Genomic DNA, 126,492 nt, shown 5'->3' with positions numbered 1-126,492 from the left:
AGGAAGAGAGGCTTGGCTCAGTAGCTCTGCTGCGCAATTGAGAGAGCCTGGCAAATCAAGCTCTCTCTTCCCCCCTCCTCCCCAAGGGAGGAGCCTCAGCTAATGGAGAAAATAGAGGCTTTGCTCTATAATTCCTATGTGATTGAGCAAGCCTGGCAAAGCAAGCTGTGATGCAGAAGGAAGCAAGGAAGCAGATCATAGCCAGATGCTCAGGGGCCTAATAGAAGCCCTCAGAGGGCCTGCTTTGGCCCCTGGGCCACATGTTTGACACTCCTGCTCTAGCCCTAGGAGAGAGAAGACGATAGGAGTGGAGTATTTGTCTGTGACTTAGATCCCAGCACCTGGAGATGGCTTCAACATTAGCCCTGTGTTGTGGTGCCCCACAAGCAAGTGTCAGCACCTTCCTTTCCTAGCACTTCTTGGGACTATTTATCAGGGATCTCTCAAGTGGGTCCTGGGGTGGCACAATGAGAACTCGATCACAATGCATTAGAAAAAGTCTGGACTGAAGACCTATTAGTAGTCCAAATCAGCACCAGGAAGACTACACTGATTCCTGTCATAAGGACTACCTATAGTCAGACTAGTCACCAGATATATCATCTCTTCAGTAGGGCAAAAATCAGACAAGCCACCTTGAGAATATAGGCTATTAAGACAGCTAATCAGGCATGATGTGAATGGAGCAGGGAGCATTCTTTCCCCCACCCATTATAAAATTACTGGTCTTACGAGAGGGGGGTGACTCCTTCAAGCTCCTACCTCACACCGTATATCACCACGATCACTGCAGCTTTATCCTCATTGCCAGTGTAATAATTCCACAAGCACACCGTATTATATTTGGATGACAGCAATGCAAAATGTGAAAAGCTACTTGACTGTCGTATGTTGCTCTCAATACACATTCAAAAGTGTGAAGGGGAAAAATGACTTTCCACAGTGTCCCATCCTGTGTGTGGTTGGGTTTACTGTCAGGATCCATGCTCTGTCTCCTGTCATATTTATCTTTGTATCATTATCTTGCTATGCTGAATGTTACGCCTATGTGAAGGTTATTGGGTCTTCCCTAGAGGAGATGTTACAGACTGCTTGAGAATGTGAGGCCCTCCCTTGTACCATCTGGGCAAGGAGGCTGAGAATGACTATAGTTTCTCAGGAGATAAGAGGCTGAGTGCTCTGTGAACTGTGTTGTAAAAAGTTATACCTTTAGGCGATATATACTGAACAGCGAGCAGCTATCCTGCCCAAAAGAGACAAGTTCAGTTTGTTCCATTTCAACAAATCAGCTTCAATTTTATGCCAAAGTTTATCATAGTTATTTTTAAACAGATCTATATTTATCAAAGATTTCAGGTTTTCACGCCTGGTAACATCATTAGGGTTTGTAGAGTCTTTCGGGATCAAGTGCCGTGTTCTACTGGAGAAAGTTTTCCTTCCAGACGTTTCGTTCTCAGCTGCGGAGAACATCCTCAGTGGCGTTGCAGCCGGAGCAGGCGCTCAGACCTTCTTGCCTGCTGTGCATTGACTAGGGCTGCTGTGCATTGACTTCTTGGCTATGCACAGCAGGCAAGAAGGTCAGAGCGCCTGCTCCGGCTGCAACGCCACTGAGGATGTTCTCCGCAGCTGAGAACGAAACGTCTGGAAGGAAAACTTTCTCCAGTAGAACACGGCACTTGATCCCGAAAGACTCTACAAACCCTAAAGATCTATATTTTTCATCGTGATCTCTACACCCAAATATCTTACTTTCGAGGTGACTTCACATCCAGTTGCATTTTGAAGTTCTTTCTGTGTGCACAATGATAAATTTTTACTTAAAATTTGTGATTTTTCTTTATTTATGTAAAACCCAGCAAGGTCACCATATTCTTGAATTTTTTCCAATAACAATGGTAATACTTGTATTGGATTTTCAGTAATAAACATTACATCATCTGCAAAGGCTCTGTATTTATAAGTACATCCTTTCAATCTTAGCCCCTCTATTTCCTTATCTTCTGTTATTTGCAACAACAAAATCTCTAGAGTCATTATAAATAGCAATGGAGATAGAGGGCAACCTTGTCTTGTACCTTTGCTGATAACCATTTGTTGCGTTAAATCTGAATTAACACATAGCTTAACACACACAAAAAGTTATACCTTTGAAGGTCTGTGGAGGGCGGGGGAGCCCATGCTTTAAGGAATTATTTAACAGTGTCTGTGCTTTTCACTTTCATTCCTGGCATGGCCTCCTAAAGGGAGAGGTCTGCACTTGTAACAAATCAATAAAGCTTTCCTATGTCTTCGTAGCTGAAGTCTATCTGAGTATTACTTGACAAAACCTCACATTTACTAGTCGTTACCTGAGGGCTGGCTTCTTATAGTCCTGCTTTAAACATGCTCACAAATGAGAGACCCAAGAATGTCATAGTGGAATGCAGTACTTCGGATTGCAGATGATGGATTCCAACTCTGAATGCTCCTACAGCAACAGAAAACTAGCGCAGCAGGGAGAAACTGTCTGCACTCTCTTTGCTTGCTGTGGCCATTTCTGCTCCGATTATCTGTCCTGGGCAGATTGCCACCCACTAGATACGGCCCAGACAGGGTTGTCAGCCCCCTGGTAGAGGAGAGGGATTCCCCACCCCCAGCTCCCATTTCCTGCTGTCACTCAGAGTGATGGAGAAAAATAAAAATTGAAAAATAGCCATTAGGCAACAGCATGATGTCACTTCCAAGGAAACCCCAGAAGTGGCAGCAGTCCTGTCTGGGTCACACCATTGGGCTAACAGCTGCTCCCGCCATGTCTCCATCCCCCATCTTTTGCTGGTTGGCAAGTCATGGCTGGGAACTTTAGGCCTGGAGTTCTCCTGAAATGATAACCGATCTCCAGATTGCAGACAGCAGTGTTCCTGGAGCAAAGGGCAGCTTCGGTGGGCAGACTTTATAACAGGGCTTTTTTTTTTTTGTAGAAAAAGCCCAGCAGGAACTCATTTCCATATTAGGTCACATCCCCTGATGCCAAGTTAGCTGGACCTGCATTCCTCCTCCTAAAGAAACCCCAAAGCACTGGTTTATAGTATCACATCCTTGGTGAGCTCCCCAAAATGTGCAGTCCCCAGATTCCTGCTCCAAATCGTGAGTTGGCAACCCTAGTCCTGGGTTCGATGCTGTTGGGAAGTGAATTTTTTTTTCTGGCTTCGCATTGTGGTTCACTTGCACATCTTCCGGGGTTTTCTCAGCTTTTCTCAGACCTGGAGGCGGGGTTTCCTTTAGAGAGTCCATCCATATCATGTTGGGTCTTCCTCTTTTCCCGTTTCCTTCAACTTTTCCCAACAACTCTTGTCTTCTCATTATGTGACCAAAGTACAATTGTTGTTTTAGCTTCTTGGGAGAGTTCAGGCTTATTTATCTTTTGGGTGGTACACGGTATCCCTAAAACTCTCTTCCAACACCAGTTCGGGAGGGGGGAGGATGCAAACTGCAAATCCACCTATTATTTCAACAGGAGAGCAATAAAACAGGAGAGCCAGTTTGGTGTAGTGGTTAAGTGTGAGGACTCTTATCTGGGAGAACCGGGTTTGATTCCCCACTCCTCCACTTGCACCTGCTGGAATGGCCTTGGGTCAGCCATAGCTCTGGCAGAGGTTGTCCTTGAAAGGGCAGCTGCTGTGAGAGCCCTCTCCAGCCCCACCCACCTCACAGGGTGTCTGTTGTGGGGGAGGAAGGTAAAGGAGATTGTGAGCTGCTTTGAGACTCTTCGGAGTGGAGGGCGGGATATAAATCCAATATCATCATCATCATCATCATCATCATCATCTTCTTCTTCTTCTTCTTCTTCTTCTTCTTCTTCTTCTTCTTCTTCTTCTTCTTCTTCTTCTTCTTCTTCTTCTTTTAATGGCAAAAGCCCCAGTTACCCGGGGGAGAACTTGAGAACAGGCTGAGAAGCTTGCCACATGGAAGCCTTATTGCCCCTGCACAGAATCAGCAGTCACACCAGCAACCATTAAAACGGGCTGTCCCCATGTGGAAATACCTTATGCTGCTTTTCTACTTGCACCATGTGGCTGTGGTGCGGTCAACTCTTCTCCATTCTCATCAGGCCCGGGCATTCAACTTCATGGGAATTTTGACTACTAGATGTAAAAATAGCAAAGGTTCTGTTAGGGTTGCCAATCCCCAGGTGGGGGGAGGGGATCCCCTGGTTTGGAGGCCCTCCCCCCGCTTCAGGGTCGTCAGAAAGCGGGGGGAGGGGAGGGAAATGTCTGCTAGGAACTCTGTTATTCCCAAACTGGAGAGCGAGTTTGGTGTAGTGGTTAAGTGTGCGGACTCTTATCTGGGAGAACCGGGTTTGATTCCCCACTCTTCCACTTGCGCCTGCTGGAATGGCCTTGGGTCAGCCACAGCTCTGGCAGAGGTTGTCTCCAGCCCCACCCACCTCACAGGGTGTCTGTTGTGGGGGGGAGAAGATATAGGAGATTGTGAGCTGCTCTGAGACTCTTTGGAGTGGAGGGCGGGATATAAATCCAGTATCATCATAATCAATGGAGATTTATTCCCATAGAAAATCATGAATTGATCTGTGGGTATCTGGGGCTCTGGGGGGGGCTGTTTTGGGGGGTAGATGCACCACATTTTCAGTACAGCATCTGGTGTCTCCACCCCCCCAAAATACCCCCCAAGTTTCAAAAAGATTGGACCAGGGGGTCCAATTATTTGAGCCCCAAAAGAAGGTGCCCCTATCCTTCATTATTTCCTATGGAAGGAAGGCATTGAAAAGGTGTGTCGGCCCTTTAAATGCGATCTCTAGAACTCCCTTTGGAGTTCAATTATGCTTTTCACAGCCTTGATCTTGGCCCCACCCCTAATGCCTCCTGACTCCTAACCCTAACCCCAAAGTCCCCTGGCTCCACCCCCCAAAGTCCCCAGCTATTTCTTGAATCGGACTTGGCAACCCTAGGTTCTGTGTTTTCAGACCTTCGATTGTGCCGGGGGTTTGCCTTCGCAAACGTTTCAGCTGGGCTGAGCACGGCTATTCCCTCCCAACGGGAACGACGCGGTGGGGACTTTTGTTTGCTGCTCTGCCAAAGTTGTAGCCGCTGCAGGCCTTCAGCAGTTCCCCGCGGCCAGGACACTTGCAACGGGGGGCGGGGAAGGGGCGTCGAGGAAGGCAGCCGAAGGGAGGGGAGGGGAGCGGCACTGGCCGGTGATGTCAGCCTCGAGGAGGAGTCTGCCCCGGGGCGCTTTTCCTTTCAGGCTCCCAGCAATGAGCATGCGGCTGTTCGCCACTCGCTGCGCTGCCCCGCTCGACCATGAGCTGCCTCGCTCCAGCAGCCTCCCAATGGACCCGGGGAACTTTTAGAGCCCAGGCTGCTCCGGCGCTGGCCTTGTGCCTCCCTCTGCCTTGCAGCCACTGAGCCGGGCGCTTCGTGATCATTATTCATTGCTGATACTAATCCTCAGCGCCGGGCATGTGAAGCCCCGAGCATCATGTCAGCAACGCGCCCCTGGCTTCTCCATCAGCTCAGCCTCCTCCTGCTCTTGGGGCTGCATCTCGGGGTGGGATCTTTTCCGCTGGACTCCCTTCCCTCCTCCTCTCCCGCCGTCGGCCGGCCCCAGTTCACCCCAGCGGGGCCCCGAGGCTCTCCTGCACTCGCGCCGGAGGGATCTGCCTCTGCCCCGCTGCCCTTGGAGAGAGAAAGCCTGCAGCCCTCGGCTGCTTCTGGCGGCGCTTGGGAGCCCGCGGCAGAAGGACGCAGCAGCAGCAGCAGCAACCCGGGTGAGTGCATGGGAAGGGGAAAAGGGTGGAGATGGGAAGCTGTTTGCACACAACAACAGCCGCGGCGGGGGCGGGGGTGGGGAGTGCATTAGCCTCCCTCCCAGCACCTTTTATCCTGTCTGGTCCGGGGGATTCCGGCAGCTTAGAAGTGCCAGGGGACAGACTCTTGGCCGCCTGTCGACCGCTACTCCTACCCCCCCCCCCCGGGGGGGGGATTCTTCAGGTTTTATTGGGAGGGAGGGAGGGAGGGGGGTGTAGAAAAGACTGAGGAGACGTCGGATCTACGTGTTCTTGGAACCATAACCAAGTAACAACAGCAACGCCACCCCTTTTTTATTCTCCTTTCTTCTTCTCTCTGGCGCTTAAGCACTTGAAAATGGATCTGGTTTTAGGGGATTTCAGGGGCTGGGGGTGGAAGCCTTCTTAGGCACCGCTTGCCTGCTTTCAGGCATGTGTTAAGTAGCCGCTGAACAGCTGCTCTGTTTCTAGCTAGGTCAGACAGTGGAATTATGTCGCTACAGCCCCAGAATGAAGAGAGGGGTTTGGGAGGAGGGAATGTCCAAGATCAGCTACCGGAGGAACAAAATGCAACTTTGCCCTGTGAAAACTTGGCTGTTTGAATTTGAAGAGCTGGCCGTTGACACCAACAAGCATTGGTTGAAAGACAAACCTGTAGTGTGTTGTTCTAATAAGTTATTTTCAAATGCAACAAACCAGAATGAAAAGGGTATTAGAAATAATACATTTGGGCTGCTTGTGGATGGATGAGGTTAAACTTTGCGGAGCTTGCTGAACAACTCAAGTACAGGATTTGGAAAACTGTCACTAAGACAAGTAAGGGGAGATCTAAGGAATTCAACTTAACCCACAGATCCATGTGATTTGTTAAATGTGCATCATGTTGCAAAATGAGTGCTTTTGGGGTGTTCTTCCGATTATGACCTGTGTTACGCAATGTAGTGAATGAAGGCTTGTGTGGCGACCAGAAGCAGAGCAAATATGATTTCATATGTAACATCTGGCTTATACGGAATCTATTCTTAACCAGTGAAATGTTTTGAAATTCTATATTATTTTTCATTTTTATAACATTAAATTGACAAACAGTGTTTCAACACCTTTTAAAGGAAAGGGTATTAATGATAAAAAGGTAAGAATGTACAGGAAGGAGGCAAATGCGATGTATTAGTTTAGGTTGTGAGCCTGCTTTTTCTATAATGCCTGAATAATGCCAGTTTGGTGTAGTGGTTAAGTGTGCGGACTCTTATCTGGGAGAACCGGGTTTGATTCCCCACTCCTCCACTTGCAGCTGCTAGCATGGCCTTGGGTCAGCCATAGTTATCACAGAGGTTGTCCTTGAAAGGGCAGCTGCTGTGAGAACCCTCTCCAGCCCCACCCACCTCACAGGGTGTTTGTTGTGGGGGAGGAAGGTAAAGGAGATTGTGAGCCGTTCTGAGACTCTTCGGAGTGGAGGGCGGGATATAAATCCAATATCTTCTTCTTCTATGACAAGTCAATTGCATGTTCAAGTATTTTCCAATCCTAGATTAATGCACATTAGAATCTGTGAATACCTCCAGTAAGTATAATTGAAAGACAAGCAATCTGTTCTTTTTTTCTTCTCAGTAATTCCCCAAGATTGGACTATAGAGAAATGATTTCATTGTAGGGATAATAATCCATAGTGTAGTATCCACAGTTGTCATCCCGTCAATGTGAATGGAAATAGGTTTAAAAGAATTATAAAGTGTGCAATTGAAGCTATTCCCTTATTGCAGCAATATATGATCCAAGGAACTCAGAACTGGGGACAACTGGGGAATAGTCTGTGAACACTATCATATTTTGGGTCATCTAAAGAAACCTTGTCCACCATTGTATTGTAGCTCTGGAAGAGTGAAAGAAGCCACCTAATTTCAAACAGTAGTGTATAGCTTTCTAAGGGGATCTAGAAAGTCTAGCACTGGCCATGTGTGTGTTGGGGGGCACTTTGGTAGAAACTAATTTCCGGTCTTCCTTCCAACATGACGGTTATTGCTGTAAATATATCGTGGCAACATAAAGATGGAAAGCAGAATGCTTGAACTGACTCTGGGTGGTAATGGTGTAAATATATGATGGTAAGTTTACTTTCATGCATGGAAATTAAGATAGCAGGGACCCCAAGGGTATGTTAAATAGTGAAGGCTAGTAAGGAATAGATGGATATAGCCAATGCTTGGGCAACCTCCGATTTTGCTTAGACCCTTGCAGTGGCTCTCTCTAAACAACCACTGTGCAAAACTTTAGCAGAAACCAGGGGTGTCTAAGGGCTGTCTTTTTCATTCTGCTGCATTTTTTTATTTGGTGGATGGTAGAAGGTGGAGTCTGGAATTGCTCCCTGTCCCTGGGTGATGGTCATTTCTGCCAAAGCTGACTGACCATATGCCAAGCCTTTCAATAAGCTCTGTCCATGCAGCACTGGATTCTAGGTGCAGGTAATGTAGGTCTCCTTTGAGGTGTTCAACGCTGAATTCACAAGTCTGCTTCTGTATGCAGATTACTCCTTCTGGATCTAGAAGAATTAATTATTTTATAGGCCACCTTTCTCACTGAATGTGGGAGAAATTCTCTCTGTTCAGGGGCTGAACTTCAGCAAGTACATTCCTAGGCTGCTATTTATAAAATTAAAACTTGATAAATCATTATTGTGCTCACTTTTGCAACAAGCCTGAAGGTGGGCCTACCGTTGGATGCTGGACTAATCCAAATGTTTGTTCAATTGGTTGATCAGATATTACTCAAGTACATACAGTATTAATTTATTCGAATATAACGGAAAGGAAGCATTAAATACAATGAGGAGTTATGAAACAATAAAATTTAATGTTAAAGTTAAACACAGATTTGAGTAATATATGTAGGGACCGCCTCTCTCCATATGTTCCCAGAGAGCACTGCAATCAAGCGCAAAAAATCTTTTAGAAATCCCCGGTCCAAAAGAAACCAAATTAAAAACTACCAGAGAACAGGCGTTCTCTACAAAGGTCCCCCAGTGGTGGAATCAACTGCCGGAGGAGGTGCGGGCCCTACGGGATCTTAACCAGTTCCGTAGGGCCTGCAAAACCGCCCTCTTCCAATTAGCTTTTTAAGACGGAACTCCTGATAATATCAATAACACCGAGCCATCTGGCACATATTTTGCTTGCACATATTTTGATTGTACTATAATGTTATACTGTTTTATTGGTTTTACTGTTTAAATTATTAATTATTGCATTCTGTTTTATTTGTATCATGGTTTTACCGTGTCTTGTTAGCCACCCTGAGCCTGCCTAGGCGGGGAGGGCGGGGTATAAATAAAGTTTATTTAAGTTTATTACTTGTAGGCTATGGACATAAATGATATTAAAATAGGCAGGGCACTACTTCCTGACATTTATGCTGCAGTCCCCCAGAGAAACTAGTTACGAATCAAAAATCATGAAATTATGCTTATAAAATATGCATTACAGCCACACACTGGAACAGTTGGACACATTTAACCACCTAATTATATCAGTGTGCTCTGTAGAAGAAGAAGATATTGGATTTATATCCCGCCCTTCACTCCGAAGAGTCTCAGAGCGGCTCACAATCGCCTTTATCTCCCTCCCCCACAACAGACACCCTGTGAGGTGGGTGGGGCTGGAGAGGGCTCTCACAGCAGCTGTCCTTTCAAGGACAACCTCTGCCAGAGCTATGGCTGACCCAAGGCCATGCTAGCAGGTGCAAGTGGAGGAGTGGGGAATGAAACCCGGTTCTCCCAGATAAGAGTCCACACACTTAACCGCTACACCAAACTGGCTCTCCAGTTTGTAGCACCTATGAATTGTGTTAAACATCTATAAAGGGGGGGGAGAGTTTTAAATGTGGTTGGAGTTATGAAGCAAAGCAGATGTGCCCGCTTCTTAATGAAATGTGTGACTTCTGACTCTAGCAGGGCAAAAGAGCTTGCTATCCTGTTTTTTTCTATTCTATGAGATCATGATTGAACAAAAAAGGTGAGCTGCCACCTACGCGTGATAATTCTTGGTATAATGGAACTTCGAATAGAGTTTCACCAAGGTCAAATCACTGGCATTCAGTTGGTGACATCTGACTGACTTGTTGACTATTGTTTCACTCTTGATAGGACCATTTCAGCCAATTCTGTCTTGGAGGAAGTTGGCAGGGTTGTGAAGCCAACCACTTGCCTCCTTGACCCATCTCCATCCTGCTTGGTTAAAACCTGAGGGGATGGTATTCAGGTCCATTGGGAGAAATTATCAACTTGCCTCTTTCTTCTGGGACCTTCCCAGCAGAGTTAAAGGAGGCAGAATGGACCCTGCAGTCCTGGCCAATTACTGCCCACTTTCAGATCTTCCATTTCTGGGTAAGGTAGCTGAGAAGGTGGTGGCAGAACATTTCAAGCTTTCTTGGATGGTGCATCCATCCTTGTTCCATTCCAGTCTGGTTTCTACCCTGGCCACAGGACAGAGACAGCTCTGGTTGCCCTCACAGATGACCTCCAGAGACACCTGCGTTGGGTTGGGTCAGTACTGCTCAGTGTTTCCTCTAAGCTGAGCTAGTGTGAACTAGCTTACAGTTCTTTAGCCTCTGGTCACACATTTTTGTCTTAGGTCAGGAAGGATGGCCCCAGAGCAACCAATTTATGCAGTAGCCAAATCACTTGCTCACAACTTTAATGCCAGTAGCTCATAAAGTAGAATTTTTGCTCACAAGACTCCACAGCTTAGAGGGAGCATTGGTGCTGCTGTTGCTTTTAGATCCAACAGGCAGTGTTTGACATGGTTGACTACAATCTTATGACCCACTGCCTTGTCGCCGAACTCCAGCTAGTGCAAAATGTGGCAGTGAACCTGATGACTGCACCACATGTGTGGGCTTGCATTTGGCTGGTGGGACACCAATTGTACTAGCTACCAATTGAGTACCAGCTCCGTTTCAGTGGGTTGATACTGACCTTTAATGCCCTGTGTGGTCTGGGGCTGACATATCTGAGGAACTGCCTGTTCCCATATGTGTCCCGAAGATCCTTATTCTCAGCAACTCAACATTTGCTGGCTATCCCTGGCCCAAAGGACATCTGCTTAACCTCCGCTAGGGCCAGGGCATTCTTTGCTCTGGCCTGATGGAACATGCTCCCGAGATCAGAGCCCTGGCGGACTTTTTACTGTTCTTCTGGGCCTGTAAAAGGGATCTGTTCTGCCAGGCAGGGCCAGCGCATGGGAGTCGGTGAACTAGGCGATGGCCTAGGGCGCTGGCTCCCACTGGGGTGCCTCCCCTCTGCCGCCGCCCTCCCTCCCTCCCGTCACGGTGCTGGAAGCTAGCGCTGCACTCCGCTTTCCTCACCTCCCACCCCGCCGCCGCCCTTCTCCCTTCCTTCCCTTCGCGGCGCTGGCTTAGTGCTGCACTCCGCTTGCCTCCCCCCCCCCCGCCGCCCTCCCTGGTGCTGGGAGCCAGTGCCACACCATGTTCCGCTCACCTCACCTCCCCCACCCGCTGCCACCACCAGGGCACCTAGGCTGGTCCTTTTCAGCTTCAATGTTGCTGCGCACGGCTTCTAAGGCTTTGAAGCACCCGCAATAGGAGAATTTGCTCCCCCTGACTTCTGGTTCCAGGAAGGAGGGGGAGTGAACTCTCCTCCCATGGGCCCTTCAAAGCCTTAGAAGCCGTGCGCAGCAACATTGAAGCTGGAAAGGACCAGCCTAGGCACCGTGGTGGTGACAGTGGGGGGGGGGGGGAGGCGAGCTGAGTATGGCGCTGGCTTTCAGCGCCACAAAGGGAGGGAGGAGGAGGGCGGCGGCTTGCAGCGCTGGGAGAGAGGGAGGACGGGGAGGTAAGGAAAGTTTATGGGGGGGGGAAGGAGGGGGCGGGGGGTAAATTTTGGCCTGGGGCACTGGAAACCTCAGCGCTGGGCCTGCTGCCAGGCCTTTGGATGAGACGATGTAGGACTTGTGAGTAACACTCAAGCAGACTTCTCTATGTTAGATGAAGCTTTATTGTGATTTGTTACAGGCAGTCCATTCCCATCAGGACCTTTGCCAGAAATACCTGATATAGGACAAAGTATGCTAAAGTTCCCCAATTTTCTCCCCACCCTCTCCCCTATCCCATGTTCTTAGAGCAAAAAACCACTACTTTCACTTTGAACCAAAACAAAATACATTTCAAAGAGACGAGATGTTATCAAGGAAACGGGGGCCTGGACAGCTGATAAGAGGGAGGGTTAACACCCGCGTGGCTACAGGCTCCCGCAGTTCACATCGGAATGTGATTCATGTTGGCATCCCTGCCTGTCAAGGACATGAAGATTCCCAAATGGCCAGGCAGGAGGGAAGGGAAGCAGATGCTCCAGGATATAGATACCCTAGCAGACATCATATATAGATATCATATGCCATAGCAGAAAATGCATTAGATGGCAGAAACTGAGGGGGGAGGGTCCTGCCAGGCAGCAGGTGTCCAGTTAAGTCGGTCTCCCTTGCTGAAGGTCTCCAACTTTAGGCAGCCCAAACGGAGTAGATCCTATAGGCCCACTGGCTCTGGACTTGGATTCTATTTCACTTTTACTAAAAGCGCTACCTGTTTTTCATTTATATTGCTCTTAACAGTTCAGTTATTGAATCATTGTTTTGCTAGGAATACGATCTGTGGTGGAGAAAAATACAAGTGTGTTCTGGGCGAGTGCCCCCCACCCTTTGCATTAGAAGAAAGGAAGAATTCTACATTATAAGCAGCTAGGCAGGAATTCAGAAAGCCTTCCTTCAGCCTCCAGTGCCTTTTCGTGACTTTGTGAAGCTTTGTGCGCTTGTTCTGTATCCCAGTCTCTATTTGGTTTTGATGGATGATTAACAGTTTCCTATCTCACATGAGATATTTTGAGGATAGATTGCAACAGCAGTGAAAGGAGCATAGATACATCAGGATGATTATGGAACACTACCAATGCTATTTTAAGCAAGAACTCAAGGCAATACATTTGGGGAATCTACAATCCATAAAGTTGCAGCATTTTCAACACACAATGTGGGCAGCTATTTTATTATTCATTACCTTTAAATCAGGGAAGCTCCATGGTTCAGAGTGGTAAAGCTGCTGTCCTGTAGTCTGAGCTCTCTCCTCACGACCTGAGTTCGATCTCGGAAGAAGCTGGGTTCAGGTAGCTGGCTCAAGGTTGACTCAGCTTTTCATCCTTCCGATGTCAGTAAAATGAGTACCCAGCTAACTGGGGGGAAAGCATCGATGTCTGGGGAAGGCAATGGCAAACCACCCCGTAAAAAGTCTGCCGTGAAAACATTGTGATGCGACATCACCCCAGAGTTGGAAATGGTTGGTGCTCGCACAGGGGACTACCTTTACCTTTTTACCCTTAAATCATACTGTTTATTGAGATTTATAACCTCTATTTTCCTAAGGTTTACATGCAGAAAGGTCATCTAAGAGAATGTTCACTCGTCTTTTCAATGGGAAAAGAAAACATTAGTTGATATAATCAGAACAGTGCAGGAACCCCTGATAGGAACTTGGATGGCTTTCCCAGCATGTTGGTAGCTGAACTGGGACTTGAAACTAAGGTCATTTTCGCACTGATAGCCGATATCCAATTCCCTAGCATTTTGCTTGCCGGATGGCAGTATGGTTAAGCATTGAATTGTTCTAAATAATTGGGCTGGGTGTGACTTCACAGACGCAATAGAGGCTGCATAGAACTCCTTCTTAGCAGACTTTATTGCCATCTCATAGACCTTCATAAACGTTTTATAAGAAGCTCTTGCCTCTCCATCATGAGTACACCGCCACACTCACTCTAGTTGTCTCAGCTGCCGTTTCATCCTCCTGAGCTCCAAAGTATACCATGGGGCTGTTTTGGTGTGACAGTGGAGAGGACACCCGGGGGCAATGTCATCAATGACTGTGGAGAGTCATGAATACCAACCCTCCACCAGCACATCTAACGACTCGCCAGGGGTCATCAGAGCCTGCAGAGCCACTTGAAGCCACTCAAGGCCCATTTGGCTCCATGGGTGAGCGTAAATATGTTTGCCACCTAAGTAGGGAGGGTTTTGCATGTCCAGCTGGACCTTCAGGATGAAGTGGTCCAACCATGGGACCGCATCCACAGCCACCAGATCCACATGTATCCCCATCCCAAAGATCAGATCCAGCGTATGGCCTGCCTGATGTGCGGGGGCCGAAATAAACTGGGAGAGACCCAGTGCCTCCATGAGCAAGATCCTGAGCAAGAGAAGATGCTGCATCATCAGTGTGAACATTGAAATCCCCCAAGTCCAACAGCCTTAGGAAGTCCAATGCCCAGGCAGACACACCAGGGCAGGTAGAGTATCTGATGGTGTGTTAGGCAGTCAGTACACCACCCAGATAGTCACACTATACTCGGTCTCCAACATCAAGCCAGCACATTCAATGCCAGAGATCCTTGGGCCAGAAGGTGCCCTAAAGGAAAAGGATCAGGCCTCAGATTCAGTGGGAGCTCACAGGAGCACAGCTCCTGCACCTTTCTGAGAGTTCCACCTCTTTGTCCATTGAATAGTATGTGCAGCTGCATAACAACCCCTGGAGGAGCTCCACCACCTATTTTTCTACAAAACAATCCTTGAAAAGGATTCTCGAGCAGTGCAACTCCGCCCCCCCCCACCTGCCCAGTTGTCCAAGACTGGTGGATGACTGAGAACCCTGGTGGCACAAGTTAGTTTAGGGCAACAGTTTCACCCTCCTGCACCCAGGCCTCAGTTACACATGCCAGGTATGGCTCTACAAGGTATCCCTGCTGAACAGAGGTCTTGTTGTTGATAGACCTGGCATTAAACAACACCAGTTCTTGAAGATGTCATCACCTGTGGTTGTGTATTTCATAGGAATGAATTCTAAAAAGTCTGTAACGTGCATATCTCAGCCAACTCCGTGGATAAAGATTGCAAGCTGTGCTACATCAGTAATATCTCTGCTTTCATCCATCGCAATTCAAAATGCAATGGAGTTCGTTTTTTTCCTGTCATTTGGCTGTGTAGATTCTCAGATAAATCACAAATCCTTTCTGCAACCATGTTTCTTGAGAGACTTGTATTTGCAAAACCTGCTGCGGATCTGGACAGACTACTTCTGCAGCCATAAGCATACACTTCTTGACAAACTCCCCTTCTGAAAAGGGGTTTGATGACACAACTAGCTCCTGTGCAGTCGTACAGCTTGCCTTGATTGCAGTTTCACTCATTCGATGTGGCTTTTTGAAAAGCAATTGCTGTTTCTTCAATGACTGCTCCAATTCAGAAACTTTCCCTTCTTGTACTTTTTCGCTGTATTTATCATATTCCCAGTCTGATGAGTTCCATAGTGCCACTGCAGGAGAATTTCTGTGCCTACCCGTTAACAACTCAATTAAACCTCAAGTTCTGATATGAATGACATGCCATTAAAGGTGGATTGATTGATTGATTGACTTGCACTCTCTGAACTGTTCCCCACTAATGCTATCTACTTATAAAATTACAGTTCAAAAAGCATAGTTCTCTATGTGCAATATAGCACAAGGCCACACAAGATACTATTTGTAGTTCCACACACAACAAAACAACATTTACAGGAAGTACCTGCATCTTTCTTTAAACCTATAGATGCAGTACTCAAAAAGGTGATTAAAGACTAGCAGAGAGAAAGCAGCTAGAGTAGGGGGTGTCAAACATATAACCTGTGGGCCAGAAGCAGCTCACCCATGCCTTTCCATCCAACCCGCAGGTTGAGTGCCCTCTGTAATCCCCTTCCATTAAAGATTTACTACCCATTTATTCCACCTGTCAGACGATGGGATCTCAAATCAACCAGACCTTGAATTGTTGCAAAGTTAGGCTTTATTTGATAATCCATAAGCATCGGAAGGAAGGAAGATTGAGACTGATACATTGTAGCATTAGGTGGCAGGCTATATTGGGGTACATCAAAGGGTACTATACAAAGCCACAATTCTAAACATTGCTGAGGTGAGGTGCAAAGATTCACACGGTCTCTCCCTCTTATCTTATTGCTACTGCTAGTCTTCAAAGAGGGGAATTTCTGCCTTTGTTAGTATCAAGGGAAAGAAATGTTCACATCAAGCATTGGCAACATCTGCATTTTCTACTTTGATATGCAAGGTCCTTCCTCATGGTTAGTAACAGCGTTTAAAGATGGCTACAGTTCAGCTAAGCATTTTATTCTGTAAGGTTACATCGGCTGACTGGAGACTGTCTTGTGTGCTTTCGTCTACAAAAACTTGATGGGTGGCTCTATTTGATCCTGCTGGGCTTTTCCCATTGGCTCTGATCAGAAGCTTCCTTTCTGCTCCTTCCAGCTGGAGGTGGCTTTATTTGTTTACAGAGGCTCAGTGCGATTGGAGGGACCTCTGATTAGCTGCAGTAATCTCTGCCAGCTGGATCCGTGTGAGCTGAGGCTTCCCCGACCCCCTCATGCATCTCATTAGCTGCAATAGATCCAAGTGGGCAGCCCTGATTGGTCTGAAGCAAAAGAACAAAGCAGTAGACAAGCGGTATATAAAGAAAGCGGGCAGTGAGTTGGTATGTGACATGTTTGCTTTTTATCACCCTCCACTGTTGTTACAGCCCAGTTAACAATACTAACAAACAAACACAGATCCCAATTTGGGATTCTTTTAATCTGCTAAAAACATTCCCATGACTCTACATACCAGCTCACTGCCCACTTTCTCTATATTTAAAGATGGCTTGCCATTCCAATTTTGTCTGATGAAGTCTGCTTAGAGCATATGAAAGCTTACATTCTACATAAAACTTACTTGGTCTTAAAGGAGAACTTGTCTGCTGCTTTGTTCTATTAGCTGCAATAATCTCTGGAGACTGCTCAAGGCGGCTTCCTTTGCTTCCAGACAGAGGTGTGGTGGGAAGTGACTCTGCTGCCCCTCCCCCCCTCTCATTAGCTGCAGTCGTCTATGGCTGGGGTATGTTTGGTTTTGTTTGCTTGTTTTTGCTAAGTCAAAATGCTTATCTTAGTTTTCAGTCAGTGTAGGATTGCCAGCTCCAGGTTGGGAAACTCCTGGAGATCTGTGGATCTCCTGGAGAGGGGAGGGTCCTCAGTGGGGTGCTATGATCCAAAGTTCACCCTCCAAAGCATCCATTTTCTCAGTAGCTCATCTGAAGATGAGCCGTAACTCCAGAGGACCTCCGGGTCTCACCTGGAGGCTGGCATCCCTAAGTCAGTGTGAACAAATTTTAAAAAAGACTTTCTTTGAATAAACGAATGATCTTGTTTATATTGTAGTCAGACTGCATTATTTGGTTCTCTGGTCGGCTGGTGGAGTGTTAGGAAGTAGTTTCTGAATTGGAGCAAGCATTGAAGAAACAGCAATTGCTTTTCAAAAAGTCGCATCGAATGAGTGAAGCTGTAATCAAGGCAAGCTGTACGACTGCACAGGAGCTAGTTGTGTCATCAAACCCCTTTTCAGAAGGGGAGTTTGTCAAGAAGTGTATGCTTATGGCTGCAGAAGTAGTCTGTCCAGATCTGCAGCAGGTTTTCGCAAATACAAGTCTCTCAAGAAACATGGTTGCAGAAAGGATTTGTGATTTATCTGAGAATCTACACAGCCAAATGACAGGAAAAAAACGAACTCCATTGCATTTTGAATTGCGATGGATGAAAGCAGAGATATTACTGATGTCGCACAGCTTGCAATCTTTATCCACGGAGTTGGCTGAGATATGCACGTTACAGACTTTTTAGAATTCATTCCTATGAAATACACAACCACAGGTGATGACATCTTCAAGAACTGGTGTTGTTTAATGCCAGGTCTATCAATAACAAGACCTCTGTTCAGCAGGAATACCTTGTAGAGCCATACCTGGCATGTGTAACTGAGGCCTGGGTGTTAGGAGTAGGCATAGAAATTCAGAGAGATATCTGTGAGAAAGTGAGCTGCCTGGGAATGTATGGTGCATAGTTCATAACTCTCCTATATTCTTCCATTGCCCTGCTGTTTCATTCGAGGCATAACCAGCATGTGCTTTGTTAAGGTTGTTCCAAATGTTAACATCCATCCTTCAGGCTAAACTCATAATTAGAATCCAGCAACAAGGATAAAAAAACCTTACCCACCCAAAAAGGGAAATGAGAGGCTGTGTTGTTGAGGCACTCAGTCCAAGTAATAATACAATCTTAGAAGAATGCTGCTCCCTTGGATAAAGGAAGTTCTTACAAACTTTGAAATTCAGAGCTGCTAAAATAGCTTTTGCTTGTTTGGCTATAATTTTGTCTCCAGATCCAGGCTTCTAAAATGCCAATCACTGCACTTGGGCATTCAGAGTTAAGAACGAGGGTGGTTGTGTGTGTGTATGTGCAAAGAATACAACTAAAATGATTAAGGGGATGGAACACTTTCCCTATGAAGAAAGGTTAAAGAGGTTAGGCTATTTAGCTTGGAGAAATTATGACTGAGGGTGGCATGATAGAAGTTTACAAAATTATGCATGGGATAGAAAAGGTAGGGGGAAAAGTGCTTTTCTCTCTTTCTCACAATACAAGAACTCGTGGTCACTCAATGAACTTAATGAGCAGTAGGTTTAAAACAGATCAAAGGAAGTACTTCTTCATCCAAAGAATAATTTTACACATGGAATTCAATGCCACAGGAAGTGATGGCAGCTACAAGCATAGACAGCTTCAAGAGGGGATTAGATAAATGTATGGAACAGAGGTAATAGAATCATAGAGTTGGAAGGGACCTCAAGGGTCATCTAGTCCAACCCCTGAACTATGCAGGAAATTCACAAATTTCTCTCTCGCCTACCACCCCAGTGACCCCCCCCCCCCTACTCCAAGCCCAGAAGATGGCTATAAAAGAAAGAAAAAGAAACCTCTCCAGGATCCCTGGCCAAAGAGGCACGGAGAAAAATTGCTGCCTGACCCCAAAGTGGAAAATAGCATTTCCCTGGGCATATGATAGGGGGCCACAAGACCTAAGCCCTGATGCAGCCCTTCCTGCCCTCCTTCTCATGATCTGCCTAAATTCACAGAATCAGCATTGATGTCAGATGGTCACCTGGACTCTGTTTAAAAACCTCCAAGGCAGGAGAGCCCACCACCTACGAAAGAAGCCTGTTCCACTGAGGAACCGCTATCAGGAAGCTCTTCCTAATGTTTAGTCAAAAACTATTTTGATTTTATTTTAACCTGTTTGTTTTGGTCCAACCTTCTGGGGCCACAGAAAACAACTTCACACCATCCTCTATATAGCAGCCCTTCAAGTACTTGAAGATGGTGGTGATGTCATCTCTCAGGTGTCTCCTCTCCAGGCTAAGCATACCCTGCTCCTTCAAGCCTTTCATCACAGAACTTGGTCTTCAGACCCCTCACCATCTTTGTTGCCCTCCTTTGGACACATTCCAGCTCGTCTATAGCCTTCTTAAATTTTGGTGCCCAAACAGAACACAATACTCTAGGCGAGGTCTAAGCAGTGCAGAGTAAAGTGATACCATCACTTTGCACGAACTGGAACTATACTTCTCTTGATACAGCCTGGAATTGCATTTGCCTTTTTAGCTACCACACCACACTGCTAACTCAAGTTCAGTGTATAGTTCGCTAAGACCCCTAGATTCTTTTTACACAACTGCCAAGACAAGTCTCCCCCACTTTTATCCCTGTTAAAATCTGTTTTAGCCCAGTTTACCAGCCTGTCAAGATCATCCTGTGTGCTGGATCTGTCTTCTACTGTATTTGCTATACCTCTCAATTTAGGTCCATCAGTAGCTATTAACCATAAAGTATAGATGAAACACTATCTCTTGGGCAGTGATGCTCTGTATTCTTGCTGCTTGGGGGAGGGGACAGTGGGAGGGCTTCTGCAGTCTTCTAACTTCAGCACTAACATAGAAGATGACCTCCCTGCTGGGCATGAAAGAAGCACGCAAATGAAGTTTATACATAAATTTGTAACCTAGAGTTGGTAGATGAAATAGACACTGATTTCTCACTAGCACTGCTCCACCCCAGGCTTCTGCTTTCCCCCTGGTACAAGTGATCGATTCCCACCAGTTGTTCCACAGGCACAATTTGAGGCGTGGCTCCCTCTGGTTCCCCTTGTGGTTTCTTAATCCTTAAAAGACAGCATCAGAAAGCCACGAGGGGAACTGACGGGAGCCGCGCCTCAAAATGCACCCGCAGAGCAACTGGTGGGAAATCGATTGCTTATGCTTGGGGGGTGGGAACAGAAGCCTGGCGGTGGAGTAATGCTAGTGTGAAATCAGTCAGAGTTTGTTGCACAAAGTACAGTTTAAACAGACCACTGTTTATTATAACATCTGAATGTAGCCTTAGTGAAATAAATTTCTGCAGTTATTGCAGATTTTGGGGTTACATTCTTCACATATGAAGCAGGCCTGATTTTGAAATACAGAACCTGAAGCGATATGAATTTGCCTCAGTTTTTTTTTTTCAGAGGAGATGGTCAAAGACACCCAACAAGACCTAACAATGGGATGTCAGGAGGCCGGCACTTCCTTGCTCACCTGTAATTGAAGGCACACTTCTATGAAGTACAATTACTGCTAATGTATTTTATCACATTTTGGAGGTTGAACCTGGGGAATTTGCGTTTAGAAGTTTTTGTACTTTTCACATGCAAAAATCTTTCGCCCTTGGTGCTAGTTGTAAAAGTTGATATGAACATTTAGTTAGTGTTAATAGGTGCTAGCTGCATTTAGCCACCTGGTTTCGGTTTGTGTTACAGGACTTGATGCAGAAATTTCAGTTCTTTTCAGGATATTACCAGTGTTTATCTAGTGTAGGATATGATATGTTGTAGATAACAACAAATAAAGACTCTGTCCGGGATCTGACCAGTTGGACTAGGGCTCAGGCACCGCAGTGAGAGCTGACAAGCCCAGGACACCTCACACAACACTGGAGGAGCACAACCCCAGGAAGGGAGGGAGGTACCAGAGCAGGACCACTAGGAAACAGTGGTCCTGCTCTCGCACTTTGATGAGGAAGCTGGGGAACACTGGCCTGAAGAATTGGCTGTCTACACTGGGAACAGTCCAGGAAATACACCCGTGGTCCCCAGAGGCTTGGAAAATGTCTCCAAAGAAGGCAAAACAGGTCCCCTCTCTGCGATACAAGGAATGGGTCACAGGAGGTTGGGAACACCTGGCCTGACTTCCAACAATCCCTCACCTGATTAGCCATGAAACACCTGACCCCATAGGCTGGGGGTGCACTGGGGAGGAAGAGCACAGGATTCTCAGAGAACCTTCTGGGTGTCAGTGCTGACAGAGAGAAAGTGACAGGAGAGAGGGAGCACTGGTGTCTGAACTCCCCTCCTCTGAGGCCAAGGGAAACCAACCTTGCTGAAAGAATATCCATGTCCTGGAGGCCTCCTTGCCAGATGAACCCAGCCCTAAAGTTGTAATGTGATATTAGTTCAGAATACGTAATTGTCAAGAAAAATAGGTAAAGGTAAATCCATAAAGAGGTGAATAGAGTTGGAGGGAGCCCTTTCTTTTTCAACTTAACTTGTCCTGTAGTGGAATGAAAGCACTGAAAAGGATACCCTTTCATGCCTGTTGACTTTTATTTAAGCATATTTGAAAGCCAGGGCTCACAGCGTCCAACTTTTCCTAAAGAAAATAATCAGTCTTCAGAGCTAAAACATTTGTAACATGACAGAAAAACCCACAAATTTATATTGGGCCACATGGTGGCAGCCCTTTGGCCTTATTTGTTATTGAGGGTGAGAATACTGCATACTCCAGACTCTATTATCTCACTTTGGATGAAAGAATCCAGAATGACAACTGTGTTGAGATTCTTTACATGACAGGGATCTTGCAAAGTAACAATCTCTTTTCTTGTTTCAATTAATGCATGTGATTCAGAACACCTGAATAATTGTGTTTGCATGTTGTGGTGTGTGGGCGGGGGGGAACTCTTATCTCTTAGCATTTTAGGAAAACCAACAATGTAAGATGTATAACTAGGGTTGCTTTCTGTGAATGAGCTTAGCTGGATGCAATTGGTGCATTTCACACCTATTTGCCTGGACCCTTTTTTTGGAGATGCCAGGGACTGAACCTGGGACCTTCTGCTTCCCAAGCAGATGCTCTACCACTGAGCCACCGTCCCTCCCCTGATTTGATGTCTACAAACTACAACTGGAGGCAGAGGGTCAAAATCACAGGGTCATTAAGTTGGAAGGGACCTCCAGGGTCATCAAGCCCAATCCCTTGCACTATGCAGGAAATTCACAAATTCCTCCCCCCCCCCCCCTCCAGCTATCCAGTGATTCCTGCTCTGTACCCAGAAGATGGCAACCCCCCCCCCCCCAAGATCCCTCTTCCAAACTGGCCTGGAGAAAACTTGCTGCCTGACCCCAAAGTGGCAAACAGCATTTTCCTGGGTGTGTAAGAAAGGGCTACAAGAACTAAGCACCAATGCAACTCTTCCTGCCCTTCTTCTCATGATCTGCCTAATTCACAGAATCAACTGATCAAAGCCACCAAGTATTACACCGTCTTTCAGTTTGCAAAAATATAAGTATTGCATACAACACATAATAAACAATACAATAATGATAGAGGCCGGTGGTGCCAGGGCCTTTTAAAGTAACAGAAAACTCCAAGGGGCCAAAACCCCCCGTCTCCAAATGAAAAGATATGTCCAAACTTGGAAATAGTCCAACTGAAATTCACAAGGTGGGTGCTCGTGAGGATTGTAGCTTCAACGCAAGCCGCTTTCTTAAAAAGGAGGGGGCACCATTACCATTACTACTACTACATTGTAATATATAATGAAATAATTATACAACTCACAGCCGGGTTGCTACGGCCTGGGACCGATCCATAGCCCAGGGATTGGGGACCCCTGCTCTATATGACAGCCCTTCATCTATTCCACAGATTGGTTTTATGAACTAAGAAAGCACTGCAGCATTGTCTATAATGTGTTTTGACATTATAGTTTTAGTATAGTTCAATTTTAATTGAGTATTGTCTGTAAACAAATAGATACTGTTGATTTGTTTGCTGGCATTAGCCTGTGATTTGGGGAAAAGGGAAGGCTATGAATTATGCTATTATTCCTGTCTTACTTTTGATATTAGCGTGAAATCAACCTCATATCTGTGGTGCATGCTATGGTAACATCTAGATTAGATTACTGCAATGCATGCTACATGGGACTGCCCTTGAAGACTGGCTAGAAGCTTCAGTTGGTACAGAATTCTGCAGCCAGCATGTTGACTCAAGTGAGACATAAGGACCATTTCACTTCAGTCTTGTTCTATTTACATTGGCTCTGAACTGGCTGCTGGGCTCAATTAAAGGTGCTGCTATTGACCTTTAACTTCATGTATGACTTGACATCACCATGTGTTAAAGACTGCATTCTCTTATATGAACCTACTCACCCACTGCTTTGGGTGCCTCTGCCATCTGAGGTTAGAGGGGTGGTAACCTAAGAAATGGCCCTCATGGATGTAGCACCGAAACCTGGGAACTCCCTCCCGTGGAGATTCATCTCTCTTCCATCAGCAGGTGAAGAATTTTTCATTTTGTTTGGCATACCCCTAATAACAATTATTTCTGGTTCTAGTGTGATATGTTTATGTGTTTTTATTGAAGTATTTTATACATTATTATTTTAAATGCTGTTTTAATGTTCAAATGTTTCACAATTTTGATGATTGCCACCTGGGGGGCCCTATTTGGGAGGAAAGGAAGATAGAAATGTATTAGTAAATAAGTAAGTAAATAAAAATGGACAATCCAAATCAGATCTTCACTGTTAAATTAGAAACTAATAAGTCACCAGGTCCAGATGGCATACATCCAAGAGTTCTGAAAGAACTCAAGGTTGAACTTGTGGATCTCCTGACAAAAATATGTAAACTTTCATTGAAATCTGCCCCCGTTCCTGAGGACTGGAAGGTAGCAAATGTCACCCCCATCTTTAAAAAGGGTTTCAGAGGAGATCCAGGAAACTACAGGCCAGTCAGTCTGACTTCAATACCAGGAAAGTTGGTAGAAACTGTTATCAAGGACAGAATGAGTAGGCACATTGATGAGCACAAGTTATTGAGGAATACTCAGCATGAGTTCTGTAAGGGAAGATCTTGCCTCACTAACCTTTTACAGTTCTTTGAGGGGTGTGAACAAGCATGTGGACAAAGGGGACCCAATAGATGTTGTTTACCTTGACTTCCAGAAAGCTTTTGATAAAGTTCCTCATCAAAGTCTCCTTAGTAAGCTCGAGAGTCATGGAGTAAAAGAACAGGTCCTCTTGTGGATCAAAAACCGGCTAATTAATAGGAAGCAGAGAGTGGGTATAAATGGGCAGTCTTCGCAGTGGAGGATGGTAAGCAGTGGGGTGCCACAGGGCTCAGTACTGGGTCCTATGCTCTTTAACTTGTTCATTAATGATCTGGAGTTGGGAGTAAGCAGTGAATTGGCCAAGTTTGCAGATGACACTATTGTTCAGGGTGGTGAGAACCAGAGAAGATTGTGAGGCACTCCAAAGGGATCTGTTGAGGCTGGGTGAGTGGGCGTCAACGTGGCAGCTGAGGTTCAATGTGGCCAAGTGCAAAGTAATGCACATTGGGGCCAAAAATCCCAGCTACAAATACAAGTTGATGGGTTGTGAACTGGCTGAGACTGACCAAGAGAGATCTTGGGGTCACTGAAATGTCAAGACAGTGTGCGATTGCAATAAAAAGGCCCAACGCCATGCTGGGAATTATTAGGAAGGGAATTGAAAACAAATCAGCCAGTATCATAATGCCCCTGTATAAATAGATGGTGTGGTCTCATTTGGAGTACTGTGTGCAATTCTGGTCACCACACCTCAAAAAGGATATTATAGCATTGGAAAAAGTGCAGAAAAGGGCAACTATAATGATTAAAGGTTTGGAACACTTTCCCTATGAAGAAAGGTTAAAACGCTTGGGGCTCTTTAGCTTGGAGAAACGTCAACTGCAGGGTGACATGATAGAGGTTTACAAGATTATGCATGGGATGGAGAAAGTAGAGAAAGAAGTACTTTTCTCCCTTTCTTATAATACAAGAACTCGTGGGCATTCAATGAAATTGCTGAGCAGTCAGGTTAAAACGGATAAAAGGACGTACTTCTTCACCCAAAGGATGATTAACATGTGGAATTCACTGTCACAGGAGGTAGTGGCAGCTACAAGCATAGGCAGCTTCAAGTGGGGATTGGATAGAAATATGGAGCAAAGGTCCATCAGTGGATATTAGCCACAGAGTGTGTGTGTGTGTATTTTGGCCACTGTGTGACACAGAGTGTTGGACTGGATGGGCCATTGGCCTGATCCAACATGGCTTCTCTTATGTTCTTACTATGCACACTATTTTCTCCAAATATAATATTGTGAGAGTGAAGGTGCCATAACATAGGTGGATGCAGAACCAAAAGAAAAGCCTATGCTTAATTTTAAAATAGATAAGCAGCTCCTATAGAACTGATGGGGGGGACTTGATACTTTGCTGAAGAGCAGAGGACAATGGAAAGGACAAAAAGCATGCCTTGATGTCATGCAGGGTGGACAGAGGGACAGCTGGCAGAGCCAAGAGCAGTCTGGAAGATAGAACAAGGCAGTTTATTGGGGAATGAACCTTGGCAGATCAGAAATCTATTCATGTCCCATAATCTCATTTGTCTCAGATACCCGTGTTCTGGCCCAAAAGACGTGTAGCTTTTGTGGGGATGAATGCAGCAGATGTTAAGGCATGGAGGAATATTTAACCCACTGCTATCGATCACCTTCTTCCTTGCCTTGTGACTTTTAGCACACAGTTGAAACAGGGATTTTGGGCTTTGATTAGTAAAAGAAAAGCTTTCCCAAGGTTTGGAACCCCCCCCCCCTCCACACACACATACACTTTTGTGCCAGATGGCAGGATGGCTCATGTCAGGGAGGAGAGGTGAAAATGATAGCATGTTGAGGTCCAAGTAAAGTTCAGGCCTATGCAACTACACCCTTCTGAGACAATGTCCTGGAAGGATGTGACTGGGAGAGACTTGAGTGAGAGTTCCGTTTTTTTACAGGCAGTGGGAAATGGGTCGCTGTCTGGAGGAAGACAGTGAAAATAAGCAGATGGAGCATGGTAGCTTGATTGGAAGAGAGGATCTCACTGTGCTGTAGTATGTAATGTGCTTGACTTAGTGCTAGGCGGTACATTGCTCACACCACTTAAGGCAATGGCCAATGAACCAACTGAGACTTACAGAACAGAATGAGGCTGGATTAGCAAAATGTGTTTAGTCTGGTTTTCAGTGGTCTGCGGATTGCAGCTAGGGTTGCCAAGTCCAATTCAAGAAATATCTGGGGACTTTGGGGGTGGAGCCAGGAGACATTGGGGCGGAGCCAGGAACAAGAGTGTGACAAGCATAATTGAACTCCAAGAGAGTTCTGGCCATCACATTTAAAGGGGCAGCACACCTTTTTAAATGTCTTCCTTCCATAGGAAATAATGAAGGATAAGGGCACCTTCTTTTGGGGCTCATAGAATTGGATCCCCTGGTCCAATCATTTTGAAATTTGGGGGATACTTTGGGGAGAGGCACTAGATACTATATTGAAAATTTGGTGCCTCTACCTCAAAAAACAGCTCCCCCAGAGCCCCCGAAACCTCCAGATCAATTCCCCATTATACCCTATGAGAAGACGTTTCCCTCTCCACCCCCCTCCCCCCCGCCCCCCCCCCCTTTCTGGGAAATCTGATGCAGGAGACAGAACTCACTCACCTCCGGAGGTGCAAAGGCACATGGTCCTTTGGGGGCGTGGCTGGGCTCCCCTCCCTTCACCGGCCAGCTGACTGGGGGCGGGAAGCAGCCTGAGAAAACGGAAGAGCTCTGGCTGCTGCGATCGGGGCTGGGTGGGAAGGGCTGCCGTTCTCCCCCTCCCCCCCCGCTTTCTCTTTTATGGCCAGCGGGAGGAGGAGGCTCCAAATCGGGGGTCTCCAGGCCTAGCGGGGGATTTGGGACCCCTAATTGCAGCCATGCTGAAAAAGCAAGCATTTAATAATGAAACAATGCAGAGATCACTTTTATTAGGGATGCCACCAAGTTAACTGCCATAGTGCTTCCCTGGCTAATTTAAAGAATAAGTACTACAGAATCTCATTGTAGTTTTCTATAAATCCCCATATACTATATGCCTCTCTGTGTGCCCTTTCTATTTAACCAGACTTGCCCTACAAACATTTATTTATTTATTTATTTATTACTTTGCATTTATATCCCGCCCTCTCCGCAAGCGGACTCAGGGCGGCTTACAGTATCATAAAAACAATCATTCCATAAAACATATAAAACCATAATACATTTATCAGTTTAAAACTATTACGCTATCTCGATCCAGTCTGGCGGTATTGGGTTCTGACTATGACCACCAGCTTCTGTAGGATGTCCGGTGGCAGCTCATTTTCAGTCAACCAGAAATGCCTGTCTAAACAGTTCGGTCTTACAGGCCCTGCGGAACGCCGACAGATCCCGCAGGGCCCTTATAGCTTCTGGGAGGGTGTTCCAGAGTTCTGGTGCTGCCACCGAGAAGGCTAGGGTGACCATAATGTCTGAAGGCCAGCCAGGGACACGTTGGGGGGGGGGGGGAAGGTAGGGGTGCACGCGCGCTTTGTGCGCGCGCCGCCAGAAACAGGAAGTGACGTCACTTCCGGTGACGGCATGCCACCACAGGAAACAGGAAGTGACATCACTTCCTGTGACATCATTTCCCCTGCGTCACCTGCCGGAAATGGGAAGTGACATCACTTCCTGTGACATCATTTCCCCCAAATGACATCATTTCCCCCAAATGCCACTGCCGGAAACAGGAAGTGACTTCACAGCACTTCCTGTGACATCCCCAAAAATCCCCCAAATATCACTGCCGGAAACAATTTTGTTCTGAAATCCTGTATATACTTCATCAGTATATGGGATAAGGCACTTTCTCAACTGTGCTGCATAATGCAGCCTATTTATTTTGTCCTGTTTGCTCTGTTGGCTCTATCTGCGCCACCTTCATCACTTTCGGGGTGTGGATCCCCCAGTGGGGTGGTCTCCCGACTCCCTCCGCCGGCTGTTTCTGATTGCCCTGTGCCCCCTCTTTCATTTGATATGTGTCCCGTGCGGGTGCCACCCTCCCGCCGGGAGATGCCGCAAAATGAGCCCCCTTGAGGCTTATGGCGGCAGGGCTCGGGGGAAGCGAGCTAGACTGCTGTTCTTTTGAGGGGTTATAGAGTGTTTCAAGCCCGTCCCTGTGGCATCGGTCCCATCGTTGTGGGGCCCAGGGGGCCGGCGCAGCGGCACGCCGAAGCAGCCTGTCACTAATAAGACAGGTCGAGATGCAGGACAGGAACCTGGAAGTGACCGACAGGCTGCTTCAGCGTGCCGCTGCGCCGGCCCCCTGGGCCCCACAATGATGGGACTGATGCCACAGGGACGGGCTCGAAACACTCTATAACCCCTCAAAAGAACAGCAGTCTAGCTCGCTTCCCCCGAGCCCTGCCGCCATAAGCCTCAAGGGGGCTCATTTTGCGGCATCTCCCGGCGGGAGGGTGGCACCCGCACGGGACACATATCAAATGAAAGAGGGGGCGCAGGGCTATCAGAAACAGCCGGCGGAGGGAGTCGGGAGACCACTCCACTGAGGGATCCACACCCCGAAAGTGATGAAGGTGGCGCAGATAGAGCCAACAGAGCCAACAGGACAAAATAAATAGGCTGATTTATGCAGCACAGTTGAGAAAGTGCCTTATCCCATATACTGATGAAGTAAATACAGGATCTGAGAACAAAATTGCACTAGAAGACACAAACACAAAGCTCCCTTACACTGAATCAGTGCTTGGGTCCACCAAAGTCAGTATTGTCTACTCCAGTCACAAACACAAAGCTCCCTTACACTGAATCAGTGCTTGGGTCCACCAAAGTCAGTATTGTCACATAAGAGAAGCCCTGTTGGATCAGGCCAGTGGCCCATCCAGTCCAACACTCTGCGTCACATAAGAACATAAGAGAAGCCCTGTTGGATCAGACCAGTGGCCCATCCAGTCCAACACTCTGTGTCACACTTAAGAACATAAGAGAAGCCCTGTTGGATCAGGCCAGTGGCCCATCCAGTCCAACACTCTGCGTCACATAAGAACATAAGAGAAGCCCTGTTGGATCAGGCCAGTGGCCCATCCAGTCCAACACTCTGCGTCACATAAGAACATAAGAGAAGCCCTGTTGGATCAGGCCAGTGGCCCATCCAGTCCAACACTCTGCGTCACATAAGAACATAAGAGAAGCCCAGTTGGATCAGGCCAGTGGCCCATCCAGTCCAACACTCTGTGTCACATAAGAACATAAGAGAAGCCCAGTTGGATCAGGCCAGGGGCCCATCCAGTCCAACACTCTGTGTCACATAAGAACATAAGGAGGGAGGGAAGGAAGGAAGGAAGGAAGGAAGGAAGGAAGGAAGGAAGGAAGGAAGGAAGGAAGGAAGGAAGGAAGGAAGGAAGGGAGGGAGGGAGGGAGGGAGGGAAGAAGGGAAGAAAGAAAGGAGGGAAGGAAGGAGGGAGGGAAGGAAGGAAGGAGGGAGGAAGGAAGGAGGGAAGGAAGGAAGGAAGGAAGGAAGGAGGGAAGGAAGGAGGGAGGGAAGGAAGGAGGGAGGGAAGAAAGGAAGGCCCCCCCCTCCCGCCAGCCCCCCCCGCTTTCGGCCCCCTTACCTACAGCGGCGGCGAGTCCAGCGGCGGCGGAGAGGCCTTTCCGATGCCCTCCCAGGCGGAGGAGGACCGGGGGTGGGGGTTTAGAGCCCGGGGAAGCGTCGGAAAGGCCCGCGGGGGTCGCTGGAGGCCCTCCAGCGACCACCGCGGGCCTTTCCGACGCCCTCCCGGGCGGAGGAGGACCGGGGGTGGGGGTTTAGAGCCCGGGGAAGCGTCGGAAAGGCCCGCGGTGGTCGCTGGAGGGCCTCCAGCGACCAGCGCGGGCCTTTCCGACGCCCTCCCGGGCCTCCGCCGCCACCGCCGGGCCCCGTGCGCGGGCGGGGAAGGCGGCGAGTGAGGGAGGGAGCGTCCCTGCGCGTGCGCAGGGCGATCTGCGCACGCGCAGGGTCACTCCCTCCCTCACTCGCCGCCTTCCCCGCCCGGTGCGCGCGGCCCCCGGCTCTCTGGCTGGCTAAACCGGGACCTCTTAATGGTCCCGGTATACCCAGCCCGGGAGCCGGGAATTGGGGGCCAGAACCGGGAAAGTCCCGGGAGACCGGGACGGTCTGGCCACCCTAGAGAAGGCCCTAGATCTTGTTGCACATAGCCTGGCTTCTTTTGGGCCAGGGGCAGACAGCAGATTTTTTGTCCCTGATCGCAGTGCTCTCTGGGGGATATATGGGGAAAGGCGGTCCCGTAGATAGGCAGGTCCCTGACCATAAAGGGCTTTAAAGGTTAATACCAACACCTTGAAGCGAACTCGGAACACAACAGGCAACCAGTGCAGCTCTCTCAGCACTGGCTGAATGTGCCCCCGTCGTGGTAGCCCCATTAACAGCCGTGCCGCAGCGTTCTGCACTAGTTGTAGTCTCCGGGTTAGCATCAGGGGTAGCCCCATGTAGAGAGCATTACAGTGATCTATTCTTGAGGTGACCGTAGCATGGATTACCGTCGCTAGGTCACTGCGGTCCAGGTAAGGGGCCAGCTGCCGTGCTTGCCGAAGATGGAAAAAGGCAGATCTAACAGTGGCTGCCACCTGAGCCTCCATTGTAAGGGAGGACTCAAGGAGCACGCCTAAGCTCTTGACCTTGGGGACCGGTATTAGTGGCACCCCGTCAAGGGCCGGCAGCTGGATCTCTCTCCCCGGACCGCCCCGACCCAGGTAGAGAACCTCCATCTTCGTCAGATTCAATTTCAGCCGACTCAGTCTGAGCCAAGAGGCCACGGCTTGTAATGCCAGGTCTAGATTTTCCAGGGTACAGTCAGACTGGCCACCCATCATTAGGTAGAGCTGGGTGTCATCCGCATATTGATGGCAACCCAGTCCATACCTCCTGACAATCTGGGCAAGGGGGCGCATATAGATATTAAATAACATCGGGGATAGGACCGCTCCCTGCGGCACCCCGCAACTAAGGGAGTGCCTCTGGGATGCTTCCTCCCCTATCACCACCCTTTGTCCCCGATCTTGGAGAAAGGAAGTCAGCCACTGCAAGGCAGATCCCTGTATCCCCACATCGGTGAGGCGGTCAGTCAGTAGCTGGTGGTCAACCGTGTCAAAAGCGGCTGACAGATCTAATAACAGCAGCACTGCAGAACCGCCCTGATCCAGATGTCGCATAAGATCATCCATGAGGGCGACCAGAACTGTCTCCGTCCCGTGACCTGGCCGAAAGCCGGACTGGAATGGATCCAGTGCGGAAGTGTCCTCCAGGAATCCCTGCAGCTGAGTCGCCACCGCCCGCTCTATGACCTTACCCAGGAAGGGAAGGTTTGACACCGGCCGATAGTTCGCCAATGTGGCCGGGTCTGCTGATGGTTTTTTTAAGAGGGGACGGACCACTGCCTCTTTAAGAGGTGTGGGAAAGATCCCTTCAATCAGGGACCTATTGATGATGTCCTGTAGTGGTTCACGTAGCCACGTTTGGCTAGCCTTTATAAGCCAAGACGGGCACGGATCTAACCTACAGGTCGTAGGGCGTACAGCTGCAAGGGTCCTGTCGACTTCCTCCAGACTGAGTGGACTGAAGGAATCCAGAATTGAACCAGAAGACGTGCTCGGTGCCCCAAGTTCATCTACTGTATTAATTATGGCGGGTAGGTCGTGTCGGAGTGACGAGACCTTATCTGCGAAATAGCTCGCAAAAGCCTCACAGCCTATTTCCAATTCTCTACTATTTTGTTTGCCCTGTGGCAATTCTGTTAATGACCGAATTATACTAAACAATTGTGCTGGGCGCGAGGTCGCAGATGCGATTCTGGATGCAAAGTGTTCCTTCTTTGCAGTCCGAATAGCCATCTCATAGGCCCTCATAAATGACCTATATGATGTTCTCGTAGCTTCGTCACGAGCGCGACGCCATTGTCTCTCTAGTCGTCTTAATCGTCGTTTCATCGATCGCAGCTCCGGGGTATACCACGGGGCGGATCGTGATCGAGGATGAAGAGGACGTCTGGGGGCGATTTCGTCGATGGCCTCGGAGAGCCGGTTGTTCCAGGTCTCCACCAGTCCATCCAACGAGTCGCCGGTAGGCCAAGGGTCCCGCATAGCCATCTGAAGCCGCAATGGGTCCATCTGACTACGCGGGCGAGCCAAAATCTGCTCACAGCCTAAACGGGACAGAGGTGGTATGTCCACACGGGCCTTCAGGACCTGGTGGTCAGACCATGGCACTGCCTCAGCAGATATCTGACCCATTGTTACTCCCGCCGCGAAGATCAGGTCTAGTGTGTGCCCAGCCTGGTGTGTGGGCGCTGTTACATACTGGGAAAGTCCCAGTGCTGCCATGGAAAGCACTAGGTCCGTTGCACGAGTGGAAGCTGCGTCCTCGGCATGGACATTGAAGTCACCCAGGACTATAAGTCGAGGATGCTCCAATGCCCAGCCTGTTACAGCCTCCATCAAGGACGGCAGGGCACTGGCTGGTGCGTTAGGCGGACGGTACACCAGCCAGATTGCCAGACTCTCCCCAACGTCCCACTCCAGGCCCACACACTCCACGTCCTTGATCTCTGGCGGCGGAAGCCTCCTGAAGGAGCAATCCTCCCGCATGAAAAAGGCCACCCCTCCCCCCGCCCGCTAGTCCGGGCCTGGTGAAGGACGGAGAACCCAGGCGGGGCTACTTGGGAGAGAGCAACTGTCTCTCCCTCCCGCATAATATCCAATCCTGATATATTCCTGGATCCAGAAAGTATCAAAAAAACCTGCAGCTGCTTGTAGTTGTAATCCAATTACTGCTTCTCATTTTAGGGTCGCCAGGTCTGACTCAGGAAATATCTAGTGATTTTGGGGGTGGAGCCAAGAGATTTTGGGGGTGGATCTAGGAGCAACGTTGTGATAAGTACAATTGAGCTCCAATATATATGTATTCTTTATATATAAAAAAGCCCAGACATACTCATCATGATTTACTGCATCAGCCATTGACCCATCAAACACCACTCAAATTCCATTGCATTCAGTTGGTTGAGTCCACTCATCTCTCCCACTCGCTGTTACCTACACACTATCCGTGGCATTTGGAAGAGAAATTAGGCAGTGGTGCCAGGGGGACAGCAAAGAGATGGGGAACAAAGGCTGCTAGCTTCCAGGGTGGATGGCCACTCAAGTGAATGGGTGGGTGGGCCTTCTCTTCTCCTTGAAATATGTCGGTCTCTCTCCCTCCTCACCTCAGCCTCACTCCAGGACAGACGAGAATTGGGCCACTGGGGAAGTTGCTAGGCAATGGCAGTTGCTAGGCAACCAAGATTGTTTCTGTCAGTAAGAGGTGTGGGGGGAGGCCCTTTCTAGGAGTATTTTGGCCTTTGAGGGAGAGCTCATGGGGTCCAATTCTGACTTGGGTTGCCAGCTCCCGGTTTGTGGGAAATTCCTGGAGATTTTGTAGTAGATTCTGCAGAAGCCAGAGTTTGGTTAGGGAAGACACCTCAGCTGAATATCATGCCATGGAGTCCATCCCCCAGAGCAGTTATTTTTCTAAGGGGGAGAGGGATCTGTTGTCTGGAGTTCAGTTGTGATACCAGGAGATCTTCAGGCTCCACCTGAAGGTTTCCTACCCTAGGCCTGGCTGCAAGGATGACTGACTGTCATGGGCGGGGGAATAGTGGGGTTCCAAGGGTGCAGAGGTAGAATCATAGAGTTGGAAGGGACTTCCAACCCTCTGCATAATGCAGGTCATCTAGTCCAACTCCCTGCATAATGCAGGAAGTTCACAAATACCTTCCTCTAAGTTCACAGAATCAGCATTGCTGTCAGATGGCCTTCTAGCCTCTGTTTAAAAACCTCCAAAGAAAGAGATCCCACCACCTCCCGAGGAAGCCTGTTCCACTGAGGTACTGCTCTAACTGTCAGGAAGTTCTTCCTTATGTTTAGTCAAATTTCAACCCATTGGTGCTGGTCTGACCTTCTGGGGCCATAGAAAACAACTCAGCACCATCCTCTATATGACAGCCTTTCAAGTACTTGAAGATAGTGATCATATCACCTCTCAAACATCTCCTCTCCAGGTTAAACATACCCAGCTGCTTCAGCCTTTCCTCATAGGAGTTGGTCTCCAAACCCCTCACCATCTTCATTGCCCTCCTCTGGACATGTTCCAGCTTGTCTATATCCTTCTTAATTGTGGTTCCCAAAACATCACACAATGCTCTAGGTGAGGTCTAACCAGAGCAAAGTAGAGTGATACCATCACTTTGCACAATGGACACTATACTTTTGCTGATGCAGCCTAAAATTGCATTTGCCTTTTTTGTTACCACATCGCACTGCTGACTCATGAGCAGTTTTGACTTATGGAAATATGGACTTGGGAGTATGTTTGTATATTTTTTAATGATTTCCAGCCCTCATCTGGAGATTGGTAACAGTGGCTCCCCAGGAGGAAAGGCCCTCCGTGACCTGTAATGATACCTTAGGAATTTTCCACCAACCTGGAAAGGTACCACTAAAAGCTTTTGGGTGAGTACCCCCCAGCCTTGCTGTCTTCCCACTCACCCAAGTGAAGGCATTAATCCCTCCACACACACATCTCAAGAGGAGGTGATCTCTGCCATCTGGAATTTCCTAACCTGGAGTTGCCAACCCTGCAACCTCTAGATAGGAAAAGGACAGTCTTTCTCCACAGTGGGGGTGGGGAACCAAAGCAGCTGACATCATTCTCCTCATTTCTCTCCCCCCTTTGATCTCAACCACAACCTTGTGAGGCTTCCCTATCTCCTTCTCAGGCAGCCATCCTGGGGTGCGGCTGAGGGGAGGAGGGAGAGAGGGAGTGAAAGACAGTAAAGGTGGGACAGCCATGCCCTTTGAGGCTCCCTGACTATTGCAGTGTCCTTCGGAGGCTGTGTGTGCTGGGAGGCTGTCTGTGTGGGCTGTTGATAGGGCCTTTCATGAGGCTGCAGGAGTTCTGCAGCCCTTTCTGAGGCTGGTTGACAGAGAACAGCTGAAGATGTGTCTGTCTCTGAGATAAGACTGCTTTTGCCAGCATGTTCAACATTTTTGGGCCTGCATGAGGGGGGGCAAGGGAGTCAGCCAATGGAAGGTCAGAGATGGGTGACTGACATGTGTTGGGCAAATAGTGTGTTCCCACAGTAACTGCCAGAACTTAGGTTGGTTGCATTTTACTGACAGAATCAGCTTTGCTGGCTGGCAACAGCCACTTGGTGGGAGAGAGGAGTGGACTCAACCAATAGTACGCAGGTACTCTTCACTGATAGTTTGAAGGGCCCCGTTACTGCTGTAGTGGCACTTGGCTTGATTCTGCTTTTGTATCTCAATACAGAGATAATACAGGGTGGAATGGGATTCCACAAACTTTGGGTTGGCTTACTAGCAATAACCTGTAGCCAAGCCATGCTTTTTAGTTACCACCGATCTCTGCCTTCCAAAGAAGTCCTTTGCGCATGCCAGGGATCTTGGAGGAAAGGGATGGGGTCTGTCATATCACAGTGTGCTTTAAGCAAAGGCGCTTATACTGCACAACATGAAATATTCTGGCCCCAAGTGGAAGAAGAGAGGTGGAATTTCTTGTAATGTCCTGGTCTTTGGAACAGACAGAAGTTCTTCTGCCAACTTCAAGAGCTCAGCAGCATGACCTGAGAAACCAAATCTTCCTTACATTTCCTAGCTAAGGAAAGGGGAGAAGGGGTCTCTAATGTGGCACTGGGCAAGGCTGAAAGCATTTGTGTCTTGTGAGTTGATTTTTTAGAGGTGATTTCAGGAATGAGAGGCCATCTGTTCAGGGTCAAAAGACTATTTTGCTCATTTTAAAAATACAGTGTTTATAAGGGAATGTACAGTGTTATTGCCCCTGCTAATGATGAGAAACTGATTTGAAGCATCAAATCATATACTACTTGGTCTTTCCAAGTACATTAATCGGTTATGTAGACATCTGTTCATACAGAAAAAAAAGACATTAAATTAAACGAGAAAGTGAAAATAGATGTTTTGCTAGATAATGGACAAGTGTTCTGTTCTTTTGAATATTATTGTGTATACACTGGCCCCAAACCAGAATAATAACACATTAAGATGTTGTGTGAGATGGGCAGCATTCAGATGGTGGCCTTTGAGGAATGATAGCTGGAAAGCACACCTTTACTCTTACTATCCAGCAGAAAGAGGGACAAGTTAAACTGCACCTGGATGCAGATACACATGTATATCCTGATGTTGTGATCTACCTGTATAATCAGGCCACCTGTGCACAGCTACAATCAGTGCTGATCCATTTGTGCAGTGCTAGAGCCTGGATCTGGCCTTTTTGCCCATTAATTGCCACAGCTATGGACGGGTTGTTAATGTGAAACAGCTGGTCCCTGCATGCGAACACCTAGTACTTGAGCAGATTAAATGTGCAACTGGAGCAACTGCCTGAAACAAAATATATGCTGCCTGCTACTTTTGCAATGTTGAGGAAAGATATCTGAACGCCAGATAACAAATTATCTGGACCCGATTCAATCAGAATCTAAAGCTGAAATTGTAATGCCAGAGCAGTAAACTGAATGCTTGCAGTCTCTATAAATCATCCGCAAATGTTCTTTAAAAAAATAATATACTTTATTTTTTAAAAGAATAAAGGAAAATAGGGATACAGAAAAAAGAGGGGGAGGAGAAGGATAAATATATAAAGAATATTTTTAGGTATTCACAGACATCAAAGACTATTCAGAGGTACAAATGATGTATTACAGATGGGTGGATGGATGGATGGATAGATAGATAGATAGATAGATAGATAGATAGATAGATAGATAGATAGATAGATAGATAGATAGATAGATAGATAGATAGATAGATAGATAGATAGATAGATAGATAGATAGAATCTCCTCTCTGTAATAAAAGCCCTGTGGTGTGGCCAGATCCGGCTCTCCCATTCCATGCACTCCATAAACCATTGGCCCATCATGGCTCAATCACTATCTCTGACTTCCCATTGGCCGACTCCCATGCCCCCAACTACTGCAGGCCCGGGAATGTTGAACAAACTGCCAAAACAGTCTTACCACAGAGACAGACACATCTCTGATGCTTCTCTGTGTCCTCTCTGCCAGCTGGCCTCAGAAAGGGCTGCCACTCTACTGTGGCCTCACAAAAGGCATCTAGCCACCAGCATCAACAGACCTCTGCCACCCCATCAACAGTCCTCGCAGATAGCCTCCCAGCACACTCAGCTTCCAAAGGCCACCAAAATACCAGGGAGCCACTGCTGTAATGTGACTATGTGGCAAGGCTAGGCCCTGCTGGCAGCATTTCCTCAGAAACTATGACTGCTGCCTCTTTCCTGTCTCTCTCTCCTCCCCTCAGCCTTGCCCCAGGACAGATGAGGATCGGGCTACTATGGAAGCTGCTAGCAAAAGGTTGTCACTAGGCAACCAAAGTTACTTCTGTCAGTAAAGGGAGAGGCCTCAGCTAAGTAGAATGCCATAGAATCTACCCTCTAAAGCAGTTATTGTCTCCAGGGAGAAAGAGATTTGTTTTCTGGAGTTCAGTTGTGATCCCAGGAGATCTTCAGGCTCCACTTGGAGGTTTGGCAACACAGCGGGGAAAAATGGTGAGGTTGAAGTCCTGGAGAAAACTGTGTTGAAAATATCACTCTGGTAACTCTATAATTGATATAATTGAGAATTGAGAACTGCTACTGCCATTGAGAGAGACTGACTAACTGTGTTGGTTCTAGATAATATGGAATAATTGTTCAGACGAAGGTCACTACCGAAACACACGGTTTTTAAACATAGGAAGCGTGTCATCATTGCACTACGACATCATTATTCTTCACAGAGAGACCTGTCAGCACCTTCTAGGAGTGCCTTGTGCTCAGAAGATTACATTCCTTTTTTGTGGACTCTGTTATTATCATTGTGGATTGTTGTGTATATGATTATCCTATGAAATCCTATTGGAAACTTATGTATAAATTTGTTGTGACTTTGTATTATAAGTGGGATACTTATGAGCAGTAAATGAATTAACTGTACTATGTATCAATTATAGAGTTACCAGAGTGATATTTTCAACACTGTTTTCTCCAGGACCTCCACTTGGAGGTTGGCTACCCTAGGCCTGGCTACTTGCTGCTGCTGCTGGGAAGTAGTTAGGGTTGCCAACTCCAGGTTGGGAAATTCCTTGAAATGTGAGGGGTGGAGCCTGGAGAGGGGGAAGGTTGAGGAAGGGTGGGTCCTCAGACAGGTAAAATACCATAGACTCCACCCTCCAAACCAGCCACTTCCTCCTGAGGAACTATTGTTGCCAATCTCCAGATGAGGGCTAGAGATCACTCAGAATTACAAGTGCTTTCCAGAGGTCAGAGATCTGTTCTGCTGGAGAAAACAGCTGCTTTGCAGGGTGGTCTCTGAGTCATTATATCTTGTTGAGGTTGCTTCCCTCCTGCTTTGGTCTACACCAGGGGTGTCGAGCTCATTTGTTATGAGGGCCAAATCTGACATAAATGTGACCTTGTTGGGCCGGGCCATGTCAGGTTGGGCGGAGCCATGACGGACCGGGCCACGTGTGTACCTATTTAAAGTTAGGTAACAAAGATATAAATGTTATAAAGAACACAAACACACACACATATTTTTTAAAAGCTTAAAACATGCTTAAAACGTTAGCAATCATTAGTTTTAAATTTGCTTTCTTTGTATTTCTCCCATGTGATTCAGGGAACTGGGCAAAGGAAGCTCTTGACTCTTTCCTTCCTTCCCTGGAGGTGGGGAGAGGAACCTCAGCCAATAGAAGAGAGGCTTGGCTCAGTAGCTCTGCTGTGTGATTGAGAGAGTCTGGCAAAGTAAGCTATTCCTCTCAAGGGAGGAGCCTTAGCCAATGGAGAAAATAGAGGCTTTGCTCTGTAGCTTCTGTTCTATTAAGCAAGCCTTGCAAAGCAAGCTGTTATGGAGAAGGAAGCAAGATGTAGGAAGAAGGAAGCAGATGACAGCCAGTTGTTTGGGGGCCTGATTGGAGCCCTCCAGGGGGCTGATTTGACCCCCAAACTGTATGTTTGACACCTCTGGTCTATACTGTGAAAAAATATTGTCTTTTTCCTAGGTAGAGGCTGCAGGGAGGGGTGAGGAGATAGAAAGCTGAAGTCAGAGCACATCTCCTACAGAAAATAGCCACCCTGAGGCACACACACTATAGTATACCATAACACAACCAAGCCAAGTTAAAAAAAAACCCCAGACAACACAAGCTAACACTGATGCTAAATGTGGCAAAATGCACTGCAAACAAAAGGAATGCTGAGCTTTAGCATCTATGTGACTGTTGTCATGCCCCCTGCACCTGCCAGAATGATTCTTCTTTATCTCCATTCGGGGCCTGTTTCAGGGCTTTGAGCCATCACAGACACGGGGATACACCACACACACATGCAGGGGAGAGCCAGCATCTGTTTCAGCTGTGGGGTGGGTGGGAATACAGAAAGGCAGATGTGTGAATAACAAGGGTTGGAGGTGGGTTGGAAGGCATCAAGGGTGGGGTGAGTGAATGTCATGGGTGGGGGGGAAGTGGAGTTCCAAGAGTGTAGTTGAGAAGAAGAGGTTTTTTGGGGTTGGTGGTAGTTGGAGGGAGGTGGGGCAGGAACTTGGGAGGTGGGTGGGTGTGAATGCCTTTACTTGAGTGGGTGGATAGACAGCAAGGTTGGGAGGGCACTCGCACAGAGCCCCTTTATAGACCCCATTGTATTTTTCTTCACAATAGGCCTTATTCCTAGTATATCTATAATATAGTATTATAGATATTATGTAACATGTAAGATATCTATGAATCAAATATAAATCATAGTCAAGGATATTAGAAATTATTTTCTCACCCATATTACCGCTATTATGATCAGGCCTCGGATTCAGCGGGAGCTCACAGGAGCACAGCTCCTGAACCTTTTTGACAGTTCCACCTCCTCCTTCCCACCTTATCCATTGAACAGTAGGTGCAGCTGCATAACAATCCCTGGACGAGCTCCACCACCTTTTTTTCTACAAAATGACCCCCGGTTATGATTATAATTATAGTAAAAAGTACCATAACATTGTATTACTCCTTAGCATGTTACATAGAGAGCTAGTTTGGTATAGTGGTTAAGTGTGCGGACTCTTATCTGGGAGAACTGGGTTTGATTCCCCACTCTTTCACTTGCTGGAATGGCCTTGGGTCAGCCATAGCTCTGGCAGAGGTTGTCCTTGAAAGGGCAGCTGCTGTGAGAGCCCTCTCAGCCCCACCCACCTCACAGGGTGTCTGTTGTGGGGGGAGAAGATAAAGGAGATTGTAAGCTGCTCTGAGTCTCTGATTCAGAGAAGGGAGGGGTATAAAGCATATTAACAAAGTATGCACGTGCAAATTATTAATTATTCTAATTATATTGACCAGTGTAGAGAGTAGACAGTATTTCAACTGCATCATTGCAAATTAGACCAAGCAATGGTTATGCACAATCCCTCTTTTCAAACTTTTCTGAGTAAGCATAATAACCTTCCCATTTCTCCTCAAATTCTTTAATTGGCCTTTTGTTTATATAGTTTTTTAGTCTTGCCATTACTGCATATTCAGCAGATTTGTCTATCCAGTTGTCACACAGGCATTTTTCAGCTTTCCATTTGGTTGCTAACACTATTCTGGCAGCAGTTAACATATATCTAAACAGTTCTTGTGAGGTTCTTTCAATATTGTCTGGTAGAATCGCCAACAACATAGTTTGTGGTTTCATAGCAAATTTGATTTTTGAAATTTTCTGGATTTCAGCATGTGTATCTTTCCAAAATTTTCTCGTATTTTTACAATTTTTTTACAGCATATTTTTATTAAATATGGTTCAGAATTACAAATATATTTATGATACAATATATCTCAGAGACTTAAGGTCATATACTTTTTAAACCATTAATATATAATCAAAATATCATAAACAATTATCATATTACTTAGCTCAATAAAGATGTCATAGATACTTCTATAATATTTGGTATCTCAGTTTGTGCATGTAAATGCTCTAATATCATTAACCAAACTGCTATAAAGTCAGTCTGGTGGTTTTTTTTCATTTTTCCAATTACTAGCTATTACTGATCTAGCTGCATATATAAGTAACATTATATGTTTTTGGACAACATTGCATGCCTTAACTTCCATTCTAAGATTCAATAATAGAGATTCATGTGATAAGTTTATTCGTATTTTTACATGTCTCCCACATATGGTTAAAGAGTGCCATCGACTGCTTTACATTTCCAACACAGTGCTCTGTAGTTCTTATTCATCTTTTCAATAGCTTTGGGAATGATGTACCAGCATCTGCAAAGATTCTGATAATGGCGTCACTTCTTTGGACCCAAAGAGGCTCTTCCTAGTTTTCGTCTATAATATGGTAATGGCAATGAGGGAAATTCCTTGCTGGATGATTGGCCCTCAACCACCAAAGAGTTCCCTCTTCAAACTGCTATCGGGACTCAGTTTCTTGTTCCTCCAGCTCCACTGGCCACTTAGATGATGGCAGAGGGGGCTTAAAGATACACTCTGTTCCTCCTTTCTCCCTGGCCTTCCTTCTTGTAGCTTAGCCACCATGTCATCATGAGCCAATGTCTCTCTTCTTTAAATATGTCCCCACAAGTGGCACAAACTTCATAGCCACCAGTGACCCCGACCAGGATGAGAGACTTCCATAGTGGGGTAGGCAGCCTCTTTTCATCCTCTGTGATCCATTTGGCTGGGGACTGAGCTGCCCAGCTCCACCTCCTGTGTGGTATTACAGCTGCTACCATATACTGTCTGCCTCACCAATAAGTTGAAAGGCAGGATGGAAGTGGAAATGTTCCCCCCTATAGCTCCCAGGTTAACCCAGGTGGCGGATTAGCCCCAAGGCCACCAGATTCTAACAGCAGCTGCTAGTCAGGTGGGCTTGGGGTGGCATGCTCCCAACAACTGAAGAAAAACAGGAGTTTGACATTGTGCTCCGAATGAGTGGTGCCCCTTTTATCCAGGGGCTTCCTGCTTCCTGGGAGAGGAAAAATCCCTTGTGTGGAAGCAACCTGTATTGCAATGAAGTAATCATATTCAACTAAGACTTGGTGCTGGAAACAAAATTGTGGGGCACAAACCTCCACTCTACAACGCCTTAATCTAGGCACCGAGTTTGGCTGGTCCTCTAACAGCTCATAGAAATGGACTCTGTGTTATTGTTCTGTTCTGTTCCTGTTTAATTGTAGCTTTCCTGTGTTTCACAGATAATCTAATAACGAAGACATTTCCTGATTATTGTCTAGCAGAATATCTCAACTTTAGTTTGGCATGATGTGTTTAGCATTCAGAGGATAAAGAGGCCTTCATACACAGAAAACAATTTGGTTTCCATTGCTGCCCATTCAAAGGACTATTCTAATGGCTGTGGACATACCAGTCAAGGTTTATTTCCTTACAGTCATCCAAATCTGACGTGCTAAAACGGACCTAGCAGAGACACTGCCAAGCAGTGTTCTGATCACTCAGGCCTGAAAGTGTATTTCATTCCACTCAGCCTGTTCTCTTCATACCTGTGGAGAGGCAGTGGATTTATTGTCTCCCCCACCACTACCTGCCCCTTTACATTCTTGGCTGGGCTCTTTTGCAGCCAGGATGTTTTTTTCTTGCCTTTTTCTTATTGCAGTTACCTAACAACTCTGCACCGATGGAGTCTTGCCAGTCAACTTCCTTCCCAAGCCGTCTGACAGACTCCAACGGCCATCAGATCCGAGCAATAATTGAAATGGTGACAAAATGGGTCTCTCTCACAAAAGCTGCTTCTGCTCACACCCCCTACAATAGTCCTCAATCGCTTTCTGAGCCCGAAGCATCCCATGTCTTAAAAACAAAGGGTTCATAGAGAATCTCACAATTGGGGTAGGTGTTGGGCAGCTATTGTTCTAAACATCAAGAGAAACTATTACACTCTTGGGTCGTGTTAATAAAATCTGTTAATAAATGTTTTAAAATACCAATCTGTTAATGTACAAATAGAAGCAATGAGCTTTGAATATAAATAACTAATGCAATATAATCAAAACGTAGATTTGAAAAATTATCACCACAAAGGTTCACAACATGCTGAACCACTGGCAAAGATAAATGTACTCTTTGAGTGCAAAGATAAATATCTTCTTAAAGTGCAATAATGTTTCAGTCAAATAATATTTCAGTCTTTGCAAATAAATCCAGTTTCCAGCCTCTCAGATGAGTGGGGATAAAGATGCTGCTTCTGGTCCAAACTTTCAGGAAAGTGCTTCAAAAGTACATATAATGTCTGTTTTTCTTAAAAATTTTCAAATGATCATACTTGGATTGAATGGATGAATTCAAGCCTCTGACAAAAACTATTGACTTGTTGAGATCGTTTCTTAATAACTTTTCCTCAGAGAGGCATAATATCAGTCCATATCATTCTCAAGTGGACTGCAAGGTTTCAAGCACCAATTTTCTGGAGAAAGCAACTTTTTTTCAAATGTCCAACTCATGCTCCAGAACCGTCTCGCCCAGGGCTTTAATCAGGCCTGCGGGGCTCTTTTCTCCACCCATCCCCTCCTGTCCTCACCCTTTGAAGTTCTGAGGCTGATGAAGTTCCCTGCTCTTTCTGCCTTCTCTTTGCCAGCTGCAGCAGGAAGCAAAGCTGCAAGAAAACATGGAATGGATTTTACTTGAAAGTATCTGTGCCCAGATAGATAGGGCTCAGAGACCTTAATGGAAAAATCCATTCCATGTTTTCCTTGCAACTTTGTCTGTGCTGCCATGTGTTTCAATGGAATTGAGAACAGTTTCACTTTTCAGCGTTCTTATAGCCAGCTGAAGCTCATGCTTCCTCGAGTTGTATCCTTGCAAATAAAGAGTTGATGCTTTGAGCCAGCTTGTCTCTGCTGAACGGACCTGACCTAATGAGTACTCTAGCGAAGAAGTAAGGAACGCACAGGAACAACTGAAGTAAAGAAAATTAACTGTGCAAGCCAATGTTCAAATTATTGAAATATAAACACGCATTATAGAAATTCATATAATATACAATAGAATTCACACCATACAGTCAACAAATTTTACACACAATTAATAAACATCCAGTGCTCAACATAAACCATTCAGCAGCCTATGGAAGAACATTGCTACATTGAATTCTAAGCAACCTGGATTTATTTCTTACAAGAGCTACTGAAGTGGATTTCCTACCGGGCTTATGGATACAATATCTGACATTGGACTGGATTTTTGAACTTTAAAAAAAAAAAAAAAAAAAAGACCTGGAGGAAAGTTATTTATATACACGGTGATTTGTGTTGCATGCTGGATGTTTATGAATTGTGTGCAAGTCTTGTTGATTGCAAGTCTTCTTGTGTGCAAGTCTTCTTGTGTGCAAGTCTTGTGTGAATTCTATTGCATAGTATATGAATTTCTATGATGAGTGTATATTTCAACAATTTGAACATTGGCTTGCACAGTTAATTTTCTTTACTTCTAGTCAGTACACTAAGCTGGGGATTTCAGCCAAAGTGGGATATTACACTGGAGAGTCATTGCCAACCTGAGTCGACTGGGGAGGGGTGGGGGGAAGAAGCTTGCAGTGCCATTTCATTGTTTCCCCTGGCTCGGAGCATTTTATATTTTTAGTTTCTGCTATGATCCTTGTGCTTTTTCTTGACGTTTTCTTTGACAGATTTCATTGCCAAATCCTACTATTCCCACTGGGGGGAATAGTTTGAAATGTTTCCATTTCAAACAAAATATTGCAACTGCATGTTTGTATTTTAAGTTTAAAAAATCTTTAATTATGTTTGTCTGTATCCTTTTTAAAGTTTATATCTCTGCTACCTCACATTACATTTTACGACACACATGGCCTGGCCCCACAAAGTCCCATTTGTGCCAGATCCAGCCCTCCATACAAATGCGTTTGACACCCCTGATCTAGATCTATAAATCCTGCAGAATAAATGCTTTGTGGCTGCCATTGTGCCAGGTGTGACTCCTCCCACATTTGTGCAACTGATATATGAGTGGTCACACGTAATATGTTCTTCCAAAACTGTTTTCATTGTGGTTTTTCATGCTTTGATAGGTTGGCTGGTCCTCAGGTGAAATAATTACGTGTATACTTGTTGATAGAATGTGCAACAGCCCCCTTTGGGGGAGGGGTGGAATTTTATCTACATGTGTACCAACTGAACAGAATTGGCTTTTTGTATCAAGTCTTTTCTCAGTGTTGCTCCTTTCAGGAAAAGAACAAGGAAGGAAACTGAAATTCCAAAGAGCCCCGGGCAGTCCAGATTTAGGACTGAAGCTTTTGTTCGCACAAACTTGCTTGGCTCCAAAACAGCCTCCACCCATAATCATTACATCCGCAGCAGTATTTGAAAAACACAGCCCAGAGTGACTTTCCTAGTAGCTGATAAAGGAGATGGCTGAAATGTGTGGCTGAAGAGGTCAACTCTGTTCTTTGTTTTGTTTTTCGGCCTAAAACTTGCCACTAAGCCTTTTTTGGACAGGCTCAGGAACAAGGGGACAGGCTAAGGAACAAACTATTCCCTTTGTAATTCGGACATCAGTGCTAAGAATTACTATGCATTTGCCAGATTGAGAGAAGTACATTTTACAGCTTGAGATTTTTGTCTGTCAGCGTTAAGCATGCTTTTTGATTATGTGTGGTTTAGTTTCCAGAAACATAAAGGAGTATCATTTGAATCTTAAAGTTATTATACTCCTTTGCTTAGGCATCCTAAGAGAATCACCATACATTTCAGAGTATCGTGTTTGCATTAAAACAACGCATGACTCTCATGTTAAAGCTGTACGATACCAGAGAGTAATCACATGAAACAAAACACTGTGTGCTGTTGCTTATCGTGTGTGTATAATACTTAACACATCTATAACACTTTAATACATAGTTGTATACAGAAAATATGGTACAACAACAAACAAAGGTGCAATTCCCAAGGCACATTTGTAAGAGTCCACAATAAAAATTTTGTCAATTTCCAAATTCTGTTCTTGTGGCGATTCCTCTTGTACTCCCCAAGCGGTGATAACACACCTCCTGGGCTTGATATAAAACGTGTTTCAGGATGATCTCCCTTTATGAAATCACCCACTCAGATTTGGAACTAAAAAAAAATAAACATTGTACAGTGCTACTAATACGACCGTAGTCACCAAAAATTGAATTACCATGTCCTTTGCACTTAGATACTAGAGAGTGCCAAAATAGAAAACAGGTCTTTTCTCTCAAATTCCACTGAATAACCTATCATACCTAATTGTTATTTATTTAATTAATATACACCCCATCTTTTCTCCTCAGTGGGGACCTGAAGTGGCTTACATAATTCTCCTCACCTCCATTTTATACTCATGACCAGGAGTCAGTTTGTAGAAAAAGAGGTGCCAGAGCTCATTAGCACAACTCATTTCCATAACTCACTTGCATATGTCACACACCCCTGACATCACCAGAAGGTGCACTAAATTATATCAGCTCAGCTTCTACCTTCAAATGCTTTTGGAATTATGATTGTCATAATAAAACCTTACTCCCATCATGCTTTTAAAATTACTTTCTCCTATGTGGCCACAGTGGCATGAGGAAGATTTCCACCTGTCTGCTTTATATGTTTTGGTTATTTTCCCATTTTTTTGTGCGGGGAAATATGAAAGAGTTTGTCAAATCTTAGAATTCAGAAAAATTCTTGCAGGTTTGAGCAATGGAGCCCAGAAGCAAGTATTGGGGGAGGGGGGAAGTTAAAGAAAGAGCACAATAAAAATTAGAGGTTCCGGAGCACCGCTCCTGTGAGCTCCTGCACAAAATGAGGCCTGCTCATGCAACCCCATGAGGTGGTTAGGCTGAGAGAGTGTAACCGATCCAAGGTCACCAATGAGCTTCCATGGCAGAAATGGAGATTCAAAGCTGGATCTTCTAGCCCTACAATTAACCACTACAGCACACTGGATCTCAAATTACTGGAGTACTGGATCTAAAGTGGCCAGCCTCTGTTTTATATTTTATTTAGTCATGATGCTTGTTAACAGTGTAATCGTTGCAGTTACTGCCATCTAAGTCCATTGAGTTCAGTGAGTCTTAATTGGGATGACTCTGAATAGGACTGAACTGTAAATAACTTTGGTCTATTCACTGTTTCTTTGCCTAACATATATAACAGAGTAGTATTGAGGAATAAAGGTATTATGTGCATGTGCGTAACAGGAGTTTGTTCTGAAATTCTTGGGTGGAATACAAGAGTAAGAAATATTCTCTGGAATCCAGATTGTAAGTATATTCTGAAATGAGTTACTCAAGAGTCAGGTATTCCCTGCCTCTTACTATCAGAACAGTTCACTTCAAGTGTAAATGTTAGCTCAGCCATCTGTTTACATAATGTGGGTGTTATTCAAAACTAGCAGGAGATTCACAGGTTTTGCAGGCTCCTCCCCATCACCAGCCAGCTGGCCAGTGGGGGAAAGCCCTGCCCCAACAGCCACCATGTGCCTTTAAACCTCACCAGTCTTAAAAGAACCTTGTAAACTTTTTGTGTTTTGGACTGTGTGTGTGCCTTTAAACCGCAGTTGAAGGAAAGCTGTATGGGTGGGGTGAGCAAGCAGAACCATGTGGCTCTTCCCAGTGGAAGTAGACCATATGAGAAAGGAAGAGAACCTAGTACAGTCCCTCTGTTTGTTTTGCACTGGTTTCAGTAGTTGTGTGTATAGCAAAATGGAGTTAACTAGAACCTGATTATGGAAGAAAACTCTACCCCCTAGGCTGCTCTCCTTTCATTTTCCTGTTAGTCTGAAGAAGTTGGTTGAAATACAGCAGATGGATACATTCAGCAACTCCTGTGAGTAAATTGCCCCAAAGACATCACAAACTATTTTGGCTGGCTTGTGTGTGTGTTCACTTTCATTTAGTGGAAGTGCAGCTGCAGGGGAATGAGGAAATGAAGAGTGTATTCAGGGGAAATGCACTGCTGTATTTTTATTTATTTATTTTAGAGAATGGGAAAGTCTCCAGGCTCCACCCCCAAAGTCCCCAGATATTTTCTGAGTTGGACCTGGCAACCCTAAGAATAATATAACCTTAGAAATAATATAAGCTGCTTTGGAGAAAAGTGTGGGGAAAAGTGCAGTATAAATGAAGTAAATAAGTAATATATATTGCTGAAGATGGGAGACAAAAGTTAGGTTGGTGAAATGCTGAGGATGAGATAATGAGGCAGGTATAGGCAAGAGTTTGTGAATGGCTGAGAAGGAAAGAAAGGTAGGGCGGGGGGATATTGAGATTGACAGGGAAGATGAAATGATCTGGGAAGGTGCCTACAGGGGGAAGTGTCCACCACATGTATAAAATGAAGACCAACAAATCCAATGAAGATGGAGGTTGTCTAAGTTGCAGCGGCCTGGGAAGGGTGATTCTTCTACCAGCCTTCGATGGGGTGCCATTGACGTCAGTGTCAAGGGTTAACAGTTTGGGAGTGCTCCTGGAGTCCTCCTTAACTATGGAGGCCCAAGTAGCAACCACTGCCAGAGCTGCTTTTATTCTCCTTCGGCGAACACAGCAGTTGGTTCCCTACCTTGAGCGCAGCAACTTAGGTGATCCACACCTCCAAGAATTGATTACTGTAACACTCTCTACATGGGGCTTTCCTTGACTCAGATTCGGAAGCTGCAGCTGGTGCAGAATGCTGCAGCCAGGCTACTAATGGGGCTTCCCCATCAGGAGCACATTCAGCTTGTGCTGAGAGCGCTGCACTGGCTGCCTGTTGCGTACCGAATCAGTTTCAAGGTCTTGGTATTAACTTTCAAAGTCCTATATGACCTAGGACCTACCTATATGCGGGACCACCTTGCTCCACATGTTCCCCAGAGAGCACTGCGATCAAGCTCTCAAAATCTTCTGGCTGTCCCTGGGCTAAAGAGGCTAGGCTCAACTACACCAGAGCAAGAGCCTTCTTGGTTGTGGCCCCAATACTTTGGAACACCCTTCCAGAAGCCATCACGGCCCTGCGGGATTTATCGCAGTTCCGCAGGCCCTGTTTCGGATGGCTGATAACATCCAATGGGAGAGGGCTGCCACCACATCTGGATCCATAACGCTTTTATTGCTAACTGCCTAGGATCTGTGCATTTGAGAAAGAAAATATTACATGATCTGCCTGAAGTAGCACCATTGTCATTTATCTGATTGTTTTATTGTATTATTGTTTTAATATTGATTTTGTTTACTGTCTATTTTATGCTGTTAGCCACCTTGAGTCTGTACAGAATGGGTGGGATATAAATATAACGTAAATAAATAAATATGATAAAAGGAGCCCTCCTCACCATGGCATTTCCAACAAGTATTTTCCATATCTGGATACATCTTGGCTAACTTATCTGGTGATAAATGCCACCTGTAAAACATTTTGTAAATATTTCCCTTAAACAATACAGATTTTATTTTTAAATTGACCCTCCACATTTGTTCCCACTGGCCTAATTGTATATTCATTGTATCCAAAATTCTTTGCCCATTTAATCATACTTTCTTTAACTACCTCCTCCCCCCTTTTTTGTTGCAAAAGAGCGGCATAGATCTTCTTAATCAGCTTCTCATCAGGGCCACAAACAATTTTATCGAAAGGCAACAGATCTTTCTCAAATCCTTGAATTTTATCCTTTCCAAATCTCAATTGTATTTGTGCTCTCATCCACCAGTCCATATTTATATTTTGACTTTTCAGTTCTTCACTTGTTTTGAGAGATGCATCTTCTTTCAATAGATCTTTATATCTCCAAATGTTCTGCCAATCCAAAGTTTTCGGTTGCGAGAATGCTTCTACAGGTGACACCCACAGTGGAATTTTTTAAATAAAATTGGATCTTAATTTTCTCCCAAGTCTTCAAAAGAGAATTTCTAAGTATATGGCTCTTAAAATATTTATTATTCTCTGCTTTCTTCTTTTTTTAAAATTCAATATTGATTGATAATATAACAGAAAGAAAAGCACATAATAAAATTAAACAAATACAGTTGAAGTAAATGAAAACAATAATACTAAATTAGGTTACCTTATTCTCTGTGTATGACATAGCTTATCTTTCAGTATATTATAATATAATACTCCAGTTTTCACTTATTGATTAGTTACCATATTGATTATCAGTACAAATACCATTTATTAACTAAATTTGGGGTTTCCCCTTGAGAAATTAAATATTCTAATATTGGAAACCAAATTGTTTCAAAGCTTGTTGAACTTACATTATTTAATAAAAAAATTATATTTGCTGTTATCTTGCTCATCGTGTATAGGTTCCATAATTTTTTGTGCCAGAGATCAAAGAAGGTTTTCTTTTCTCTTTCCATAATAATGCAATTGTGGCTTTGGCTGCATAAAGTAATAATGCAATAGTTTTTTTCACTATATTAGGGATTGATTTTGAAATATATATATTTAATAATATTGATTCTGGTGAGATTTCAGTTTTATGTCCTGTAATGGTTTGGATTATTTTAGTTACATTTTCCCAAAAAGGGTACACTGATGAACAAAATATCCAGCAATGCATGTAAGATCCATCTTCAGTGCAGTTTTTCCAACATTTCTTTGAAAGATGAGGTATGAAATGTGCTAATTGACTCGGAGTGCTATACCAGAAGGTTCTAATTTTCAGGGTTTGTTGTCTGATTTCTAAAATTGACGTTCTTGCGTCTTATGAATTCCAGCTTTGTTCCCAAAGGTCAGAGGTAAGATTTGTCTTACAAATAGACTGCCATTTTTTTTTATATGCAGTTTTTTGATCATCTTTACAACCAATCAAAGTCTGGTATATTTGTGAGAGAAGTCCTTTTGAGTTGCTATATATAGCTTGAATATTTTTTTCCAAAGAAGTTAATGGCTGTTTAATTATTTTTTCTAAATGAATGGAGTCACAAAAACTTTTTATTTGGAGATATGAGAGCCAAGATGGTTTCAAACCCAATCTTGCTTCTAATGCTATTTTATCCATTCATTTTCTTTTGTGGCACAGGTCTATTAATGTAGTTATTCTGGCCTTATGCCAGACAGAATATTGCTGAGGATCCTGTGCCAGTCGGTACCAAATTTGACCAATGAATGAGGTATACCTAGATATTTTAGGTAGTAATTTTGTTCGAACCGCATCCCAAATGTTTTTTGAAGTCATTAGTATTTCAGTCAGTCAGTCAGTCAGTTTATTGCGGCTCTAGGCCAATCGACAGCAATAACACAACTCATCAATAACAGTACAACACAACACCAAGTTGAAATATAACATAACAATATAAAACTTGTACATCCATCAAGGTGGTAATAAAATTAGCTGACATAGGCAACACTTAACTAAAAGCATCTTCTTTCAAATACAGACAGCATTAAATTTCTTCCTGTCAAGGTCGGTAACATATAGAAACTTAGCAAGATCCAAAGAAAGTTGATCACTCCCATCCCCTAAGAGGAAGTAAATGGTTTGGGCCTGATTTAAAGATTCAGCTAGCATTAATTTTACCTCTTTTGGCCTTTCTTTTGCAGTTTGCCATATTACGTCATTTATGTGGTAAGGATGGGAAAATTCTGTCAATACGTTAACCCAATCTGGATTGTTATCCATTTTAAGCATAAGAAAGACCTTAGTAAGATGTGCTGCCTTGTAGTAGTCCAAAATTGATGGAAATTGCATGCCCCCTTGTGTTATTTTTCTGCATAAAATAGAATGTTTTATTCTATGTCGTTTCTGAGACCATAAAAATCAGTTATCAATTTCTGCCAAATATTTAATTGTTTATTTGATATGTGTGTTGGAATAGTTCAAAACAAAAATATAAATTTTGGCATAATGAAAGCTTTTATTAAGTTATATCGTTCTATCCAAGTAAATGGATTTTTCCCCATTTCTGAATTCGTTGAACAAGTTCTTTATGCCATTTTAAATAATTATCTTTAAATAAATTATCTAAATTTGAGGGTAGTTGAATGCCTAAATATGAAAGATTGTTTAACGACCATTGAAAAGAAAAGTATTTTTAATTTTAGTTTTCTGATCCATATTTAAATGTAAAGGCATTAATTTTGATTTATCTTGATTAATTTTCAAACCAGTTGCTTCACTATATTCTTGTAAAATTGTTTTTAGCGACTGAAGAGATTCCATTGGTGTTGATAAAAATAAAAGCATATCATCCGCAAATAGTGTGAGTTTGTATTCTTTGTTGCCAATTTTGATTCCTTTCACAGTAGCATTATTTCTAATTAACGTTGCCAGAGGTTCAATTGTTAATGCGAAAAGGAGTGGGGATAATGGGCATCCCTGTCTTGTGCCTTTTTATTATTTATTTTGAGAAAAGCTTGAGGATTATTATAAATAGCTTCTATAGCCTTTAAAAATTTTGTGCCAAAGTCCATTTTTAGTAGAAGCGCTTTGAGGACTGAGTCAATTGCTTTGGCTATATCCAAAGGAAGTAATGTTGATGGAATTTTATATTTATTAATATATCGCATAATATGAATGGTTTTGTAAGTATTGTCCACTAGATCTCTACCTAAAATGAAACCAACCTGGTCTTTATCAATATAATTCTGTACTATTTTGTTTAGTCTTTTAGCTATTGAGGCCGTAAAGATTTTAAAGTCCACATTTAATAACAATATTGGCCTAAATGAGGATGGGATCGTTTTGTCTTTTTGAGGTTTGGGGATTACGGTTATGGCAGCTTGTTTCCATGATTGTGGCATAGTGCCAGATGTTTGTATATAATTGCAGACTTTAATTTGGGGTTCTACTAGATCCATTGCAAAAGCCTTATAAAAGCTGGTGGTGAAGCCATCAGGGCCTGGTGCCTTACTATTCTTCTTACTATTTTTGAGAGATTGTATAGTTTCTAGGATCTCTTTTTTGGTGAAGGGTTTTTCCATAAATTCTTTGTGTTCTTTTAATAACATTTTAGGCTGAAATTTTTCAAAAAAATTTTTTTTTGTTGTGAAGTGTTACTAGCTGAATACAAATTTTTATAATATTAAAAACAAGTCTGGCATAATCTCTTTTAGTTAACAGCTTGCCAGTTTTATTTTTTATCACATATAAATTGTTGTTAGCTTTACGTTGCTTGATTCTTTTAGCTAATTTTTTAAGTAGTTTAGGGGAGTTACACCAGTTTTCTTGTTTAAAAGCCAATAGGTCTTTTTGAATTTGTTCTGAATCTAAGATTTCTAATTGTCTTCTTTTGGCCAAAAGTTGTTTGTACACTTGTTTGCCACATTTTTTGTTATGTTTTATCTCTAGATTTTGAATAGATTGAATTAAATTCTGTCTCAGTTGTCGCTTTTCTTTGTTTATAAAAGCTGAATATGAAATAATTTGTCCTCTTATGGTTGGCTTTAATGCGTCCCAAAGAGTCAAAGGAGTGATCTCCTCGGTTGTGTTTTCTTTAAAATAAATTTGTATTTGTTTTGTGAGCTCCATTTTGATTCTCTGCTTTCTGATACCATAAAAAGGCATGCCATCCCAGCTTCAGTTCATGCCCTTCAATCTTTAATAGTCTCTTATTCTGAAGTTCAATCCAATCCTTGACCCAGACCATTATAGGAGCTTTATAATATAATTACCAAACTGGTAATGCAAAGCCACCTCTTAACTTCGAATCTTGTAAAAATTTTAATTTAATTCTTGGCCTTTTCTTTTGCCAAATAAATTTACTCAATTTTCTATCAAAGTCTTGAAATAGGCTATTTTATGAAGATTGGAATAGTTTGGAATAGAAATAAAATTCTAGGGAGAATGTTCATCTTAATAGCTGCGATCTGACCCATTAAAGAGAATTGTAAGTTGCTTCGATTATTCATATCTCTTTCAATTTCTTTAAAAAGTTTTGCATAGTTATCTTCTCATAGGGATATAATTTTATTTGATAATTGTATCCCCAAGTATTTAATCTTCTTTGTAATTTGGAAGCCGGATTTTTGTTCTAATTCTACTCCTTGAGTTTTAGTCATATTCTTTGTCAACATTTTTGTTTTTTATACTTTAATTCCTGCCACATTTCCAGAATTCTTCAATTTCTCTTTCAAACCGCTAATTGATTCCAATGGATCTTCTAAGATAAATACTAAGTCATCCACAAACGCCTGCAACTTATATTCTTCTCCTTTATTTCGTTGTTGTTTCTAACAGATATATTAAATGTTTCCAGTGCTAAAATGAAGAGTAAAGGGGACAGTGGACATCCTTGCCACATTCCTTTTTCAGTATTAAGATATTCTGTTGTATCACCGTTAATAATAACCTTTGCATTCTGGGTTGAATAAATTGGTTATATCATTGTCACAAATTCTTCTTCTCCAATTACTAATTTCAGTTGTTCCAACATAAAATTCCAGTCCACATTGTTAAAGGTTTTCTCTGCGTCAATAAATATCAAAGCCATTTGTTTTTCGGGGTGAGCTTCATAGTATTCCAGAATATTAGTAATCATCCTCACGTTGTTTCTAAGATATCTTTTTGGTAAAAACCCCGATTGGTCCTGGTGTATTACCTGTGATAGTATCTTTTTCAGCTTCGTTGACAGAATTGTTGTGAATATTTTATAGTCTACAATAATGATATTGGCCTGAAATTTTTCACCTCTTTAGGATTGGTGTCCTCTTTAAATATTAGTGAGTCACAGTTTCGTTCCATGAATCTGGGATGATAGCCTCTTCCTTTATTGAGTCCAACTGTTGTTTGTAAGGGAGCAAGAGTGATTCTTCAAAAGTTTTATAAAATTTTGACGGGAGTCCATCCAGTCCTGGAGATTTCCCTTTATTTTGTTTTCTAATGGATTCTACTATGTCTGCAACTGTTATTGGTTCATTTAATATTTTCTTCTGTTCTATAGCAAATTTCTTCAGATTCTGGTCTCTTAAATATTCTCTTTGTTAGTCAATTGGATTATTTACTGCTTTATATAATTTCACATAATAATTTTTCACAATTCTCTTTAAATCTTCATTTTGATTTTTACCAATTTGTGAATCATATTTTGCTCCTTCTGTTTTCTAAGTCTGTAGGACAGCCATCTGCCCGGTTTATTTGTGTTTTCAAAGTAGTTTTGTTTGGCCATTTTTATCTTCTTTGCCATTTCTTTTAAGAACAATGTTTTAATTTTACGTTGTAAAAGCTTAATTTTAGTTTTAAGTTCTGTCAGTGTAGGGGTCTCTTTAAGCTTTGTCTCATTTTCTCTTAGGGAATCCCTTAAGTTTTGATATTTCTTTTCTTTTTCTCTTCTTTGCTTTGCTGTAAAGCTAATTGCTAAGCCTCTGAACAATGCTTTACTCGTATCTCATACACACCTTATTGAAATTTCAGGTTGTATATTCCTTTTAAATAATTCTTTTAATCCTTTCTTGGTTTCTTCCACAAATTCTGAATTTCTTCAGTTATAAAGATTCAACCTCCACCTAGTTTTTTTGCCTCTTTTATTGAATCTAATCAATAAAGGACTATGGTCCGCAAATGATCTCTGTAATATTTCAATTTCAGTAGCATCTTTTATTATATGTGATGAGACTCATGTTGATTTTCGACCATGACTGGTGTCTATCCGAATAATATGTGAAGTCTCTTGCTGTTAAGTTGCTTGTTCTCCACGCATCCACCAAATCGAGTTCTTCCGCCATTTGGAAAAATACCTTTGGTAATTATAGAGTTTTCCGCTTTTTCTTCTGTTTAGTTTTTTTCCAGTCTTATTTGCATTCCAGGACTGCATTAAAGTCTCCAATTAGCCAATAGTCTATATACTCCAACATTCTTAATTCTTGGTAAAATCTGTTATAGAAGTTTTTTGTGCATCATTAGGTGCATACGAGGTCACTATTAAACATTTTTGTTAATCCTTTTGTACCTCAACCATTAATAATCTTCCATCTGATGAGGTATGTGTTAGTTTTGGTTGTAAGTCTTCCTTTACATAAGTAGTCAATCCTCTTTTCTTCTTCTTTATATCAGTCGCACTGAATGCTTTCTCTAATTTCTTACATTCTAATGTATTGATCCTTTTTCTTAATATGTGTTTCCTGCAGACATATCACTTCTGCTTTTATTTTTCTAAGCTGGAAAAAATATTCTATTTCTCTTTTGGGGGGAGTTCAAACAATTTACATTGACTGAAATTGCTGTAATCTGTTCATCCTTCGTCTTTTCAATCTTTATAATCTGTTTTATCGTTCTTACTCTTACTTCTTGTTACTCTCTTTGTCTCGTCTCTTTCTACATCCTCCTCTTCTTCTTCCTCTTTTGGCTTTAGTTTGTCTCTGTATTTTTTCAGGAAGTCTTCAGCCTTATATATAGAGTTAATCTTGAATCTCTGACCATCAAAGGTAAACAAAAGACCCTCTGGAATCAACCATCTATAGTTTATCCTATTTGCTCTCAAGGTGGAAACAATTTGATTGTAAGACTTTCTTCTCTCCCTGACTTTCCATGGAATCTATTTTTAAATTTTGATCTCTTGACCCACAATATAAATGTCTTCCTCTCGTGTCAACCTCAGAATTGCATTTCTCACATACTGTCTTGTGGATTTCAAATATACTTCCTTTGGGAGAGCATTCTTTTTTGCATAGACTGAATTCACCCTATAAGCATAGTCAATCTCTCTCTCAAATTCTGCTGGTTCTTTCAGCTTGCTACTTTTCAACAGCAACTCCTACAAAATGCAGTGTAGTGTAGTGGCTAGAGTTACAGACTTGGATCTGGGAGACCGGTCCCCACGATGTCAGGGGGCATGCCATATTGTGTATTTGCTGGGGCTTAGTTTTTTAAGGTTGTCTGTAACAGTGATGGGAATGTTGGGGGAGGTTGCTGTGGCTACTTTTGCCAGCTTGCTTTCGCTTCTGACTGTAACTCACAAAGTATCCATTCGGCCCTGGGAGGGAGACCTGCATTTCAGGGACATGTTATCTCTCAGCAGAGACTGTCTTAGCACCTGCCGGCACAATGTGGGGCTGGGTGAGAAAATGAACATGAACATATGAAGCTGCCTTATACTGAATCAGACTCTCGGTCCATCAAAGTCAGTATTGTCTTCTCAGATTGACAGCAGCTCTCCAGGGTCTCAAGCTGAGGTTTTTCACACCTATTTGCCTGGACCCTTTTTTGGAGATGCCAGGGATTGAGCCTGGGACCTTCTGCTTACCAAGCAGATACTCTACCACTGAGCCACCGTCCCATCCCCATGGGATGTGGATGTATCTGTTGCTTTGTACAGACTTTTTGCTCTGAATTTGGGCAGACTACTAATGGCCCAACTGTGAAGGTATATAGATCGGGCTCTTCCAGGTACCGCCAGATCTGACAGAGAAAGTCATACCTGTTACTATGTGTCTTTCAATAAACCTTTTCTGAGCACCAGCAAGAGGCCTGATTATTGAGGATCTGAGCAGGAGCTGACACATGGTGCCATGAAGGTTCCACATATTATCCTTGTTGACAAGCTGGTAAAATGTGGTTTGGATCCTGTTACCATTAGGTGGATCTGTAACTGAGTGCTTGTGAATGGTTCCTCGTTCTCTTGGAGAGGCGTGACAAGTGGAGTGCCTCAAGGATCTGTCCTGGGACCTGTTTTGTTCAACATCTTTATAAACTATTTGGATGAAGGAATAGAGGGAATGCTTATTAAATTTGCCGATTATACTAAATTGGGAGGGGTTGCAAATAGATTAGAAGGCAGAAACAGGATACAGGATGACCTTGACAGGCTGGAAAACTTTCTTAGCCATATTACAAAACTTACCAGACCTTGTTTTGTAGGAAAAAAAGGTGAAGAAGCTCAGTAGCGTATCTCATTTGCATATGCCCCAGGATCTGTGCCGCAGGAAGAGAACTCCCCCCTGCTTGCAGACCCTGGCTGGAGGTTCAGGAGTTGTACTCCTGTGAGCTCCTGCTGAATTCAAGCCCTGATTCTTACTAATTGTAGCGACATCAGAAATCAAGAAAGGAAAACAGAATGAAGTAAAAAAAAATGATTCTAATTCCATACATTATACCCTGTTTATTTGAAAGACTATTAGATTAAAACTTGTTGTTGCACAGTTGAGTCCAACTCTTTGCAACCCCATGGACCACATCACGCCAGGCCCTAGCAGTCCTGTAAACTAGTAGTCCTGTAATCGTCAGATATTAAATATTTAATGTACCATTCATACTGCTTTCTTCTAAATGAAACCATATTGATTCTTTATTCACACTTAAAAAATGTTCTAATCTGAGCACTATAGTGATATCGTAGGAAGCACCATGAACATTTTAAACAGTACACTACAGCAATTTGGAAGTCAACAAAGGGGGTGAAAAGAGAAAATAAGCAGTTTCCCTCAAAAGCAGCTCAACTACATTTTGCTAACCCAATGCAAGTGGGTTTGTTGAACAGTTAAATAAGTTCAGCTAGCAGCTGTTTACTAAAACAGGCCTGTCTGAAATGACAGAACAAATCCATTAGCAACCATTTACTTAAATGGAATACATAGGCAGTTGAAAAAGGGGTCAGTGAGTTAGGCTAGGCTGATGATGTAAGACTTAACCTCTCTGGATAAACTTGGGTCATAGAATCATAGAGTTGGAAGGGACCTCCAGGGTCATCTAGTCCAACCCCCTTTACAATGCAGGAAACTCACAAACACCTCCCCCTAAATTCACAGGATCTTCATTGCTGTCAGATGGCCATCTAGCTTCTGTTTAAAAACCTCCAAAGAAGGAGAGCCCACCACCTCCTGAGGAAGCCTGTTCCACCAAGGAACCGCTTTAACAGTCAGGAAGTTCGTCCTTCTGGTGAGGTCTTACCAGAGCAGAGTAAAGCGATACCATCACTTCACGTGATCTGGACGTTATACTTCTGTTGTTACAGCCCCAAATTACTTTTGCCTTTTTAGCCACCTCATCACACTGTTGACTCATGTTCAGTGTATTAGGCCACTACGTCCATGTCATATTTGACTGTGAGGCTTATAATGATCATCGTGAAGTACTTCCATTTTCCACAACCATACCTTTTACCAGTAGTCAAAAACTGCAACTCCTCAAGAATCTTCTTGACGATAAGAACTCTGAGGTTATGTACAAATTAGCAAAATTTGGCTGGCTTGCCACAAGAATGAGGAAAACTCTAATAATTCGGTCAGGAAATGACTAGACACTTTTGCCAATCTGTTTGCTGTAACTGCCGTGTTCTGTTATATTGGTAGTTTTACAACAGTATTTTATGCCTTTTTATGTACAATTTTATGGTCATTCAGTTTTAATTTTTTATGATTATACTGTTTTAAATGCTGGCTTAGGCTGTGAATAAACTATCTAATCTCTCATATTAGGCCACACCCCCTGACACCAAGCCAGCTGGAACTGTGTTCCTGTGCGTTCCTGGCTCAAAAAAACCCCTGGGTGAGGTTGAAATTCAAATAAATAACTCCATGTTTTATTTAGTAAACTTTGTTAGCCAAATCCACAATGTATCATAATCTGGAGTAAATAGCACTAAAATACAGCAGACAGACAACTACTTCGAATGGCAACGGAAGAGGCTGCTTAACCCATTTTCTTGCTCAAAATTACTCCTCCAGCTGCTTTACTCAGTATTGAGGTTGATCCCCACCCCCGCCCCACCCCAACTGAACTGTGAGATCTTTTCCTATCTTTACGTAAATCTAACAAAGTTGCACTTTCTATAAGTCTTTTGACTTCAATTGATTTAGAAATGTGTGTCTCTGCTTAGGAACATGCTGCAAATTTTTTATTAGGAAATCCGTTTTAAAAACTGCATAGGGTGCAATACATCAGAACAGGGTTCATACCTGAAATTATCAACTCTTTCTCCTTAATCAGGTCTTTAAGTTGTCATATCCTCTCCTGAAATCTTTGTGATGTTGCTGTTTTAACTGCTGATACATTGCAGTGCTTCTATACAGTAGTCTCCTTTTTTAGAAGTATTGCCTATAAAAGTTAATTTGAGTTTTGTCACCAAACTGAGTGGGAACAGGATCTGAATTGTGAGTTTAGCAGGCTATATAGATGAAGTAGGGTCAGGGTTGAACACATTCTAGCTCGATGACATTTCAAGAAACTGCTGGAGGATCCAACATCTGTTTTTGACCTCTGTGAAAATATAGAATTAAGCCTCAAGGTGATGTTAGTGAAGTATGTTGAAGCACAGCCGAAACTTGTAACCAATTAGTCCTATTTTAGACAGACTTTCCAACAAGCAATTTATTAGTAATCCCAGGTGGTATAAGAAGTCTTACCAGTGAAGTGGAATTTTGTTTTCATATACTACACATTCAGAGTGCAAATAAAAGTGGCCCTCATCAAGTTTTGAATATTCTTAGCTGTGGAGGCCTACTTGCTGAACAAACTCGGTAGGTACTATCAGCTCTGTCTTTCTTTGGTGCTTCTCTGCTTTGTTTTTATTTATGCCAGTGTTCACGTACCTCTAACTGATGGCTTTTCCCAGCCTTCCAAGTGCTCTCCTACCATGAAGTCTTGGCTTTCTCAAGCTGGTCCCTCTGCCTCCTTCCACAGTAGTCCACAAATTGATGCTAGCATCTTTCCTGTTGCTCTGTTTCTCTTCTCATATAGGGCAGCCCCAGAATTGGGAACACTGGGAGAGGCAGGCCGCAGCAGTAAGGTTGGTAAGAACAAGAGATCACAGAGATTAATTGGCTCTGCTGCAGGCGTAACCCATATAATAGTTTAAGGTATTTTGCACTTGTACATATTGGTTTGTCCAGCAACACAGCCAGAAATTACAGATTCTGACGCAATGTAGGAAAATTCCTATTCAAGGGCCAGACTAAATTATGTTATACATATGAACCTATGAAGCTGCCTTATACTGAATCAGACCCTTGGTCCATCAAAGTCAGTATTGTCTACTCAGACTGGCAGCGGCTCTCCGGGGTCTCAAGCGGAGGTTTTTCACACCTATTTGCCTGGACCCTTTTTAGTTGGAGATGCCGGGGACTGAACCTGGGACCTTCTGCTTCCCAAGAAGATGCTCTACCACTGAGCCACCATCCCTCCCCTAACATATGAAGCTGCCTTCTACTGAATCAGACCCCTGGTCCATCAAAGTCAGTCTTATCTACTCAGACTGGCAGCGGCTCTCCAGGGTCTCAAGCTGAGGTTTTTCACACCTATTTGCCTGGACCCTTTTTTGGAGATGCCGGGGATTGAACCTGGGACCTTCTGCTTACCAAGCAGATGCTCTACCACTGAGTTGGTTATATATGTAGATCACATCTATGATGCATTTTCAAAAGAGTGTCATAATCAGGGATGGGCATGAACCAGGAAAATGGAGGTTTGTCCCGGTTTATGGGATCTCATGAACCACGAACATTCCAATTTAACGAACCAGTTTATTTTGTGAGATTTGTGGTGCAGAGATGCCAAACTCACAGTGAGTCTGTAGTTGACTCCTCTCTACCTGCCCTTTGAATTTGGTAAGTATTGGATTTAGGGGGGGGGTCAAGTTACAGCCCCTCCTAAGTCCCTAGGAATGCTCTCTGGTGAAATCACAGCCACAGGTACAGGAGTTTTTTGAACAGACCCCTGCAAGCTAGAGGCATCAAATTCATAGAGGACCTGATTGGGATGTCCCCCTACTTTCCCTCCAAGTTTGGTGATGATTGGCTATGGTGGGCCAAGTAGTGGCCCCTCGAAGCTGGTGACCCCAGTAAAGTATTCTCTGGGGAAATCACAGCTGCAGGTTCAGAAGGAGTATGTAAAAAGGCCCCTGCAAGGTAGAAACAGCTAACTTGCAGACTTTCCTGGGATGCCCCTCTACCTATCCTCCAGGTTTGGTGAGAATTGGCTTAGGCAGCTGAGTACTGCCCGCCTCCTCTTCTTAGACATTGTTGCTGCAGATGGACAATCCTCCTTGGGCCCTGGAAGTGGTCACCTCCCCCTGGTGACAGGGTTTTGGGGGTGGCCCACCACACTCCCAGCTAGGTCTTGGAGGTGGTCACCCTCATGCCTGGTGGATTATACAATTGCTGTGGGATTATCAGACAGAAGATTTAGAACGATATCTTAATCAGAGTAATCTTAATAAATTTACAGAAAATAGTAAATGAGCCGATAATGATAAGAGAAATAGGAGAGGCAATAGCATCGCAAAAAAACCCCCAGTAAAGCTCCGGGTCCAGATGGTCTCCCTGCAGAATTTTATAAAACTTTTGAAGATTGTTTATCGCTACCTTTTAAGCAACTTTTGGAAATGATTTTAAAAGAAGCTGGAAAACCAAATTCATGGCAGGAAGCTATAATATCGTTAATACCAAAAGAAGGTACAAATTTGAAGGACATAAAAAATTATAGACCAATTTCTCTTTTGAATATGGATTATAAAATTTTTACCTCAATATTGGCACAAAGACTAAAGAAGGTACTGTCGGTTATTATACACCAAGATCAAGCAGGATTTTTACCAAGAAGACAGCTGAAGGACAATGTTAGAACAATATGCAATATAATGGAGTATTATGAGAGTCATCCAGAGAAACAATTGGCACTAAATTGCCTAGACACAGAGAAGGTCTTTGACAATGTGTGTTGGCAGTTTATGATACCGCAATTGGAAGGCGTGGAATGTGGTGACAATTTCTTGAGGGCATTACAATCAATATATTCATCGCAAACGGCAAAGGAGATGGTGAATGGTGACTTAACAGAATCAATTTCTATCCAGTAAGGTACTAGACAAGGATGTCCTCTATCGCCACTTCTTTTTATTTTATGTCTAGAGATATTGAACAACCAAATAAGAGAAGATTCAAATATTAAAGGAGCTGTGATTAAGGGTCAACAACATAAATTGAGAGCGTTTGCAGATTACTTGGTCTTTATATTAGAACAACCAAGATTCAATCAAACATTTGATAAATAGGATCAACCTCTTCAGCAATTGGGCAGGTTTGAAGATAAATTATACCAAAACAAAATTCTTGACAAAAAATATGACAACAGATCAAATTGGTCTTTTACAGCAAAAATTAGGATTTTCGTTTGAGAAAAAAGCAAAATACGTGGGTATATACATTTCAAATAAGTGCAGTGATTTAAAGAAGAATAATTATGATAAATTGCTTGAAATTAAAAAGGATCTGGGGAAATGGCAAGATTTGAATACATCCCTAATGGAAAGAATAGCTTCGATAAAGATGAATATTTTACCAAGATTGCTATTTCTTTTTCAAACTATTCCGATTCTTCTAACAAATATGTTCTTTCAAGAATTGAATAAAATGGTATCGGAATATATTTGGTGTAAGAAAAAACCCAGAATTAAGTTAAAAGTACTACAAAATGCTAAAACAAGAGGGGGCCTTGGTCTTCCTGACTGGCAACTGTACTATAAAGCTGCCGTGCTATCTTGGGTAAGAGAATGGGCATTATTGACAGACAGAAGACAACTGTTGCTAGAAGGACATGATCTTATGTTGGGTTGGCATGCATATATGTGGTACCAAAGATTAGATGGACACTCTTACTTTAAAACTCATTGGTTTCGGAAATTTTTGTATCATACATGGACTTGGTTAAAACCAAAAATCTATCAGAAAATTCCAAGATGAGTGTCTCCAGTAGAAGCGTTTGCACCGCCAAATCTTATAAAACCAGACCAGAATTATAAATATGAGGATTTGTTGAAAAGAGATAACCACTTGAAGTCTAAGGAAGAATTAGAAGGTATCGATATCAAATTGAGCTGGTGGTTGAGAGCACAAATAGATATGCCAAAGACAAGATAATAGGTGTCAGTTTGGATCAATATCCATTTGATAAAATATTTTTGGGACCTCAAAAGAAACTGATATCGAATTTATACTCTTTCTTACTTCAGATGAAGATGCAAGATGAAATTGTAATGAACTGTATGCTTCAGTGGGCTAAGAATGTAGGTCGCAACATCATGTTAGAGAAATGTAAAGGATTACGGAAATCTAACATTAAATTAACCAGATCAGTAGCTTTTAAAGAAAACTTGTATAAGATGTTTTTTAGATGGTATGTAACTCCACAAAAACTTTCTAAAATGTACTCTAATATGTCTAATGTGTTGGAAATGTACAAAGCAAGTGGGGTGTTTTATCATATGTGGTGGACATGTGGGGTGGTGAAAGACTTTTGGAAGATGGTTCATGAACTCTTACAGAAAATACTGAAGAGTCGGATTCAATTTAAACCAGAACTATTTTTATTGAATATATATCCCAGTGACTATACAAAAGAGACAAGACATTTGTTGGCGCATATCAATACAGCAGCCAGAATTTTGCTTGCACAGAAATGGAAACTTCAGGAGGTGCCTACGAAATCAGACTTGATTGGCAAGATAATGGAAGTTGGACTATTTATCCCAAATATTAGTGGGGAAATCAGAAGCAGCAGCACAGAAATACTGGGGAAAGCTATATGTGTGATTAGATTATATGGAGTGAATTTTGGAGTGGATTACATTAAGTGGATTACATTAAAAATTATATGGAGTGAATTTTTTATCTCCAGCTCCTATACTAGATATCCTAAAATGAAATATAATTAAAACATGATGGTTTATAGGATAATTTACAATCTTTAATATAGGTTTTATAATCTGAGAAGTTATGTGGCATAATTGATTATATTGTATGTAATAATACTTTATATTATGGATTATGTTCATTCAGGACGGACTAATATTGTATTGTAATTGACAATGTTTTTTTTTCTTTACTCTCCTCCTCCCTACTCTTTTTATTTCCTTTTTAAAAACTAATAAAAAACTTTATACTAAGAAATTCTCCCACGTTTGGCACCAAACGATAACGGACAGGTGAGTGCTGGACACGGTGGCCAACGGCTGCTGTCTGGAGTTTCACTCTTCCCCCCCGGGACCATTTCCTAGAAGTACACAGGTCCCAATCTCCCAAGAAGCATCAGACGTTGCTATTAGCCATCAACCATCTGGTACAGATAGAGGCCATAGAACTGGTTCCTACGGCAGAAAAATTTCAAGGCGCCTACTTGGTCTTTTTCGTGGTCCCCAAGAAAAATGGAGACTTTCGGGCAATACTAGACTTGAAGTGGATGAACAAGTGGATCATCACAAAGTTCAGGATGAAGAGCTTGAGGTCTATCCTAACGACAATCCAACAGGGGGACTTCATGACCTTCATAAACCTCTCAGAGGCTTACCTTCACATTCCCATTGCGAGGAAACACCACAGGTTCTTCTGATTCTCATACGATGGGTGTCACTACCAATACAGGGCCTTGCCCTTTGGTCTCAAATCTTCTCCCAGAGTGTTCACCAAAGTTCTGGTCACCCTAGTGGCAGCCATCCAGATGCAGGAGATGCAGGGAGCTCACATGGCAGGACCTTATTTCTGTACCTGGATGACAGCCTGATCAAGGCCCCATCAGCGGAACAAATCAGAAAAGCCTTAGATCAGACCATGAGGACCCTCAGCTCCCACGGGTTTGTTATAAATATTCAGAAGAACTCTCTGCAACCATCCCAGTTCTTGATACACCTAGGGGTCCAGATCAACTCCAGCAGGAACAAGGTCTTCCTGACTCCGGAGAGACGGACAAAAATTCTCCAGCTCTTGTCCAAGGTCAAACAGAGAAAGAAAGCGAAGCTTATGAGCCTGGCAAAATTGCTGGGCATGTTGGTGTCATGTCAGGATGTAGTTCAGTGAGTGTGCTTTCACACAAGGCCTCTACAAAATTTTCTGCTTCCCTTCCAGAAACAAATAAGCGTCAGGAGCCCGATGCTACTTTCGATTCCAACCGACCTGCTACGCGCCCTCGAATGGTGGCAGGTTCCCAACCGCTTCCTCCTGGGGCAGGAGATGAGAGAGCCCAAGAGATTGGTGATAACAACAAACACCAGCCTATTCGGATGGGGAGCTCACATGGCAGGAGTAGCAGCCCAGGGTCAGTGGAATGCTCAGGAAGCCAGGGAAAGCATAAACTTCCTGGAGCTGAGGGCCATAAGACTAGCCCTATTCAAGATGACGAAGCACGTGGACGGTGCACACGTTCATGTCCAGACAGACAACATGACGGCAAAAGCTTACGTAAACCAGCAAGGGGGCACAAGGTACAAGAAGCTTCAGTCCAAGGCAGAGACACTGTTCCGATGGGCGGAAGACCATCTCTTATCCATTAAAGCCACCCACGTGGCAGGAAAGGACAACGTGGTCGCAGACTGGCTGAGTCATCAGTCACTGGACCAAGCAGAATGGACACTCCATTGCAAGACCTTTTGGCAGATTTGCCAAAGATTTGGGACTCCGGAAGTGGACCTTTTTGCGTCAGACAGCAATCACCAGGTGGCCTAGTACTTCTCCAGGACCAGAAGCACAGGAGCCATGGTAATAGACACTCTAAACTCGGACTGACCGCAGACACTTCTGTATGCCTTCCCTCCATTCCAGATCATTCCACGGTTCCTGCATCCTGTAGGATGCAGGATCCAGGAGCAGAAGGCAGCGGTGATAGTAGTGTCTCCTTTTTGGCCCAGGAGAGCCTGGTTTCAGGAAATCCAAAGACTCACAGTGGAGACTCCCTGGAGACTTCCGCTAAGACCAGACTTAGTCTCACAAGGAAGCCTGAATCACCCACGGCCAGAGCTTCTCCATCTCACTGTTTGGAGATTGAGCGGCAACAGCTAATTAGTATGGCTACCCGGCATTGGTAATGAGTCCGCTTGCGGAGAGGGCGGGATATAAATGCAAAGTAATAAATAAATAAATAAAATAAATAATAATGGACACCATGCTGTCCTCTAGAAAACCTTCCACCAATAGGGCCTATAATATTACCTGGCAGGTGTTCCATGCTTGGTGTGTGGAGAGGAGGGAGGATCCCCTGAAGGCCCCTATTCCAGTTATCCTCGCATTCCTACAGGATGGGCCAGAAAAAGATCTTAGCGCTAGTACCCTGCATAGACAGGTGACAGCCATCGCAGCTGTTAGGGGGTCAAGGAACGGTAGATCTCTGACAGCTCACCCACACATTAGGCGCTTCCTGATTAATCCGCCTCAGGTGCATAGGTTCCCCTCTTGGAACTTGAACACAGTGTTAGACGTTCTCTGTTGCAAGCCCTTTGAACCCATGGCGTCATGCAGTCTTAAACTGCTCACCTTCAAGACGGTATTCCTGGTTGGTATTACCTCGGCACGCAGGGTTTCAGAGCTCCAGGCCCTTTTCACCCACAAGGATCTGTGTATGTTCCACCAAGATAGCGGTGCTACGCACAGATCCTGCATTTATTCCAAAAGTAAATTCTAGGTTCCATCGGTTGGAGGACATTGTTCTTCCATCCTTCTGTCCCACTCCGACCCATGAGAAGGAGAAACTTTGGCACTGCCTGGACGTTCACAGGGCCCTTAGTTTTTACCTAGCTCATGGCTCCATCCCAATGCCTCCTGGCGCAAAGTCTCCTGGCCCCACCCCCAAAGTCCCCAGATATTTCTTGAATTGGACTTGGCAACCCTAATTAAAGTCTTTACAGTCTATGCTCTCCTCCCCCTCCCCCGACAATTCGGGGAACGGTTTCCCTTGGTAACCATTTACATCTGGCTTGTGTGGAGGCATATTCGGCAAAAGGGAGGAGGTGGACCCAATTGTCCTGCTGAAAATTCATGAAGCATCTCACTCTGGCTGTCAGTTTGGGGGTGATAGCCCAAGCTGAGCCCCTGTTCAATGTTTGTAAGTTTGCAACGCCCCCCCCCCCCCCCCCCCCGAATTTGGCAATGAACTAAGGGCCTCTGTGAGAAATTATCTTGCTCCGAAATGAGTGCAATCTGACCACATGTTGAAGGAATATCTCATTTAATTTTTTGGCCTATGGGAGTTGGGCACATGGGCTGAAATGAGCTTGCTTTGAAAAGGTGTCAACGATAACCCATACCACCATTTTCCCTCTAGCGGGAGGGAGGTGTGTGATAAAGTCCATAGTGATGCATTCTCAAGGTCTTTGTGCCGTTTCTAAGGGTTGTAATTCTCCTGGCACTTTGCCTCCTCTTTTTTTCCCCCATAACACAAATTGGGTCCCCCGAAACATACTGGGAAATATCTTTACATAGCCCCGGCCACCAAAACTGTCTTTGTATCAGATTGGGTTTTTTAATGAATTCAAAGTGCCCTCCAGCTTGCTGTCATGTACTTCTGCTGTCATGCTGTCATTAGTACTTCTTTGTGTGGGGCAGGGGGAACTTAAGAGTTTGCCGACTTTGTATAAACATCCATCTTCCCTCTTTTCTAATTCCACCTGTGTTCCCCATTCCCCGCCCTCCCCTTTTACAATTTCTTCCCATATGCTTTGTAGGAAGTCCAGAGAGGAGGAAGGAGGGGTTGGCAGAGTGTCGAGTGGTCCTTGGGCAACCTGGAGGGCCACAATTCCCTGTGGCTTGCCATATCGATGCTGAACTGTGACTCAAATCCTAGCAAGAGGCACTCTTGACATAAAGGAGATTGTAAGCCACTCTGAGGCTCTGAGATTCAAAGTGAAGGGTGGGATATAAATCCAATATCATCACTATCACCTCCTCCTCCTCCTTCCATGAACACACATGGCCAGTACACTTTTCCACATGTACATGCTTAGATACTATGTATACATGGTGAAGTGCAGTTACACACACACACACACACACACACCAAGACCCATGCAAACAGATTTTTTAATCCTCTCTCTTCTGATCAATTGTTCAGGGATAGTTACAATTAGCTCTGGAATTTCTTCTTCTGTCCATTACTACTTCCCACCAATGCTGCTGGATCAAACCACTTCTCCTAACCCCCAATCTAGTGACAAAAAAATGGATAGAGTTTTTGTTGGCTGACAAATGTCCTTCAATTACTGAGCAGGTTGTGGAGTTTTTGGCCTTGGCCGTGAACGAGAAAGAAATTAAAAATGGAGCCAGGTCGGGGAATATCCACTTCACTTGTCTTAGTTAAGTTTTGTTTGTAATCAGGTATTCCTTCCTATGTTACCTGTGCTTGTGCTGCTAAATGACTGTGGTCTATCTGTCCTATTTTCAAGTTTCTTTTTTTCTTTTTTTTAAGGTTTAAAATTTTTATTAACAACATCAAAAAATAAAAGAACAAATAAACAACAAATAAACAACAAAAAGAAAAAAAAATTGTTAAACCTATATACATCATCTAATGGAGCGAATTGACTGAAACTAATACAAATAATGTTATTCTATCCATTCAAATCCCAATTGTTTAGCCCATACATACATCGGATACCAAGTTTTCTTACATTCTTCTACGTTATTTTCAAGTTTCTTTGGATCTTGTATTTCTTTTCTGTTATGCCAGAAAAGGTGATGCCTGTCATGTTCCGCAGGGCCTGCAAGACCGTCCTTTTCAAACAAGCGTATATCGACATCGACTGCTGAACTGCTGTGAATAAAGGATCCGCCATTTACATTACTATCGAACTATTTAAACTGGCAGAATCAGCGTCACAGAACTAACCATTACTACTGCCAGATAAATTTAAATTTAAATTAACTTAAATGATGTATTTTAAATCTATTAACTGGTTTTTACATGTTTAATTTTTAATTGTTAAATTCAAAGTTTTTATCTATTAATTGTAAATGTATAAAATGTTGTTAGCCGCCCTGAGCCGCCTAGGCGGGGAGGGCAGGATACAAATAAAATCTATTATTATTATTATTATGTCAACATTATGTTTTTCTCTCTTTCAGCCATTATGAGCAGCCAAAGGGCAGCTGAGAGTTTACACACTGAATCAAGGACTTCCAGTTCTGCTACAAGAAGCTCAGATACATTCAGTACCTTTGACAACAATGAAGGAAGGACATTGCAGTTGACTACTGACAATGTGTCTGTATCTACTGCTGCCATAGGAAGGACCCCGTCTTACCCCGAAACAGTACAAATTGGTGATTTAGCCCAGGACTCCTCTTCTGTGGTGCAGACCAGAAGAGCTGATGCCCCATCAAATACTGTGGATAATGCAGAGCTTGAAACAGTGCCTTTGATGACACATTTACCCCGCACACCAGCTTCTTTATTTTCAGAACACAATTTTCAAGGTAAATTTTACCCTACTTGAATTCTTTCAGTATCTAAATCGGGGTTGTCAAATTTATGGCCCGCAGGCCACAACCAGCCCGCTCAGGGCTTTAATCAGGCTCACGGCTCTTTCCTCTCTCCTCCTGTCCTCACCCTTTGAAGCTCTGAGGCTGCCAAAGTTCCCAGCTTCTTCTGCCTTGTCTTTGCCTGCTTCGCAGGAAGCTCTTTTGGGCCTGCAAAGAAAATGCAGAATGGATTTTCCATTAAGGACTCTGGGAGTAGTCTTATCAGGGCCCAGATACCTTAATGAAAATCCATTCCATATTTTCCTTGCAAATAACTTGTCTGTAGTTTCACTTTCCAGCATTTGTATGACCAGTTGGAGATATTGCATCCTAGAGTTGTTCTCCTTATTCCATATTTTCCTTGCAAATAACTTGTCTGTAGTTTCACTTTCCAGCATTTGTATGACCAGTTGGAGATATTGCATCCTAGAGTTGTTCTCCTTGCAAATAGAGTTGATGCTCTGAGCCAGCTTTTCTCTGCTGCGACTGCCCTGGCCTTGGGGACTCAGTGTCAGTTTGCTGTGCTGTCATAGCATGAAGATGATCACACAGATGCTGAAGCTCAGTATTCCTTTCGTCTGCAATGCATTGTTGCTGCCTTTTCCTGTTGTATTTGGCCTTGTAGTGTTTAGCATCAAGCATGAGCTGCTGGCGTGATCTGTCTTTTTTGACCTGGCCTGGTTGTATAAGATATACCATAGAGTATGTGCCCCAAGGTGGTTGTTTTCTTTAGGGGAAGTGATCTGACTTCAGCTTTCCATCTTCTCCTCCTCTCTGCAGCCTTTACCTATGAAAAGCACAGTCTTTCTCCACAGTGTGGACCAAAGCAGGAGCAACCTTAGGAGGCTATAATGACACAGGGTCCACCCTGCAAAGCAGTCATTTTCTCCAGGGGAGCTGAACTCTGCCATCTAGAGAGTAGTTGTAATTCTGAGTGATCTCCAGCCCTCACCTGGAGATTGGCAACAATTGTTCCTCAGGAGGAAATGGCTGGTTTGGAGGGTGGAGTCAATGGCATTGTACTTGTCTGAGGCCGCACCCCTCCATGGACCCCACCTCCAGGCTCCACCCCTCAAATCCCCAGTAATTTTCCAACCTGGAATTGGCAACCCTTTCTCCTTCCCAGCCAACCATCAACCTATCTTGATCTGCCCCTCAGACTTCAGCTTTCCATCACCTCCCCTCTCCCTGCAGCCTCTACATAGGAAAAGGTGGGAATCCAAAGTGGGAATCAAAGCAGCTTATGCCATTTTCCTCTCCCTATTTTGATCTGCACAACAGCCCTGTGAGGTAGGTTAGACAGAAAGTCTGACTGGTCCAAAATCATCCAGTCAGCTTCCACAGCGAGAACCTGGGTCTGGCAGGCTCTGCTCTGAAGCAGTAACTTCTATGCCACACTGGCTGTCATATGAGGGCTGCTGCTGAACAGCAGCAAGCTGCCAGGCCTAGTTAAGTCCTGCCAGTCAGGTAGCATCAAGTCACCCAGAGGCTGCTGTCAGGCCTAGGGTAGCCAACCTTCAGGTGGAGCCTAATGATCTCCTGATATCACAACTGAACTCCAGACAACAGATCTCTTTCTCCCCTTGGAAAAAATGACTGCATTGGACGGTGGACTGTATGCCATTATATTCAGCTGAGGCCTCTCCCTTCCCCAAACTCTGGCTTCCATAGACTGCACCACAAAATCTCCAGGAATTTCCCTGGAGCTGGCAACCATAGTCAGGACTGGCTCCAATTAATTCTCCCTCAAAGACCAAAATAGGCCTGGAAAGGCCTCCTCCACCTCCTTTTTACTGATAGAGCCAAACTTGGAATATTATGGTTGCCTAGCAATAGCCACTGTGGAAAAAGTGATTCATCGGCAAAGGCAGTTTCCCCAGTGGCTAGGGTGGCCATAATGTCTGAAGGCCAGCCAGGGACACCTTGGGGGGGGGGGGGGGAAGGCAGGAGTGCGCGCGCGCGAAGCGCGCTCGCCGTCGGAAACAGGAAGTGACGTCACTTCCGGCGACGTCACTTCCGGCGACGTCATACCACCGCCGGAAACAGGAAGTGACATCACTTCCTGTGACATCATTTCCCCCGCGCCACCTGCCGGAAACGGGAAGTGACATCACTTCCTGTGACATCATTTCCCCCGCGCCACCTGCCGGAAGCAGGAAGTGACATCACTTCCTGTGACATCATTTCCCCCAAATGGCATCATTTCCCCCAAATGCCACTGCCGGAAACAGGAAGTGACTTCACAGCACTTCCTGTGACGTCCCCAAAAATCCCCCAAATATCACCGCCGGAAACAATTTTGTTCTCAAATCCTGTATATACTTCATCAGTATATGGGATAAGGCACTTTCTCAACTGTGCTGCATAATGCAGCCTATTTATTTTGTCCTGTTGGCTCTGTTGGCTCTATCTGCGCCACCTTCATCACTTTCGGGGTGTGGATCCCCCAGTGGGGTGGGCTCCCGACTCCCTCCGCCGGCTGTTTCTGATAGCCCTGCGCCCCCTCTTTCATTTGATATGTGTCCCGTGCGGGTGCCACCCTCCTGCCGGGAGATGCCGCAAAATGAGCCCCCTTGAGGCTTATGGCGGCAGGGCTCGGGGGAAGCAAGCTAGACTGCTGTTCTTTTGAGGGGTTATAGAGTGTTTCGAGCCCCTCCCTGTGGCATTGGTCCCATCGTCGTGGGACCCAGGGGGCCGGCGCAGCAGCCTGCCGAAGCAGCCTGTCACTAATAACACAGGTCGAGATGCGGAAGTGACTGACAGGCTGCTTCAGCGGGCCGCTGCGCCGGCCCCCTGGGTCCCACAACGATGGGACCGATGCCACAGGGAGGGGCTCGAAACACTCTATAACCCCTCAAAAGAACAGCAGTCTAGCTTGCTTCCCCCGAGCCCTGCCGCCATAAGCCTCAAGGGGGCTCATTTTGCGGCATCTCCCGGCAGGAGGGTGGCACCCGCACGGGACACATATCAAATGAAAGAGGGGGCGCAGGGCTATCAGAAACAGCCGGCAGAGGGAGTCGGGAGCCCACCCCACTGGGGGATCCACACCCCGAAAGTGATGAAGGTGGCGCAGACAGAGCCAACAGAGCCAACAGGACAAAATAAATAGGCTGCATTATGCAGCACAGTTGAGAAAGTGCCTTATCCCATATACTGATGAAGTAAATACAGGATCTGAGAACAAAATTGCACCAGAAGACACAAACACAAAGCTCCCTTACACTGAATCAGTGCTTGGGTCCACCAAAGTCAGTATTGTCCACTCCAGTCACAAACACAAAGCTCCCTTACACTGAATCAGTGCTTGGGTCCACCAAAGTCAGTATTGTCACATAAGAACATAACAGAAGCCCTGTTGGATCAGGCCAGTGGCCCATCCAGTCCAACACTCTGCGTCACATAAGAACATAAGAGAAGCCCTGTTGGATCAGGCCAGTGGCCCATCCAGTCCAACACTCTGCGTCACATAAGAACATAAGAGAAGCCCTGTTGGATCAGGCCAGTGGCCCATCCAGTCCAACACTCTGCGTCACATAAGAACATAACAGAAGCCCTGTTGGATCAGGCCAGTGGCCCATCCAGTCCAACACTCTGCGTCACATAAGAACATAACAGAAGCCCTGTTGGATCAGGCCAGTGGCCCATCCAGTCCAACACTCTGTGTCACATAAGAGAAGCCCTGTTGCATCAGGCCAGTGGCCCCTCCAGTCCAACACTCTGCGCCACATAAGAACATAAGGAGGGAAGGAAGGGAGGAAGGAAGGGAGGAGGGAATGGAAGGGAAGGGAAGGGAAGGGAAGGGAGGAAGGAAGGAAGGAAGGAAGGAAGGAAGGAAGGAAGGAAGGAAGGAAGGAAGGAAGGAAGGAAGGGAAGGAAGGAAGAAAGAAAGGAAGGGAGGGAGGAGGGAGGGGAGGAGGGAGGGAAGGAAGGGAGGAGGGAAGGGAGGAGGGAAGGGAAGGGAAGGGAGGAGGGAAGGGAGGAGGGAAGGGAAGGGAGGAAGGAAGGAAGGAAGGAAGGAAGGAAGGGAGGAAGGGAGGAAGGAAGGGAGGGAGGGAAGGAAGAAAGAAAGAAAGGAAGGAAGGGGGGAGGGAGGGAGGGAAGGAAGGAAGGGAAGGGAGGGAGGGAAGGAAGGGAGGGAAGGAAGGGAGGAAGAAAGGAAAGAAGGGAAGAGGGAGGGAAGAAAGGAAGGCCGCCCCCCCCGCTTTCGGCCCCCTTACCTGCGGTGGCGGTCGGCGGCGAGTCGGGCGGCGGCGGCGGGTCGGGCGGCGGCGGCGGGTCGGGCGGCGGCGGCGAGTTCAGCGGCGGGGGCGGCGGCGAGGCCAGGGAGGCGTCGGAGAGGCCTTCCTTGGCCGGCGCTGGCCCGGGAAGGCCTTCCAGAGGCTCTGGAAGGCCTTCCCGGACCAGCGCCGGGTGCTCCGCGGCCTCCCCGCGGCCTCCGCTGGTCGCTGGGGGCCTTCCAGACACTCTGGAAGGCCCCCAGCGACCAGCGGAGGCCGCGGGGAGGCCTTCGCTGGCCAGCGCTGGTCCGGGAAGGCCTTCCAGAGGCTCTGGAAGGCCTTCCCGGACCAGCGCCGGGTGCTCCGCGGCCTCCCCGCGGCCTCCGCTGGTCGCTGGGGGCCTTCCAGACACTCTGGAAGGCCCCCAGCGACCAGCGGAGGCCGCGGGGAGGCCTTCGCTGGCCGGCGCTGGCCCGGGAAGGCCTTCCAGAGGCTCTGGAAGGCCTTCCCGGACCAGCGCCGGGTGCTCCGCGGCCTCCCCGCGGCCTCCGCTGGTCGCTGGGGGCCTTCCAGACACTCTGGAAGGCCCCCAGCGACCAGCGGAGGCCGCGGGGAGGCCTTCGCTGGCCGGCGCTGGCCCGGGAAGGCCTTCCAGAGGCTCTGGAAGGCCTTCCCGGACCAGCGCCGGGTGCTCCGCGGCCTCCCCGCGGCCTCCGCTGGTCGCTGGGGGCCTTCCAGACACTCTGGAAGGCCCCCAGCGACCAGCGGAGGCCGCGGGGAGGCCTTCGCTGGCCGGCGCTGGCCCGGGAAGGCCTTCCAGAGGCTCTGGAAGGCCTTCCCGGACCAGCGCCGGGTGCTCCGCGGCCTCCCCGCGGCCTCCGCTGGTCGCTGGGGGCCTTCCAGACACTCTGGAAGGCCCCCAGCGACCAGCGGAGGCCGCGGGGAGGCCTTCGCTGGCCGGCGCTGGCCCGGGAAGGCCTTCCAGAGGCTCTGGAAGGCCTTCCCGGACCAGCGCCGGGTGCTCCGCGGCCTCCCCGCGGCCTCCGCTGGTCGCTGGGGGCCTTCCAGACACTCTGGAAGGCCCCCAGCGACCAGCGGAGGCCGCGGGGAGGCCTTCGCTGGCCGGCGCTGGTCCGGGAAGGCCTTCCAGAGGCTCTGGAAGGCCTTCCCGGACCAGCGCCGGGTGCTCCGCGGCCTCCCCGCGGCCTCCGCTGGTCGCTGGGGGCCTTCCAGACACTCTGGAAGGCCCCCCAGCGACCAGCGGAGGCCGCGGGGAGGCCTTCGCTGGCCGGCGCTGGCCCGGGAAGGCCTTCCAGAGGCTCTGGAAGGCCTTCCCGGACCAGCGCCGGGTGCTCCGCGGCCTCCCCGCGGCCTCCGCTGGTCGCTGGGGGCCTTCCAGACACTGTGGAAGGCCCCCAGCGACCAGCGGAGGCCGCGGGGAGGCCTTCGCTGGCCGGCGCTGGCCCGGGAAGGCCTTCCAGAGGCTCTGGAAGGCCTTCCCGGACCAGCGCCGGGTGCTCCGCGGCCTCCCCGCGGCCTCCGCTGGTCGCTGGGGGCCTTCCAGACACTCTGGAAGGCCCCCAGCGACCAGCGGAGGCCGCGGGGAGGCCTTCGCTGGCCGGCGCTGGCCCGGGAAGGCCTTCCAGAGGCTCTGGAAGGCCTTCCCGGACCAGCGCCGGGTGCTCCGCGGCCTCCCCGCGGCCTCCGCTGGTCGCTGGGGGCCTTCCAGACACTCTGGAAGGCCCCCAGCGACCAGCGGAGGCCGCGGGGAGGCCTTCGCTGGCCGGCGCTGGCCCGGGAAGGCCTTCCAGAGGCTCTGGAAGGCCTTCCCGGACCAGCGCCGGGTGCTCCGCGGCCTCCCCGCGGCCTCCGCTGGTCGCTGGGGGCCTTCCAGACACTCTGGAAGGCCCCCAGCGACCAGCGGAGGCCGCGGGGAGGCCTTCGCTGGCCGGCGCTGGCCCGGGAAGGCCTTCCAGAGGCTCTGGAAGGCCTTCCCGGACCAGCGCCGGGTGCTCCGCGGCCTCCCCGCGGCCTCCGCTGGTCGCTGGGGGCCTTCCAGACACTCTGGAAGGCCCCCAGCGACCAGCGGAGGCCGCGGAGAGGCCTCCCCCACCGCTGCCGGCCCCGCGCGCGGGCGGGGAAGGCGGGGAGTGAGGGAGGGAGCGTCCCTGCGCGTGCGCAGGGGCCCTGCGCAGGCGCAGGGACGCTCCCTCCCTCACTCCCCGCCTTCCCCGCCCGCGCCCGCGGCCCACCGGCTCCTGGGCTGCCTAAACCGGGACCTTTAATGGTCCCGGTATAGGCAGCCCGGGATCCGGGATTGGGTGGCCAGATCCGGGAATGTCCCGGGAGACCGGGACGGTCTGGCCACCCTACCAGTGGCCCAATTCTCATCTGTCCTGGGGCTGAAGGGTAGGGTTGTTCTCTATCAAGATTGAGAGATATTTGGATCAGTCAATGGAAGGTGAGGCGAGCTGTCAGCAATGTGGCTTGTCTTTTATATAGAGAGAGATTAAGACTTTTGAATGTAGTTGTTGTTTTGAATAATTGTGTTCTGTTTCTGGATTTCAAGGATGAGGAACAGTTGAAAGTTTCCAGAATAACTATTCAGCCTCTGTCCCTCTTGGCTTATTAGGCACTACTTGTGTATTTTCAAGCTTAATTTCAAAGTTTTAACATCTAGAGACTTGTTATTCCTAACAAATGACGTTTTATTTTTTAAAAAACCTGAAAGCTGTTATTCCCAGCTTGTTGAAGTCTTTATCAAGAATCAGATTCCATGACTGTAAAAATATACACTATCTTGTCTTTAAGGGCTAACCCAGGTGCTGTGCTAAATGGCAGACACATTTTATTTCAAATGAAAAATAGTCACGGAGCGCTACAGTTTTAATTAATGAAAGAGCAGGATGGGAGAAGTGCTTTATCTTTTCTCTCCTGACCATTCTTATTCCACCATGAGTGGAAGAGCAGCAGGGGGAACAACTTTGAATGAAGGATCACCAGATGGTGAAGGACTCCGCTCTTCATTTTTCTGGCAATCAAGGCTGTAATCCTTAATGTCTGCTTTTTCATTCAAAAAGCTATGAGACAATTACATGCATCTGCTGTGTAATATCCAGTTTGACCAACATGTAACACAAGCTTCAGTTTTATAGAACTTTCCTGGGAGTGAATAAAATGGGACCCCCTTCTACATACCCCTGCTTAGGGTTTCTCCCATAATTTACATTAAGTTTGTACAGGTCTTGACATTAAATGTGATTCATTATGCACCAAGAATGAAATCCTCTGAATGGTTTCATAATGTTTGCATGTGTTGAGTACTTTGACTGTCACTGTTTAGAGCCTCCAGATGTAATTCTTTTTCATTTTTCAGTCATTGGAAGCAGCCGCCACAGAGAAAGCAGCTGGGATGTAGAACATTCAACATCCAGTTTGCATATGGAAAGCAAGGACAGTTCAGCTTTTAACGCCAACAGAAAAAGGACTTCACAATTTCTAGCAGATAGCATCACACTGACTGACTCAGCAACAAAAAACCCAATTTCTCAAATGGAAATCACTGCATCTTCTTATCAAACCCAGTTTCCTGCACAGGCAACACAACCTAGAGGAGGAAATACTGCATCAAATATCATACAGTTTCCTGATTCTTTAGTGAGAATTGTACTTACTGATTCTTACCTGTCCCCAAATACTGGTAAGTTTACTTGTCCATAATATTATTCTTTGGTTAACTGCAATAAAGTAATATATGTTGTTAAACAATAGCCAAAAAAATGTATATCCTATAGAGTTTTTGAGATGGCTCTTGAAATTGATTGTACATTCTTAGAATAAATGTGATTCAACACAGTTATAGTGCAACAAAAACAAGGTAAGTAAAATAAAAGAAAGGTATAAAGCAAACCAACAAAACAATGTCAATATCAAGCAGGAGGCAGTATAGACAGTTTATGGGCCAGAAAAGGCCTAGGCAAATGAATATATTCTCACCTGACACCTGAAACTTTAAACAGATGTGGCAAGAAAGTTTTATAAACAAGGTACCACAACTAAGAATACCCTGTCTCCAGTAAAATAAAACAGGATTCCCTGTTGATCTTCAGCACTGCCATTTGGGGGTGTGATTAGGTATTTAGTGCACCCTGAGTCCAGTAAAGCTCTAATGTTCATAAACCTTTGCAGCTTCATAAACCTTTGCATCACCAAAGTAATGAGGATAAAAAAAAATAAAGTTCCAGTGGTTCTCACCCTTAGAGGCATGATAACTCCTCAGACCTGCTAGTTCGTGCTTGTTACAGGAGGTCGTTGTCATTTCCTGCTGGCTGGTCACAGCTACCTTCTCCACTGGACAATGGAGTACTTGCTTGAAGTAGACTGTCCAGTGCAATGTTGAAGATCACCACGGCTCCTTCGGCTCCCTTGTGCCCTGCACCTTCCGGTCATCCTCCTCTCTTCTTCTTGCCATCTTCCTTCTTTTGGCCTGCAGCGAGGACTCTCGGTCCGGTCGGGCAGTCTGCGGTGACATGGTTTTCACCCCCACAATGGAAACACAGCTTTTGTTTAATTCTCCTTTCCCTTTCAGCCTGCAGGGAGACCTTCTTTGTGCCTGTCTTCTCCCCAGACCGAGTCTCCTTACCACTGTGGCCTGATTGATGTTGTCTCTGTTGGCGGTTCTCTACTTCGCATGCCAGTTGGATCCATCCCAGCAGGGTGTCCAGTTCACCTTTCATCAATGCTCTGTTTAAGAGTGATGTGTTCAGGCCTTTCCGATATAGATTTACTTTCGTTTGTTGATCCCACCCACGGGCTTTGGTAGTGTGGGACTTGAAGCCTGCCGAGTACTTGTAGACCAACTTCGCTCCCTGACAGAGGCATTGCAGGGCTGCTTGCACTCCCATTTCTTGGGACGGGTCTTCAAATTGCAGTCAGAGGGCTTGCACGAACCCGCTCGCTGTGCGTAGTTCTGGTGCTCACGCCCCATACAAGGTCACGTACCCCAGCCAGCTTCAAACCCAGGTAGTTCACTTTACTTGCTTCTGACAGAAAGAGAGGCTCCCATTCCCATATGTAGCCTTGGGCTTAAGCTAGGAAGTAACGCAGTGTGTCTGGGTCACCATCAAACTTCATCTCCAGACTCTGGGCATCTGGTTGTATGGGAGCCGTCAAGTGAATTGCCATGAATTCCTGCAGCAATCACACAGCACCGTGCTGCTGGGAGAGGTAATAAATAATAAATAATAATAATACTTTTTATTAATATCCCGCCCTCCCCGCACAAGCAGGCTCAGTGCGGCTCACAACGTATAAATGCAATACAATAAAATCATACATAGCAATAAAATCATCATAAATCAATTTACAAATTACATTAAAATTAACATTAAGGTGCTATAATAGGTCTTTCATAAGTTCAGTGGGAAAAAAACACATACAGCGACACTATCTTAGCTCGATATAGGTGAAGGCTATTTTGAAGAGGTAGGTCTTACAGGCCCTGCGGAATTGGTCTAAACATCGCAGGGCCTGTACCTCCTCCAGGAGTTGATTCCACAGCAGTGGGGCCGCAATGGAGAAGGCCCGATCCCGGGTGGTCTTCAATCTGGCCTCCCTTGGCCCAGGGATATTCAGCTGGTGCTTTCCAGTTGACCTCAGTGCTCTCTGGGGCTCATATGGGGAGAGACGGTCCCTCAGGTAGGCGGGCCCTCGGCCATATAGGGCTTTAAAGGTCATGACCAGCACCTTGTAACGGACTTGGTACACCACTGGCAGCCAGTGCAGTCCGCGCAGCCCAGGCTGCATGTGCTCCCATCTTGGGAGCCCCAATAGCAACCAATTGTACTCACTGATTCTTACCTGTCCCCAAATACTGGTAAGTTTACTTGTCCATAATATTATTCTTTGGTTAACTGCAATAAAGTAATATATGTTGTTAAATAATAGCAAAAAAAATTCCATTAAAAAAGTCTGGTCGTAGGAGTCCTTGCCATGTGGCAGCTGCATTCTGAGTAGGACTTGGCAACTGCTAGGTTTCTCTTCTCCATGGAGACCCTTGACAGGGTGATTCTACCAAATGGCTGATGAACTTTAATCCGCCCCTCTTGCACCTTAAAAGAACATGGGAGATAGTGGTGGGGAATTGTCACTGGAGCATGTGCAAGCATAAGGCAGATCTTCTCAAATTCCTCCCCCCCCCCAGATAAGTAATGGACCCCAGGAAAAAGGCAAGCATTTCCTAGATGGACAAGTTAAAGAACTTATTCCTGTCCCCAACAAGTCTTCTGCATTTCCATGCCATTCTAGAAACTTGCTTACATGATATTTATTTGTCCTCTGTCTCCAGTGGCAAACAGATATTCCATTCTATTACTGTGTTTTGGAGTCCTCATTTTATTCAAGCGGTGAATGTGGTAACACTGTATGTATAAGAATATACCACATGAGGCCTGCATGTAGTACAGCTGTTTCTTTAAAGATGCTGTGTTGAAATTTGTTTTAAGGATTTAAATGGGATAGCGTTCTTGTGTGCGGCAAGTCTTTCTTTCCATGAAGATAGATCAAGATGAGTAGCTGTGTTTATGTGTCTGCAGCAGTAGAAAAGAGAGGAGCCCAGTAGCACCGTAAAGACTAGCGACATTTGTGGAAGGGCTTTCATGAGTCACTACTCATCACTTCTGATGCACGAGTCGCTGCTCACTCCCTTCTTACTTGCCATGATCACTTTTGCAGCCCCTACAGGAAGCACGACTAATATTTCACTGTTCTGTTTCAGCTGCTGAAGATGGCGATCATGTAAGGAGCAACTCAAGCACAGAGCAAATAATTTTCAGTTCTCAGACTGAGAGCTTGTCTGGTTTGGATGTGTCTGACAGAAGTGGAGGGAGAATACTGCAAATTCTAACAGACGTCAGCCATCCTCAGAATGCAACACAAACATCCATCTCGTCTAGTAATGAAATTTCCAGCTCTTTAAACCACACTCATTCTTCTTACATATTGACTGCAGAACAGACCAGTGGAATAAATGTGTCAATAGGAGACACAGAGTTCACTGAAACAGCCCTTGCACATGCCCAGGCCCATTCAGAAACAACAGGTAAAGAACAAGATCTTCCCTTTGTTTCGCATTTAAAAGCGCAGTTCATTTTGTCTGATGTTCCAACAGGTTTCCTGAGAAATGGAGATGAGTGTTCCTTATTTTAGAGATTTCCACAACTTCAGAAATTCTGCATTGGGGGTCCCCAGCATAGTGCCCATGGGCATCACAGTGCCTGTTGACACCTTTCCAGGTACCCACAAAGTGCTTTTAGAAAGTGGGCAGGGCCATGTAACAACAGAGTTGCTGCCTATTCCTAGTCCTATCCACTGACATTTCTGGGTTGTACCAGAAAGTGACATACTGGTACAGAGGACAGGGCTTTTGTCCCCCTCCCACCCCTGTACCGAGTGGCAACAGGCATCTATAAAAATCAGGCCTGGCAACTCTGTGAGGCAGCTCTTATGTGGTTGTGCCCACCAAGCTGTGTCAGGATTCCAAAGGTGCCTTTAGGCTTGAAAACTTTGGAGACTCCTATTCTATATCAATTGTTTTCTAATTTTTAGGATAATTTTCAAAAGCTACCTCTAAATGTACTCAGTATAGCCTTTTTCTTATAACTTTTTCTAGGCCTCACCCATCATCCTTGAGACTTGGTCTACACAGATTACTTTTACACTAGCATCCTTTACTCATTCACTAACTAATAGCAAAATATTGCACAGAGCACAGATAGTAAGAAAAAGATGAGTATCTGACTCTACTATGTAATTCAGTAGATTACAAGAAGCAATATTTTTGACTGTGGTTGCAATACTAAATACACTTACTAGGGATTAAGTTTCAGTGAACTCAGTGGGACATTTTTCTGTGAATACACGTTTAAGATACCATTGTTGGACATATACTGGATTTGGTAAGATGAGATGACACAACTTTATGAATGTTCTTAGGATCAAAATAATGGCTTTCTCCTATTTTATAAAATGTAATTCTTATTGTTGGTAGGAAATAAATCTAAGTAAAGAAAACATTTGCGGTCAAAGATTTCTTGTAGACTTCAGCCAGTTGCCATTTCTTCCAAAACGAAAGGCTTTTATTTGAATATAAAAATGAATATAAAAATGTCCTGACATTGTATGTACTACTGCTACTATTGTCGTTGTTGTTAATGTAGTAATAACGTAAACGAATTTAACTGGTCTGCACACATCATCTAAAGTATTATTCATTTTCTTTCAGATGACAGGAATAGCCAGCATACTTCCACTGTAGAAAAAAGAGGCACTCACACTCAGACTGACAGTACATTGTCTTCTGCCATGCTCTTCCGAGACAGAGTTGGGACACTGAAAGCTCTAATTAACAGGAACAAACCCACAGAAGCAACTGAAATGTCAGCTTTTAGTTTGGAAGATGCCAGTTCTTCTGATTTAACTCAGACCTCATCTCTTGCAGTGGAAAGAAGAAGAAATCTTGTCTTATCAACAGAGAAGGATTTCACTGAAACCTCAGAAGAGCCTTTGCTTACGTATTCCTCCAAAACTTTCTTTCATTTACCTTCCACAGTAGATCTTTCAAGTGAGACTCCCGTCCTCATTTTAACTTGGTAGTGTTTCCGTTAAAAAACTTTTGGAAGCCAGTCATTTTTCCATGTGTCTTTCTGTCTTTCTTGGTTTCCTTTAACATAATTATCAAGTGTGGTGATATCAGAAAAAGTAACAAAACTTACAGTACTCCAAAATATAATTACCCTTTCAGCTTACAAACTTACAAAATAATTTCTCCATTTTTTTTGTTAATTTTGGGGTGGACATATTTCATGAAGTGATATTATAGCCCCATGGCACAAAGTGGTAAGCTGCAGTATTGAAGTCCAAGCCCTGCTCACGACCTGAGTTCGATCCCGGCAGAAGCTGGGTTCAGGTAGCCGGCTCAAGGTTGACTCAGCTTTCCATCCTTCCAAGATCAGTAAAATGAATACCCAGCTTGCTGGGGGTAAAGTGTGGATTTATATCCTGCCCTATACTCTGAATCTCAGAGTCTCAGAGCGGTCACAATCTCCTTTACTTTCCCCTCACACACAACAGACAGATAGGTGGAGCTGAGAGAGCTCTCACAGCAGTTGCTCTTTCAAGGACAACTCCTACGAGAGCTATGGCTGACCCAAGCCCATTCCAGCAGCTGCAAGTAGAGGAGTGGGGAATCAAACCTGGTTCTCCCAGATAAGAGTCCGTGCACTTCACCACTACACCAAACTGGCTCTCAACTGTTGACTGGGGAAGGCAATGGCAAACCACCCCGTAAAAAAGTCTGCCGTGAAAACGTCGTTAAGTGACATCACCCCAGAGTTGGAGTTGACTGGTGCTTGCACAGGGGGACTACCTTTACCTTTCATAAATTAAATATAGACATTTTCCTGATGAATTTGTTTTGGTTTACCTGGTTTCAAACTGAAAAACTTCAATATAAATTGCCACTATCAGACGCAGATGAGACGTCTCATATTTTTCTTAGTAAGATATATTTTTCTATGTATCTCTTATAAGGAAATTCACTTTTTTACAAATAATTCTGAAAATACCTCCTTTTAAAGTATATTTTTCAGTCCATTAATATTGATTAATGTAATATCCATTCTCTCATAGTTATCTTACTATGCAACAAAATGAAATCTCTATAATAACTTCTTTCTTCCCATTTTAGCCCATCCTAGTTCTTATCACTAAAGGTAAAGGTTGTCTCCTGTGCAAGCCCCAGTTATTTCCGACTCTGGGTTGATGTTGCTTTCACAACGTTTTCACGGCAGAGTTTTTATGGGGTGGTTTGCCATTGCCTTCCCCAGTCATCTACACTTCCCCGCCCCCCCAGCAAGCTGGGGACTCATTTTACCGACCTCGGAAGGATGGAAGGCTGAGTCAACCTGGAGCTGGCTACCTGAACCCAGCTTTTGCCAGAATCGAACTCAGGTCGTGAGCAGAAGTTAGGACTGCAGTACTGCAGCTTTACCACTCTGTACCATGGGGCTATTTCTTATCACTACAAAACCTTTTTATATGAGCTTTCTGCCCAATTCTTTATCGTAATCTTTTCGCATATTTTGCTCTCAGGCCATTTAAGTGCATTTATTAGATTTCTGACTTGCCCTCCCCTGACTACAGCAAGCCTCAGGGCGCAATTAACATATTATTAAAATATCTAAAATAATTATTAAAAGTGTTAAAATAAAACTAATAATAATACACTAATCATAACAGACAAATGTCACATACAGTACAGTTTCATCAGAGAAAGGAATAATCATCAGCACTGGGGAGAGACCCAAAAGGGAAACAAGGAAGGGCCATCGAAGAAACTGTTATTCTCCTTGGTCCAGAGCCTTGACCATAGGCCTGGTGGAACAGCTCTGTTTTACATGCCCTGCAGAACTGTGAGAGATCTCACAGGGCCTAGATCTGAGCTAGCAGAACATTCTACCAGGCCAGTGCCAGAGCTTAAAAAAGTCTTGACTCTGGTCAAGGATAACCAAATACATCTTGGTCGAGGAACCACCAATGGGTCTTTGTTCAAGGAGCATAGCGCTCTTGGAAGGGTATACCAGCAGAGGCAGTTCTGGAGGTATGCTGGTCCCAAACCATACAGGGCTTTAAAGATTAAAACCAGCATCTTGAAACAGATCCAGTATTCAATCTGGAGTCAGTACAGCGGGCAGAGCACTTGTTGAATGTGTGCTCTAAGTGGGGTTTGAGTAAGAACTTGTGCCGCCGCAGTCTGCAACAGCCGAAACTTCAGGGTTAGTAGCCCTGGGTCCAGCAAGTTTCAGTAGTCTAGTCTGGAGGTGATCGTCGTATGGATCACTGTGGCTGTCCGGGTGAGACAGGAAAGGGGCTAGTTGCCTGACCTGACATAGATGAAAAAAATGCCAGTCTAGCGACATTTGTGATCTTGGCCTCCATTGATAAGGAGGCATCCAGTATCACACCCTGACTCTTCACCATTGGTGGCAGTGTTAAAAGCGCTCTGTCAAGAGTTGGGAGTTGGCATCCCAGGCCTGGATCTCCTCGGCCCAGTCACAGGACCTCCTCCTTTGTAGGGTTTAATTTCAGCTGGCTCTGCTTCAACCATCTAACGACAACCTCCAGACCCTCTGCCAGATTTTCAGGGGCAGTGTCCAGCTAGCCATCCATCAACAGATATAGCTGGGTACACTCACCCATGCCAGCTGGCACATATAGGTGTTGAATAACACTGGGAAGAGAATAGCCCCCTAGGGGACTCCAAATACCAAGGGGTGTTGTCACAAAACTGTCCCCTGGTGCCACCCTCCGTCCCCAACCTAAAAGAAAGGAGACAAACCGCTTAAAAGTTGTCCCTCATATCCCCACGTTGATGAGGTGGTGGGTCAACCGATCATGATCAAATTGTATTCCAAAATTCTCACAATTAACAGTATTTTCCTTTTATGGTACACTGACAATTTAAAAGGAAATCCTTCTTGGTATTTCTCCTTAGTATATCGTTATTTTCAGTTTTGTCTCCTTCCTAAGATTCTAGCTATTTGTATAAGCTAAATCCTCTATTTCTTTTCAGGTATCCTTTCCCTGAAGAACTTCATTATTAATTGCTTCCTCTTAAGCTGCTTTGAGCTTGGTGGAACAGAGGAATATAAATGTTTTAAAATAAATAGTCTTAAACAAGCAACCGTAACATTTTGCCTATTATTTCTTTTTGCTTTAGGCAAATCAATGCTATAAAAGGTTCCTTAAAACAAACAAGCACCACAAAAAAAAAAAACCCACAAGTTTTTGAGTATCCATTATTCCAGTAAACTACTTTTCACCCTTGCAAATGCTGTAGTGTTTTCTCACTCTCAGGGATTTTGCCCAGGAACATGTTACTTTTTATAAAAACATTGGGTTGGGTTCAGCCAGCTTTTCCGTAAGTGAGAACAGTCCCTTTTGACAACCAAAAAAAGCTGTGTGGGGATTATGGGATTTATATGTACAAAAGCCATTTGGGATGGGTTGTAGTAAGGAGGGAAACTGGGTGAAACTGAGATAAAAAGCTGGCTGGATCCACATCCTTATCTAGCCAGTTCCACAAACAAATCTGAATTATGCTCTGAAATCTGCTCCAATTTGTCCTTATGTTCATTGTACTTCCAAATATGACTATTTTGCTCCTTATCATTCAAATTCTTCTCCAGAACAGATAATCTTTTCTTTGTTCTTCAAAGCTCCATTGCAGTTCTTTTTTTGTGTAGAAAACTTTTCCATTAAGATTTACTGTCGTGAATAATCAGTTCCATACAACCATACAAATACAATTGTGATTAACCAAAAGAAGATGGGAAAAGAATAAAATACTTTTATTATTATATTAATGTGTACCTTTAAACTTTAATACACAATTTCTTTAAATTAACTGTACTGCTGTTATGGAAAATGTGTTTGGATTAAGCCAGAATCCATATCCCATTAAATTATTATTATTAGCATTTCTGTTAAGATACAGCTCATTCACATTAATCCAATAATGAAATGCTTAATTCAGTGTGACAGTATAGGTAATGATACTAAATTGGTTTCCAAATATTCTGCAAGATTTTTTTCTGGATTTTTTTCAGAGCATCCTATTTTCCATTACTTTCAATTTATTTCCCCCCCCCCCAAAAAAACCCCACAATTTTATTTAAATTTCTTTTTAAAAATATAAAATGTGATTTTAATTGTTAGTGGTGAATACTCTAAAATATATATATATATTTTTAAATGTGAAACTTTCCAGTACATTTTTCATAGGCTAATATTTCTTTCAGACCGGAAAACACTGAATTTGAATGAAATGAGAATGTGATGAAAATTATAAAGTACTTTGTGTATTGACATAACAACAACAATATAATGATAATAATAATATATGAATGCTGTACCAGCATTGAGATATCTAAATTATTTTTCATTCTCTTCTAGATAGCGAGACTAAGCAGCAGACCTTCAGCACCTCCAACACAGGAAAAAAGGGTCCTCAGAATGAAAGCACATTCTCTTCTGTTTCATCCATAAGGACTGGAAATGGGACACTGGAATCCCTAACTAATTCAAGCAGATTTACTGAAACAACATCACTCTCCACTTTTGATTTGGAAGGTGTCAGTTCTTCAGATTTAATTCAGTACTCATCTGTTACAATGGAAATTGGAAGAAATCCTAGTTCATCGAAAGAAACACATTTCACTGAGACTCCAGAAGAGCCTTTGCTTAGATATTCTTCTAAAACCTTGAATTATTCATCTACCGTAGATCTTTCAAGTGAGTTTTTCTCCCAGCTTAAAACCCTTTGGCGTCATTTATACATTTCTAGTCTGTCTGTTTAACCAATTTCACCTTTTTAGAGTATTCTCAGTGACTGCAATACAAAAAGGGTTACATAAGCCATTTGCGAAATGGCTTGTTACAACTTGTTTGCTAAAGAAGATTATTGTTTATTTAATTACTTCCTTTATGCCTCACTTTTCTCCCCAATGGGGACCAAGATGGCTTACATCATTCTCCATTTTATTCTTACAACAACTCTTTGAGGTTGTTTACACTAACCATGCATTCACACTACACTAAATAATGCGTTTTACATCCTGATTTTACCGTGTAATAGCGAAATTCCAGATGTAAAATGCATTATTTAGTGTAGTGTGAATGCACCACAAGAGTGTTTGACTGGTCCAAGGTCATCCATCAAGCTTCCATGGCAGAGTGGGGATCTGAACCGGGGTCTCCCAGATCCTAGTCTCTCTAACCACTGCACCACACTGATTCCCAGCTTTATGCAACCAAACATAATTGGTTTGTGTTTCTTCCAGCAAATATGTGAGGTGTGAACAAAATGTCCACATATATGCAGATGCATGTTGACCTGTTGCATGAGGAACAGGTAAACCTGACTTGATGAATCTGACATTACCTATTTGGTACAACGTGCCAGCTGGATATAAGGCCATTTACCAGCCTTGAATTGGAGCATGGGGTGCAGTAGCAAATCTTCTTTGAAGGTCTCTGTTCATCCATAGATACCCCATGCAGATGGAGGCAAAGTTGGCTGTCGTAATGGGCACAAGTACGGTACCTTTTGTCACCTGTATGTAGCTTTCTAGCTCTTACCCTTACACTCAGCTGATCTGGCCATGATGGTCCTTTCTTTTGTAAACTTGCAGTCAAACCGCCCTTGAAGACAACCTGAAACTTCAGCTGGTTCAGCGTGTGGTGGCAGCCTGATTACTATCAGGAGTCAAGTGGCAAAAATATATCCCGCCTATTTTAAAACAGCTAAATTGCCTTCCAGCTTGTTTACAAGTCCCATTCAAGGTGCTGGTTATGATCTTTAAAGCTCTTAATGCCCTAGGATGCACATATCTAAAGGACAGTCTCTTCCCATTTCTCCATGTGTGCCAGCTGCAGTCCTCAGGCTGCCACCTAGTGGTTGCTCCCCCACTTAAGATAGCCCAGGTCTTCTCCCATTTCTATGGACATAGTTCTGAGGTGATGAGAGGGGGAGGGACACTGTGTTTAGAAAGCACTGCAAAGCCATTCTGTTTTTCATGACTTTTAATAGAATACAAATTGCAGGTATGTCTTGGCAGAAGAGTAAGAGCCCCGTGGCACAGAATGTTAAAGCTGCAGTATTGCGGTCCTAAGCTCTCCTCACGACCTAAGTTTGATCCCCGGTGAAAGCTGGGTTTTCAGGTAGCCGGCTCAAGGTTGGCTCAGCCTTCCATCCTTCCGAGGTTGGTCAAATGAGTCCCCAGCTTGCTGGGGAAGTGTAAAAGACTGGGGAAGGCAATGGCAAACCACTCCGTAAAAAGTCTGCCGTGAAAACATTGTGAAAGCAACATCACCCCAGAGTCGGAAACGACTGGTGCTTGCACAGGGGACCTTTTCCTTGGCAGAAGAGAGGTTATTTGTGGAGTCTCTTATGTTGCTTTTAAATTATAATGCCACCTTGAGCCACAAGGAAAAAAACAGGATATAAATCTTTTAGTACATCCATACATAGAGTCCCTGGTGTATACATACTGTAAACGAGTTTGCCTTTTAAAATGTGGGAGCTGACTTCAGCCATTTGGAAACTGAGTGATGGCTTGTTTCTTCAGTAACTAAAAGTGGGTGAGAGAAGCAAACCAAGCCGCTGCATTTCATGGGACAGTGGTCCTTGACACAAATGTTCTTTGGGCTGCAACTGTGAAACTTCCTTTTTTATTGCTGTGACCCACAAAATTACATACAATGGACTGGATCCTTTGACTCCTTTCCACGAAACAGATCTATGACTCAATTCCACTGTTTTCCTCCAACAGAGCTATGCTGCATAGTATGAAGCAGTAAAATTTTGGAGGCATTTCTGACTACATTGAAGCCATGTAAGATACATTTAGTATCAGTTCATTGGAGACACTGCTGCTTGGTTTTTTCTATGCCAACAAATAACACATTTTCCAGTTTAAATTCATACCACCCTGTATGTAATTTCATCCTAATGAAATCCCACTGCAACAAGAGGAAAAAATATATTTACAAAATCAGTAGAAAATGGTTGTGAACATATTCAAGCTCACTGGTAACCTCATTTCTAGACCCACAATATACTTGGTGTCTTCCCTGTATCACAGGGAGGGAAATGTGAGCTGCGGCAGGATGGGGAAGACAGGAAAGTCACATTCTGCAAGTAGAAATCCTCCATTGGATCCAATCTATTAATTGGGAAACCTTTCAGAATCAGTTCTTGTATTGTGCCTCTCAAGCCATGTCATAATAACTGAAAGGTTGTTAGAAACACCATTTATGAAATTTGAAATTTTCACCAATGTTTGATTTGATTTCAGGCTCTGGAAAGAGTTCTCAGCTTTTTAAAATTTCAGATCCACAAGGAAGAATTTCCAGTGCTTCTACAGAGAGTTTGTACTTATCAACTACATTCATGCATAGTGCAGAAAGAACATTAAGGTCTCTACCAGATAACAACACATCTGATGCAGCAGAAAGTAGCATTTCTAACACTGAAGCCTCCAGCTCTTCAAATCCAACTCTAACTTTGCCTTCTGTGGCAGAGGCTGAAGAATATAATGTCTCGTTGAGCGAAGGACAATTCACTGAGCATTCTACTGAGAGCTACATATCTTCATCAGAAGATCCATCAAGTGAGTTCACTCTGTGGGTAAAACAACAGACTGGTGTTTGTATTGCATGTGCCTATACAAGCTGCAAGCATCTTGGATCTTGAAAAACTGTGCCTTTTATGTATATATCCTTGCAAAATGTGCTAAGTTTCTAGAGATACCAGTTGTAAAGAGAAGCTGGTCAAAATTTCTGTATCATTTGACCAGCATGTACCATTTGTTTTTGCAGGGTAGCATTCATTTGGCCCATAAGTGTCTGAGGCCAAGAATATGCCAATAACTTTCCCTTGTTGAAGGTATTTCTTTTGCATATGCAGGTTTCAATTTAAAATGCAAAGCTTTCAAAAAGGATTTCTAATTAAGGCTTCTAAATATTATGGGCCCTGTCCTGGATAGTCCAGGCAAGTCTGATTTCATCAGATCTCAGAATCTAAGCAGGCCAGTATTTGGATGGGAAACCTCCAAGGAATGCCAAGGTCACAACACATATGCAGGCAATGCTCTTACTACAGGGCCTACTGTAAGCTCTTGGAGGATTGGCTACATCAGGGGTGTGTGGCCTAATATACAAAGGAGCTCCTGCTACAAAAAAAGCTCTGGTAATGGTTAAAAGACCTGATAATGAGCAATTTACTGAGGCTGCAGTTTAAAATTTTCATTTTTAAATTTCAGCTGTTGGAAGTGGTCATCACAGAGCAAGCAGCTATGGTATTGAAACGAGGGCTTCACATTCTTATGCTGACACCATGTTGAGCTCAGTACCTTCCAGGAGTGGAGAAGAACAAACTTCACAGTCTGTAATGAATACCACATTGACAGAAGTAACAGAAAGCTCCTCTTCATACGTGGAAAATACCAGTGCCTCAGAACGAAATCAGTCCTTATCAGGAATATATTCTGAAAAGGCTGACTTCTCAGGAAAAGATTTAGATGTCTCTGGACCTTCAACTGAGTCTTTTCAAAGTTTCACTTCATCAAGGATAACAACGTACTCTTCCTTCCAAAGTGAACCTTCAGGTTAGATTAATTTTGTACCTTCCTTTGCCTGGCAGTACCAATCTGAGTGGGAGGGGAGGCAGCATGGCACAGCCCGATCTTATCAGATGTTGAAAGCTAAGCAGGGTCAATACATGGATGGGAGACCACCAAGGAATGCTGCACAGGGGAAGGCAATGGCAAACCACCTCTTCTTCTTACTTGCCTGGAAATCTGCTTGCTGGGGTTGCCATTGGTCATTTGTGACTTGACTGCACATATCTGAGCAAAACTCATCCCTCCCAGCTGCCAACTGTATATCGTCTGGCAGGAATCAAAGCCGTGCTTCTTGGGACCATATTGATGCTGAATGCAAGTAGTCCTGTAAAAGCTATTTATTTAATATACTTTGTATGTATCTTATACTAGAGCTACCAAATGCCAAATGTTATCAGTGAACTGGATGAACGTGGTATTTTAGACGAGGGATACATTAAGATATAACACTAACCTCAATTTGCCAAGAGGGGCACAAAGACATCTCACTTCTCTTGACAGATCTTCCCTTCTTCTCTTTCCATGACTAAGGATTCTTGGTTTGAAACTAACTCTAGACATACAGATGCAGATATAAAATTAATTAAACTGCCATTAGTATTCCAGTATGCTATCGTTTTAAATTGTTTTCTTTCCTTCAGCACTTCCAATTTAGAACCTCAACCATCCCAAGGCAGTGAATTCATATAAAAATGTTGTAGAGATTGCTAATATTCCAATTGTTTCAGTTTTTTTTAGTATTTATCTGTGGAAATTATATGTTAATACTATTTTTACCTGTATTTCAGACACTGAAAATGACTTCCAGACAATGGATAGCACGCACATAGGAAAAAGTTCCGCTTCTCATACTGACAGTACATTCATCTCAACCCCCTTCACAAAAGGTGGAGAAAGGACGTTGTTGTCTATTTCAAACAATAGCACATCTTTTTATGTGGAAATTTCTGCCTCTTCAGAGTCAGCTCAGTCCATGTTTTCTATAACAGAAAATATAGGAAGTAACTTGTCTTCAAGTGACAGAGATTTCTCTGCACCATCAACGGATCCTTTGATTGTACAGTCTCTGCGAACAGCAGAGTTCTCTTCTACAATGAGTTATTCGAGCTCTGAATCTACTTCTGCCAGCAGCTTATCATTTCTGTCTTCTTCTCAAGTAACATCACTGCAGAGTTCACTTCCACCAACACAGCCACCGCCTCTGTTCTCATCATCAGAATCTTCTTGGCTGGCATCTTCTTCTGCCTTCCCAGCACTGTTATCCTCTCACACACCTTCATTGACACCTTCACCTAGACAGTCACCAACAGCACTGCCCACATTTTCCCCATTCTTGTCTACTTTGCCTTCATTTCCTTCAACATCTTCATTTTCACAGCCTAGTATGAATTCTGAAATTGAACCTGAAGGTACAGCAGGAACAGATGCAACCGCAGCTGGGAGTTCCACCAATGAATACAACAACCAGACTATGACTTATCCTTTGAAAAACAACACTGGTTTCAGTTCAACAGGATCGTCCTTTCTCCAGACTGAAACTACTGAGCAGCATTCTGCCCCTGTAACAATCTCCTTAGGAAAAAACAAGAGTTCACTAGAGCAAAATGTTTCACTTCCAGGGACCAGTGTTGAAAAAGCTGTTAACGCTCTAACAACATCTCCTGCTTATTTGTCTGAAAGTACCACAGTTTCTGGGGCAGCAAAAGCATCATCTAGTGTGTTGTCAAAAACAACAATTCAAAACGATGTCTTCAGTTTGAGGGAAGTAACAAAAGGAAAAAACCTTCCAGACATGACAGGATTACCTACTTTGGCATTAGCTACAGATTATTCAGTATCCACGAAATCTTCCAAGGTTCAGTCTCCTACTGAGAAGTCGCATACCTCTGGGAGAACCACAAAAGGAATGGAAATTATCAGTGCACCTACCATTAAAGTCATAGAGCACCATCTCTATACTGCTCATCCTCCCAAGACATTTTCTTCTAGCAAGGTCACCACAAAGCCTTTTTCTATTTTACCATTATCTACCAAACCAACTACAGTCGCATGGCTGCAAAACCCAAACACCACTACAACTTCCAATGGCAAAGGTAATCATACTCCGAAAACTGTTGCATGCTAAGGAGTAAATTTAACTGGTTTTGATAATTGCATTTCTAAATGGCTGAAAGGGGTTTGTGTTTTGTAGATGGCTTTACATAAACAATCAGAGAAGAGGAAAAGACTATCATAATTACATGAACAATCAGAGAATAGGAAAAGTCTATAAAATTAACCAGTTGACAGTCCTTCTCATTGGCATCATTTGAAGGTGGAAGTGGACTCAAGACACATCCCTGAGGGGTGCCAGTATTTAAGATCTTCACGGAGGAAATATATCCATCCATTTTAACCCTTTGTGAGCGACCTGACAAATACACTTTACAATACGTTCTTTCCAAATATCTTTCTTAAAACAGGAAATACTTTTATATGAGAGCCAGTTTGGAGTAGAGGTTAAATGTGCAGACTCTTATCTGGGCAGAACCGGGTTTGATTCCCCACTCCTCCACTTGCACCTGCTTGCATGGCCTTGGGTCAGCCATAGCTCTGGCAGAGGTTGTCCTTGAAAGGGCAGCTGCTGTGAGAGCTCTCTCAGCCCCACCCACCTTACAGGGTGTCTGTTGTGGGGGAGGAAGGTAAAGGAGATTGTGAGCCGCTCTGAGACTCTTCGGAGTGGAGGGCGGGATATAAATCCAATATCTTCTTCATCTTCTTCTTCTCTCGTTCCAGTGGCTTGTTTGTGTTTAAAAAAGACAATGCAGCATTGCCAGCAAACTACCTTTAAAAAGTCTCTGATTTAATGAGGGGTGGTGGTGGTTTCTTGTTTGCTTGAGCTCTTTTGTTCTTTGCCAACTATACGCAGTGGCAAACATTTTGACTGCATATCTTGTATCCAGGCTGTGCTGCTGAGTGGGCAGGGACACGGGGAAGTTTGCATTCATTAATCTAAAAAATGTAATGAACAGCCGAAGTAACAAAGAAGTGAAATGTTTCAGTAGCTCAGATTTTAGCTTCGTAGAAGAGGAAGTTAAACATACTAGAAATGAACTTTAGTTTAATAATAATGATTGTTGCTGCTAAAAGGATTCAGTCGAGTCATTCTTCTTTTAGAGGCTGCCATATCCAGCTAACCAGTGAGGTGGACTATATCATGGATGGCCAGTTTCTGCATCACTGGGATTCTTTTCTCCATACAGTGATCCTGACATGGAGTGAATTTGATCCTATATTAAAATTTCTGCCAACTACCAATCAGTGCTTTCCAGTTATATTGCACTTACATCCACTATTAACTTTTGTGTTTGTGTTATCATTTCAAAGATAACATTTATATGAATTCCCTGTGATAGCTCCTGAGAAAGGGCAAATACAGGTAGCAGTAGCTGTGGTATAGTTGCAAGCAAACACAGCCCCCTTCTCTTTGGTCTTCCTGGCATGGAAGATGTCTTAGGGCAGGGGTCCCCAACCCCTGGGCCGGGGACCGGGCCGTGTTGATACATCAACCCCTGGGCCGTGGCCTGTTTGAAACAGGCCGTGGAGCCTCACTGCCCCACCCCCTGCAGCTTTGCTGCCCCCCAGTGGTGCCTGCCCCCCATTTTCACTATTTTAAGGGTGGATTGTGCAGCATCACTCGCCACTGTTGTGGCGGTTTTCCTGGCTGATCAGCGGGGAGGTTGGCCTGGGAGGAGCTTCACAGACCCTTCCCTGGCCTTAAAATGGTGAAAACGGGGGAGGAGGAGGCGGTGAGGCTGCGTAAGAGCTGCGGAGAGGCTGGGCGGGGGGGGCAAAGGAGGGAGGAGGAAAACAGAGGATGAGGAGGCACCATGGGGGGTGGGGGGAGACCAAATTGGGAGCCCCCACCCTGTTGGCCTTGGGGCTTGGTTGGCGGGCTGGCCCTGGGACCGGTCCCTGGGGCCAAAAAGGTTGCGGACCACTGTCTTAGGGTGTGATCATAATGGCAGATTTGATCCACCATAGTCACCCCCACTCCCAGATCTAATGTGAGCATTCACATGCACACATCTGCCCCTCACATCTTGCCCATTCTTACCTTGGCATAGGATGGGCTGCAACCAGAAAAAATAGCTACTGGGTGCTTCCCAGGAGCAAACCACTGAAGCGGATGCATGGCATGTGCCCCACGTGCGCAGGAGCAGTGTGAATGCTCCTCTAAGCACATGCGCAGCCCGCACCTATTGTGGGTGCAGTGCGATTTCCCAGGTGTGTCTCTTCCTGGAGTGGCTTTTTCAGAGCCGAGAGACTGCCGGAGCAAACTCCAAGTGTGATCGCACTCTTAGTGTCTACAGGCTGTCAGAGGCGGCTGTTATGAATCGGAGAGTGGGACAGGGCCAAGTCAGGGGGAAAATGGAGGCAATGCTTGGCTAGGAGAAGGAAGACTCCTAGTTTTTTAGACTAGCAAGCAATCTTTGACCGAGAAACTTTGTGTGGGGGGATATCAGAGAATACCACTTGATTGGATTGTTGCATATCAGTTTCAGATGGATTCTTTTGCTGATTTCCCTAAAGCTCCTTCTGCCCAGAGCTCAGTGTTGATACACATATCCCCACAACATCTTCAGGTCACCAAGACTCACTGCAGCCACGAGTCACGACCGTTGCTGACTCTCATTCCACAGCTGCCTTTTCTCTCTCGCAGCAGCCACTTTCGCTATAGCAAATGGTTGGGTTTTCCTATAAACTGCAGTTTTTTCCTCTTTTTTCAGATATAGATGAATGCCTGTCTGATCCATGCCCAGCCTTGGCCAGATGCATCAACACACAAGGCTCATTCCAGTGTTTATGTTCACTTGGGTATCGGATGGAAAAAGGGAAGTGCAATTTGGGTAAGAGAACTGAAAGGTTTAAAAGCTTCTCAATAATATATAAAGCTGTAATATATAAAGCTGTCCAGGAAGCCCCACCAAACAATGGGCACATCCACAAACCAATTGCCCTTTCATCACACCCCCTCCAGCCTAGAAATAGCAGCTCTCCAGCAGCCCTGGCCCCACTCAATGCACAGCAGCCAAGAAGGTCTGAGCGCCTGCTCCGGCTGCAACGCCACTGAGGATGTTCTCCGCAGCTGAGAACGAAACGTCTGGAAGGAAAACTTTCTCCAGTAGAACACGGCACTTGATCCTGAAAGATTCTACAAACCCTAATATATAAAGCCATTGAGTTTAAAATGGCATTGGACTGGATCCAGTCTCTTTCAGATGGAACGAATTTACAGCAGTCGATCTTTCCTTCCTTTCCCTTGAACATCTGAAATTGTCTGACCTGAGTCAGACCTCTGGTCTACCATTATTGTCTTTTGTGACTGGGAATGTTCTCCGGGGTCTTTGGTAGCAGCTACTTCCCCCACTGTGTCTTTTGCACTGAAAGATTAAAGGTGCAGTTGAAATCCATCCATTTTGATATTAAAGTGAAGGTTCTTTCATATCTAGGAAATGTACACCCCTGGGAGTTCAAGAATAAGTAGTCTGGCTGCCTGAATGTTCTGGGTGAACATTAATCAATCTACTTGTTCTTTGAGCCTTTAGAGTTCCTCACATTCAGGGCTACAAGCAGCAACCAAAATTTTCAGGACTATGGAGAAATGCCTTACCTCCTAGAGAGGTGGCAAGCAAGCTTTGAACGTTTCTGTCTCTGAGCTCAGAGACAAGCGGTTGGCGGGGGGGGGCAGGCGGGAATTAGCTCCTGGCATTACAGCATCATCTGGGCTACCTCTTAAGAGATGCTCATGAAGCTGCCTGAAGAGACAACGGACATCCCCCTCCTCCTGGCAGGAGACAGAGTGGGGAGGGTGTGGGGCTAGACCAGCCCCAGAAATGAGCTGGAGATTTCCCAGAATGCATCAGGTAACAAGTAGTGGTGTGCAAAAGAAAAAAATTCGGAAAAATTTGGATTCAGGGGTATTCAGGACTAAAAAAATTGGGAGGCTGTATATCTCCTAATAGCAGATTTGGTAACTGAATCTTATTCAGGAGATATCCGGCTATTCCCGAATATACAGCCCCATTATACCCTATGGGCCATTGAAATCAATGGCAAAATAGGGTATAATGAAAGGTGACTGGAGGGGGTGGGGTTTGAAATAGAGGCTCCAAAATTGCACGGAAGCTGCAGGGGTCTCCGCTCTACAGAACGGCCATATCCCAAAAAGGTTCAACCATGGGGTCCCATTCTAGTGGCACCCAAAGAGGGTGCCCCCATCTCCCCATTATACCCTATGGGCCATTGAAGTCAATGGCAAAATAGGGTATAATGAAAGCCATCTGGAGGGGAGGAGGTTTGAAGTAGGGGATCCAATTCTGTGTGCTCCCATCTCTCCATTATTTCCTATGGGCCATTGGGTATAGTGCATAGGGTATAGTGAAAAGGGTATAGGGTATAGTGAAATAGGGTATACTATACCAAAATAGGGTATCGTGAAAAGCAGCTGGAGGGGAGGGGGTTTGAGGTAGAGGCCCCACATTTGCAGGGCAACTGTGACGACCTCTCCCCTACATTGTCCCCACGTTTCAAAAAGATTGCACCAGGGGTTCCCATTCTAGGGGCACCCAAAAAGGGGAAAAAGCAATCGCTCAGTTTTCCCGATGTAATAACAGTGGGAAAACAGATTCTGGGGAGCAGAGGGTTTGAGGGAGAGCCCCCACATTTGCAGGGCAGCTGCAGGGGCCTCTTCCCCACAGGCGGGGCCATGTCCCCAAGCAGAACCAGTGCCACCATGCTACTGCCATTGGCACAAACAGTACTTTAGATCATACTAGAGAATCTCATTCAAAAATTGGGGTGGAGGCTCTCTGCAAGGACTGCTGCATGGAACCAGTGCATTGAATGCACTATTGCCATGCAGCAGAGATGAGGCATGGACTTTCTGCATGTCAAGCATCTGCCCACTGAACCACAGCCCTACAGAAGGAATACCTGTGTGGAATCCCTCAACACTCCACTTGTTGTTTGTCACTGAAACTGGGGCACTTGGGTTTTAAAAGAAGCTGATGAAAAATCAAGGCTGCTCAAGGGGACCCTTACAAGTGGCCAATGTTTCCTCTAAGCTGCAGAGTCTTATGAGCAAAAATTCTAGTTTCTGAGCTACTGGCATTAAAGTTGTGAGCTACTGCATAAATTATTGTGCTCTGGGGTCATCCTTCCTGAGCTAAGACAAAAATGTGTGAGCTGGAGGCAAAAAAATCTGTGAGCTAGCTCACGCTAACTCAGCTTAGAGGGAACACTGCAAGTGGCATGTAAATATTACCTCTGCTCTTCTTTTAAAAGCAAGTATCTTGGGAACCTGTCATTGCACCGTACTTATCCTACATCTTGGTTCTGACATGGCACATTCCCAAAGAGAGAGGTAGTCTTTTTCTATCACAACAAAGCTGAGAGACCAGTCATTGTAAAACAGTCAACACAATGAAACCCCGAGGACATAATGGAGATATCGGCTTCCTATGTCAGTAGATATAATAACTAATAACAAAGTTGTTTAGTTCTCAGCTTTTCACAGAAAACAGATTCCTCCCCGCAGTGCCTCCCCCTCCCTCCATTTTCAGAACTTTAAGGCCCTGCAGGGGCAGTGAAGTGCCTCCCAGGCTTTTTAAAGGCCGACCCCCCCCTCCGATCAGCTGATCGGCAGGGAAAACCACGGTAGCAGCGATGAGACACCCACTGAAAAAATGGTGTTGCCCTTGCCTCCTCCCCACTTCCTGAAGTAAGACAGGAAGGTGGGACTTCCTTCAGGAAGTGGGGAGGAGGCAAGGGCAGCGCTGCTTTTTCAGTAGGTGGCTTGCCGCTGCTGCCACGATTTTCCCTGCTGATCAGCTCATCAGCAGAGGGTCGGCCTTTAAAGAGTCTGGGAGGCACTTCACCGCCCCTTCTGGGCCTTAAAGTTCTGACAACAGAGGGAGGAGTGGGTGCCATGGGGAGCAGGGGCGAGGCCAAATTCGGTGCCCCCACCCTGCCGACCCTGAGATTGGTCCCTGTTGCCAAAAAGGTTGAGAGTCGTTGTTCTAGATGACTAAAATATTCTGATCAACGACTGAACTGAACTTTCAGGTTGAATATCCAGCTCCCTTCTACCTTTCCCTCCCTGGTAGAGTTATCAGGCTAAAAATGGGATCTCTGTATAAATAGACTAAAAATATCCCTTGTTACCTTGGGATTCATGTTCTCCACATGGAGAGAGAACTTCACATGGTAGATATGACACAGGGTGTCACAGGCTGGGGCCAGGCCAGGCGAAGTCCAGGGGCAGTCCAAGGTCTGTAGCTGGGTAGCAAGGAGGGTCCAAAGCACCAGAACCGAATCACAGTCCAGGTATCGTAGGTCTGAGGTTCAGAAGCCGAAGTCAGGGGGTCCAGAAGTCAATGCCAGAGTCAGGGGGTCCTGAAGCCGAAGTGGATGCTAGAACGTCAGGTAAGTGACTAGTTGCTTCCACAAAGCCTTCTCTCAAAGCCCACAGCTATATAGCCCTCTGCTGTCTGTTGCCCATTTGGGCTAATTGCTGACTCAGAGGGCAGCCAGGATCCTGCTGAGACTCAAGCACCCGCACTCCTAGAAGGGCCAGAATCCTTTCAAAACTCAGGGCTCAAGGAGCGTCTTGCTCGTGAGCGTGCCACCCTCCTCCGATCCCTGAGGTCCTGACGAAGGCGGTCACGCACACGAGCCACCTGAGAGGGCGAGGCAGGGGGGCTTGGATCTTCTCCAGCAGGAGGCGGGGGCACTGGTGCAGGTGGCAGGGGCACTGGTGCAGGTGGCAGGGGCACAGTTTCTTCTGCAGGCTCGGCTTCTTCTGCAGGGCCCCCAGCACCCATGACACTGGGACTGATTTGGGTAGCAACCTGCTATGCAATCCTTTTTAGTCTCTCAACAGCCCTGTGAGGTAGGTTTTTCTGAAAGAGTGATTGGCCCTGCATCCCACAAATGCCATGACTAAGTGAGGATCTGAGCCAAAACCTCAAATCCTAACAGCTTTAACCTCTGAACTGCATGGAATATTTTGGTTATGGAAACAGCCTGTGATCAACTGTGGACAAACTGTGGGAAAAACCAACCACCTTGTTTTTGAAAAGTTTTTTTTTAATTTGATTCGATTTATATCCCGCCCTCCCCGCCGATGCAGGCTCAAGGCGGCTCACAGTATAAAACCACAACAAACAATTAAAATCCATACATATTATAAAATTACACATTCAGTAATTAAAACAGAAAAATGTGGTGCTAGTCTCTTTGATGTTATATAATTTCAATGGCAACAGTATTTCTGCTCAGCGTCAGTTGAAACCCAACTGGAAGAGAGTGGTCTTACAGGCCTTGCGGAACTGGGCAAGGTCCCGCAAGGCCCTCACTTCCTCAGGCAGTTGGTTCCACCAGTAGGGGGCTACAATCGAGAAGGCCCTCTCTCTAGTGGTCTTTAGTTTGGCCTCCTTCAGCCCAGGGATTGCTAATAGATTTTGAAATCCAGATCCAAGTACCCCTTGGGAATGTGTGAGGAGAGACGATCCCTAGGGTAGGCAGGTCCTAGGCCATAAAGGGCTTTAAAGGTGATAACTAGCAAATCCGGTATACTATTGGCAGCCAGCGCAGTTCCCGCAGTCCCGGCTGTATGTGCTCCTACCTGGGAAGCCCTAATAGCAGCCTGGCCACCGCGTTCTGCACTAGCTGTAGTTTCTGGATTCGAGACAGGGGCAGCCCCAAGTAGAGGGCATTACAGTAGTCCAGTCTTGAGGTGATAGTTGCATGGATCACTGTTGCCAGGTCGCCGCGTTCAAGGAAGGGAACCAGCTGCCTCACCCGCCTAAGATGGAAAAATGCAGATTTAGCAGTGGATGCTATCGGGGGCTCCATTGTCAAGGCAGGCTCCAGCAGCACCCCCAAGCTTCTGACCTTGTGTGCCATTGTCAGTGGCACACTGTCAAATGCTGGTAAGGGGATTTCCCTGCCCAGACTGCTGCGACTCAGGCAAAGGACCTCTGTCTTCATTGGATTCAGCTTCAAGCAACTCAGCCTAAGCCATCCTGCCATGGCTTGCAACGCCAGGTCCAGATTTTCTGGGACAGAGCCAGGCCAGCCGTCCATCAGCAAATAGAGCTGGGTGTCATCAGCGTACTGGTGGTAGCCCAACCCGTACCTCTGGGCAATCTGAGCAAGAGAGTCAGCTGGAGAACCCCTGCAAATTTGGTGACTCTAATATGCTGGGGGGTGGGGGGTGGGGCACTCTACTGCATCATAAACTCCACAAACCGGTTTGGTTAATATGAAGCCTTTTTAGTTTGTGATGTTCCATGGTTCAGTTCATGGGTCTGCCGTGAACCAAACTTCATTTTCTGGGTTCGTGCCCATCCCTATTTAATGGCATTCCATTGCTTTTATTAGTTCTGCTACTGTTCGATGGCACGGTTGTTTCATGTTATTTAATCATGCTGGTTTGAATTGATGATGGCACTAACTGCAGATTTTTATATATTAAGAAAAGGTATTAGAGGCTGTTCATTGCCTGAGGGATTTTTTTGTTATAATTTATATTTTTTATGGACTCTGAGTTTAGTTTGCTTTTACTTGTTTATTAAAATACTTATAGCCTAGCTTCCCTCATGGCTCAAGGCAGCTTACAATATGATAACCTACTCTAAAAATTTCACAAACGGTTTTAATATACAAATAAGACAGAGGAGAGTCAAATCCTGTTGCTGTGATAGCCATGGGCAGCAGTCAGACTTTAGCCCCATCCCCAAGAATTTTCTTTTAAGCCATTTTCCAAATGTGTCAGTCCATTTAGGAGTGGAACTGTTGGAGTAGAACAAGAAGACCAGAGAAAATGGGTAACCCCATTTTCCCTATTTCTGCTGGGGATTTAGGTGTAAGTTAGGAAACACATAAGTGTTTGCTGCACAACATCTAATTTGATCCTAAGAAATACAGTGCCCATTAAAAAAAATTAAAAAGCAAGTTAAGGGATATTCCAGAAGAGCTTGAAGTTGAGACTGAAGCTGCCTGCAAGTTTCTGGCTTTCATTGTTGAGAGGAAATTTTAGGTATCCTTTTGTCATGGTCCTAGGCCTAGTCAGGCCTACAGACAGACTCCAGGAAAGCCTGTGTAGGAATAGTAACATGACCTACATCTCTTAGAATCTGTTTGGTTGGGTGAAAGCAGTTTTGGAGGGAAAACTGGCCCAGGGGAGTGGGACCTGGGAGGAAAGCATAAAAAAGCTAAGCTACAGACAGGGTGGTTCTCCCTGGGAAGGCTGAGCTGGAGGCAGGTTGCAGCCGGAGAGGGATCCTTCATCCAAGAAGGGTGAGAGGATTTGAAGTTAGAAGAAGGGAATGTATAGTTAGTTGTATCAGAGCTTCTATTTCTTTGTACCAACTTTTACTGTTTTTTCTATATTCACTGTTGCACTAAAAAGTTAAACAACCCACTTGTTTTTGAGCACTTATAATAAACCTGTTGTTATTGTTAAACAGCCTGGGTCCTCACGTCTCTTTGGTCATGGTTAAAAGGTACTTGCTGATAAGGAAGACAGGTGTGGGGTGCTCTGGGCCCTCCCATACAGATCCTTGCCATAGTGGTGGCAGCCAGTAGAGCAGGGGTGGGGAACCTCTGTCCTGAGGGCCATATACGGCCCTCGAGGTCACTTGGTGTAGCCCTTGGGGATTGCTGGACCGAACCAAGCCATGTGGCAGCCTCCCTGAGGCCTGGCTGGCCGGCCAGAATTGCTGCAGGGCCTGGAAAAGTTACTGTAACAGTTCAGTTTGCACTTGATTATCCCAGATGGTGTGACCTAATATGCTAATATTAGGGGATGCGGTCTAATATGCTACTGAGTTCCTGCTGGGCTTTTTCTACAAAAAAGTCCTGGACTTATGCATTTGCCTAGGGCGACAGGCCAGGTGTGTGTGTGTGTGCCAGATTAGGTTCTCCCCACATGACTTCAAATAGAAAAACAATTATTTGCATTAATTTTGCTGGCCTGAATCTCCCTTGGTGGAGCACTGTTTTCTGATAATTTTTTACGGCCCACGAATGATGTTATAAATATCCATATGGCCGTTGGTAGAAAAAAGGTTCCCCACCCCTGCAGTCGAGGCTCTCCCTGGTCCCCTGCTGTGTGACACCTTGGCGCAAAAATTTGATTGAGTATGTGTGTTAACTAACACTTTATCTTCTTCTCTTCAGTAAGAACCTTTGTTGGGCAGTTTCCGCTAATGCTTAACACAACTGGAGGAAAGTATTCAGAGCTTCATCAAATTGAGGAAGATATCATAATTACAGTAAGTATCAAAAGCAAGATGTTTGTTCCCAGTGGAAAATCTCTGGAGGTTAGTCAATATTTAGTCAGTCAATATTTCTTGCAGTCGAAGACAAACAGAACTTCAAAACATCTAAGGCCATCTAACATTCATAAAATTCATAACACTAAAAATCTATTCCCATAGTTCCAAACATTTCTGCTTTTTAATTACTGTAGTACAGAATTTTGCTATCGCGTAAGTTACACATTTCTGTGTATCTTCTAAGAGATGTTTTTCCAGAGTACTTCAGTCCTAAAAATCTCTGGAGGTTAAAAAGCCTTTTGCTACAGACATGCGCTCAAGGGATATTGGACCTCATTTGGTTACCCAAGGGCATTATGAGTCTAAATGATAAAGGTGGACTATAAATAACATACATTAATAAAATAAATGAGACTGAGGCCTGTTACCTCATCATTTGGCAAGTGTAATGTTGCTCACTGGCTGGTAGGGATGCCAGCCCAGGGATTCTCTGGAACTAGAGCTCATCTCTGGACTACAGAGATCAGTTCCCCTGAAGAAAAGGGATTCTTTGCATGGTGGATTCTATGGCATTGTACCCCACTGAGGTCCCTGTCCTCTTCAAACTTCATACCCAAAGCTGCAGGAGTGTCCTAACCTGGAGATGACAACCCTACTCCCCTACTCCTACTGGTGACCGGTGGGTCCTGGCAACCCTAGGGGCTACATGCTGATGTCACAGTCAAAGAACCTTTATTGGCATAACAACAACAGTATCAAATCAAGGAAGTAGCTGCTGATGTCATGGTTCATGCTTGTGCTGAGTTACGCTCTAGTCATGAACTGTACCTTGGCATGCTGAGCCTCTGTGCCCTGACCCCACAATGCCTTCTGTAAGGGCAACCTCTGTTTACTCTTCCTTCTATTGCACTCAGCAACAAAAAAACCACCCCTTTTTATTCCAGTGACCAGCCTCATTAGTCTCTACTGTTTATTTGATCCTGTTATGGATGGTATAACAAACAGTATGAATTGCAAATCGCTTCTCTCTCTGCTGGCAGAATGCACTTGTTGGCCAGCTACGGAGCCAAGTAGGGTCCTTTTCATATATTTTAATTGTGCCCATTTGAAGAAGGTTATACCAGGTTACACCACAGGTGGTTGTAGCCATGGGGCAGCCAGGGCAGTGGTCCCAGGCCCCTGCTCTGGAGGTGAGGGGCCCCAAACCATCCAGCTGCTGCTGCATTGCTGATGTGGGTCTCCCTGGAGTTGCAGAAGGCTGCAGCATGTGTCCCAGAAGGGGGGCAGGGCTCCAGAATCTCTAAGACCACTCCAGTTCACCCCACCCCCAATTTGTTTGCCTTTATTAATCCACATCTATATGATAAAATAGCTCTTTTGCTTTGTGAGACCCACTATTGTTTTTCACAACCAAAACAATTGCCTATAAGTCACACTTCTACCTCCAAGTGGGACATTTTGTCGCGAAAATAGAATGAAGGAAATTATTTAACCTCCTGTCACCAGTGCTGGTTCTGATAAATAACTAACTCTGCTCCCAGCTGACATTTAATTTCCAGTTGAAGAGGCAAGTGACCTGTAATTGGATTTCCAACATCTAATCCAGAAGACCCTGGGACCTTTAGCTACCCAATAGGCACAAAAAAATTGCCTTTTAAAGCTGTGCATAATCTTTGAAATTTTCCAAGTCCCTCTAATATACAGAGCTCATGTTTTTCTTTTTATTCATTATGATGTGGGTGGTCAGTCTTATATTTTAAATGTTCGTTTTCATTCAGAATGGCTCAACGTTCCTTCACAATTAGTACAAATTAGCTTTAGTTACTCAGTGGTAGAAAATATAGTTGCTAACTTTTGAGTGTTCTCCAAGTAGCAATTTGTTCCCTCTTTTTTTTTTCCCCTTCAGTTGAACAGTTCTCTCTCAACATTGCCCGGTTATTACACTTCAACTGTTCAAGCATCAAGGTAAGGTGCATCAAACAGTGACAGGTTTGTTGGATGAGGGGCCTAGTATTCATTCATTCATTCGTTTGGGGGGAAACGTATCTCCCCTCCAGCCCAGAGACCCTCAGAGCTGCTCTCAGTGTAATAAAATACAAAGCAACAATAAACTGTTAAAAGCCCCCCACCCACAGTAAAAGCAACCCAGGAATATAATTATAGAACTCATTATAGCCGGCTAATGGCAATTACTTAACATGTAGTGAAAAGAGAAAGCATCAAAGCACAATAACAGGCAATAACAGAAAATGCAAAAATATATCAACCGACCCATTACAAAGATAATACGCCAGGCCAACAAAAAGTTGCAGTTGACTAACAGAATTCCCAGGTGAACTGGCTCTTTACACAGCTCTGAAAATTTATCTCCCTCCAACACCAGGGCATTCCATAGCTGATATGAACCCTTGCCTGCTACTTTAATGATACCCCTGCAGTTTTGACACCATTTTACTCTAGAAAACATCATTTAGTCTGTCCCACATTTTCCTCACTCCCTTTGGCATTGAAAGTCTTGCTGTTTGCTTGTTTTTAAAACCAGGCTGTGGCTGCAGATGTCAATGTCTGCCTCTAGGATCGACAAGGTATCTAGCCTCAACCAGGGACAGGGCCTTTTCAGCCCTGGCCCCAGCCTATTGGAACAAGCTCCCAATTGGGTTCAGTGCCCTGAGGAGTCTATTACAATTCCTCAGGGCCTGCAAGACAGAGTTGTTCTGGCAGGCTTTCAGCTGAGGCAATGGGCATCCATTCTTGGCTTTTCCTATCAGTAGACTTGGCCTTGTGGTCAGTGGCCAACCCTTATCAGCACCACTTAGAAGGTTCCATGACAGCGTAGCTGCTAAGGCAATGCCTCATATTAGTTTTTCATTATCATTCTGATTTTACTTGGTTAAATGTGGCATTGTTTTATCGTCATGACTTATGTGACTTTATTACCTGCCCTGAGCCCTCTTGCAGGGAGGGCAGGATTATTATTATTATTATATTATATTGGATTTATACCCCGCCCTACACTCCGAAGAGTCTCAGAGCGGCTCACAATCTCCTTTCCCTTCCCCCCCCCAACAGACACCCTGTGAGGTAGATGAAGATATTGGATTTATATCCCGCCCTCCACTCCGAAGAGTCTCAGAGCGGCTCACAATCTCCTATCCCTTCCTCCCCAACAGACACCCTGTGAGGTAGATGAAGATATTGGATTTATATCCCGCCCTCCACTCCGAAGAGTCTCAGAGCGGCTCACAATCTCCTTTCCCTTCCTCCCCCACAACAGACAACCTGTGAGGTAGATGAAGATATTGGATTTATATCCCGCCCTCCACTCCGAAGAGTCTCAGAGCGGCTCACAATCTCCTTTCCCTTCCTCCCCCACAACAAACACCCTGTGAGGTGGGTGGGGCTGGAGAGGGCTCTCACAGCAGCTGCCCTTTCAAGGACAACCTCTGCCAGAGCTATGGCTGACCCAAGGCCATGCTAGCAGGTGCAAGTGGAGGAGTGGGGAATTAAACCCGGTTCTCCCAGATAAGAGTCCGCACACTTAACCACTACACCAAACTGGCTGGATGCAAATTGAATAAAATAAATAAATAAAACTTGGGTCCATGAACAACTTTGTCCTTTTGGCTCATAGGATCCATCTAGGGCTGTCAACTATAGGTTGGGAAATTCCTGAAGATTGGGGGGAGGCCTGGAAAAGGCAGGGTTTGGGGAGGGGAGGGATCTCAGCAGAAGAATGATACAATAGAGTCAACCCTCCAAAGCAGCCATTTTTTTTTACAGGGGAACTGATCTCTATCTAGGGTTGCCAAGTCCAATTAAAGAAAAATCTGGGGACTTTGGGGGTGGAGCCAGGAGACATTGGGTGTGGAGCCAAGAACAAGGATGTGACAAGCATAATTGAACTCCAAGGGAGTTCTGGCCATCACATTTAAAGGGACAGCACACCTTTTAAAATTCCTTTCTTCCATAGGAAATAATGAAGTATAGGGGCACCATCTTTTGGGGCTCATAGAATTGGACCCTCTAGTCCAATCGTTTTGAAACTTGGGGGGTATTTTGGGGAGAGGCACTAGATGTTATACTAAAAATTTGGTGCCTCTACCTCAAAAAATAGCCCCCCCAGAGCCCCCAATACCAACGGATGAATTCCCTATTATTCCCTATGGGAATCGTTCTCCATAGGGAATAATAGAATGCCCAGTAGACATTTCCCTCCCTCCCTACGCTTTCTAAAAGAGGGGAGGGCCTCCAAACCAGGGAATCCCCTGCCCCCTCCCTCACACACACACACACACACTTACCAGATCTTCTTCCGGAGAACTCTTGCTGTGAAAGTGAAAGCAAAAGAAAGGGCGGGGCTGTTCTCCCAAGCCCTTCCTGCTCCCTGCCCAGCCTTAAAGCGGCAGACATTTTACAAACGGCTCAGGAGCTCTATAATGAAGCCTACAGGTATGTTCTCCCCCCCCTCCACCTCCCCACCCCCCGCTTCCCACTTCTTGAAGACCAGGAGATGAGGCTGCAAACCCAGGGGACTCCCGCCAGAGCGGGAGGGTTGGGAAGCCTATCTCTATCGACTGGGGATCAATTGTAATTCAGGGAGATCTTTAGGCCCTAACTGGATGCTGGAAACCCTAGATCTAACCCTAATTTTCTCTGGCAAAAGTTCCAAAGCACAGAATAGAAAAATGCATTCATGATATATCCATTATATTAGTAAGAATTCACTCATACATGTTATGCTTTTACAAAGTCAATATGATGAATGTAGAGTTTTGATTCCCCCCCCCCACTCTTCCTGCAGGCAATCAGGTATCGTCCAAGTTTCCATCATGAGCACCTTTTCTGTGGTCTCCAGTGTCACCCTTTATGACATAGTCAGCACTGTGCAAAGCCACATCCAAGCTTGCAAAGTGTCCTCAGAGACTTGCCAGTTCATGTCTAGCCTTCTCCAGCTCCACAGAGGTAAACTGAGATTAGTACAGATAACAGCTTGAACTGCTATTCAATGTTTTTTTTTTAAATCTTGAAAAGAACAAAGGATAAAATATAGTTTTTTTCAAAGTTTTCTTTGAAAAGCTTTCATTCACTGAAACAACGTATCTTAAAAGCCTGTATAGAATAAAATAAACTTTTCTTTCTACTTATGTGTAGGATCTGTTTCCTGACAAAAGCACTCTAGTCAATGAAAGGCGGGTTACACTGTGGGATTAAGGTCATTGTGTACAGGCCTTTTATCGTAGAGATTCAGCACTGAATCATAGCCAGTTCTAAATAACAGGAGTCTTATCTTAACTCCATAGTTTGAACTAATACCCAGATGATCTAAAAATGCTTCTTAGAGATGCAAAGGCAAGAATAGGTATACAGCAAATTATTTTCTTTTTCTTATATCAGAGTTGCAAAGATATTCAGAATGATTAGAATGTAGCAGAATTTCTTTAGGAAGGTTTTTTCCCCCCGATCAGGATATTAGCACAATAGTCATAATTATAATGTTAAATAGCCTCTACAGATGTATCAGGGCCTGTTAAGGATATACATAGCAGTGGAACATAAGAACATAAGAGAAGCCATGTTGGATCAGGCCAACGGCCCATCCAGTCCAACACTCTGTGTCACACAGTGGCAAAATATATATATATATACACACACACTGTGGCTAATAGCCACTGATGGACCTGTGCTCCATATTTTTATCTAACCCCCTCTTGAAGGTGGCTATACTTGTGGCCGCCACCACCTCCTGTGGCAGTGAATTCCACATGTTAATCACCCTTTGGGTGAAGAAGTACTTCCTTTTAATAAGAACACACACACACACACACAAATTATTAATGAAAAAAAACATGCTTTACGCCAGTCATTTCAGACATTTTTAAATGATTTACAATTAAAAATATTTTCTGCCTTTGTGTGTTCTTTCGTTACTATGGTAAATATTACTGGTTTATGCTATGCATTAAGTTCTAAGTTAGGTATCAGGTTGTGAGGGAAGTTGTTACTTTCTCTGAAATTTTAAAAATAATGTCGCTTTTTACCACATACTTTCTGGACTGAGTAACAATGAAGCTTTGGTATAAGGACAGACAACAGGTACACCATCTTTTGAGTACTATATTTTGCAGGAGCCGTTAGTTGAGACTTAGATAAAGAAAAAAAATTGATTCCATGTGTTCATAATCAAACCTGTGATTTAGCCATTCTGATAGCACAAAACAAAAACGTGGGTCTATTTTTGTTTGTTTTTAAATATGAGCAAGACTTGTCACGGCTGGTACTGTAAGCTATTTCAAATGGGAATCATAGAGTTGGAAGGGACCTCCAGGGTTATCTAGTCCAACCCCCTGCACAGTGCAGGAAACTCACAGATACCTCCCCCTAAATTCAGAGGATCTTCATAGCTGTGAGATGGCCATCTAGCCTCTGTTCAAAAACCTCCAAGGAAGCAGAGCCCACCACCTCCTGAGGAAGCCAGTTCCACTGAGGAACCGCTCTAACTTTCAGGAAGTTCTTCCTAATGTTGAGCTAGAAACTCTTTTGATTTAATTTCAACCCATTGGTTCTGGTCCTACCTTCTGGGGCCACAGAAAACAATTACACACCATCCTCTAGATGACAGCCCTTCAAGTACTTGAAGATCGTGACCATATCACCTCTCAGCTGCCTCCTCTCCAAACTAAACATGCCCAGCTCCTTCAACCTTTCTTCATAGACCCCTCTCTAGACCCCTCACCATCTTTGTCGCCCTCCTCTGGACCCGTTCCAGCTTGTCTATATCCTTAAAATGTGGTGCCCAAAACTGAACACAATACTCCAGGTGAGGTCTTGCCAGAGCAAAGTGATACCATCACTTCACATGATCTGGATACTATTCTTCTGTTGATACAGCCCAAAATTGCATTTGCCTTTTTAGTCACCACATCACACTGTTGACTCATGTTCAGCGTACGGTCCACTAAGACCCCTAGATCCTTTTCACACATACTACTGCTAAGACAAATCTCCCCCATCCTATAACCATGCATTGGATTTTTCCTACCTAAATGCAGAACTTTACATTTATCCCTGTTAAAATTCATTTTATTGTTTTCAGCCCAGTTTTCCAGCCTGTCAAGGTCATCCTGTATCCCAGGGGTGGCCAGCGGTAGGTCTCCAGATGTTTTTGCCTACAACTCCAATCATTGGCCATGCTGACTGGGGCTGATGGGAGTTGTAGGCAAAAAACATCTGGGGAGCTACCGTTGGCCACCCCTGCTGTATCCTGTTTCTGTCTTCTACTGTATTAGCAACTCATCCCAATTTAGTGTCATCTGCAAATTTAATAAGCATCCCCTTTATTCCTTCATCCAAATCATTTCTAAAGATGTTGACCAAAACAGGTCCCAGGACAGATCCTTGAGGCACTCCACTTGTCACTCCTCTCCAAGAGAATGAGGAACCATTCACAAGCACTCTTTGGGTGTGATCTGTCAACCAGTTACAGATCCACCTAATGGTAACAGGATCCAAACCACATTTTACCAACTTGTCAACAAGGATAGTATGTGGAACCTTATCAAAAGCCTTACTGAAATCAAGATAAACAATGTCTACAGCATTCCCCTGATCCAGGAAGGTAGTCACTTTCTCAAAAAAAAAGAGATCAGGTTAGTCTGACATGACTTGTTCTTGAGAAACCCATGCTGGCTCTTAGTAATCACAGCCAGGCATAATGGAGTAAAGTAAGTTGCATAAGCAGAGTCTAATTCTGGTGTGGTATTCGAAGCCAGATATTCTAGTCAAGGCATGCTGGTTATGATTTCCACAATGTTCTTATTATAGCTGGTGGTCTGTGCAAACACAAAGATCCGGAATGTGATAAAGAAACTTCTGCATGCATGGACTTTGATGGCATTGCAGAGTGCCAGTGCAAGCCTGGATACTTCAGATACAACAAACTGGATCATTCTTGCAGAGGTATTTTGGCTTAGACAGCTGGTTTGCTGGGATTCTTCTTTAATCTTTTGGTTCCAGTTTGAAGGATTTTTTGTGGATCAGTGAGGAGGGGGGGTTGTGTGTGACCAATTTCTCACTTAGGTTGCTCCACCCGCAGGCTTCTGTTTCCCCTGGCGCAAATGATCAGTTTCCCACCAGTTGCTCAGCAGGCGCATTTTGACACGGGGCTCCCTCCAGTTACCCTTGCGGTTTTGTGATGCTGTCTTTTAAGGATTATGATGCCATGTTGGGCATTGGAAGGAGCCCCAGATCAATTTTTAAAAAGATAAAGGAGATCCAGTTTGGTGTAGTGGTTAAGTGTGCGGACTCTTATCTGGGAGAACCGGGTTTGATTCCCCACTCCTCCACTTGCACCTGCTGGAATGGCCGTGGGTCAGCCATAGCTCTGGCAGAGGTTGTCCTTGAAAGGGCAGCTGCTGTGAGAGCACTCTCCAGCCCCACCTGCCTCACAGGGTGTCTGTTGTGGGGGAGGAAGGTAAAGGAGATTGTGAGCCGCTCTGAGACTCTTTGGAGTGGAGGGCGGGATATAAATCCAATATCTTCTTCTTCTTCTTCTTCTTCTTCAAGTACCACTTTTTTCCAACTCTGGGGTGACGTCGCATCACAGCGTTTTTGCAGCAGGCTTTTTACAGGGTAGTTTGCCATTTCCTTCCCCAGTCATCTACACTTTCCCCCCGGCAAGCTGGGTACTCATTTTACCGACTTTTTGAGTCAACCTTGAACCGATTACCTGAACCCATCTTCCACCAGGATTGAACTCACATCAATATGCAACTGCAAAGCGACTGGTGGGAAATTGATAGCATGCGCTTCGGAAAACAGAAGCAGTGCTAGTTGGAAATCGGTGTGTATCTGTGCGTGTTAAGAACCTCATCGCTGTAAATAAGCACTAACAGCTTAGATTTTCTCTGGTTGATGTATGGTAGAAACTGAGGATATCTTAATTTGGTTACTCTCTGTGCAGCAATAGTATTATCCTTTTGCACAGCAAAAGTGTAAGCCAGAAAAATCCAGTGAAAAGAATAAGAGGGAGTAGGCCAGGGAGGGGTCTGTGACAAAAGTTCCATTTTTAGAGAGGGCACAGCACAGTTATTTCTCTGTTTCATCCGCTCTCCAAAAGCAGCAAATAAAATTCTTTCTTCCTTCATCTCATTCCAGATGAGCAGTGACAAAGGGTTTACCCAGATTTTTAAAAGGTGGATGACACATTCACCTAAATAATTCTGTTGGACATCACTGATCACATTGTAGCTGTGACTACAAGAAGATGTTAGTCTGCAGAGCACAAGGCTCTAAGGCCACGTACAGGGAGAGACAGTCCTGAAGATCTGCTGGTTTCTGGTTTCATTGGGATTTGAAGGTTATTTACCGTATTTTTCGGACCATAAGACGCACTCCCCCCAAAAAACAAAATGGGGGGGGGAGTGTGTGCGTCTTATGGAGCGAAGGGACGATAGGGCGTACCTTCCTCCGGGGGGGGGGGGATCTGCTGCCACCGCCTCCGATCCCGGCGCTTCCCCCGCGCCTGCCTGCCTGCCTGGCTCCAGCTCTGCTTCCAGCAAGCACTGGGATCGCTCCACGCTGCCCCCACCGCAAACCCAGCGCTTCGCGAGCGCCGGCTGCAGAGGGGGCAGCGTGCTTCCTCCGTGCCTGTCTGCCTGGCTCCAGCTCTGACGCTTACAGCAAGCGCCGGGATCGCTCCCTCCACCCTCCAATCCCGGTGCTTGCTTTAAGTATCAGGGCTGGAGCCAGGCAGACAGGCACGGAGAAAGCACGCCGCCCCCTCTGCAGCCGGCGCTCGCGAAGCGCTGGGTTTGCGGTGGGGGCAGTGTGGAGCGAACCCAATGCTTGCTGAAGCAGAGCTGGAGCCAGGCAGGCAGGCGCGGGGGAAGCGCCGGGATCGGAGGCGGAGGCAGCAGGTCCCCCCCCCCCAGGAGGAATGTGCGTCCTATGGTCCGGAGTGCCTTATGGACCGAAAAATACGGTATTTATATATCCCACCCTCCCCACCAAAGCAAGCTCAGGTCATGTATATACATGAAATATAAAAAGTACATTAAGACCTTTAAAAAAAACCCCATAAAATCATAAAAAATAAAACATTTCAAGTGCTATTGATTTTTAGATTGCAATCTATTTGATAAAACGGATAGCTGCTAGAGGTGGTCCAAATGTTTCGAAGTCTGTGGTAGCCCGTGATCTTAACTGACAAATGCCTGGTGGAAGAGCGCCATCTTGCAGGCCCTGTGGAACTGTATGAGCTCTCGCAGGGCCCTAACCTCCTCAGGGAGCTCATTCCACCAGCATGGAGCTACAACAGAAAAGGCCCTGGCTCTGGTCATCATTTTTCTGGTTCTGTACAACTGTATGCATTGTAGCCAGACCTGGATAGCCCAGACTATCCTGATCTCATCAGATCTCGGGAACGAAGCAGGGTTGACTCTGGTTAGCGCTTGGAGAGACCCAGGGTCACTGTACAGAGGAAGGCCCTGACAAACGACCTTCGTTAGTGTCTTACCTTGAAAACCCTAACCAGAGGTGTCAAACTTATTTGTTACAAGCACCAGACATAAATATTACTTTGTTGTAGGGTTGCCAAGTCCAATTCAAGAAATATCTGGGGACTTTGGGGGTGGAGCCAGGAAATGCTGGGGGAGGAGCCAGGAACAAGGGTGTGACAAGCATAATTGAACTCCAAGAGAGTTCTGGAACCTCACATTTAAAGGGACAGCACACCTTTTTAAATGTCTTCCTTCCATAGGAAATAATGAAGGATAGGGGCACCTTCTTTTGGGGCTCATAGAATTGGACCCCCTGGTCCAATCGTTTTGAAACTTGGGGGGGACTTTGGGAAGAGGCACTAGATACTATATTGAAAATTTGGTGCCTCTACCTCAAAAAACAGCTCCCCCAGAGTCCCCGAAACCTCCAGAACAATTCCCCATTATACCCTATGAGAATCGATCACATAGGAAATAATGAAGACGTTTCCCTCTCCCCCCCCCCCTCTTTCTGGCCAGTCTGAAGCAGCGGATCAGCCTCTCTACTCATCATTTGCTGCCAGCTTCTTCACAGAAACACACACAGACACACTATCCTAAATGGAAGCCTTTCAAGTCAAGCCTCTGGAGGTGCAAAGGCACATGGTCCTTTGCGGGCGGGGCTGCCTCTCCCCCCCCCCTGCCAGCCAGCTGATTGGGGCGGGAAGCAGCCTGGGAAAACTGAAGAAAGGCTGCTGCGATGGGGGCTGGGTGGGAAGCGCAGGGCAAGGAAAAGCTGCTGAGATCGGGGCTGGGTGGGAAGGGCCGCCATTCCCCCCCGCTTTCCAGATTTTTGGCTAGTGGGGGAAGAAGGCTCCAAATCGGGGGTCACCAGGCAAGGCGGGGGATTTGGGAAGCCTACTTTGTTGAGCCAAGCCACGTGTGCCATAAAACGTAATGCCAGGTAGCGGAGATACAAACTCTATAAATGACACAGGCAAACCCACTTACAAATAATACAAATAAATAAATGATCTTTCTGGAGAATCTCAGCAATTATTTACCTGTTTATTGGTGGTGAAGGACTTCAAACTGGATATGCCAAGGCTGTTGAAATGATCGTTAAATGAATATGTAGCGTCATTGGGGGGGGGATGCTTTCTGAAAATCATTGTAAATATTGTAAAACTGTTATTACAGCCAGCCAGTATTAGTATTTAGTGAGTAAGATTAGGATCTTGGAGACCCAGGTTTAAATTCTGCCATGGAAGCCAGAAGCTTGCTGGGTGACCTTGGGCCACTCGCACGCTCAGCCTAACCTGCTAAAATGCAGAGGAGAAGACCCCCCTCTCAAAGTAAATCTCCAAGTCCCAATCACCCATATTCTTTATGTGTGCTAATGGGCATTTCTCTCTTTTTTTTTAGCCTGTGAAGATGGGTATACACTTGAAAATGACACTTGTGTGAGGTATCAGAAACCGTAGAATTCATTATCTTTGGTTCCCATCCCTCTACCCCCAAATAGATGCTGTTTCATTATTTTGATATAGCTTCAGTTAAGGCTTACCTACTGAACATATGACATCTTTCTTCTGTTACAGTTGCCCATTTGGATTGGGAGGATTCAACTGTGGGAATCGTAAGTATCCTGTCTAGCAGCATCCCTTACTCTGTCCCACCTATTTGCAAACATCAATCAGTCCTTCGCGCAGCCACCCAGTGTTACTGTAATGAAACTGGTTTTTTAGTTCCTTCAAAGAAGCCACTCCATTTGCCAACAAATGAGCTGAACCTTCTTCCACCAGTTGCATGTTTGTGCCCATTCCACAACACCATAGCAGCTCAGGGCTAAGGGAGGCAACAGGCAGGCGACAGCAAATTTTCACTGTAAGAGAAGCAGCTTGTAACTGAAACATCGACTGCGGGGTGACATGATAGAGGTTTACAAGATTATGCATGGGATGGAGAAGGTTGAGAAAGAAGTCCTTTTCTCCCTTTCTCACAATACAAGAACTCGTGGGCATTCAATGAAATTGCTGAGCAGTCGAGTTAGAAAAGATAAAAGGAGGTACTTCTTCAGCCAAAGGGTGAATAACATGTGGAATTCACTGCCACAGGAGGTGGTGGCGGCCACAAGCATGGCCACCTTCAAGAGGGGGTTAGATAAAAATATGGAGCAGAGGTCCATCAGTGGCTATTAGCCACAGTGTGTGTGTGTGTATGTATATATAAAATGTTTGGCCACTGTGTGACACAGTGTTGGACTGGATGGGCCATTGGCCTGATCCAACATGGCTTCTCTTATGTTCTTATGTTCAATTCTGTTTCTATTTTAGCTTATCAGCTAATCACCATTGTGATTGCGGCTGCTGGAGGAGGTCTTCTGCTCATCTTGGGGATCGCTCTCATAGTCACATGCTGCCAGTAGGTATTCTCAGCCCAGTGCCTGTTGGGGTTTTTTAACAGAAGTTACAGAGCATAAAACCAAATTAATTTTCAGTTTGGGGAAAATGTATATATCAACCAATATTTTTGTTGGATAGTTGGTATACATCGGCATATATTTCAAAATTAATTAGCATTTTTGTATTTTTTGCAAAAAAAAACCCTCAGGGATGTCTAAAGTTTCAGAGCAACACACACTTCAAAATGGAATATGTTGAGAGTACCAGGTTGATGACATCACGAACTATGAAAAGTATAAGTATGTTGGGGGGACTTCTCCCCCAAAACCAAATAGACATGAAAACAGGGGGCTTTATATTTATTTTATTTTTATTTAAAAGGTTTTTGTGCCGCCTTACCACCTGATAGGGCCCCCAAGGTGGTGCACATGAAAACATTAAAATATTTGAAAAATTAAAAACATTTAAAATTATATAATAATTCAATAAAAACAAATCACAGGCAATATCAGAGGAGGTCCAATAATAATTACTGCAGGTATGCAAAAAAAAAAAAAATCTTCACCCACTGGTGGAAGAAACCAGTGGAAGGGAATCTCCTGCTATTGGTGCCATAGATGAGAAAGTTCTTTCTCTAGTCCCACCCATCTAGCCTCAGGTAGTGATGGACACTAGAGCAAGGTCTCTGAGGATGGATGAATGGGTAGGTTCATATTGGAGAAGGCATTCTATACGTTATATTAGTCCCAGGCCATGCAGGGCTTTAAAGGTCAGTTGTAGCACCTTGAATTGAGCCTGGAGAAAAACCAGAATAGATGGAACAAGGCTAGAGTGATACGTGCCCTATGAAACACTCCAGTCAACTCTCTGGATACAGCATTCGGTACCAACTGTAGCTTCTAGACAGTCATCAGGGGCAGCCTTAGAGAGAGCACATTGCAGTAACCTAATCTAGCTGTTACCAGGGTATGCAACACAGTGGCAAGACCTTTCCTGCCCAGGAAGGTTTCCAGCTGGTTCACCAGCTGAAGCTGTTGAAAGGCATCCCTGACCACTGGTTCCACCTGTTTATCTAACAGGAGGCCTGGGTCCAGGAGCAACCCCAAGCTGTAAACCTGTTCCTTTAGAGGAAGTGCAACCCCGTCCACAAGAGGGAGTAACCCATTTCCTGGATCAGACCTTCTTCACACCAGCAGCAGCTCTGTTTTGTCAGAATTAAGTTTCAGCTCGTTAGCTCTGTCGACTCCAAAACTGCCTCCAGGCACCAGCTCATGGATTCCACAGCCCTCTTGGGATCTTGGGGGTTTTTTTTTGTAATTTTAAATGTACATTGTTTTCCCCCAGGAAGAATAAAAATGACATAAGCAAGCTAATCTTCAAAAGTGGAGACTTCCAGATGTCACCTTACGCTGAATATCCCAAAAACCCTCGAGCTCAGGATTGGGGGAGAGAAACCATTGAAATGCAAGAGAACGGGAGCACTAAAAACCTATTGCAGATGACAGATATTCATTACATGGTAGTAATTTCTGAACTTCTCGTTGTTGTTTATATTATTAGGAAATCTGGAGAAACTGTATACTATGCTTTGATCCAAGTACTTTTATTCTGTGATCATTTTTAAGTGTAGGAAGCACAGATCCATCTTCCCATGCTTCCGGATCAGTGCTTTAATACAGAACAAGAATTACGGGAAGCAGTAATTGAGCATAATTATATGGTACATGTCTAGAAATCATTCTTTATCTGCTAGGCTATACAAATTTATATGTGGAGAGAAGTGCCCTACAGTCTACTTATCATATTTCCCTGAAATGTGTAACGTAACTCCTCCGTTTGCTCTGTTGTTCTTGTTCTATGGTACTGATGCAGTTACTAAGGGGACAGACACATCAAGTCACTGCTTTTAAGGGAGGCTGATGTGCATTCAGTTCACAGTGGTCACCTGCCTGTATTCAACAGCCTATCATGATGGGAAGGGCAGCTGGGAGGCATGGAACGATCTCCATTACTTCCCCTAGTCAAGTCACTGTTAGCATTTCCCAAGATCTCAGATCCTTATCTTGGTCTCAATGAGATATTCTTCCCTGGGCATCAGCTAGGAAGCCAAGGAGACCTTTTTCCTGGCTCAAATGACCTCTGTCTCTGGGATCTAACAGCCCGATGAGGCTTGCTAATAACAGCAAACTACTCCTGAGTGCCATGTCTTCCACACATAGTTTTTTTTTTCTTAATAGTTTCTTGACAAAAGTCCTCTCTTACCCAGACTTTATTTCCTCTAAAGGTCAAATCCTTCTTCTTTTTCAAAGTTTTATATACTTCTTGTTGTACCCTTTCTCTTGTGAATTTAATGACATCCCGTGGGGCTCCTCCTTCTCCTCTCCTCTGCAATCTGTGGGTTCTTTCAATTTCTTGGGGTTGTACCTTAACCCCATTTTCTTCTATCCAATCTCTAAGTGTTCCTTCTAAAAGCTTATTGTTTATCTCTTCTGAGATCCTTGCAAATATAAGGTTGACTCTCCTATTCCGGTCTGATAGCGCTATAAGCTGGCTAGATAGCTGTTCGATTTTTTGTTTATTTTTAGTAGCCAGCTCATTAGCTGTGGAAGCCATCTGCATTGTTTCTTTAAGTTCAGCTGCTAAGTCTGTAACAGCTTCCTTCACTGTTCTAATTTCTGTTCTTATCTGTTCCTGAGAAGTTGTTACAATATTTTGAAATACAGACAGTTGTTCAGAAAGCTCTTTTATAGTCTTCGCCATTTCACCCACTTCCAATGAGCCTAATGAGAGCTTTATGTTCCCCCTGGGCGTTATCGCCTTAAAAGGGTAATAAATAATTGCTTTCTTACCCTCTGAACGCTCAAATAAAAATTCCTTCGTTCTCCAGAGACTCCTACATCAATTTCTTCTTTTAATTAACCTTGAGGGTGGACTAGTCATATTCTTTTTGAGCTTTTAAGATAATAGTTCTAAGGAGAGGTCGAGCAAGCTGTTGGCTTCTCTCAGCGCATGCCGTCTTCCACACATAGTCTAAGCTTAAACTTCCTTATTCCACAACAAAGTGGTGCCCTCATATCACTTCACTGTCTTCACGTACTTGGTTAAGAATTTTCCCTAAAAGGTAGGAATGGGGTGCTGCTCATATGCCTTTTCTGATCCTGGCTTATTAGCGACCATTAAGGTTTCCCCAATAGTGCATGGGTATGTGCCAGACCAGAGTACAAAACAAATCCATTATATTTTGTATTTGCCTAGTGCTCTGGCTTCCTGGAACGATAGATTCCTGTAGTTTATTTATGCAAACAAAAATGTCAGGACAAAACTTGCCTCCTGGCATGTTATCTGAGGAGATGGCCAAATAATTCATCAACAGTACATTTCCCTGGGTTAGATCAAATTTGCATCATTTCCAAGTTCAGATATTCAAATATTTTAAATTGGGTTGGAGACAGTAAGGAGAGAGTAGAGCGAGAGTGTGAAGGTGGCATGGAGATAAAAGTTACTCTGTAAAGCACTACCTATTGTAATGATACATAGAGATTCTTCTTTGTCATGCTTTCTTTTTTCACTTCATAATAACATCTTGTATTGATATTACATAAATGATAAATGGAACTTACTGATTAGTTCTTTCTTTCTTTCCTTCCTTCCTTCCTGTTTGTCTGTGTTTGTAGCCTGCAAACCTACGGAACCCTGAACTAGAAAGAAATGGATTATATCCTCCCTATACTGGTTTACCAGGTTCCCGGCACTCCTGCATCTATCCTGGGCAATACAACCCTTCTTTCATTAGTGATGACAGCAGAAGAAGAGATTACTTTTGAGCAATTGCAGGAGGGGGCATGAAAAGTGGGCAAGTTGTCACAGGCTACATTTGCTGGGGACGCTCTGCCGTCAAACAATTCAAATGTTATCACAATTGCCCACGGAAGAGGGACTTTGAAACTGCAAAGCACATGGAGCAGAGTTACCCGAAAGGAGCCATTTTTAGTTGCTTTTGAAAGCAAGCCGAAGGCTCTACCAGAGTTCGACCTTCAGCTCTGTAGGAAGCAGGCAAAGCGTTTCATGGCGTTACTGCATATATTCTTCATTTTTTCCTCACCACTAATGGCTATACATAAGAAGAATTTGATAATAGACCACTAATGCAAAACTAACCAAACACTATGGGTGGTACCCTAAACTGAATGCCACTAGGGTGTGTTGTGTTTACAGATAATAATCTCTAGTTCTGTGTTTGTATTGGCCAACCTTTGGCTTAAGTGAGTTTTATGGATGAGGCTGTTCTCAACTGCTAAGTATCTGTTAATAGGTACTAGTGATATGCTTACCAGATGCTGCGCATATACATACAAAAGTGACATAGGGACAAGGAAGTCCTTGAACAATTTGCAATGTCCTTGTTCTGGTTTGGGGTGTGTGGGGAGGGGGAGTTGTTCAGCAAAAGATGCCCTCTGGTTTCCTTGTAAGCTCACTCATTTCATGTGTCAAGGCAATTTCAGTGCTGCTTGTTGCTGCGTTTGCTGGCCCATAATCATTTCCATGCTTGTAACAAAATGGCATATCTTCTGTAGCTATAGACAGTTCCTTCTTTCTGACCACTTGGTATACTGATTGGACATGGTGATTCATAGCGTAGTAATGCAGCAGGTATTTCTCGTTTAGAGGTTTGAAGTAAGGATTTTTGTATTCCCACAGCTCCCTTTTAGGGTTTGATGTCTCTCCACGAGAGAGGCAGAATGGTGTAGGGGTTAAGAGTGGCAGACTCTAATCTGAAGAACCAGGTTTGATTCCTCGCTCCTCCACATGAAGCCTGCTGGGTGACCCTGGCCAGTCACAGTTCTCTCAGAGCTCTCTCAGCTCCACCTACCTCACAAAGGTGAATGTTGTAGGAGAGGAAGGGAAGGCGATTGTAAGCCACTTTGAGACCCCTTAGGGTAGAGAAAAGTGGGGTATAAAAACCAACTCTTCTTCTTCTACTGGAGATAGCTCTGAAGATTTTCATTCAAAGTTCATGAACTCTGGTAGAGCAGATCCCAGAAGCAACTTTCCACCTGCTCCTCCTACTTCCGTTTTAAGCTTATTTTTCCTCAAGTTTCTTTGGACTTACCCCTCCACTGCTTTAAATCCCCTAAACTGTAACCCTCTCTAAGTAATCCTCACAGTTGCACTTGTGGAGGCTTGCAATATAATAGACCCCTGGCAATCATACTTGTATAGCTTTGTTTTGAAATTGCCTCGTATTAGTTTCACAAAACTTAAGGAAGTAGAGGGAGTGCATTTGCCCACATCGGTCATTGTAAGGTTACACAAAGGCACAGCTGTAGCAATTAGAAACAAACATTTCCCCTGAATTTGTGGACTCTTCAGAACTTAATTGGATTGCTCATCAGAAATACTGTAGAATAGGATTTGATCTAATAAAAAGCACCGGGGGGGGGGGGGAGAGGGTTGAACCCAAAGTTTGATTTAACTGAGTTTTAGTATAATGCCTATGAATACGGTAATAAATTCTATAAGCTTATTCAGGATAGCTGTTTCCTGCATGTAAAAAAAAAAGACAGCTACTACTTGCAAAATAAAATGTGAAGGGCACCTAGAGGGTTCCTGGTACTTCCCTAGGTGCCCACCAAGTTTTTCAGAAAATGGATGGGGCTTTTGTAAGGCAGGACTTGTTATTGGCTGCCCTTATTCAAATGAAAGGGTTTTCTACTAGAGGATCAAGAGGGCTGAGGACACCTGAACCTTCCTAAGTCATTGTTTGGTTCTATTCCCCTTAAAAGCTTTCCTTCTTTTGACTCCCGCAGCAGCCGTTTTGGGTTTGGCTTCAGCTCCTTTGGCAGCCATTTTGGGGTGGCACCACCCCCTCTCAAAATTCCAGAAGTGCCTGCAGGTTCAAAAAGGTTGGAGACCCCTGATCCAAAAATTGCAGTAGACCACAGCTGAACTAGCTAGTTGATGTTGCCCTTGTAAGGCCTTTACTGCCACTCTAAACTGCGATCCAACTGATTGGTAAATCAGGATTATTTCAGTCTATGTCCTTTCCTGTAGAGAAGACTGGTATGTGTCTCAGATGCTAATTGCAGGTGCCTAAGACATGATCCAAGGCATTTCAGATCTCCTTTTTACCATTCTGAGAACATGATTTCCTTGTTTTTGTATATAAAAAAGTTTCCTCCCACAAAACTTTTGATTTCTCTTTCCCCTTCTTAAAGGCCATGTCCTCAACATGCAAGGGCATTCTTCTTGTGGGTTTGTTTATCCAATGTCTGACAAAGTTATTCCTCAGCTGCAGGAATAGCTCCAAGCTCAGGAGAAATAGGAGGAGTTTTCAGGCCATTCTCTGAGTCTGCAGACCCTTCACTTATGCAGCGCTGTTAAACTTTAGCAAAAAATTTTTTGCAAGTTCTCAAAAATCCTCTCTGCTGTGATGCAGAGCACAAAATTTCCTCAAGAAACACGAAATAATTCCTGTTTCAGTCATACAATGGATATCTGTTTCAGTGTAAAATGTGGGTTATCGCCCTCCAGGTGTGGCTTAGATTTCTCCCAGACTACAGTGAAGGAAAAGGCAGCTTCAGAGGGCAGTCTTTATGGAATCCCTCCCCCTGTCCCACTGAGCTCCCTCCCCTCTTCCAACTCCACCCTCCCCAGTCTCTACCACCAAGTTTCAAGAAATTTCTCAAGCCAGACTTGGTGGCCCTAGTAAGATGTAACTCTTCTGATTACATACAGAATTAGAAGATGAAGAAAAAGAAGAGATGGGATTTATACCCTGCCCTTCACTCGGGGTCTCAGAGTGGTTTACAGCCCTTCCTCTCCCCTGTGAGGTAGGTGGGGATGAGAGAGCTCTTTCAAGAACAGCTCTGAGAACTGTGACTGACCCAAGGTCACCTTACAGCTGCATGTGGAGGGATGAATTCACACTGGCAGCTTGTGGCAGCAGCCTCTAAGCTCCAAAAAAGCCGTCTCAGTTTGAGGCACCCTGCCGTAAGCAGATGGCGCATACCTGACTGCCGAGAGAGACACAGGCTACCTGCACCCCGGAAATGCACAAGGGAAGCACTCCAGTGATTTGCCACTGGGAAGGACAGGGCTTTTTGAAGCAGAGCCAAGGTAGCTGCAGTTGCGGCTCAGGCCGAGATGTGCGCTGTGGGACCACACCAGTTTCATGTGGGGGGTGTCTGTGTCAGGCCAGATTGCCCATCTGAACGCAGCCAAGGAGTGGGGAGTCAAACCTAGTTCTCCCAGATTAGAGTTCACACTCCTAACCACTACACCAAACTGGCTCTCAAATAATTAATAACTTAGAGATGGTGATAATGCTGAAGAATGCTAAACATTCTACAATTGGGGTCCCCAGCCTGCTGCCCAGAGGCTGCATGCGATCCCCAGGGTCTTTCTGTGAAGACCTCCTACCTGTTTTTTAGCCGCTATCATCCTCAAGGCATTTCCCCTCAGACTCACACTGCTCTTCCTGCCTCAAGAGGCACCAACTACTGCTGTTCTTCCTGTCCTTTTTTGGCAAAAAACACAGTAGCAACATTGTTCCTTCTGGTCTCCAGGGTTCCTTCTGTCAGCCCCCTCTTGGTCTTATCCTCCTTACTAGCATTTTAGCCATTTTGGGTGCTGCGCTAGCCAGAAAAGCTCAGGTACCACTCAGCTTTTTCACTTCTCATCTCCATGCAGCGCCATGTTGAAGGCTATAATGTGTATAAGGAAGATAAAGCTGCTATGTGATTGGGTACAGAAGATGTTTGGCCTGCTTTTGCAAAAAAGGCAGGGAAAGGACAGTAAAAAAGCTGGTATTTTTACAAAAAAAAAAGAAGATACAAAGGCCGATAACAGACGGGCATTTTGGGGCGGATGGGAAGTGTCCCAAATTGGAACAGTTCAAAAAGAGCTGTCCTGAAGCCTCCACACGCTCCCCCACAAGCCATCCCCATCCCATCCATGGGGCTACATGGGCATGTTCAGATCGCCATTGTGCACCATTCCCATCCCTGTACCTTTTCAGTAGTCACACGCATGTGTGTGCATATGTGCGCTCATGCACACTGAACAGTTTTAATTTTTAAAAAACTGGATGCAACTTGGGGCAGCTTGGTGGTATCACACCACCAAGGCAGTTCGCTTATGCCATTTCGCTTCCAGATGCCAAGGGGGCAACTGGCATGTGGCTCAAAAATTTGCTACCACTTTGGAAGTGGTCGCTTTTTTTTTTTTTTTTTTTTTTTTTTTTTTCAATTTTTCAGTTTATTTAACCCATCATTACATACAGTTCTATAAGAAAAAAAAAATGGTTGAGTACAGACAAATCATCTATAACATTTTTAAACTTAACAATCTAACATTTCTGACTTCTTGTCACTTCCTTTTGAATTCCGGATGAGGTAGAACTGTGGTAAATAAACTAGGATCGACTGTTATCCACCGTTACAGACAGTTAAGCATTTTGAGTACAATAACTTATGAATTACTAGAAATAATATTATCAACTTCTTATTTCTTTTTAATTATTTTCTAACCATAAATAAACCTTTTCCCATCTTCCCTTTGCTTTTTCCTTCGTGTTGCCTTTAATCATGTTGGCTAGTATGTCCATTTCCACCACATTTAAAATTTTTTGCAAAATTTCTTCTCTCTCTGGTATAAGTTTAGATTTCCAGTACTGGGCAAATAAAATTCTAGCCACCGTTACTATATATATAGTGATAAATTCATCCTCCCTTGGTATCAGATCTCTAACTAATGATAACAGCATGAACTCTGGCTTGAGAGGGAAGTTTACCTTGAGTATATCCACTAGAATTTTGTGAATTTCCTTCCAGTATTTTTTGGACACACTACAGGACCACCATAAATGAAAGTACGTTCCTACTGTTACTTCGCATTTCCAACAAATAGGTGAAATTGCTTTGTTGATTTTATTAAGTAAGGTCGGAGTGATGTGCCATCTATAGAAAAGCTTTATAAAATTTTCTCGCAAATTTGTTGGTTTTATTATCTTGAAATTGTTCTTCCATAAAATCTCCCATTGTTCTAACGTGATACTAAATTGTAAGTTCTCAGCCCATTTTATCATTACATGCTTAACAGTCTCCTCCTCCAATTTTATATGAAGGAGGTAATTATACATTTTCTTAATTAATCTTCCAGTTCTAGCTGTTATTATTGTATCAAAGTCAAAATTTGATTTTGTAAATCCCTTGATTTTATCCGTATTGAACTTGGCTAACACTTGGGTCATTGTCCACCAATCCAATAAAAACCCTCTAGCTTCTATATCCTCCTTCTTTCTGATTCTGTCACTTTCGTCTAAAATATCCGTATATCTTATTATTTTCTCTGGAGACCACAATTGTGGGCGCATTGTAGCCTCCACCGGAGATATCCACCGCGGTGTTTTATCATAGATTTTTCTTTTTATTTTCAGCCATATTTTCAGTAAGGTTTTACGAACTAGGTGTCTTTGAAAATAACTTTGGGGTTTTTGAGTATACCACATATTGGCGTGCCAACCCGCTTGTAGATCAACGCCTTCAATTGTTAACAGCCGAGTGTCTTCTAGCAAAACCCAGTCCTTCAACCATAATATTGCACAGGCCGTATGGTAAATTTCAAAGTCCGGAAGACCGAGGCCTCCATTTTCTTTCCTATCTATTAAGTTTTTCCAGCTAATT

The 126,492-nt window shown here is 44.7% G+C and overlaps 1 protein-coding gene across 1 annotated transcript; it reads left to right on the top strand.

The window, feature by feature from the left end:
- Positions 1-5,239: 5,239 nt before the first annotated feature.
- On the top strand, positions 5,240-120,790 carry HEG1 (heart development protein with EGF like domains 1). Its single transcript, XM_060262311.1, has 19 exons — positions 5,240-5,764; positions 69,754-70,104; positions 77,743-78,066; positions 81,142-81,465; positions 82,648-82,986; positions 87,378-87,716; positions 90,281-90,595; positions 91,247-91,591; positions 92,395-93,699; positions 96,376-96,495; positions 103,832-103,926; positions 105,836-105,894; positions 108,731-108,891; positions 111,751-111,885; positions 115,830-115,872; positions 116,006-116,043; positions 116,741-116,828; positions 118,154-118,328; positions 120,484-120,790. The coding sequence occupies exons 1-19, from the start codon at positions 5,476-5,478 to the stop codon at positions 120,631-120,633; spliced, it is 4,995 nt and encodes a 1,664-aa protein (XP_060118294.1). The 5' UTR covers positions 5,240-5,475; the 3' UTR covers positions 120,634-120,790.
- Positions 120,791-126,492: the final 5,702 nt, after the last annotated feature.

This window comes from Heteronotia binoei, chromosome 21, assembly GCF_032191835.1.
Source record: "Heteronotia binoei isolate CCM8104 ecotype False Entrance Well chromosome 21, APGP_CSIRO_Hbin_v1, whole genome shotgun sequence".
NCBI lineage: Eukaryota > Metazoa > Chordata > Lepidosauria > Squamata > Gekkonidae > Heteronotia > Heteronotia binoei.
The sequence above is the reverse complement of the archived record's forward strand: the minus strand, read 5'-3'. Positions and strand labels throughout refer to the sequence as shown.

Coding starts and splice junctions, on each gene's coding strand:
- HEG1 (XM_060262311.1), top strand. CDS start 5,476: ATGTCAGCAACGCGCCCCTGGCTTCTCCATCAGCTCAGCCTCCTCCTG. Junction 93,700..96,375: donor TACAACTTCCAATGGCAAAG/GTAATCATACTC, acceptor CTCTTTTTTCAG/ATATAGATGAATGCCTGTCT. Junction 118,329..120,483: donor TGACAGATATTCATTACATG/GTAGTAATTTCT, acceptor CTGTGTTTGTAG/CCTGCAAACCTACGGAACCC.